The sequence below is a fragment of the Theropithecus gelada genome, chromosome 6 (genome assembly GCF_003255815.1).
Source record: "Theropithecus gelada isolate Dixy chromosome 6, Tgel_1.0, whole genome shotgun sequence".
NCBI lineage: Eukaryota > Metazoa > Chordata > Mammalia > Primates > Cercopithecidae > Theropithecus > Theropithecus gelada.
Window position 1 is genome coordinate 168,339,207 of NC_037673.1, and position 121,896 is coordinate 168,461,102.

General features: G+C 44.3%; 3 protein-coding genes, 1 non-coding gene and 1 pseudogene across 6 annotated transcripts in view; 1 reads left to right on the forward strand and 4 right to left on the reverse strand.

Annotated features, from left to right (window-relative positions):
- STK10 (serine/threonine kinase 10) overlaps positions 1-17,443 on the reverse strand; it is a 152,374-nt gene extending 134,931 nt beyond the window's left edge. The window contains exon 1 of one of the 2 annotated variants that reach the window (XM_025388215.1): positions 16,961-17,443. In XM_025388215.1, coding sequence (XP_025244000.1) covers positions 16,961-17,116 — 156 coding nt within the window. In that variant the 5' untranslated portion in view covers positions 17,117-17,443. The remainder of the gene's footprint in view (positions 1-16,960) is intronic. The other variant, XM_025388216.1, reaches the window with a different exon arrangement.
- A 16,286-nt stretch (positions 17,444-33,729) lies between these two features.
- On the forward strand, positions 33,730-43,846 carry EFCAB9 (EF-hand calcium binding domain 9). Its single transcript, XM_025389312.1, is given in 5 exon segments — positions 33,730-33,865; positions 39,280-39,428; positions 40,743-40,919; positions 43,696-43,794; positions 43,796-43,846. Coding segments are annotated over 5 exon segments (612 nt in total).
- A 6,283-nt stretch (positions 43,847-50,129) lies between these two features.
- On the reverse strand, positions 50,130-121,058 carry UBTD2 (ubiquitin domain containing 2). 2 transcript variants are annotated; one of them, XM_025389191.1, is made up of 3 exons: positions 120,861-121,058; positions 75,018-75,254; positions 50,130-52,679 (listed from the first exon to the last, which is right to left on the reverse strand). In XM_025389191.1, the coding sequence occupies exons 2-3, from the start codon at positions 75,190-75,192 to the stop codon at positions 52,282-52,284; spliced, it is 573 nt and encodes a 190-aa protein (XP_025244976.1). In that variant the 5' UTR covers positions 75,193-75,254; positions 120,861-121,058; the 3' UTR covers positions 50,130-52,281. The 2 variants fall into 2 exon arrangements, with proteins under 2 accessions (XP_025244976.1, XP_025244975.1); XM_025389190.1 differs by having other exon boundaries at positions 120,865-121,047.
- LOC112627257 lies at positions 94,121-94,265 on the reverse strand. The gene has a single exon (XR_003120105.1). It is a non-coding gene; the product is annotated as a small nucleolar RNA SNORA57 (small nucleolar RNA).
- LOC112626153 lies at positions 94,513-97,541 on the reverse strand (annotated as a pseudogene).
- Positions 121,059-121,896: the final 838 nt, after the last annotated feature.

Sequence of the window (121,896 nt, forward strand, 5' to 3'; positions counted from 1 at the left end):
GTCCCAGCTACTCGGGAGGCTGAGGCCGGAGAATGGCGTAAACCCGGGAGGCGGAGCTTGCAGTGAGCTGAGATCCGGCCACTGCACTCCAGCCTGGGTGACAGAGCGAGACTCCGTCTCAAAAAAAAAAAAAAAAAAAGAAAAGAGGAGGAAGTGAGGAAGGAAGCACTTTATGGAGGGCCACCTATGGCCCCTGCCTGCCAGTGTTTAAGACACTCATTTAATCCTCACCACAACCTTGGGGGTCGTGTCCTTTCATGAACTCTGTTTTAGAGACAATATCAATCCTCAGAGAGGTTAAGGTCGGCCTGTTTATTCCATCAACAGTCCTTGTGGTGCTAAAGTAACATCTGTGCATTAAAAACAATCTTAGAAATATAATGGTACAAAGAAGAAAATCAAAACCTTTCATAATCCAAAAGAAACTCGCCTTTGGTAATCTGTGGTGTGACATTCTTGGAACTGTTTCCCAATCCCAGCTCTAACACTTCCCAGCTGTGTGCCCCTGAGGGGACTTCCTTACCCTCACTTCCCAGCCTTTTATACCTTTATATAATGACGATGTAACCACTCCTCCTCCAGAGGCCGTTGTGAGCATTTAATGAGTTCATATGTGAAAGATGCTTAGAAGAGGCTGGGTCCTTGGCTGGGCGTTGTGGCTCAAACGTGTAATCCCAGCACTTTGGGAGGCTGAGGCAGGTGGATCACCTGAGGTCAGAAATTCAAAACCAGTCTGGCCAACAGAGTGAAACTCTGTCGCTACTAAAAATACAAAAAATTAGCCAGGCATGGTGGTACACGCCTATAGTCCCAGCTACTTGAGGAGGCAGAGGCAGGAGAATCACTTGGACCTGTGAGGCAGAGGTTACATTAAACCAAGACCACATCATTGCACTCCAACCTGAGTGACAGAGTGAGACTCGTGTCCTAAAATAAAATGAATAGAACAGAATAGAATAGAATAGAATAGAATAGAATAGAATAGAATAGGACTGGGTCCAGAGTGAAAGTCTATAAATATTCACTCATTATAATCGCTCTGGCCACAGACATATTCTTCCATACTTTACAAAATAGGGATTAAACTGTATACACTGGTCATTCTTACTTTCACTTAACAGTATGGCATGGCTAGGCACAGTGGCTCACACCTGTAATCCCCCTGTAATCCCAGCACTTTGGGAGGCCGAGGCAGGTGGATCACCTGAGGTTAGGAATTTGAGACAGGCTGACCAACATTGTGAAACCCCGTCTCTACTAAAAATACAAAATCAGCCAAGCGTGGTGGCATGCACCTATAGTCCCAGCTACTCGGGAGGCTGAGGCAAGAGAATCGCTTCAACCTGGGCAGTGGAGGTTGCAGTGAGCTGAGATGGCACCATTGCACTCCAGCCCAGGCAACAAGAGCAAAACTCCATCTCAAAAAAAAAGCAAACAGTATGGCATGAACAGCCCTTCAGAGCACAAAACACTGTTCCCCAACATCATCTCCAAGGGTGGCAGAATGTTCCACTGAGTGACGGGACCCTCCTCTATTTGAGCAGCTCCCTATCATGGAGCCATGCCACACTGGTCGCGTGGTGCCACCTCCAAAAGCCTCGGTCTTGATTTACATGTTGTGAAATGCTCTCCAAATGGCAGGACCAAGCTATACCCCTGTGTTCCACCAACACTAGATTGAATTCAGATGTGATGCTGGGCTTGGGTCGGTTCTGCCACATCTGGCTGTGTGTCCTTGGCACTGGGCTCATGATGGTGCAGGTGTAAAGATGCCTGTGTCCCACTGGGAGAGGCACTATTGTCCCTATTTTGCAGAAAAGAAAACCAAGGTTCCGAGGGGTGACATCACTTGCTCAGGGTTACACAGCAGGGCCAACAGCTGAGCTGTGACTTGTAAGATGAACGGCATCCCCAGGTCAAAAGCCTCTGAGGCAGCTGGGCACAGTGGCTCATGCCCAGGCCCCTGTGCCGTCTCCAGACCCCTGTGCTGCCTCCAGGCTGGGATGCAGGCTTCTTTTATCTCCATAACAGAGAGACAGCAACAAACTTCAGGCTGATCCCAGAACTCTTCACACGCCTCCACCCAGAAGCACCCTCCAGTGTAACAGGCAAGGGAAGGGTTCAGGGCCTCAAGGGAATCTGCCTCTGTCAAACCCCAGGAAGGGGACGATCAGCTTAAGTCACCCCAGAGAAATGGTAACAATCACAGTAACAACAGCCACATTTACATCTTCTGCGTGAGGCAGGACAGTAAGGGCTGGCCACAAGCATCAATCTTCACAAAATCGGGCAAAGTGCTGTTTTGATTTAAATGTCACAGCTGAAGATGCTGAGGATCAGAGAGGCAAAGTGACTTGCCCAAAGTCACACAGCAAACAGGCAGGGAAGCTAGGAGGAAGCTCAGAATTGATTCTAGCGCCACATCATAACCACAGTGCGGCCTCCCGAGTGTAGCCACATTGTAACCACAACACTGGGCCTGTCCAGGGAGAGGGACTAAGTGGGGCCTGCCCAGGGAGAGGGATTAAGTGGGGCCCGGCATTCACTCACTTATCCTTTCATTTGCTCAGCAGGTATTTTTTGTTATTGTTATTTAATTTTTTTTTGAGACGGAGTTTCGCTCTTGTTGACCAGGCTGGAGTGCAATGGCACAATCTCAGCTCACTGCAACTTCCGTCTTTCGGGTTCAAGCGATCCTCCTGCCTCAGCCTCCTGAGTAGCTGGGATTACAGGCACCCACCACCATGCCCAGCTAATTTTTATATTTTTAGTAGAAATGAGGTTTCCCCATGTTGGCCAGGCTGGTCTCGAACTCCTGACCTCAGGTGACCCACCCGCCTCGGCCTCCCCAAGTGCTGGGATTACAGGCGTCAGCCACCGCACGCCTGCGGCTCAGCAGGTATGAACTGAACATCTACCCTCCGCAGGCCCTGTTCCAAATGCTGGGGACACAAAGATCATTCCTTACCCTCAGGGACTTCGCATCTGTTGGAGGGGACAGAAAATAAACAAGGAGACACACAAGAGAATCCCAGTTTGTTACAACAGCCCTGAAGGAAATCTACAGGCAGCTGCCACCATGGTCAGGGAGGGGTGGTCGGGACAGGCCTTTGTGAGGAAGGAATCTGAGCTGAGAGAATGAGGAGGAGCAGCTGTGCAGTCACAGGTAGAGTGGCAGGCAGGGGAACGGCCAGTGCAATGGTCCGGAAGCAGAAAGGCGCTGTGCTTCCCTCAGCTCCTCCCAGAGGCACCACCGGCCTCCACCACCCTCCACCACCTGACCCAGGCTGGCTGGAGTTAACTCTTCAGTCACCCGTGCACCAGTCAAGTCCCTCCTCTTCCCCATCCTTCTCCCCAAGTCTTAGGTGTCTAATTCTGGCTCTGGTATAGCCTGTTTTTTCTTCTTATTGATGCTTTCAGACAAGCAGTTTTCCAGTCAGGTCTTGCTCTGTCACCCAGACTGGAGTGCAGTGGTGTGATCATAGCTTCCTGCAGTCTTGAACTCCTGGCCTCAAGTGATCCTCCCGCCTCAGCCTCCAGAGTAGCAGCCTCCAGACTACAGTTGGTGCCACCACACCTGGCTAATTTTTAAAATTTTTTTGGAAGAGATGGAGTCTTCCTACGTTTCCCAGGCTGGTCGTGAACTCCTAGCCACCCAAAGTGTTAGGATTACAGACGTGACCCACTGTGCCAGCCCTGGTGTAGTCTGTTAGTATGAAAAAATCGGTAAGCTATGTGGGAAGAAGGGAAAAAATGCATCACGGGGGAAGCAGAGAGAAAGGGGAAGAGAAAGAGTGAAGTGGAAGGTGAGTATAGGGGAGAGAGAGAGAAGGGAGAAGGAAGCATTTCAGCCCCGCCCTCCCTGCTCTGCTGACAGGCCCCAGAGACACCCTGCACTGCAGCCTGCTGCGGTCCCAGCAGCCCCACCCACCAGGGCACCAGGAGGGGCCCCAGGAGCGCTTGGCTTCCCCGCCCTGACACCCGCCCCTTTCCCCTGCCACTTCCTGTGCTAGTCCTGCCTGCACCCCTCACCACTTCCTCTGCATGAGAGGCCACCATCCATCGCCATCCAGCTGAGGCAGGCTTGCAAAGAAGGGTTATGTTCCTGGGCACAGAAACCACAAGGCCAAGAGCAGACACTGCATTGAAGCAACCATGGACTGCCCAACAAACCTGTTTGTCTTTCTCTCTGTGCCGCAAGAGAAAAGAGACAGACTCCTGGCCACAAAGATCTGGGTGCGAGTCCCAGTCCTGCCATAAAAAAGCTATGTGACCCTGAGTAAGTCACTGTACCTCTCTGGGCCTCTGCTTCATCAGGTGTAGAGTGAGGATATTCCCCTGCCTTTCATGGGGATAAGAGAAGAATAAATGATGGACAGGTAGCAACTGAGCAAAAGTCAACTCCCTACTCATCTATCTTTTTCACTTTGGAACCCACAGGGCCTCGCACAAGTAGGTGCTCAATAAACAATCTAAAGCTAACACTTACGTGACTTCTTCCAGTGTCCTAGACTAAGTGGTTTCCATGGATTATCTCATTTCATCTTCCAACAGCCCTATGCGACTGTACCATTACCATCACCATTTCACAGCTTAAGAAACTGAGGCAGAGATAAGTAAATTCCTCAGCATCACACAACCTGCAAGAGGTAGAGCCAGGCTTGAACCGCAGGAACTCCTCCAGGTTCCTGGACCACCTCTGATCCCCAGCAGACACGAGCTTGCCTTCCTGTCTCATCCTCTCGGCTCTCTTTCCACCTCCTGATTAAGGATGCCCTAGACTCTTCCATGCCTCCCGTCTCACAAACATCCCGTTCTCGGGCTGGTCACCTACACTCCCTCGGCTCCGATTTGGGTTCCAACTATAGCTCTGGCCTTCCCTCCCACACCTGCCTGGTTCAGTCACCAGGGTTGGCCACTCTGGCTCAGCCTCCATTCAGCATGGACCTCCTTAGTCTTGAGCAGCCAGGGATCCTGGCTCTGGCACCCTGCAATTGTGTCACCTCTTTGGTCAAGGCCTCCTCCCCCATCAAAAGAGAGTCCCTCTCTAATGTTACATGGGATGACCTGGTCAGGCTCTGGGGGACTTAAGGCAGGCAGGACATTTTTTGAGGTCAAAACTGCCAAGTCTAAATTCATCGGCTTGGCCTTCAAAGCCCTCTTGACTTGGTCCCTGCTATGGTCCGAGTTTCTGTGTCCCTGCAAAATTCTTATGTTGAAATCCCAACCTCCAAGGTGATAGCATTAGAAGGAGGGGCCTTTTGGGAAATGACTAGGTCTTAATGAGATTAGTGTTCTTATAAAAAAAAGAAAAAAAGACCGCAGAGGCCGGTGTGGTGGCTCACGCTTGTAATCCCAGCACGTTGGGAGGCCGAGGTGGGTGGATATTTTGAAGCCAGGAGCTTGAAACCAGACTGGCCAACATGGTAAAACGCCATCTCTACTAAAAACACAAAAATTAGCCAGATGTGGTGGTGCATGCCTGTGATCCCAGCTACTCTGGAGGCTGAGGCACAAGAATCACTTGAACCCAGGAGGTGGAGGTTGCAGTGAGGTTGCACTCCAGCCTGGATGAAGGAGTGAGACTCTGTCTCAAAAAAAAAAAAAAGAAAGAAAGAAAGACCCTAGAAGGCTAGCTCTCCTGCTGTCCCTCCTACTACGTGAGGTCACAGCGAGAAGGCACCATCTGGGAAGCAGAGCAGGCCCTCATTAGACACCAACTCTGTGGGAGCCTTGATCTTGGACTTCCCAGCCTCCAAACTATGAGAAATAGAATGTTTATTGTTTGCAAGCCACTCAGCCTATGGTACTTTGTTGCGGCAGCCCGAATGAACCACGCCCCAAATGCTATTGTGGACCTGGCCCAGCCCTGGCCCATGCCCACTTCCCAAATCCAATGACCGCTGGGATTGAGGAGGCAACAGTAGAGGTCAGATCTGTCATGCCCAACACAGTAGTCACTAGTCACATGTCACTACCGAGCACCTGGCATGTGGCCGGTGCAGATGGAGATGTGCCATAAGCGCAACACCCACCCATTTCAAAGACTGCATGAAAGAGAATATAACACATTGCTTTAATTCCGCTTTACTACATGCTGAAGTGATAAATATACCATTAAAATTCATTTCCCTATTTTTCCTCTGGTTTCAATGAGGTGACTAGGAAACCTGCCATTGCCTGTATAGCCTGCATAACGCTCCCTTGGACAGCATCATTGGCCCAGGCGCAGAAGGACCAACTTATCTGTTTTTGTTTTGTTTTGTTGAGACAGAGTCTTTCTCTGTTGCCCAGGCTGGAGTGCAATGGCGCTTTCTCAGCTCACTGCAACCTCTGCCTCCCAGGATTCAGGTGATTCTCGTGCCTCAGCCTCCCAAGTAGCTGGGAATACAGGCATGAGCCACCACGCCCGGCTCATTTTTTATAATTTTAGTAGAGACGAGGTTTCACCATGTTGGCTGGGCTGGTCTCGAACTCCTGACCTCAGGTGATCCACCTGCCTCGGCCTCCCAAAATGCTGGGATTACAGGTGTGAGCCCAGCCCAGGATCAAATTATCTGATACTCACAGAGAAGGCAGAAATCTAGGATTTTCTGTGAAATCTCTTCATTTAAAAATACTGGCAATCAAGTCAAATTTGGTTCAACCCCCGTGGGGGCCACACCCTGTGGCCCCATTCTCAGGCCACATCAGGCCCCCACATCAGGCCCAACAGCCAGCAGTCAGCAACCTCGGGCCTCATGGGCCAGCCTCTCTCCTGGTCTGGACTTCCTTCTCTCCACCTTATCACCATCCCACCTGCTGTACCAGGTGGAACCTTCCCCGCTCTCGGCTGGCTGCCTATTTGCCCCTGTACAACTCACCGCAGGCAGCACGTTCCTGTCTCCTCCCCCACAACACAAGGGAAGCAGCAGGGAGGCCGCCTTCTTATCCTGAGCACCTACTGTGGCCAACGGGATACCCGCTGTGTGAGTTACTCAGGCAGGTCTCACAACAGCTCCCGCGGGTGGACTCAGCCCCACTGTACTCATGGGGAAGCTGAGGGAGGCTGAGACAAGCCACTTGCCTGAAAGGACGCAGTGGCTAAATGGCACAGCCAGGATGCAAACCCTGGCTTCTCTGACTGCAAGGCCCAACTCTTTCATTGCACACCCAGAGACCTGACAGAGGAGGTCAACAAATACTATCTGCCGGGCTGAATAAAGGGACGCTCATCTGCACAAGGCAGTGGTTCTCAGCTGGAGCCATTATGCCTCCCTCCCCCACGGAGCACGTGGCAACATCTGGGGACACTTCTGGTTGCCACACTGCAAGGAGGCGTTCTGGCACCAAGTGGGTTGAAGCCAGGGATCCTGTGAACACCCTAGAATGCACAGAACAGCTCCATAACGAAGAACGACCCCGCCCAAAACGCCAGTAGTGCCAGGTGAGGAAGCGCTGGTATGAGGGCTATGCTATCAACACTGAAGCATCCCTGCCTTGTCCCTAAAGTTGTAGTGGCGGGTCAGGAGCTTCTCCATCTGACACCAAGAGCACCAATCGTAACACCTCATCGTCATTTCCTGAGCCCTTCCTGGGTGAGAATCAGACGCTAAACATATCACCTCAACTCCCCTCAGCCCTGTGGCCAACTCCATTTTGCAGACACAAGACTCAAGTTCAGAGGAGGAGGTGGTCGCCTATTTGGGGTTCACACAGGACCAGGACTAGGACCAACATCCTACTGAATCCCAAATCTCTTCCCTTCACCACTACCCTGTTCCACTACCCTCAGCAGCAGGGGGGCCTAGGAGTGACCACCCAGGGCTGTTCTGGGGGCTATGGGGTGACAGCCTCTGGAGAAATCCCCTAGTCTAGGTAACTTCGGGAGGCCACGCCATGGGAGAGTCCTGGATGGAGGGCGGGTCCATCTGTTTGTTTCGATCCCTTCCCCCACGGCTCGCTTTCGCATCAGCCAAAAAAAATTCCCAGAACGGCCAGTGTGAAATCAGACCCACAGGGCTGTGGGCACGGCCCCACGCAGAATCCGGGCCCCCGTGAAGGGCGTCATCCACAGGAAGTTCAGACCCCCTTGGATTGGGGGCTGAGTCACGAGTCAGAAACCCACTCACAATAGCATGGACTTGGGTTTAAAAATACTTGGCTGAGCGGAAACAAGGTTACTGCCTGGGGCCAGATCTCTTTCCGGAGGAGGAGGGGAGCACTGAGACCTTCCCCATCCCCAGAGGAAGTGGAAACCCAGGCTTTCAATCTAGTAGGCAGGAGAGGAGGTGAAAAGAGAAGGCTGTGGCTCAGGGACGGGCAAGAAGGCCTGGGAGGGTTCCTACCTCACTTAACCTGGGCTTCCTCTCCACCAGGCAGGGAGGGCAGAATGTCACATCATTCCTAAAGCCAGCACACGGCAGAGGCACCCAAGCTCTGAGCAGCAGCTGCCAAGGCCCCCTGTGCGCTTGAGGTGTTAAGAGGACTTGGGGATTGGCCCTCAGCAATAGCAAGAGACAAAAGGGACCTGTATTAATTTATCTCATTTTATTTTTAAAATCACCCTCAAATAGGCATATGCTTTGACCTAGTAATTCCCTTTGAAAGTCCAGCCGAGGCCGGGCGTGGTGGCTCACGCCTGTAATCCCAACACTTTGGGAGGCCGAGGCGGGCAGATCACCAGAAGTCAGGAGTTCAAGACCAGCCTGGACAAAACGGCAAAATCCCGTCTCTACTAAAAAATACAAAAATTAGCCGGGCATGGTGGCAGGTGCCTATAATCCCAGCTACTTGGGAGGCCAGCGCAGGAGAACTGCTTGAACCTGGGAAGTGGAGGTTGCAGTGAGCCAAGATCGTGCCACTGCACTCCAGCCTGGGCGACAGAGCAAGACTTCATCTCAAAAAAAAAAAAAAATACAAGAAAGTCTAGCCTAAAAAGTAAATTAGGCCGGGCGCGGTGGCTCAAGCCTGTAATCCCAGCACTTTGGGAGGCCGAGGCGGGTGGATCACGAGGTCAGGAGATCGAGACCATCCTGGCTAACATGGTGAAACCCCGTCTCTACTAAAAATACAAAAAACTAGCCGGGCGTGGTGGCGGGCGCCTGTAGTCCCAGCTACTCGGAGGCTGAGGCAGGAGAATGGCGTGAACCTGGGAGGCGGAGCTTGCAGTGAGCCGAGATCGCGCCACTGCACGCCAGCCTGGGTGACACAGCGCGAGACTCCGTCTCAAAAAAAAAAATAAAATAAAAAAATAAAATAAAAAAATAAAAAGTAAATTAAAATACAGCAACAGCCGGGTGCAGTGGCTCACGCCTGTAATCCCAGCACCTTGGGAGGCCGAGGCAAGCGGATCGCTTGAGGTCAGGAGTTCAAGACCAGGCTGGCCGATATGGTGAAACCCCGTCTCTACTAAAAATACAAAAAAAAACATTAGCCGGGCGTGCGTGGTGGCACACACCTGTAATCCCAGCTACTCGGGAGGCTGAGGCAGGAGAATCACTTGAACCCAGGAAGCAGAGGTTTCAGTGAGCTGAGATTGCACCACTGCACTCAGCCTGGGCGACAGAGTGAGACTCTGTCTAAAATAAAATACAGCAAGAACTCTACAAAACTGTTCATCAAGATACAGTCAGCTCTGTGAGAACCCTTATTTTGAACCTGCCAACTTTGCTCCAACACCATCGACATACCAAGGAGTGATTCTGCTATAATATTAAGGTCATGTTTGGTTACATATAGAAACAGCAAGTGAACGCCATAGATGAATGCAGAAAACTGCACTGAGCTGACTCGGGTGCTGAAGGAATGCACAAAACACACAGGCACATACCTCTGACATCCATCAACCACCTCTAAGCCACACCCATGTGCATCTGCCATCAGATTGCACGCACACCTCCTTCCACAGCGCCCCACGCTGCTGCCTTCCCAGCACCCACGTCCACCCACGTGGTGCATCTTTTTTCAGGTAAGATGCCTGCGTACTGCAGCATGTGTGCATTTCTTCTCCGTGTAACTTGCGTAAAACTGCACTATTGGTTTTGAGATTCTGAACTTTTTTTAAAAGATGCCACTGATGAAGTTTTTGAGTGCTGTGCCCTCAATCCCATTTTTCCCATAAGGCCTCTAGTTTTCACTGCATGATTTTATATAGCTCTGTGATTTTTACAGACATAATTGTCTTCTATTACATACTAAGTAAAGCACCTAGCACAGTGCCTGGCATACGATTATTTAATCTATTTTAAATTTTTTTTTTTTTTTTTTTTTTTTTTGAGACAGAGTCTCGCTCTGTCACTCAGGTTGGAGAACAGTGACACAATCTTGGCTCACTGCAACCTCCACCTCCCAGGTACAAGAGATTCTCCTGCCTCACCCTCCCTGAGTAGCTGAGATTACAGGCACCCACCACCATGCCAGGCTAATTTTTGTATTTTTAGTAGAGAGCGGGTTTCGCCATGTTGGCCAGGCTGGTCTCAAACTCCTGACCTCAGGTGATCCTCCCGCCTCAGGAGGTGGAGGTTGCAGTAAGCCAAGATCGCGCCATTGCACTCCAGCCTGGGTGACAGAGCAAGGCTCTGTCTAAAAGAAAAAAAAGAAATAAAACACTACAGATACATATGATTAGAATCAGGCAGGAAAAAAAATTCATCACAACATCAAAAGTCTAGAAGGAAATACATCAAAATGTCAACAGACATTGATGGAACCCAGGGTAATTTTTTTCTGTTTAACTGTTGCTATTTGTTTGGTAAACTCCCAATTTTGCAAAATAATACATCTTTTAAGAGTTTAAAAAGGCTGGCTCGGTGGCTCATGCCTGCAATCCCAGCACTTTGGGAGGCTGAGGCGGGCGGATCACAAGGTCAGGAGTTCAACACCAGTCTGGCCAGAATGGTAAAATCCCATCTCTACTAAAAATACAAAAATTAGCCGGGTGTGGTAGTGCACACCTGTAATCCCAGCTACTTGGGAGGCTGAGGCAGAAGAATTGCTTGAACCCGGGAGGCAGAGGTTGCAGGGAGCTGAGATCACGCCACTGTACTCCAGCCTGGGTGACAGAGCAACACTCTGTCTCAAAAAAAAAAAAAAAAGCTTAAAAACAACAAAAAATCAAAACCAGAGCAATTTTCTAGTTTTGTTTTGTTTTGTTTTGTTTTGTTTTGTTTTGAGACAGGGTCTCAGGGTCTCACTCTGTTGCCCATGCTGGAGTGCACAGGCATGAGTGCAGCGGCTCACTGCAACTTCTGCCTCCCAGGCTCACGTAATCCTCCCACCTCAGCCTCCTGCGTAGCTGGGACCACAGGCACCTGCCACCACACCCAGCTAATTTTTTTTGAGATGGAGTTTCACTCTTTCACCCAGGCTGGTTTGCAATGGCACGATCTCGGCTCACTGCAACCTCCACCTTCCAATTTCAAGCGATTCTCTTGCCTCAGCCTCTGGAGTAGCTGGGATTACAGGCGCCTGCCACCACGCCTGGCTAATTTTTGTATTTTCAGTAGAGATGGGGTTTCACCATGTTGTCCAGGCTGGTCTTGAACTCCTGACCTCACGTGATCTGCCTGCCTCGGCCTCCCAAAGTGCTGAGATTACAGGTGTGAGCCACCGTGCCCGGCCAATTTTTTGTATTTTTCATGGAGATGGGGTTTCATCATGTTCCTCAGGCTGGAAAGCAGTATTTTTTTTTTTTTTCTCAGATGGAGTCTTGCTCTATTGTCCAGGCTGGAGTGCAGTGGCACAATCTCGGCTCACTGCAAGCTCCGCCTCCTGGATTCATGCCATTCTCCTGCCTCAGCCTCCTGAGTAGCTAGGACTACAGGCGCCCGCCACCACGCCTGGCTAATTTTTTCTATTTTAGTAGAGACAGGGTTTCACGGTGTTAGCCAGGATGGTCTCCATCTGCTGACCTTGTGATCCACCCACCTCAGCCTCCCAAAGTGCTGGGATTATAGGCATGAGCCACCACGCCCAGCCAACGAAGCAATTTTTAAGAAGGATACCAGGCTCCGTGGCTCACGCCTATAATCCCAGCACTTTGGATGGCTGAGGCAGGAGGATCACTTGAGCCTAGGAGTTCAAGACCAACCTGGACAACAGAGCGAGACCCCATCTCTACAAAAAATTTAAAAATTAGCCAGATGTGGTGGCGTGTGCCTGTAGTCCGAACTACTCTAGCGGCTAAGACAGGAGGATCCCTTCAGCCTAGGAGTTCGAGGCGGAAGTGAGCAATGATGGTCCCACTGCACTCCAATCCTCGCAACAGACTAAGACACTATCTCTAAAAAGAAACAAAAAGAAGCAGAAAAATCATCTCAGCCTGCTAACCCAACTCCTTTCATTTCTCCATGTTCCCTGTCCACAGTGGGTGCATGAGTACCTGTGTTGCTGCTGCTATGACAGCAAGCACGCCCCGCTAAAGTCAGCTTTTCCCACTCAACCTATCATCTTTTACCCTTTCCACCTCCTCTTCAAAATGAAGATTTGCAGTGATAAGAATTTTGAAACCATATAGCTTGTTAACTTTACTTCATTTTTTTGTTTTGTTTTGTTCTTTGAGACAGAGTCTCACTCTGTTGTCCAGGTTGGAGTGCCAGTGGCACAATCTCTGCTCTCTGCCACCTCTGCCTCCCAGATTCAAGCAATTCTCCTGCCTCAGCCTCCCGAGTAGCCGGGATTACAGGCTTACAGGCGTGTGCCACCACGCCCAGCTAATTTTTTGTATTTTTAGTAGAGATGGGGTTTTACCATGTTGGCCAGGATGGTCTTGAACTCCTGACGTCAAGTGATCCACCAGCCTCGGCCTCCCAGAAGTGCTGGGATTATAGCCTGCTTTGTATTCTAGTAATTAACTAGGAATGGTTTTCTTTTGAAACCAATTTGTAGGAATGGTTTTCTTTTGAAACCAATTTGCATTCACATAGGCATTGGGTGAGAATGAGCTTGACTTTGCACAAAATCAATCCTATCCTCCTCTTTTTCTCCTGAGGCAGACAGATTAAGGCTTATCAGGGAGAGGAGGAAAGAGAGGTTTGATATCTCGGAGACCGCTAACTTGAAGACTCATCAGGAAATCTGGAATCAGAGAGTCCTCTCCTGACATCGTTGACAAATTCAGACTTCCAAGGCCCAGAAAGACCTCAGGAAGCCTTCAACACTTAGGCTGTCAGAAGAACAACAGCGCTGCTGGCAGTCCCTCCTCAGCGCCCTGACAATTGCTTTCTCAGGTGCCGTGTCAAAATGGAATCTCTGGTTCCAGCCATAAAACCAAGATGGAATTTTTGGTTTGGGTTACTTCAGTGACCAGGCCAGGGAATAACCAAGTAGGCAGGAGTCGTGGTCCTTGACTACAAGGGTCTTTAGTAAAAGCAATACCTGCTTCGACTTCAAGCAGGAGGGGTGAGTAAACAGCACCTCTTGAGTAGGCAGCCTGGGTGACAGGGATCTCTGATCCAGGATGGGTCTTCCTTAGCTGGTGACTAAGGAAAGAGCGTTCAACTGAAGCCCAGAGCCCTGGGTTCTAGTCCCTTCTCTTCTCTGGGCACCAGGGCATACAGGGTTGGCTTAGGTGAGAGCATGCTAAGGCCAAGAAAGTAACAGAATAGACTGTTAGGTCTATCAGCCATCACACCACTCTCTTGGTCTGGCTCTCCCTTAATTAAGAGAAAATCGTGGATTCAGAGGTAGAAGGAGAGGGCTGTGGTGGAGCCAGCTCACAACTTACTTAGAGAATTAAAGTCACTTTTTGTTGTCGTTTTTGAGACGGAGTCTCCCTCTGTCCCCCAGGTTTGAGTGCAGTAGCACGATCTCAGCTCACTGCAACCTCTGCCTCACGGGTTCAAGCAATTCTCCTACCTCAGCCTCCCGAGTAGCTGGGATTATAGGCATGCGCCACCACACCCGGTTAATTTTTTATTTTTGCATTTTTAATAGAGATGGGGTTTCGCCATGTTGCCCCAGCTGGTCTCAAACTCCTAACCTCAAGTGATCCACCCACCTCGGCCTCCTGAAGTGCTAGGATTACAGGCGTGAGCCACAGCGCCTGGCCCTGGAGTCACTTTTTTAAAAACTGACTTTCCACATGCTTTGGAGAACCAAGAGGACACAGTACAGATTGTGAATCGGATGAGCTCCTTTGTATGAAACTTTCAGAGTAGCAGGGGAGTTATAAGGAACTAAAGCAGGAGGAAACACAACTGAAAATGACAAGAGAAAATCTTACCAGCACAAAAGCAAAGTTCTGCATCTAAGTTTAAAGGAAGATGAACCCTGTGAAGCCAGGATATACTGCAGGGAACAGGACAAGAATGCAATTGAAAGCCCCTAACGGAGAAAAAAAAAAAAAACCCATACGTTTGTTTTGTGTTGTTTTGTTTTTGAGATGGAGTCTCACTCTGTGCCCAGGCTGGAGTGCAGTGGTCGTATCTCGGCTCACTGCAATCTCCACCTCCCGGGTTCTAGCAATGCTCTTGCCTCAGCCTCCTGAGTAGCTGGAATTACAGGTACGCATCACCATTCCCAGACAATTTTTGTATTTTTAGTAGAGACGGAGTTTCATCATGTTGGCCAGGATGGTCTCAATCTCCTGACTCGTGATCCGCCCGCCTCGGCCTCCCAGCGTGCTAGGATTACAGGGATGAGCCACCGTACCCGGCCCAAAAAACCCATGTTTAAAAGCATACACTAAAAACACCAACTGAGCCTTCTGGAGAAAGTGGGTCCTGTGGCGAGCTGACCAAGGGTCCAGCTGCCCTCACGGTAGTCAGAACACAGCTGCAGGAGCAGGCTCTAAGACAGTCAAGGACACTGGCAGTGTCCAGGGAGAGCTGCAAGGCTGAGGACCATTCTCGGGTGCCACTAGGAGGAAGATGCAGCTCTGAGGAGAATAAAGAAAAGATGTGCTGAGGAGAGGGTGAGCTAGCTGCCCTCAAATATGGGCAAGGCCCTCAGGCAAAGGAGGTCAGCAAATCGGACAGTCCAAAAGCACTGCCTCTCAGATCACAAGACCTCTCCCCACCCCAAACAGGAAGCGTGGGCTCAGAGAAGAGGTGGTAAGGTAACAAAAGAGGCACCAGGCCAGGCTCAGTGGCTCACGCCTGTAATCCCAGCACTTTGGGAGGTCAACACGGGTGGATCACTTGAGGTCAGGAGTTCAAGACCAGCTTAGACAACATGGTGAAACCCCATCTCCATTAAAAATACAAAAATTAGCCAGGCATGGTGGCATGTGCCTGTAATCCCAGCTATTCGGGAGGCTGAGGTAGGAGAATCACTTGAACCCGGGAAGTGAAGGTTGCAGTGAGGGCCAAATCGAACCACTGCACTCCAGCTTGGGAAACAGAGTGAGACACCGTCGCAAAGGGAAAAAAAAAAAAAAAAAAAGAGGCACCAGGTGGGCCTAGTTGGTCTCAAAATTGCCACCGCTCCAGGTCAGGCAGGGTGACTCACGCCTGTAATCCCAACACTTTGGGAGGCTGAAATGAGCTGACTTCATGAGCTCAGGAGTTCAGGACAAGCCTGGGCAACGTGGCAAAAACCCAGCTCTACAAAAAATAGAAAAATTAGCTGGGTTGTGGTGTGCACCTGTAGATCTAGCTACTCGGGAGGCTGAGGCAGGAGAATCTCTTGAGACCAGGAGGCAGACGTTGCAGTGAACCGAGATCGTGCCACTGCACTCCAGACTGGGCAACAGAGGGAAACCCTGTCTCAAAAAAAAGAAGAAAAAGGAAAAAACTGCCACCACTCCAAGCCTCTAGGGCAGTACTTCTCAAACCTATTTGCTTAGGGATCACCTGGGATCTTATTAAAATGCAGACTCTAATTCAGCAGGTCTGGGTTGGGCCTGAGATTGTTCACTTCTAACAAGCTCCCAAATGATGCTATTGTAACACTGGTCATCTAGGAACTACCCTGGTAACTAGGCGATAGACTACTTTCAAGTCAGAGGAGAAGGCTGGGGAAGGCTTCTCTATGGTCCAGCCTCATAGAAGGGCAATCCTAGGGTCAGAGTGGCCTACAAGCTACAGGAGCCCCAAGGAGGAGGATAGTGGCTTAGGAGAGAGGTGGTCTCCTGGAGGTATACGCCAATTTAACAAGAGGGAGTCTCCAGTAAAAATTTTCTTAGGGGAAAGGGGGGAGTCAAGCTGTAGGTGTTCGCTCCCTAAAACAACTCAGCACCTCAAAATTAGCTCTCAGGAGCAGAAACTAACGTCTTGCTGCCACACTTCTCTAGACAAAATCAGCTCTGCCCCACCCACTCCACAAAAGCTCTCTGCCGAGTCTTCCTCTAGGGGAGAGGTGACTGCAGTCTGGGAGACTCCCCAGCTGTGACTCAGACCTACGGAATCAAATCTGTTCCCCGAGGCTCAGCATTCACCAGATCCTGACCTCCCCCTCTGCCTGGCCCCAACCCACCTTTCCAAGCCCCACCTCTCACTCCAGGGGCCACCCCTCGCCCACCCCACTTCCCTGTCTCTGGCTCATCTTCAGATGTGTCCCCAGCTCCCAACCCTTCCAAGCGCAGCCGAGTTTCTCTGTCCACGTCGCCTCGATATTCCCACAGCATCTGTATAGTCTCTCTTTAAAAAAAAAAAAAAGTGTGTGCCCCTATCGCCGTTTTACGGAAGGTCCCTGGAAGGTTCCTCGAGTGGCCCTCTCGGATGCTGAGGTACTGTCAGCGCCCCTTTGTCTCCCCGTGCGGCGCCGAGCGCAGTGCAGTACACACAGGAAGTGCTCCGAAACAGGGCTAAGGTGGGGGCGGCAGCCGTGCCCGGAGGGGGCGCCCAGAGCGCAGGGACTCGGCCGGGCCGAGTGACGTTCCCCCCAAAAAACAAGAGTCACCAGCATGAGGGCCAGGGACCCCGAGTTCAGAGCCAGGCAGCCCTCGGAGCCGGAGCCAGGCTGGCCGGGTCCCGGGCGGGCATCCCTTCCCTCCGGAGCCCCTCGACGCGCGTCCGGCCACCCACCTCAGCGCCCTCACCTTGTAAACCTTGCCGAAGGCGCCGTCGCCCAGCTCGCCCACAATCTCCCACACCTCGTTGGGGTCCAGGTCGCGGCGGACGTGCTCATATTCGCGGGACTTTCTCTTCTCGAAGGTAGACAGGCGCAGGATGCGGCGGAAATTGGCAAAAGCCATGGCCGGGGGCGCCGGGGCGCCGGCTCGGGCTCGGGCTCGGGCTCGGGCTCGGGCTGTGGCTTCGGCGGCCGCGAGGAGAAGGAGGAGGAGGAGTTGGAGGACGCCGCGGCTCTCGGGGTTCTCCCCAGACCCGCCCTTCCCTGCAGCCCGACCCCGGTCAAGTGTGCCCTGGGCAGCGCCGCGCCGGGAGCACCCGGAACCGCGCAGACGGCGGCGTCCCCGCCCCCGCCCTGTCCGGTCCCCGGGGCCGCCTCCCTTGTGCCGGCCCCGCAGCCCCCGCCCGGCGCAGCCCTGCCTGCGAGAGCCTCGGACCCGTTCCGGGGGACAGTCCCCGCGCCCGCCCAGCGGCCGGGCTCCACCTGCCGCTCCCCGGCAGAGCCCCGAGACCCCCTAATTGGCTGCGGGCGCTCCCCGGCTCCGCCCGTCGCCGCAGGGCACTCTGGAAACTGTAGTCCCCGCACACCACGCGCCGCGAGCCGCGGGCTGGGCTTTGGAGAAGCTTAGGGGACCGCTCGGTGGGACCGCTCATGGACTCAGGAGCCAGCCCGCCGCGCCTCGTGGCTCCCAGAACTTTTGTGGGAGCGAAGGGGACGGCGACTTGGCATTTCGCGAGAGCCCACGGATCGCTGTCAGCGCCCAGAAGGTGAACCTGCACTTGTTCATTTAATCCTCCCGCAGCGATCCCGCGAGGCTGCCCTCGCCCCCACTTTTCCTATGGGGACACCCGGAGGCGAGGGCACTCGCCCCGGGTACACACGCTGGCTGCTCGTCTCCTGCGGGTTCCTCGGCGCGGTGCTGCCTCCTAGTGTGCGACGGGCAGCGCCTGTGGAGCCGCGGCCAGTCCCTGCAGGCCCCGGCTTCCTGGCGCGGTCCTGCTTTCCAGGGGCTCCCCGTCCGCGATCCACAAACCTGCGATCCACAAACCTGCCATGATTAAAGAGCTGGAAGAAAGAGCTCCTTTGGCACTGATTTATCTTATGCTTCATGATGGGTTTGCAGATGTATTTGCATATTAAATAAAAACTTTATTCTAATTTTTAATTTCCTGGTTTCCAAAAAGATGAGCGCACTACATACAGATCAAACTGAAGTCTTCTTTGAGCACCTTTCTCGATCCTGGCCACCTGAGCCACTTCACTGCTACTGTTGCCTGTTTGTCCTATAAACGGTTATAACATGCTTTTAGCTGAATCTAAGGAGAGTGCTGGGGGCGGGCAGTCTGCAAGGCTTATTATTTGGACCCTGTGTCATAAACAAGTTGAGTCTTCGCGAATGTCACACTTCAGTAGCTCCAACCCCAGAGAACGGCTGCGTTGAGGTGTTTTCGCCCCTTCTTCGGTGCTTTGTTGGAAAATATCTCTTGAGCAGTGTTCAAACACCAAGCATGGTTTTCCACTGGGAAAGCCAGCTAAAGAAGCCTGCGATGCTGGTAGTGGTCGGCACAGTGTGTCCTGAGTAAAGGTTGCTAAGCCGTTCAGAATGTTTCCACAGCTGCAGGAGTGCCTGGAATTGTAGACGGTCTTTAAAAGAAGGAAATGCTGCTCATCGCTGACCGTTCTCATTGAGTCAGGCGCTGTCTGAACCTCCTAGAACACGCTGAAAGCCATACCAAAGGGGTGGGGAGACCAAGAAGGTTGTTCCATACTAGGAGATGAAGGCTCTGACTTCCCGAAAGCTGTAGGCCTGGAGGGCTGTGAAGGTCAGAGGTCTCTGACCAGCTCTAAGAGCTTCAGGGGAAATAGAGAGAGAGAGAGAGAGAGAGAAATGGAGAGGTTCATTCATTCAATAACATTAAGTGAAAGAAGCCAGACACAAAATCCTGTGTTCTATAAATTTCCATGTATATGAAATGTCTAGAAAAGGCAAATCCATACAGACAGAAAGTAGATTAATGGTTGCCTGGAACAGGGTATGAAATGCGAATTAACTGTACATGAACAATAAACAGTCTAATTGGGGGTGATGAAAATGTTCTAAAACTGCACAATGGGGACAATTTCATAACTTAGTAAATTTGCCAAAAATAACTGAATTTCAAACTTTCATTTTTGTAAATAAATGAATTTTTTGTGTATATTATACTTCAATAGCGTTGTAAAATACATTGAGGTTCAATAGAATCAAAGCTACTTCTTTGAAATAACTAATAGACAAGACTAGTCAAAGAAAAAGAAAAAAAGGGTTGGGCACAGTGGCTCACACCTGTAATTCCAGCACTTTGGGAGGCCAAGCTGGGTGGATCACCTAAGGTTAGGAGTTCAAGACCAGCCTGGCCAACATGGCAAAACCCCAGCTCTATGAAAAATACAAAACTTAGCTGGGCAGGGTGGTGCACGCCTGTAATCCAAGCTACTTGGGAGGCTGAGGCAGAAGAATCACTTGAACCCAGAAGATGGAGGTTGCAGTGAGCCGAGATCACACCATTGCACTCCAGTCTAAGCAATAGAGCAAGACTCCATCTCAAAAAAAAAAAAGGAAAGAAAAGAAAAGAAAAAGAAAAAAAATTGGTGAAAGAAATATTCACTGGAAGAAATAAAAATGAAAAGGGAACAATATTAGATACTGTAGATATTTTGATAATCATAAAGTGATATTTTAGACAAATTTATGTGAATAAATGTTTTAATTTACATAAAATGGGTAATTATTGAGAAGAAAATATAAATGATAGGTAAAAGATAAATAATTGCAATAAGAAATAAAAACCTAAATAAACTAGTAACCAATAAAGAAATCAAATCAAGAATCAGGCCAGGCACAGTAGCTCATGCCTGTAATCCAAGCACTTTGGGAGGCTGAGGTTGGTGGATCACGTGAGGTCAGGAGTTCGAGACCAGCCTGGGCAACATGGTAAAACCCAGTCTCTACTAAAAATACAAAAATTAGCCGGGTGTGGTGGTGCGTGCCTGTGGTCCCAGCTACTCATGAGACTCAGGCACGAGAATCCCTTGAACCCAGGAGACGGAGGTTGCAGTGAGCCAAGATCATACCACTGCACTCAAGCCTGGGCAACAGAGTGAGACTCTGTCTCAAAACAAAAACAAACAAAAACCCAAAAACCAACAATGAAAATAAAGAATCAAAAGCTTGTCCTTGCTGAAAGACATTAGTCTGTGTGATTTTACGAATAATTGCTTTCTTTATATAAATTATTTTAAGAGATAGAAAATGGGCCGGGCGTGGTGGCTCAAGCCTGTAATCCCAGCACTTTGGGAGGCCGAGACGGGCGGATCACGAGGTCACAGGATCGAGACCATCCTGGCTAACACGGTGAAACCCCGTCTCTACTAAAAACTACAAAAAACTAGCCGGGCGAGGTGGCGGGCGCCTGTAGTCACAGCTACTCGGGAGGCTGAGGCAGGAGAATGGCGTGAACCCGGGAGGCGGAGCTTGCAGTGAGCTGAGATCCCGCCACTGCACTCCAGCCTGGGTGACAGAGCGAGACTCCGTCTCAAAAAAAAAAAAAAAAAGAGATAGAAAATGAAGGAAATCTGCCAATTTATTTTATGAGATGAGTTTTACTATTACTAGATAAGGACAGTAAAAGAAAATTGTAAGCCAGGCACAGTGGCTTATACCTGTAATTCCAGCACTTTGGGAGGCTGAGGTGGGAGGATCACTTGAGCCCAGGAGTTTGAGACCAGCCTGGGCTACAGAGTGAGACCCTGTTTCTACAAAAAGTCAAAAAATTAGCCAGGCGTGGTGGTGCACACCGGTGGTCCCAGCTACTCGGGGGGAGGGGGTTGAGGCAGGAGGATTCCTTGAGCCCAGGAGGCTGAGGCTGCAGTGAACAGTGATTTCACCACTGCACTCCAGCCTGGTCTCCAGTGAGACCCTGTCTTAAAAAGGAAGGGGAGGAAAGAGAAAAAGAAAATTGTAGATGAATTTCATTTCTTTTTTTTTTTTTTTTTTTTTTTTTTTTTAAACAGAGAGTCTCAGTGTGTCGCCAGGCTGGAGTGCAGTGGCGTGATCTCAACTCACTGCAACCCTCTCTCCCAGATTCAAGCAATTCTCCTGCTTCAGCCTCTCCAGTAGCTGGGACTACAGGCACACGCCACCATGCCCAGCTAATTTTTGTATTTTTAGTAGAGATGAGATTTCATCGTGTTGGCCAGGATGGTCTCAATCTCTTGACCTCGTGATCCGCCCGCCTCAGCCTCCCAAAGTGCTGGGATTACAGGCATGATCCACCATGCCCAGCCTAATTTCAGTTCTTAGAAAGACAGGGAAAATATCAATACTAGCAAGATCAAACGAGAGGTGAATAAAAATATCACAACCACAAAAGGTTAATCCAGAAATAAGAGAATGGTTCTCCATCAGAAAATCTACTACAATAGCACTGCATTGGCAGAGTAAAGGAGAAAAATCAGTTTTAATAGTCACAGAAAAAGCATTCGATAGTATTCTTAGGTTGGACTCCTTTAGAGACTGACCCTGAAGCAAGGATTTGAGTGTAAGTGGTTTATTTGGGAATGAGTAGGGAGTGGAAAATTAAGACAGAGGAGGGGCTGGACACCATGGCTCACACCTGTAATCCCCAACACTTTGGGAGGCTGTGGTGGGAGGATAGCTTGAGGCCAGGAGTTCAAGACCAGCCTTGGCAATGTAGCAAGATCCCCTATCTCTCAAAAAAATACCAAAGTTAGCCAGGGGCGTGGTGGCACATGGGCATAATCCCAGCTATCAGGAGGTAGAGGGGGGAGGATGGCTTGAGCCTGGGATTCAAGGCTGCAGTGAGGTATGACCACACCACTGCACTCCAGCCTGGGAGACAGAGTGAGACCCTGTCTCAAAATAATAACAATAAGAATAATCATGGCCAGGCACAGTGGCTCACACCTGTAATCCCAGCACTTTGTGAGGCCAAGGTGGGCGGTTCACTTGAAGGCAGGCATTCAAGACCAGCCTGGCCAACATGGTTAAACCTCGTCTCTACTAAAAATACAAAAACTGGGCTGGGCACAGTGGCTCACGCCTGTAATCTCAGCACTTGGGGAGGCCGAGGCGGGTGAATCACGAGGTCAGGAGTTCAAGACCAGCCTAGCCAACATGGTGAAACCCCGTCTCTACTAAAAATACAAAAAAAATTTAGCCGGGCATGGTGGTGGGTGCCTGTAATCCCAGCTACTCAGGAGGCTGAGGCAGGAGAATCACTTGAACTCGTGAGGCGGAGGTTGCAGTGAGCCAAGATCGTGCCACTGCACTCCACCCTGGGTCACAGTGTGAGACTCCATCTCAAAAAAAAAAAAAAAAACTACAAAAATTGGAATGGGTGCAGGGGCTCATGCCTGTAATCCCAGCACTTTGGGAGGCCAAGGTGGGTGGATCACGAGGTCAGGAGTTCAAGACGAGCCTGGCCAAGATGGTGAAACCCTGTATCTAGTAAAAATACAAAACTTAGCAGGGCGCGGTGGCAGATGCCTGTAATCCCAGCTACTTGGGAGGCTGACGCAGGAGAATTGCTTGAACCCAGACAGCAGAGGTTACAGTGAGCTGAGATCGCACTACTAAACTACAGCCTGGCGACAGAGCAAGACTCCATCTCAAAATAAATAAATAAATAAATAAACAAATACAAAAATTAGCCGGGCATGATGGCAGGCACCTGTAATACCAGCTACTCAGGAGGCTGATGCAGGAGAATTGCTTGAAACCAGGAGGTGGAGTTTGCAGTGGGCCAAGATCGTGCCACTGTACTCCAGCTTGGGTGACAGAGTGATACTCTGTCTCAAAAAAAAAAAAAAAAATTAATGGCCGGGGCAGTGGCTCATGCCTGTAATCCTAGTACTTTGGGAGGCCAAGGCAGGTGGATCATTTGAGGTCAGGAGTTTGAGACCAGCCCGGCCAACATGGCAAAACGTCATCTCTACTAAATATACAAGAATTAGCCAGGTGTCATAGCACTTGCCCATAATCCCAGCTACTTGGGAGGCTGAGGCAGGAGAATCACTTGAATCTGGGAGGTGGAGGTTGCAGTGAGCCAAGATCACGCCACTGCACTCCAGTCTAGGTGGCAGAGTGAGACTCTGTCTCAATAAAAAATAAATAAGTTAATTAATAATAATTATTAATAAAATAAAAACAAATTAATTTTTCAAAAAGAAGAGTTCGAAACCAGCCTGGGCAACATGGTAAAACCCCGTCTCTACTAAAAATACAAAAATTAGCTGGGTATGGTGGTGCATGCCTGTGGTCCCAGCTACTCATGAGACTCAGGCACGAGAACCCCTTGAACCCAGGAGACAGAGGTTGCAGTGACTCTGCAACCTTTACTGACTTCATCAGTAAAGTCAGTAAAGGATGCAGTTGGGAGCAGATTACTGCTGTGGCCAAGAGTCACGGTAGGCTCAGTCACACTAGGAAACTCTCGAGGTCAGTATGTAAACACGTGACAGAGTCAGCCCACCTGAGAAGCAAGGAAATAGGAAGTTTCCCTCTCAGTCCCATCTGTCCTTGGCCAAGGGTTGCTCCCTAGGGCACTAACTCCTCAGGACTTCAGCCTGCCCTGCTTAAAGGCCAAGAAAACACCTGTAAGTCCACATTCAGCTTCTGTTACAACAATCCTTACATTTCTTAGTTTAGGGAGGGAGTGAAGGATAAATAAATTTATTTCTCATGGGTCTAGAGAACGGGAAGTCCAAGATCAAGGTGGCAGCAGGATTGGTGTCTGGTAAGGGCTGCTCTCTGCATCTAATAGGATGCCTTGGTACCATGTCCTCACATGACAAAAAGGGACAGAAGGACAAGAGGGTACTTCCTTGAAACTTGAGTACCTTTTATAGAGTATTAATCCCATTCACCTCCCAAAGGCCATACCTATGAATAGTGTTGTTTTAGGGATTTTCAACATGAATTTTATTTTTTGTTTTTTTTTCTTCTTTTTTTTGAGACAGAGTCTCACTCTTCACCCATGCTGGAGTGCAGTGGCATGATAACTTCATAAGAAACTGTGCTACTACTTTATAAAGTGGTTATATACATATATATTTTTTTATTATTATTATTATTATTTGAGACAGAATCTCGCTCTGTCACCCAGGCTGGAGTGCAGTGGCACGATCTCGGCTCACTGCAACCTCCACCTCCTGGGTTCAAGAGATTCTTCTACATCAGCCTCCTGAGTAGCTGGGACTACAGGAGCATACCATCATGCCCAGCTAATTTTTATGTTTTTAGTAGGGACGGCATTTCACCATCTTGGCCAAGCTGGTCTCAAACTCCTGACCTCGTGATCCACCCGCTTCAGCCTCCCAAAGTGCTGGGATTACAGGCGTGAGCCACCACAACCAGCATGGTTATATTATTTTATGTTCTCACAGTGATGTCAGAGAGTTCCAGTTGCTTCAATCACATACTGATATCATCAGTCCTTTTTATTTATTTATTTATTTATTTATTTATTTATTTATTTATTTTTTTGAGACAAAGTCTCACCCTATCGCCCAGGCTGGGGGTGCAGTGGCATGATCTCGGCTCACTGCAACCTCCACCTCCTGGGTTCAAGCGATTCTTCTGCCTCAGCCTCCCAAGTAGCTGGGATTACAGGTGCACGTCACCATGCCTGGCTAATTTTTTTTTTTTTTTTGAGACGGAGTCTTGCTCTGTCGCCCAGGCTGGAGTGCAGTGGTGTGATCTCAGCTCACTGCAAGCTCCACCTCCCGGGTTCCCGCCATTCTCCTGCCTCAGCCTCCTGAGTAGCTGGGACTACAGGCACCCACCACCGCACCCAGCTAGTTTTTTGTATTTTTAGTAGAGACGGGGTTTCACCGTGGTCTCGATCTCCTGACCTTGTGATCCGCCCACCTCGGCCTCCCAAAGTGCTGGGATTACAGGCATGAGCCACCGCGCCCGGCGCTAATTTTTTATACTTTTGGTTGAGTCAGGGTTTCACCATGTTGGCCAGGCTGGTCTTGAACTCCTGATCTCAAGTGATCCACCTGCCTCGGCCTCCCAAAGTGCTGGGATTACAGGCATGAGCCACCATGCCCAGCCTAGTCTTTTTAGTTTTAGCCATTTTAGTGACTGTAATTATCAGCAAAAATTCTTGTTTTCTCTCTACACTCTAACTCAAAACACTCAATATTTCAGTTCTGGCCACCAAATATATAGGGGTTTCTCCCACACCAAGCAATTCTCGTATTCTCTGCAGACACCAAGATGTGCTGTAATTCAATTCAACTGACACTACATGCAGTTAGCACAGACCCCACAGGTTAAGGACTCAGTCCCATAAGACTTTCCAGTCTCTCAGATGCCAGGTGCAAATCCAATCCAAATTGTTACCTGGGTTTCTGACCGGTTGCCCATAAGTCAGAGATTCTCATGATCCCCTCCTCCTCCTCAGTTTCAGAAATTTGCTAAAAGAGCTCACAGAACTTAGGAAAAGTTTACTTACTGGATTACTGGTTTACTATAAAAGGATGCAAGTCAGTAACAGCCAGGTGGAAGAGATGCATAGGGCAAGGCTTGTGAGAAGGGGTATGGAGTTTGTTTGTTTGTTTGTTTGTTTCCTTTTCTTTTCTTTTCTTTTTTTTTTTTTGAGATGGAGTCTCACTCTGTTGCCCAGGCTGGAGTGCAGTGGCGTGATCTTGGCTCATTGCAACCACTGCCTCCCAAGTTCAAGAGATTCTTCTGCCTCAGCCTCCCAAGTAGCTGGGACTACAGGAGTGTGCCATCACGCCCGGCTAATTTTTGTATTTTTAGTAAAGACGGGGTTTCACCATATTAGCCAGGTTGGTCTTCAACTCCTGACCTCGTGATCTGCCCACCTCAACCTCCGGAAGTGCTGGGACTACAGGCGTGAACTGCCACACCTGGCAATGTTTGTTGTTGTTGTTGTTGTTGTTGAGATGGGGTCTTGCTCTGTCACCCAGGCTGGAGTGTAGTAGCTCAACCATAGCTCAGTGCAGTCTCAAAGTCCTGGATTCAAGCAATCCTCCTGCCTCAGCCTCCCAAGTAGCTAGGACTACAGGCCTGGCTAACTTTTTATTTTGTAGAGATGGAGTCTCACCATGTTGCCTAAGCTGGTCTCAAACACCTGGCCTCAAGTGATCCTCCTGCCTTGGCCTCCCAAATTGCTGGGATGACAGGGGTGAGCCACCTTGCCAGCCTGAAGCTTCTTTGCCCTTTCTAAGCACACCACTGTCCCAGCAACTCCACCTGTTCACCTGCTCTGGATTCACCAACCCAGAATCTCTCTGAACCCCATCCTTTTTGCTTTTTACAGAGGGCTCATGCCATAGTCATGATTGATTAACTCATTGGCCATTACTGATTGAGTCAATCTCCAGCCTTTCCCCACTCCCTGGAGGTCCATTGGGTGGGAGGCTGTAAGTGACAGCCTTTCAATCACGCGGCTGATTCCCCTGGCAGCCGGCCTCCCCATTTGATGATTTCCAAAAATCACCGTATTAACATAAATTCAGGTGTGGTTAAAAGGGACTTTTTTTTTTTTTTTTTTTTTTTTTTGAAGCGGAGTCTCGCTCTGTCGCCCAGGCTGGAATGCAGTGGCCGGATCTCAGTTCACTGCAAGCTCCGCCTCCCGGGTTCACACCATTCTCCTGTCTCAGCCTCCCGAGTGGCTGGGACTACAGGCGCCCGCCACCTCATCCGGCTAATTTTTTGTATTTTTTAGTAGAGACGGGGTTTCACCGTGTTAGCCAGGATGGTCTCAATCTTCTGACCTCGTGATCCGCCCGTCTTGGCCTCCCAAAGTGCTGGGATTACAGGCTTAAGCCACCGCGCCTGGCCTAAAAGGGGCTTTTGCTGGGCACAGTGGCTCACACCTGTAATCCCAGCACTTTGAGAGGCCAAGACGGGTGGATCACCTGAGGTCAGGAGTTCGAGACCAGCCTGGCCAACACGGTGAAACCCCATCCCTACTAAAAATACAAAAAATTAGCTGGGCGTAGTGGTGGGCACCTGTAATCCCAGCTACTTAGGAGGCTGACGCAGGAGAATTGCTTGAACCCGGGAGGCAGAGGTTGCAGTGAGACAAGATTGAGCCATTGCACTCCAGCCTGGGCAACAAGAGGGAAACTCCATCTCAAAAAAAGAAGTGGGGGGGCTTTTTATGAATGAAAACAAAATGGGCTTCTTTCACCTTTCTAGCTCTTATCACTTAGGAAATTATAGGGTTTAGGAGCTGGGTGCCAGGAACCAGGAGAGAAGACCAAATATATATTTCCTTTTTTTTTTTTTGAGACAGAGTCTCACTCTGTCACCAGGCTGGACTACTGTGGCACCATCTCGGCTCACTGCAACCTCCGCCTCCCAGGTTCAAGTGATTCTCCTGCCTCAGCCTCCCAGGTAGCTGGGACAACAGGCGTGCACCACCACACCCAGCTAATTGTTGTATTTTTAGTAGAGACGGGGTTTCACCATCATGGCCAGGATGATCTTGATCTCTTGATCTCGTGATCTGCCCGCCTCGGACTCCCAAAGTGCTGGGATACAGGCGCGAGCCAACGCGCCTGGCCGACCAAATATATGTTTCTTATAATAAATCGCAATGTCACAGTGGTGGTTTCTTATTCTAGGGTTTTGCCAGGTCTTAAGTTATTTAGGGAGCCTACTTTATCCCTGAGAACTTAGAAAAAGAGGCCAAGAAATCAAACAGAGCCAATAGGCTCACAGGCTAAAAAGTCAAGCAGAGCTCAGATTGTTACCTCCAAATACAATTTTTTACTAAATGATACCATGGTTCCTTGGAGAAGTGTGCTGTGGGTCTGAGATCGGAAATGTCTGTCCTGTCCTCACATTACTCCCCGTACCTCTGTCTTGAAAGAGAATAGACGATGTACATAGATGGCAAATGTGCACATGTAGCAATGCTCAGCATTACTAGTCATTTGGGAAATGCGTGTAAAAATCACTGAGTTTGGCCGGGCACGGTGGCTCACGCCTGTAATCCCACCACTTTGGGAGGCCGAGGCAAGTGGATCACCTGAGGTCAGGAGTTCAAGACCAGCCTGACCAACATGGTGAAACCCCATCTTTACTAAAAATACAAAAAATTAGCCCGGTGTGGTGGCGGGCACCTGTAATCCCAGCTACTCTGGAGGCTGAGGTAGGAGAATCGCTTGAACCTGGGAGGCAGAGGTGGCAGTGAGCCAAGATTGCACCATTGCACTCCAGCCTGGGCAACAAGAGCAAAACTTCATTTCAAAATATAAAAATAAATCAATGAAAGAAAGTAGTGAGAGTATGGAGACTTATTGCAAAGCAAAAAGTACACACTCAAGAAAGGGGAGTGCAGGTGTCTCGAGAGAGTTGCATGCTAGGGTGTTAGGGGCTGCGACCTTTATGAGTTTCTTTCTTTTTGTTTTTTGAGACGGAGTCTTGCACTGTCACCCGGGCTGGAGTGCAGTGGCACGATTGTGGCTCACTGCAACCTCCGCCTCTCAGATTCAAGCAATTCTCCTGCCTTAGCCTCCCGAGTAGCTGGGATTACAGGCACCTGCCACCATACCCAGCTAACTTTTGTATTTTTAGTAGAGACGAGGTTTTGCCTTGTTGGTCAGGCTGGTCTTGAACTCCTGATCTCAGGTGATCCACCTGCCTTGGCCTCCCAATGTACTGGGATTACAGGCGTGAGCCACTGCGCCCGCCTGATTCCTACTTTATTTACTGTCCTTAGTGAAAGAACATGTACTCACTATGAATCCTGACTTTAGATCAAAGCAACCTTGATATTATCATAAAAATTACAGGCCGTGATGCACATAGTTTTCTTGCCTTTTCTGAGGGGTTGCCTTTCATTGTCTCTAGAGCACATACCTCCTTTCCCCATAGCATGTGAGCCCCGGGTCTGCGTCGTAGTGGGGCGGAGTTCTGTTTGTCTGTGGCCACCCAAGACCATGCTTCTGTCTGTAAGTTCCCCAGTAAATCACCTCCTACTGTCAAATGGGATTTGCCTTGTTCTTTGGTTTCTCAGCTTCTTCTGTGTTTAGGGGTCACTTTGCATAGGCAGCGCTTTCACAGAACAAGTACTCACCCTAACTACTATACTGGAGAAATTCGGTAAATGTAACACCCTTCTCCCCACCCCCTTAGTAGCAATGCATCTCTTCCCTGTGTCCTGGGAGAATCGTGTATTTTTTTTTATTATTATTATTATTTTTTTTGAGAGGGAGTCTCACTGTCACTCAGGCTGCAGTGTAGTGGCATGATCTCGGCTCACTGCAACCTCCACCTCCTGGATTCAAGCGATTCTCCTGCCTCAGCCTTCCGAGTAGCTGGGACTATAGGTGCACACCACCATGTCCAGCTAATTTTTGTATTTTTAGTAGAGATGGGAGTTCACCATGCTGGCCAGGCTGGTCTTGAACTCCTGACCTCGTGATCTACACGCGTCAGCCTCCCAAAGTGCTGGGATTACAGGCATGAGTCACTGCGCCCGGCCCAAGAACCATGTATCTTTACCTGGACCCTGGGAGTGAGGAGTTTTGTTCCTCTCTGCCAGCAACCTAAGGCTGTTGTAAAGGAGAGAAGCCATCTGAAGAAGAGGCTTTGTATTCATCTCGTGGAAGCCAGTCACCTCCTTCACCCGTGCTCCAGTAAGGAGTGGTAATCTCCAATGTCCTCCCCTGCTCCCAGTTTTTCGCACAAGCATCCACTGGAGAGCTGTGGGAAAGAGCTTACAAGTGGGAGTGATGAGCCCTTGTAGTTGGGATCCCCAGATATTCCACACTGACACATTATCCCAAGTTTTGCCATTAACAATTTGCTAAAACTTTACTTGTTTTCTTCTTATCTGCTTGTATGGTGACCACCAGTGTCAGCCACGTTCTGCCAAAAATGAAACAGTGGATCTGCCCTGTTTCCCCTTGCAGAAATTTGTTCCTTTTTAGAGTTTGGGTTAATTCATTGCCTTGTGACCTCAGTATTATGATATACTTAAGAAAAGTTACAATTTTGTTGATCGTCTAACTTTTTCTCACTAAGATGGGTGTAACATTCTAACTTTCTATATCCTGAGTAGAAGTGCAAGCTCTTTAGGTTTGTTGTTGTTGTTGTTGTTGTTGTTTTTGAGATGGAGTTTCCCTCTTATCACCCAGGCTGGAGTGCAATGGCATGATCTCAGCTCACTGCAACCCCCGCCTCCAGGGTTCAAGTGATTCTCCTGCCTCGGCCTCCTGAGTAGCTGGGACTACAGGCACCTGCCACCACGCCCAGCTAATTTTTGTATTTTTAGTAGAGACGGGGTTACGCCATGTTGGCCAGGATAGTCTCGATCTCTTGACCTCATTATCTGCCCACCTCAGCCTCCCAAAGTGCTGGGATTACAGGTGTGAGCCACCGTGTCCAGCCTAATTTTTGTATTTTTAGTAGAGATGGAGTTTCACCATGTTGGCCAAGCTGGTCTTGAACTCCTGACCTCAGGTGATCCTCTGGCCTCGGCCTCCCATAGTGCTGGGATTACAGGCGTGAGCCACTGTGCCTAGCCTTTAGCTTTTTAATTTAATTTAATTAATATTTATTTATATATTTATTTATTTTGTGGAGATGGAGTCTCGCCCTGTCACTCAGGCTGGAGTGCAGTGGTGTGATCTCGGCTCACTGCAACCTCCGCCTTTCGGGCTCAAGCAATTCTCCTGCCTCAGCCTCCCAACTAGCTGGCACTATAGGCGCATACCACCATGCTCGGCTAATTTTTGTATTTTAGTAGAGACGGGCCTCCCAAAGTGCTGGGATTACAGGTGTGAGCCACTGCGCCCAGCCTATTTTTAAATTTTCATTTTTTTTTTTTTTGAGACGCACTCTTGCTCTGTCGCCCAGGCTGGAGTGCAGTGGCTTGATCTCAGCTCACTGCAAGCTCTGCCTCCCGGATTCATGCCATTCTCCTGCCTCAGCCTCCCAATTATCTGGGACTACAGGTGCCCGCCACCACAGCCAGCTAATTTTTTTGTATTTTTAGTAGAGACGGGGTTTCACTATGTTAGCCAGGATGGTTGCGATCTCCTGACCTGGTGATCCGCCTGCCTCGGCCTCCCAAAGTGCTGGGATTACAGGCGTGAGCCACTGTGTCCGGCCTCCTATTTTATTTTTTGAGACGGGGTCTCGCTCTATCACCCAGGCTGGAGTGCAGTGGTGCAATCTCAGCTAACTGCAACCTCCACCTCCCAGGTTTAAGTGATCCTCCTGCCTAAGCCTCCTGAGTGCCTGGGATTACAGGCATGTGCCACCATGCCCAGCTAATTTTTGTATTTTTAGTAGAGATGGGATTTCACCATGTCGGCCAGGCTGGTCTGGAACTCCTGACCTCAGGTAATCCACCTGCTTCGGCTCCCAAAGTGCTGGGATTACAGGCATGACCCACTGTGCCCAGCCTCATTCCTGGTTTTTAGTTACTCTTATGGTTATTGGTTGATTAAAGTTTTAAATTCCTTCATAAGTCAGTTTTTCTAGAAAAAATATTCTCTATATCTTTTTTTTTTTTTTTTTAGACGGAGTCTTGCTCTGTGGCCCAGGCTGGAGTGCAGTGGCAGGATCTTGGCTCACTGCAGCCTCCACCTCCCAGGCTCAAGCAATTCTCCCACCTCAACCCCCGAAGCAGCTGGAACCACAGACACGTGCCACCGTGCACGGCTAACTTTTGTCTTTTTAGTAGAGATAGGTTTTCACCATGTTGGTCAGGCAGGTCTCAAACTCCTGACCTCATGATCCACCCACCTCGGCCTCCCAAAGTGCTGGGATTAGAGGCGTGAGCCACCATGTCCGGCCTCTATTTTTTTTTTAGATGGAGTTTCGCTCTGTCACCCAGGCTGGAGTGTAGTGTCACAATCTCACCTCACTGCAACCTCTGCCTCCCAGGTTCAAGCAATTCTCCTGCCTCAGTCTCCCGAGTAGCTGGGATTACAGGTGCCCACCACATTTTTGTATTTTTAGTAGAGATGAGGGTTTCACCATATTGGCCAGGCTGGGCTTGAACTCCTTACCTCAAGTGATCCACCCGTGTCGGCCTCCCAAAGTGCTGAGATTACAGGTGTGAGCCACCGCACCCGGCCCTATTCTATGTATCTGTAGCTGTGCTGTCCAGTGTGATAGCCACTAACCATATGAGACTATTAACCACTTCGAATGTAACTAGTCCAAATTGCGATGTGACATATGTAAAATACACACTGGATTTTAATTTTTAAAAAAATGTTGATTACAAATTGAAATAATATTTTGGATATATTGGGTTAGATAAAATGTTATTAAAATCAATTTTACTTGATCATTTTTGCTTTTTAAAAATGTGATGACTGGGCACAGTGGCTCATGCCTGTAAATCCAGCACTCTGGGATGCCAAAGAGGGTGGATTGCTTGAGCCCAGAAGTTTGAGACCAGCCTGTGCAATATGGCAAAACCCCACATCTAAAAAGAGTGCAAAAATTAGCTGGGTGTGGTGGCACGTGTCTGTGGTTCCAGCTACTTCGGGGGCTGAGGTGGGAAGATTGCTTGAGCCTGGGCGGTGGAGGCTGCAGTGAGCAGTGATCACCCCAATGCACTCCAGCCTGGGTGACAGGGTGAGACCCTGTCTCAAAAAGAAAAAGGCTGGGCACAGGGCTCACACCTGCAATCCCAGCACTTCAAGAGGCTGAGGCAGGCGGGTAACCTGAGGTTGGGAGCTTGAGACCAGCCTGACCAACATGGAGAAATCCCATCTCTACGAAAAACACAAATTTAGCTGGGCGTGGTGGCACATGCCTGTAATCCCAGCTACTCGGGAGGCTGAGGCAGGAGAATCGTTTGAGCCTGGAAGGCAGAGGTTGCAGTGACTTGAGATTGTGCCATTGCACTCCAGCCTGGGTGATAAGAGTGAAACCCTGTCTCAAAAAAAAGAAAAAAAAAAAAAAAGGAGGCAGGGGGCGGTGGCTCACGCCTGTAATCCCAGCACTTTGGGAGGCCAAGACACGAGGATCACAAGGTCAGGAGATCGAGACCATCCTGGCCAACATGACGAAACCCTGTCTCTACTAAAAATACACAAAATTAGCCAGGCGTGTTGGCGGGCGCCTGTCACCTGTAGTCCCACATACTCGGGAGGCTGAGGCAGGAGAATGGTGTGAACCCGGGAGGCGGAGCTTGCAGTGAGCTGAGATTGCGCCACTGCACTCCAGCCTGGGTGACAGAGCGAGACTCTGTCTCAAAAACAAAAAAAAAGAAAGAAAGAAAGAAAACTTCCTCTGTTTGGCATTATTATACTGTAGTTATTCTAGGCTCTTTTAGTGCTTTTCCATGTGTTTTTCAATTTTTCTTGTTTCTAATAAATGATTTAGGCTATAAATGCTCTGAAAACCACTTGGGCTGTGTAGCAGTTTTCCCGTGTAGCACATTCTCTCATTTGTTTCTCAACAGCCTGTGGATCTCTTTCAGAACTGATTGTATTTTAGTGACACAAGGATAATCACATTACCAAGAGGTTTCGGACAACAGATATCTATCTATAGCATAGCTGGAAAAATGAAGAAGCAGCAATTTTAATTTTTGACTGTTTCCTCTGATGTGTTTACCTTTACTGCTGCTAGATCTCAGACACCCTATCCAACATTCTACTTCTGAGGCAGGATTCTGTATTCTATTTCTGGTTGCCAGAGCCTTCAGTTTACAGAGTCCTAAGATGAGACTGAAGAAAGGATCGTTTCTGTGGTACCTCTATCTGGACAAAATATACTGTTTATTATCCGTGAGAAACGTGAAGGCTTTGGCGGAATATTTCCACATTCTGGATGTGCACGGCAAGAACACCTTGAATGGTCAGTACTTTCAGACATGTCTCCTCTGGGTCCTTACCTGGGTTTAGGTAATGTGCAGGAAAACTTGCAGAGCCAGAAACTATTTTGTTAGTACTTTTTTTTTTTTTTTTGAGATGGAGTCTTGCTCTGTTACCCAGGCTGGAGTGCAGTGGCACGATCTCGGCTCACTGCAATCTCCGATTCCAGGGTTCAAGCGATTCTCCTGCCTCAGCCTCCTGAGTAGCTGGGATTACAGGTGTCTGCCACCACACCCGGCTAATTTTTTGTATTTTTAGTAGAGATGGAGTTTCACCATGTTGGCCAGGCTGGTCTCGAACTCCTGACATCAGGTGATCCTCCCGCCTCGGCCTCCCTAAGTGCTGGGATTACAGGTGTGAGCTACTGCACCTGGCCTGTTAGTAAATATTTTATCTTCTAGTTGAAGCACAGAGAGAAGTTGCCAACTCATAATTGACATTGAGGACAGGTCAGCTGGGAGGAGAAAATTGCAGACTCTGGTGGAATCCTGGCTCCACACCCATTATTCCTTGGTGATGTGGATAATACAACATCACCCTCTCTAAGTCTCATTTTCCTCATCTAGAGGTGAGGCTTCTCATAATGGAGTCCATCTCATAGTTGGAAAAAAAGAAGATAATGAGATAATGTATGGCAAATGCTTAGCACAGTGATGCATCGTAAGGACTTAATAAGTGTTTGTTATTATTCTAATTATTATTCTTGGGAGCTGAGCCCCACTCAGGCACTAACTCTGGAGACCCCTCAGCAAGACTCTTCTTATCTGTCATAGGGGACGTTTGAATCTGATGAGCTGCAGGGTCCCTTCTACTCACTGCTACTTGTGAATGACCAAAAAAAAAAAAAAAAAAACTGCAGATCTCAGCCGTGCTTGTTGAGTTCACAAAATAATAGACGTCCAATTAAAACACTTTAGGTTATTTTTAGGACTGAGTAGAAATAAGGTATCCTATCCATTCACTCGTTCTGACCTCAGAGAGAGAAATGTCATTTGTGAGTAAGGGGCTCCTCAGTCATGATTTTAAGGAGCTCATTCAATTTTTAAAAACAATAAAAAGAGGACACCTTCTTTTTCTCTTTACATAGAGATTTACATACAGTGCGTTGCCAAATCTTCGCAATAACCCTGCCCTAGATAAGACAGCTGCAGGGGACCTAGCGGTAAATAAAAGGCTGAGATGGAAATGCTGGGCTCTCTGCCTGCAAAGCCCACGCTGAGTCTTGCTGGGATGCTTGAGGAGTCTAAGCTCCCTGGCAACCAGATCACTCCCTGCTGATGCAACACCCAGGAGGTAACGCCATGCTCATGTCTTCTGGTCACAGAGGGACTGGAGAGTGACCTGGAAGGGTGAAGGCACAGCCTTAATGTTTGCCTTCCTGTGGGAGAATGACTTAAGGCCTTGGAGACTTGGGTGAGCCAGAGTCCACCAGTTTCAAAACAGTCTCTATTTATTTATTTATTTATTTATTTATTTTTATTTACTTAATTTATTTATTTGGGACGGAGTCTCGCTCTGTCGCCCAGGCTGGAGTGCACTGGCCCAATCTTGGCTCATTGCAGCCTCCACCTCCCGGGTTCAAGCGATTCTCCTGCCTCAGCTTCCTAAGTAGCTGGGATTACAGCTGTGCACCACCACACCAGCTAATTTCTGTATTTTTAGTAAAGACGGGCGGGGTTTCACTATGTTGGCCAGGCTAGTCTTGAACTCTTGCCCTCAAGTGATCCGCCCACCGCAGCCACCCAAAGTGCTGGGATTACAGGTGTGAGCCATCACACCTGGTCTCAAAACACTCTTTGTTAAGTAGCCACTAAGTTGCACCTGGAAACATTTCTCAAGGAGCAACTACACAAACATCACTGTGTATCCATGTGGTGTGTTGTTTCCAGGTGCTCATATCTAGGGAGGTGTGGAGAAGGAACATCAAGAGGCGGTCAGAAGCCCCCAAATCATGACATTGTATTGTGACTACTGATTCACTGTGCCTTTAGCTGGCTGCAGTTGGGACTCCACATTACACAGATATGTTTTACGTATTCAGTGGAGACATTTTTTTTTTTTTGAGACCCAGTCTCGCTCTGTCGCCTAGGCGTGATCTTGCCTTACTGCAAGCTCCATCCCCTGGGTTCACACCATTCTCCTGCCTCAGCCTCTGAGTAGCTGGGACTACAGGCGACTGCCACCATGCCGGGCTAATTTTTTGCATTTTTAGTAGAGACGGGATTTCACCATGTTAGCCAGGATGGTCTCGATCTTCTGACCTCATGATCCACCCGCCTTGGCCTCCCAAAGTGCTGGGATTACAGGCGTGAGCCACCGCGCCCGGCCTTTTTTTTTTTTGAGATGGAGTTTCACTCTTGTTGCTCAGGTTGGGGTGCGATGGCGCGATCTTGGCTCACTGCAACCTCCGCCTCCTGGGTTCCAGCGATTCTCCTGCCTCAGCCTCCCGAGTAGCTGGGATTACAGGCATGTGGCACCACAACTGGCTAATTTTGTATTTTTAGTAGCGATGGGGTTTCTCCATGTTGGTCAGGCTGGTCTCAAACTGCTGACCTCAGGTGATCCTCCTACCTCGGCCTCCCAAAGTGTTGGGATTACAGGTGTGAGCCACCGCACCCGGCCAGTGGAGCTATTTCTTATGCAGGAGATAGTTTCTGTAATCAGTGAGTAAGGGGAAACACATGTAGATAAATGTAAAAATCCCTCATTACTGTGATTTGTACATACAACTGTAGACAGCCACACACCACTGTGTAAGTGTATTGCCATGTTTGTTTTTTTCATATTTTATTCATGATTAATGAGTAGAATGGCAGGCAAAAACTTCTATGTACTCGGTATGCAACAAGATCTTGTAAATGAAAACAACAAAAAAGAAAACAAAAAACTTTCCAGTTTTTAAAGAGTTTTTCAGTATTTTTTCTTCTGAACGTATATGATTAAATATGCATTAACTAATGCACGAAAGAGCTTCACCGTGGAAAAAACACCACGGTCAGGCAAATCCACACTCGAATCCCAGCTCTGCCACTCACTATGTGAGGCACAACCTTTTTTTTTTTTTGGAAACAAAGTTTCACTTTTGTCGCCTAGGCTGGAGTGCAATGGCACAACCTTGGCTCACCACAACTTCTGCCTCCCGGGTTCAAACAATTCTCCTGCCTCAGCCTCCCGAGTAGCTGCGATTACAGGCATGTGCCACCATGCCTGGCTAATTTTGTATTTTTAGTAGAGACGGGTTTTCTCCATGAGGTCAGGCTGATCTCCTCCCGACCTCAGGTAATCTGCCTGCCTCAGCCTTCCAAAGTGCTAGGATTGCAGGCATGAGCCACTGCGCCCAGCGTGAGGCACACCTTTGCTGTTCAATGTGTGGTCCTCAGATTAGCCGCAGCCACATCACCTAGGAGCTTGGAGAAATGGGCAGTCTCAAGTTCCATGCCAGATTTATTCAATCAGAATCTGTAGTTTTACAATATCCCCCAAGTGATTGGTATCCCCATTACAGTATGAGAAATGCTAATACACACTAATTGATATTTGAGACTTACTATAAAGGGTATTGTGTCTGGAGTTGGTTCCTTCTGGTGGGTTCAAGTGGTCTCCCTGACTTCAAGAATGAAGCTGCAGATGCTCGCAGTGAATGTTACAGCTCTTAAAGGTGGCACAGACCCAAAGAGTAAGCAGCAGCAAGATTTATTGTGAAGAGCAAAAGAACAAAGCTCCCATAGCGTGGAAGGGGACCCAAGTGGGTTGCCGCTGCTGGCTGGGGTGGCCAGTTTTTATTCTGTTATTTGTCCCTGCCCACATCCTGATTGGTCCATTTTACAGTTCTAATTGGTCCATTTTACGGAGTGCTGATTTGTCTATTTTACAGAGTGTTGATTGCTGCATTTACAATCCTTTAGCTAGACACAGAGCGCTAATTGGTGCATTTTTACAGAGTGCTGATTGGTGTATTTACAATCCTTTAGCTAGACATAGAGCGCTCATTGGTTTTTTTTACACAATGTTGATTGGTGCATTCACAATCCTTTAGCTAGACACAGAGTGCTGATTGGTGTGTTTTTACAATCCTCTTGTAAGACAGAAAAGTTCTCCAAGTCCCCCACTCGACTCAGGAAGTCCAGTTGGCTTCACCTCTCAGTATGATGCCACTTTCTCTGTAGGGTTATCAGGATTTAGTGACATGTGGCATTTAAAGTGCCTAACATGGCTGGGTGCACTGGCTTACACACACACATATATATTATTTTATATAAATATAATCTCAGCAGTTTGGGAGGCAGCGGCAGGTGGATTGCTTGAGCCCAGGAGTTCGAGACCAGTCTGGGCAACATAAGGAGACCCCATGTCTACAAAAAATTTAAAAATTACCTGGACATGGTGGCATGCACCTGTGGTCCCAGCTACTTGGGAGGCTGGGGTGGGAGGATCATTTGAGCCTGGGAGGTTGAGGCTGCAGTGAGCTATGAATGTGCCATTGCACTCCAGCCAAAAAATAAATAAAAAATAAATAAAGTGCCTAACACATAAGGTGGTAAATAAGGTTTGTTCCCTTCCCCCTACAGCCAAATGCATTTGCTTTATACAAGCATGAGGCATATCAAGGCGTTTATAGATGGGGAATGACTTTTGTTGTTGTTTTTGAGACAGAGTCTTGCTCTGTTGCCCAGACTGGAGTGCGGTAGCACAATCTCGGCTCACTGCAACCTCTGCCTCCTGGGTTCAAGCAATTCTTCTGCCTCAGCCTTCTGAGTAGCTGGTACTACAGGTGTGTGCCACCACGCCTGGCTAATTTTTGTATTTTTAATGGAGACAGGGTTTCCCCATGTTGGCTAGGCTGGTCTCGAACTCCTGACCTTGTGATTCACCTGCCTTGGCCTCGCAAAGTGCTGGGATTACAGGCATGAGCCACCGCGCCTGGCCGAGGGGGAATGATTTTTTTATTCCTCATTTTAATTATCTCAAGGGAAAGGCTCAGGAAAAACATCAGCATCTCCAAGAAAGTGTTCTCAGTCCCCAGTGAGAATTAAGCTCTCCCTTTCATACATGAGGAGCACTTTGTGCCCGTTTTATATGTTAGCACTTTGCCTTTTATTAGTGCTGTGTGCACATCTGTCTGCTCCATGCAGTGTGTGAGCTGCGGGCAGGAGCCAAGCCCTGTCCACAATCTCATTCTCCACAACTCCAGGTCCAGTGCTTTTCCACAAGCTCAAGGGCGATGAAGGTTTGAGGAATTGTAGAAAGTACAGTGGCAAAGCCAGAAACAAAATGTTATCATCGTTCTTCCTAGATCAACAAGCTTCCAACATCACTACCGTTTACGTGGCTTCTAGCTGTTTAGCATTTTGGAGCTATATTCAAATAACACATCTCCTCACCTGTCCACCTTAACAGATGTGCTGTTCTATCACTTCCTTCATCATGTGACTGACTTGAAAAAGGCACAGATCAACATTGTGTTTGACATGCTGGACTGGAACGCTGTGGGCGAGATCGGCTTTGAGCAGTTCTACATGCTGGTGTGTATGCTGCTGGCCCACGAGGCAAGTAATCGCACAGCTGCTACCATCCTCTTGCTAATGGGAGCACTGAATTAGGAATACATCAGTTTTCTTCCTTTCACTAAAAAGAGGAAGAAAAGATGGGTGGGGGCCGGGCGCGGTGGCTCAAGCCTGTAATCCCAGCACTTTGGGAGGCCGAGACGGGCGGATCACGAGGTCAGGAGATCGAGACCATCCTGGCTGACACAGTGAAACCCCGTCTCTACTAAAAAGATACAAAAAACTAGCCGGGCGAGGTGGCGGCGCCTGTAGTCCCAGCTACTCGGGAGGCTGAGGCAGGAGAATGGCGTGAACCTGGGAGGCGGAGCTTGCAGTGAGCTGAGATCCGGCCACTGCACTGCAGCCTGGGCGGCAGAGCGAGACTCCGTCTCAAAAAAAAAAAAAAGAAAAGAAAAGATGGGTGGGGAAAATGAGTTTTGGTTCCCGAATGATTCAGGTTTTTCAACAGCCTCTCCCTGCTTCAGCCCCAGCCTCTTGGCCGCCCTCCTACTCTGCCCTTCCTCATAGAGGACAGATGTGGCCCATTGCATCCCTTCTTGGCATTCCTTTCCTCACTCGCTCTAGCTGGTGATTTTCAGAGAATCACCAGCTAGCTCAAGCGCCTCACTCCTTCTGAGGTCTTTTCTTACCATATATACATTTCCAGTATGTACTTACCCAGTTCCTTTTTTTTTTTTTTTTGAGACTGAGTCTCGATCTAGCCCAGGCTGGAGTGCAGTGGCGTGATCTCGGCTCACTGCAACCTCCACCATCTGGGTTCAATAGATCAAGTAGCTGGGACTACAGGTGCACACCACCCCCCCCCACTCCTGGCTAATTTTTTGTATTTTTAGTAGAGATGGGGTTTCACCATATTGGCCAGGCTGGTCTCAAAGTCCTGACCTCAAGTGATCTGCCCGCCTTGAGCCTCCTGAAGTGCTGGGATTATAGGTGTGAGCCACCGCACCCGCCCTCAGTTCCCGTTTTTTTGAGGGAAGGAGGTCATCATTTTATCACCCATGCCATGATGTTCCACAAGACTTTCACTGAACGTAAGGAAATGCATTATAGTAACCAGAGTTCTGTCTAGCAGAATTGATCATTACAGGTGGCAGAATTCAAGTTCCTTTTGAATGCAGACGCTGAAGTAAGACTTCCTGCATCGATGATAGAACCCTTTCAGCCCTGAGCTTCTGATTTTCTCTTTTGCTTTTAGCTCTCTAGGGAAGGGGCTGGTGAAGATACGTCTTGAGGAAACAAGTTAGAAAGCAGCGTTGACAACACTGTTGCTCATCTCACCTATTTCTCTTGCACTAGAACCATTTGGAAGGACAGTTTATGTACCGTCATTCCCGGCCTGTCTTTGACTTGCTTGACCTGAAAGGGGATCTGAGAATTGGTGCAAAAAACTTTGGAATGTACAGATTTCTCTTCAATATTCACAAACAGGAACTCAAAGATCTCTTCCATGACTTTGACGTTACAGGTGACAATGTAAGTACAGACCAAAATGTGGCATCTGTGTGGCAGTCCCTTTCCTTCCATAAGCAGAGAAAAATGTCTTACTACATATAGAAGAGATGGGAGAGGAGGAGGGCGGGAAAAACCTACTCAAATAAGCATATTGCATGGCACTAGGATCAGAAAAAAACTTAAGACTTATGGGCCCTTGAAGAGAAAGGGTGGACTAACTGCTATATCATGGCCAGGCTCGGGGGCTCATGCCTATAATCCCAGGACTTTGGGAGGCTGAAGCGGGAAGATCACCTGAGGACAGGAGTTTGAGACTATTTACTAGCCTGGCCAACATTGTGAAACCCTGTCTCTACTAAAAATACAAAAATACAAAAATTGGCTGGGTGTGGTGGCTTACGCCTATAATCCCAGAATTGGGAGGCTGAGGTGGGCGGATCACCTAAGGCCAGGAGTTTGAGACCAGCCTGACCAATATGGAGAAACCCCATCCCTACTAAAGATACAAAATTAGCTGGGCGTGGTGGCACATGCCTGTAATCCCAGATACTTAGAAGGCTGAGGCAGGAGAATCGCTTGAACCCGGGAGGCGGAGGTTGCGGTGAGCCAAGATCATGCCATTGCATTGTACTCTAGCCTGGGCAACAAGAGGGAAACTCCGACTTAAAAACAAGAACAACAAAAATTAGCCGGGCGTGGTGGCAGGCGCCTGCAATCCCAGCTACTCGGGAGGCTGAGGCAGAAGAATCGCTTGAATTGAGGAGGTGGAGGTTGCAGTGAGTTGTGATCACACCGCTGCACTCTAGCCTGGGGGACACAAGGAGACTCCGTCTCAACAAACAAACAAAAAATGCTACATCATATAATATGGATACAAAATTATACTTTAGAGGAAATTTAATCATATGGTAGTAGTTTGGTGTTGGGGGAAGAGTTTGTAGATTTGAATTAAACAGGAAGAGATTATATGATGAATGAGAGCATGTGAGCATAATCCTAAGGGCTGGGTACTGTGGTGCACACCTGTAGTCACAGCTCCTTGGGAGGCTGAGAAGGGAGGATCGCTTGAGCCCAGGAGTTCCAGGCCAGCCTGGGCAGCATAGTGAGATCCTGTCTCAAAAAAAAAGATTCCTAAGAGAAAGCTATGGTGAAGAGAGTTAATTCTGCCTATTTAAAGAGGAAATCCACTTTGGGGAAACAAGTGGCAGCTAAGGTTGAAAACAATGATCACACTGTGAACAACCTTAGGTGCCAGCCTGAAACCTCTGGACTTGACATGGCAAAGGTCGGTGAAAAAAGTAATCGCGGTTTTTGCCATTGAAAGCTGGCAGGCTGGGGCTGGGTGCGGTGGCTCACGCCTGTAATCCCAGCACTTTGGGAGGCCGAGGCCAGTGGATTATGAGGTCAGGAGATCGAGACCATCCTGGCTAACACAGTGAAACCCTGTCTCTACTAAAAATACAAAAAAATTAGCTGGGCGTGGTGGCGGGCGCCTGCAGTCCCAGCTTCTCGGGAGGCTGAGTCAGCAGAATGGTGTGAACCTGCGAGGCGGAGCTTGCGGTGAGCCGAGATGGCGCCACTGCACTCCAGCCTGGGCATCAGAGCAAGACTCCGTGTCAAAAAAAGAAAGAAAAGTAATGGCAAAAGCCACAATTACTTTTGCCTTTTGTACCAACCTAATAGAAGAAAGTGAACTTTGTGCTGGGCACCATGGCTCATGACTGTAATCCCAACACTTTGGGAGGCTGGGGTGGGCGGATCACTTGAGGCCAGGAGTTTGAGATCAGCCTGGCCAACATGGTGAAACCCTGTCTCTACTAAAAATGTAAGAATTAGCCAGGTGTGGTGGCACATGCTTGTAAGCCCAGTTACTCAGGAGGCTGAGATGGGAGAATTGCTTGAACCAGGGAGGCGGAGGTTGCAGTGAACTAAGATCATACCACTGCACTCCAGCTTGGGTGACCAAGTGAGACAACGACCCCAAAAAAAAAAAAAAAAAAAAAAGAAGCCGGGTGCAGTGGTTTACGCCTGTAATCCGAGCACTTTGGGAGGCTGAGGCGGGTGGGTAATGAGGTCAGGAGTTTGAGACCAGCCTGACCAACATGGTGAAACCCCGTCTCTACTAAAAATACAAAAATTAGCCAGGTGTGGTGGTGTGCATCTGTAATCCCAGCTACTCAGGAGGCTGAGGCAGGGGAATAACTTGAACCTGGGAGGCGGAGGTTGCAGTGAGCCGAGATAGCGCCACTGCACTCCAACCTGGGTGACAGAGAGGGATTCCGTCTCAAAAAAAAAAGTGACCCTTGGCCGGGCGCGGTGGCTCAAGCCTGTAATCCCAGCACTTTGGGAGGCCGAGGCGGGTGGATCACAAGGTCAGGAGATCGAGACTATCCTGGCTAACATGGTGAAACCCCGTCTCTACTAAAAATACAAAAAACTAGCCGGGCGCGGTAGCGGGCGCCTGTAGTCCCAGCTACTTGGGAGGCTGAGGCGGGAGAATGGCGTGAACCCGGGGGGCGGAGCTTGCAGTGAGCCGAGATCGCGCCACTGCACTCCAGCCTGGGAGACACAGTGAGACTCCGTCTCAAAAAAAAAAGTGACCCTTGTTCCTTTAGCATCTACAATAGACTATTCCTGGGTACTCGACTACAATCAGACTATAATTATGCCCCAATTACTGAGTGTCTTTAATTTTCCAAGTTTTAAAAACAAAAATGAATACAATCCTGCTATCATCTGAAACAGAGTATCAAGTTTTTCCTGAAATAATTTTTCTTTTTTCCCCCCCAACCCAAAGCTTCTTAATTATCAGGAATTTAAGCTGTATACAATCATCTACATTGACAAATTACAGAGGAGGCAGAAAACAGAGGAGAAAGAAAAAGAAGACAGAAAAAGTAGAGAGAACGAGAAGTCTCTACTCGAAAAGAAAATGTCACATGAAGTAGATGTAAGCCGAAAGAGTCTCTTGGGAAAAAATGAGATCTGAAAGTACAGAACATGAACGTTGATGAAGACTGTTAACATGTCTAAAAATAAATTCAGAGCATCAAAGTGGATATCTTTATAATGATTTTTTTTTTTTTTTTTTTTTAGACACAGTCTTGCTGTATCGCCCAGGTTATAGTGCAGTGGCATGATCTGGGCTCACTGCAACCTCTGCCTCCTGGGTTCAAGTGATTCTCATGTCTCAGTCTCCCGAGTAGCTGGGATTACCACCATATCCAGCTAATTTTTTGTATTTTTAGTAGAGATGGGGTTTCACCATGTTGCCCAGGCTGGTCTCAAATTCCTGACCTCAAGTTATCCACCCACCTTAGCCTCCCAAAGTGCTGGGATTACAGGTGTGAGCACTGTACCCAGCCAAGTTCTGAATTTTAATAACCTCGTGACCTCACACAGAACTCACAATAATGTAATGTGGAATAACCACTTTCATATTGTTGACATGTCTCAATTCTGCTGCTGCTTTTCAGATCAACCCTGATCAATAGCTTCCTCTGTATTCAACTAATTGCTAACACAACATACTGGAGCCAGGTAGGTGAAAGAAGGTGCAGCTTTCCTGATATTGGTCATTAGTGGTCCAACAGCCTCCTACTTCTTAGGCTAAGGCCACTTAGGTGCCTGAGATTTCAAATTAGCCAATGGTGAAGTGCTCCAACCACACAGTAGTTGACATTTAAGGATATGGAGGCTATGTTCTTCTTAGAATCTTAATTATTCTGAGTTAAGTACTTAAACAAGTGTACCAAATTTACTAGGGTAAAATAATAATAATTATTTTTTGAGACCAAGTCTTGCTCTGTCACCCAGGCTGGAGTGCAGTAGCGCAATCTCGGCTCACTGCAACCTCTGCCTCCCGGGTTCAAGCGATTCTCCCTGCCTCAGCCTCCCGAGTAGCTGGGACTACAGGCGCACGCCACCATGCTCGGCTAATTTTCGTATTTTTAGTAGAGACGGGGTTTTACCGTATTAGCCAGGTTGGTCTCAAACTCCTGACCTCATGACTCGCCTGCCTCGGCCTTCCAAAGTGCTGGGATTACAGGCGTGAGCCATCGTGCCTGGCCCGGTAAAATAATTATTACATGCCCTTGCATAATTTTAATTTTTTGATGCCTTGAATAATTTAAAAATATTTTTTGGGATGGGACTTATGACTCCTCTCTACCCAACTGTACTGTAATGTTATTGATGACAGCTACCATATAATCATGTGCTTGCTATGGGTTAGGTAGTTCTTTAAATGCATGATTTATTCTTATGGCCCTACGAATTAGGTATTATTATCCTCAATGTGCAGATGAGAAAATTGAGACCTAGAAAGATTAAGGACCTTACATATAGCTCGCAAGAGGGAGGACCAGGATTCAAATTCAAGGTCAATTAGATGCCTGTGCTTAGAGCCAGTATCTGAGTAGCTCATTTTAGTTTCAGCAGATTCAAGTTTTAAGCTGGGATTTCATTGGCTTGGAAATCTATTTTGCATAATATTATTAATCACCACATCTCCTGCTACCATAAATTTCTCAGGAAAGAAGTTAAATACAGCTCAAAAAATAAATACAGCTCATTTACTATAAACCAAGAATTTCTTAAGGATACATTAAATAATATAACTGGCCTTAAGGAATTCCATGAGTTCCAAAGTACTTAACATCAAAAATAGAATTTAATTACGCTTTGTCAATGTGCAACAGACAAGAATACTGCTTATCTAAGATGGTCATTCATAAGTTAAACTTGTAAATAACAGCAAATAATTACTATCTCTCTATATTTAATAGACATGGGATTTTGATTTCATGCTTTCAAGTGTGACAAATGTACTTAGCAGCCAAAACTTCTCTTCCCCACAATGGTACCAGAAAAACAAACACAACTCAAGACACTTGACCTCTGATATAGGGATAATGGCATGTATCTCACGAAACTGTGAAAAACGAAAAGATGCAAGGCATCTCACTACAGTGCTCTTCCCTTCCTTTGATTTGGTGAAGAGTTTGCAATTATTCTCCAAGGAGAAACTCTCTGGCAAGCAAGTGTGGACACTACTACACCTACCCACTGTACTGAAGGATGAGCACTATCTGTTCAGAAAATGGCAGCTAGAGATTAGCCATAGTTCCAAAGTGCCCCTCTAAGCTCATCTTGGTATAAACCGTTTCTGCTTCTTGTGGCAGCCTCGATGGCTTTTGCCACCAGATAGCCTTGGGATCTAGGCATGGTTTTGGGAGAAGAAATTTCAGTGAGGTTTCAGGAAGGCTTCTCTCTCCTATCTTCCAGAGGGGTCCTGAGATATATAAAGGGTAACCATGGCCGGGTGTAGTGGCTCAAGCCTGTAACCCCACCACTTTGGGAGGCCGAGGTAGGTGGATCACTTGAGCTCAGGAGTTCGAGACTAGCCTGGGCAACATGGTGAGGCCCTGTCTCTATTAAAAACAAAACAAAAGGGTAACCATGGATATGTATTTTTTCAGATATGGTCTCTCAAGCAATGAAAATACTATACTCTTTATTGTTTCAGGATGGGGGCAGGGAGAAAAGATGGCCAAAGATAATAGGTACATACAGGTACTGATTTAGGATAATTTAAAACCACATCAAATGACTGAAGTTTCAGGAATGAGCAGTTTTGTAAGTTTTCCCCTCCACTCTGGAAACCATTAGGGTGGCTATAAAAAGTATAATTAATCAACTATCAGTTTTGTTTTTTTTTTTTGAGATGGAGTTTCGCTCTTGCTGGAGTGCAATGACGCAATCTCAGCTCACTGCAACCTTCACCTCCTAGTTCAAGCGATTCTCCTACTTCAGCCTCCTGAGCAGCTGGGATTACAGGTGCCCGCCACCACGCCCAGCTAATGTTTGTATTTTTAGTAGAGACGGGGTTTCACCATGTTGGTCAGGCTAGTCTTGAACTCCTGACCTCAGGTGATCTGCCTGCCTCAGCCTCCCAAAGTGCTGGGATTACAGGTGAGTCACCGTGCCCAGCCCAACTATCAGATTTTTAAAATGTTCTTCCTTTTAAGAGCATCTTCCTAAACTGGATGCTTCTAGAATGGTATCAGTAAACTGAGCATCTCTCTGAATTGCTCACACTGAAACTTAGTGTCAAAACGAAAATTCAAATGCACAATTTCAGTGATATTCTTTTGGGACTTAGTAGTACGATTTATAAAACAATCTACTAATGTACACTTTAGGACTTCTTTTTTTTTTTTTTTTTTTTGAGAGAGTCTTGCTCTGTCGCCCAGGCTGGAGTGCAGTGGTGCCATCTTGGCTCACTGCAAGCTCCACCTCCCAGGTTCAGGCCATTCTCCTGACTCAGCCTCCTGAGTAGCTGGGACTACAGGCGCCTGCAACCACGCTCAGCCAATTTTTTTGTATTTTTAGTAGAGACGGGGTTTCACTGTGTTAGCCAGGATGGTCTCGATCTCCTGACCTCGTGATTCGCCTGCCTCGGCCTCCCAAAGTGCTGGAATTACAGGCATGAGCCACCGCGGCCGGCCACTTTAGGACTTTTTCATAATTACATTTTATGATAAAAAATTTTAAATGTGTTTGTAGGTATGTATTAGATGCTTCAATGTAAGTTTCACTATTTCCACAGTGAAATAGCCCATCAGATTATGCTTTTAAGGGTAGAGTTTACTCTTCAGTGTACATTTAGGTATGTTTTGGGATGGTACCAACACTCTGTATCATTACTATGTCACAGTTGCACTGAAATGTTTTGGTCAACCAAGTGTGTTCAGGTGGCCTCAGCCTTGGGGAGAGAGCAGCGCCTGCAGAGGTAGAGGAATGCAGGCCTAATGGGAGGGAGGGCTTACCCAGCTACAGTTTCAGCCCAGGCCAACAGACTTGGTTCCTCCACAATCTACATCCACTACAAAGAGGGAAGACATTTGGAGGAAGCTAACCATAAATAAAGTGAGATCATTTATTAGGTTGGTGCAAAGGGAACTGCAGTTTTTGCCACTGGCATTAAAAGCATTAAACGCAATGGCAAAACTGCAATCCCCTTTGCATCAACACAACATCTTCCACCAGTCCTTAGAGTTCACGTCTTATCATCTTAAGCCTCATACTAAAGACAATGATTAGAAAGAGACAAATGCACTGTGCTGACATCTGCTGAGTGGGACAGTTACCCACCTTCACAGCCTACAGAACCAGGAGGATCAGAGGAGCCACAAGAGGCCCAAACAGACATCACAGAAGATTGGCTACAGCAAGGGAGGTTATCAGCTTCATTCTTTCCTCTCCATAAGTAAAAACACTAAATTACAGTATTTGAGAGTTGGAGGTGGACACAATGTATATCTGCTAATTTGTCCAATTAATAAGACCATTAAAACACTATAGTGTCTTAAAAACTTGTCATAAAATAAGGATTTTTTTCACATTAATGGGGAAAAGATAGATAAAAGTTATTCAGTAAGTATTATCCAGAAAAGTGACATAGCTATTTGAAAAAATACACGTGGATTGCTACCCTACTTCTTTCACCAAAATAAATTTCACGTAACAATGAAACCAAAAAGGAAACACACGAGAAATATTTTTTAACCTTGGATTGGGGAAACATTTTTATAACCTCAGATTGGGGAAGATCTTTTGAGGTTAAGAAAACCCTGAAGCTGTAAAATAAGAGACTGACAGATCTGACCATGAAAAACTTAAAATTTGCACACGGTAAATTCCACACAAACAAAAGACATGGCAACACATGATAGAAAAGAACTAATTTCCTGAATATAGAATGGGTACTCATAAGTCTTGAGAGTCAAGACCAAAATGCAATAGGAGTATGGGCAAACAGAACATTCACAGAAAAAAAAAAAAAAACGAAAAAAAAAGTGGCCTTAAAATATCGTAAAATGTGAAACTTCACTCATAAGGAAAATACAAAGCAAAACCACAGGACAAAGTTCTTAGCCAATTGTCAAAGATCAGAAAGGTGGTCAGGGTGCAGAAAAATTAGAGCAGTCATACTGCTGTAGTATAAGGATTAACTGGTAAAATCGCTTTGGAGGACAAGTCACATAAATCTATAGAATGCGATTCCTACACCTATGTATACAGAGACAAAGATCTTACCTATGACAAAGGAAACTCACTGCAGCACGGTTCGTAGTAGCAAAAAAATTGGAACAGCAAAGCCTACCAGAATAGACACTGATGTAACTATGGTATGCCCAGACCATGGAGTACCACTGCACCTATTAAGAGGAATTATGCAGCTCTAGATCTGTGTATGCTGAATGATCTCTGAGGTTTACCATTTTAGAAAAAAAACAGAGTGCAGAATAGTATATGTATTTACAGGAAAAAACGAGGTGGAGTGAATATAGCCATATACACTAGAAGAGTGGTTCTCGAGTGCGCCTCCCAGATCAGCAGCAGCAGCAGCACAACCCGGGAACTTTTAAGCATGCAAGTTATAGGACAACACCCAGATCTACTGACTCAGAACGTCTGAGGGAAGTGTCAAGCAACCTGTTTTAATAAGCTTCCACGTGATTCTGGATGCATGCTCAAGTTTAAAGATACCAGAAAATGGTCAAAGTTGTTACCTCTGGGGAGGAGAAACAAGAGCGACAGGAGTGAAAGACTCTTTTCACCTTGATATATCTGGACTCTTTTTCCATGGGTGTGTATTGCCTACTTCATAAAACTATGAAGTATCACCTACTTTCCATGAAATGTACCCGGGCTGGAGTGAAATGGCATGATCATGGGTCACTGCAGCCTTGACATCTCAGCTCAAGCGATCCTCCCAACTCCGCCTCCAAAATAGCTGGGACTACAGGCGTGCTCTGTCACGCCTGGCCAATTTTTAAATTTTTAGTAGAGATGGGGTCTCCTCTACGTTGCCCAGGCTGGGTCTTGAACTCCTGAGCCCAAGCAGTCCTCGCGTCTTAGCGTCCCAAAGTGCTGGGATTACAGGCATTAGCCACGGCACCCGGCCAGCATGATTCTTATAAAACAAAAAGAAAAACACAACAACCTATTTTAGACCAAGATCGTAGAAGATGAAGCACATTTATAAATGACCATGTATGACTTGGCATAGCAGAGCCTAAGTTTGGTGATAATTAACCTGTTATTTATTGAGCAAAGGTTTTAAAAAGGAGGAAAACCTTCATAATTCTCACTTAGAATGAGGCAATTACCCTTATATAGAGAGTAAAAACAATTAGAAACCAATTATAAAGGCAAAGACAAAGAGAAAAATTGAACCTTTTTTTTTTCTTTTAAAAAAAAGCACATAAACCCTACGTACTAAAATTATACACATCAAGTACTGGTCCAATCTTATAGCAATCTATTTACAATTAAACAGCACCATGGTTTTCCCATCTAGGTTAGTTAAACATGCCCAGAGAATTGTTATTCAAAGTATATGTTCCTTTAAAATAAAATAAACTCTTAAAAAAGAGAGCTCAAATCCTCAACAAAGACCTTTTACCAATCGATATCATAAATATTGATGACATCACCAAATTTGCTTAAGAAAAAATAGTTTTAAACACTTTTTCTTTTCCAGTTGACAAACTTGGAGAAGTGCTGCTATTCGATGTGGCACACAAATGAACAAAAACTTTGATGACAGGAGCAATACACTGAATTACCCTAATATCTCCACTTCTAAACACACAAAAAATTCTCCTTTGGGATTAATGCTGTGGTCTTTGCTTGAATTTAGATTCAATCATCAGCAAATTTAAATTAGATATAGCCACAATCTTTAAAATGATTACATAAAAATAAGGAAGTAGTTAAAGCTCTCAGAAACATGATGTTACAATTACAGATTTAATCAGGCTATAGGAAATTCAATACCATTTAAACATTACATTTAAACTAATTAGCAGTTTCATTTTGTCATTAAAATTAATAATGTACTTCACATCCAAGTAGGTGTGGAGGGCTGACATTTTCCGACTGAGAACAGCGTTAAGTGCCTTCTTGCCTGTACTTTTCCATCTCATGGATTCTCAGGGGCACAGTGGTCACGTTAGCCCCCCTTCTCACTTATTGAACCAACTTTTAAAAGGCTCCAAATTAAACCTAACTCTTGGCAGCTTTACTCCAGTCATAGTAGAGAAGATCAGGTTATCTCCCTGGATTTTTCAGTCCCCTAATCTATTGCAAAAGACTCTTAATTTGCTTCTTTGCTACAAAAGATGAGGGAGGAAAATTGTCATCTACCATGACTAGAGGTAACAGTGAACTGGAAAGCACTAAGGTATAAAGCAATGTTTCATTATTTGGTCTCACTGCTAATGTTTATGTGACACCAGTAAACTTTTCACACTTAGAAATTTTGAGTTGAAATTTCCCCTAAAAGATTGAAAATAGGCACAGTTCTCCCAGGCACAGATAGAATAGGCTTTCCTTACACCCCTCCATGCAAAGTGGAGGAGATCATTTACTTTATTAACTTGTAGTGGGAACAGCTATACTTGATTCTGGTGTTTCCTGGCCCAGGAACCATGCATTTGGGGGTTATACTTAGCTATGAAAAGTTCCAAGCAGAATAGATAGATCAATGAAGGTACTATATAGCAGTGAACTTCTAAGCCTGGATATAAAAACGGCTTCATTATATAGACCTTTCAAAATACTTATGCAGCAAGATGACAGCAACCTTTCAACTGAGTATCGTTGAAAATCAGAGACCTGACTGTATTGACGAAATTATTGCCTAGTGTTCCAGAAAGGTGCCTGCCACTAATGTGCTGGAAGGCACCAAACTTTAGTGTGAATGTAAATAAGGAGCTCGACATGTGGGATGAGGAAGCAACACTAAAGCACAATTTGCCAGTCTCTTTTCATTTATGGCTAAATATTAATTGAGCTAAGAATAAAAAACCAGAACAGAAGCAACCTCAAATACTGCTCTTTTCAGTTTCCATTAACAAAAAAAAAAAAAAAAAAAAGAAAACTTAAGTTTTATATCCATTATTTATGGTTTCTGGAAATTATATAATTTGATATATTTTTCTAAAAAAATTCTGTATTCAAAAAGGTGCTTGGTGCTGTCCTTCATGGATGCAATGTTTCATTTACAGTCCAAGTCACTGAAATACAGCCATTACATAGTTGTTGAGTGTTTTAAAATAAATGGTTATCTATTTCTTAACTGCCTTTCAAATTAGAAATTGTAATTACATGAGTCTCAAAGCCTGGCTCTTTGTGTTTTATTATTTTTGTTAGTCTCCATCACAGATGGAATTTTTCACTGGTAATTCCTCAGAACTAAATCCATTCATAGGGAATTTAGAGCAGTGAAATAAATTTCACGCCGTAGAGTAGGAAATGACAACAACAATAAAAAGGAGCAGACGGATGTGGGAGCCAGCCGACAGGGCTCAGTTCAGTTCTCCACTGGTGTTGGGTTCTGCACAGGTTGGCTCACTATAACCTGTACAACATAGTCCTTTGGGATCTTCAGCTCTTCAAACTTCATTTTGTCAGTGAGAGGTCTGCCAGAAAAGAACCACCGCTGACTACCTGGTTCCACTCCCTCTGCTGCATGCAACCGTCTCTTCATGTGGAATACTGTGTCTGTGCTGCGAACCACAAGCTTGAGGTCTTTGCCTGTGGAAAGGCGCAAACGAAGCTGACATTCATATCCAGAATTGGGTGGTGGCTCAGGAATATCCAGAGTCTCTATGTCGCTCTTTTCCTCTATCATGTTGATTGGTGGTGCCAAGCAATACACTGGAAGCTGATATCTGTTCCCCAGTTCATCATAGCACTCTGTAAGTGCACCTTCAGAAAGAGAAGATATGAATAAGAACTTAAAACTTAATGAATACATTTTTGTTTATACCTCACAAAACGCTTAAGCTTCTCTTGCTAGCATGGCACTGTAGAGAAAAAAACATAAAACAATGCCAATCACTGTCAGCTGATCATCAATGATGATTATCAAATCCTATGCCCAATTATTTGAGTGTTTCATTTTATATTAACCAGAATGCTGATCCTTACCCCACACTCTTCTAAGTCATTTCATATCCATTTCACAATTTCATTAAAACAGAAGTGAAAGCACATACAACTCGAACGTACTACTAATATTATTAATGTTTACACAAGACTTAGATAACATTTAAATTACATTAGGATATCTTTTACAGAAATGAATCCGCTACCTTAAACAAGCAAGCAAATAAAAAAAAAAAAGGATTTCTAAGCTTAACTCACCACAAGTGTTCCACAGCAGTTTTCTTTTATTTTTTCTTTTTATTTAGACGGAGTCTCGCTCTGTTGCCCAGACTGGAGTGCAGTGGCGCCATCTTGGCTCACTGCAACCTCTGCCTCCTGGGTTCCAGCGATTCTCCTGCCTCAGCCTTCCAAGTAGCTGGGATTACAGGTGCCCGCTACCACACCTGGCTAATTTTTTGTATTTTCAGTATAGATGGAGTTTCACCATGTTGGCCAGGCTGGTCTCGAACTCCTGACCTCAGGTGATCCACCCACCTCAGTCTCCCCAAGTGCTAGGATTATAGGAGTGAGCCACCATTCCCGGCCCTAGAGCAGTTTTCTTAGTGCCTGGACTTCTTTTTTTCTTTTTGAGACAGAGTCTCGCTCTGTTGGCCAGGCTGGTGTGTAGGGATGTGATCTCGGTTCACTGCAACCTCCATTTCCCAGGTTCAAGCAATTCTCCTGCCTTAGACTACTGAGTAGCTGGGATTACAGGCACACACCACCACGCCTGGGTAATTTTTGTATTTTTGGGAGAGACGGGGTCTCACCATGTTGGCCAGGCAGTCTCAAAACTCCTGACCTCAAATGATCCACCTGTCTCAGCGGCCCAAAGTGTTGAGATTACAGGCGTGAGTCACCATGCCCAGCCCAGTGCCTGGACTTCCTAAATTGAAGCACTTGGCAAGAAGTCCTTAGTCCAGAGAGATCACAAATTAGAGATGATAGCTTTAGCAGCTGCCACAGATTCACTGCTTATCTATGAGTCTCATTAGTAAAATTACCACAGAAATGACTGAGGTGTTTTATTTAATCCCAATTAGTCTATCTAGTACAGAGAAGCTATGGATTAAAAAGGAAAAACAAAAGGGCTATGACATAACGAGCTAGCTCAGGGAAGGGAAAAAGCACTCATGGTTTAAAAAAAATGTATTAATGGTTAATTTCCTTACAAATCATATGTTGCCCAGGCTGGACTCAAAACTCCTGGGCTCAAGCAATCCTCCTGCCTCCACCTCCTGAGTAGCTGAGACTAGGTGTGTAAACTACATTATAGTTACCAGGACTTCCTTGGGGGAACTTGAAAGCATAACTTTTTTTTTTTTGAGATGGAGTTTCGCTCTTGTTGCCCAGGCTGGAGTGCAATGGCGTGATCTCGACTCACCACAACACCCGCCTCCCGGGTTCAAGCGATTCTCCTGCCTCAGCCTCCCGAGTGGCTGGGATTACAGGCATGCGCCACCATGCCCGGCTAATTTTGTATTTTTAGTAGAGATGGGTTTTCTCCATGTTGGTAGGCTGGTCTTGAACTCCTGACCTAGGTGATCTGCTCACTTTGACCTCCCAAAGTGCCAGGATTACAGGCATGAGCCACCGGGCCCGGCCAAAAGCATAACTTAATGAACGTTTTAAGGTTATACATAACATATCCTTTCCTCAAACTAGAATATGATATCAGCTTATTATCAATTTGGATAAAAAAACTGAAATGTCTACCAGATCCAGAACACTGAGAAATGGTTATCAATGAACAAATGAGTTAATGAACTGATATCTGTGTTTAATGTCAATAGGATGAAAATATAAAGAATGAAATGAAATATGTGAAATGAGTCTGGAATGGTCACCAACCCACCACAGGTTCAATCTGGTCTGCCTTCTCAGTTACATAAGATGTGCTGGGGTGATAGCTTCGTTGGAAAGCAGAACACACACGAATCTTCCCTCTTCTGTGTTTAGCCTCTATGTATTCACTAATACCATTGTAGAAATGGACCTACTTCAAGCACCGTTGTGATCACTAGCAGTCCCTATACCAGTAACTTCACACTGCCCTTTTCCCTTCTGCCCTTCATCCCAGTGAGTCAGGGTTTAGTTTTCAAATCTCTAGAAGGCAAGAGAGAAAAACTCCATGAAGAGTTAAAGCTGGCTGGTGTATCTTCTTAATCATGCTCTGCCAGCGCTCAATCCGTAACGCTGGAAGTAAGCTATTTAGACAATTACAGAAGCTCCCATATTTCAGTATTTTTAGAAATGGTAATTTGTTTTTTATTTAATATGGAATTTTCTAGTTTATTTATTCTTTCTGGCACTTCTTTCTACAAAATTATAATCTGAGTTGTAAATATGCTCTAGTTTTACATTAAACTAAAAATCACACTTCCTGTTTCTAGTCTGGCATGCAAAAAACGTAGAAGTCACCACTCCATCCTAACAAGTAAAAGGCTGAGCAAACTGAAAAATCAACAGATATTCTTAGATCTGTGGGAGAAGTAAGGTCACAGGGCAAACCACTGCCCCCAAAATAGGAGAGGCAGGCAGGCTAATACAGACAATCACCATTTACCAGAGCAGACGTCCAGGAGCTGAAATCTCTGCGGAAGCAGTGCAGGGTAGGGAAACCTCAAATGTAACTAAGTGAATTGCTAAAGGCTCAGTGTGGGCAAGTCTTAGAGAGAAAACTCCATGGGGACTTGGTGAAGGGTGTCTGGGGAGAGTGATACCTTCCTGAGTTTTTTTTTTTGTTTTTTTTTTGTATTTTTTTTTTTTTGAGATGGAGTTTTTTTGCTCTGTCGCCCAGGCTGGAGTGCAGTGGCCGGATCTCAGCTCACTGCAAGCTCCGCCTCCTGGGTTCACGCTATTCTCCTGCCTCAGCCTCCCGAGTAGCTGGGACTACAGGCGCCCGCCACCTCGCCAGGCTAATTTTTTGTATTTTTTTTTAGTAGAGACGGGGTTTCACCGTGTTAGCCAGCATGGTCTCGATCTCCTGACCTCGTGATCCGCCCATCTCGGCCTCCCAAAGTGCTGGGATTACAGGCTTGAGCCACCGTGCCCGGCCCCTTCCTGAGTTTTACCTTCTGGACCTCTACAACTTCCTCGTAGTGACAGTCAGAATAATTCCCTGGGTTGGAGGAGGGTGCAAAAGGAACCATTTTTAAATATGCCGGAGCGTTCTGCCCTCAGAAGAAACTAACTAGAGTCTATCCTGCTGGGGTTTTATCGAGCCTAACTAATTTGGGAGAAGAGAAATACCCAGCTCTAGCCCCTTCTAACCATCTTGTCCCACCTAAGGTAGAGACTATGACTGAACAGCACTGGTCAAGTCATAGTCTTTTTGTGAGGCAGAGGCTCACAAAAAGACTAAAACCTCCACATTACTGAAGGCCCATTTCACACAGCTCCCATATATTATATCCACCTTTCCCAAAAAATTACAAGATGTACCAAAAGGCAAAAAACCAGTTTTTTAGAGCAAGCACAAAACTAGACTCAGATATGGCAGAGGTGTTAGAATGATCAGACTGGGAATTTAAAACATGATTAATATGCTAATGGCTCTAATGGATGAAGCAGACAGCATATAAGAACAAATGGGAATGTAATAAGAGATGAAAATCCTAAAAAAGAACCAAAAGAAATGCTAGAGAACAAAACCACTGTAACAGAAATAAAGAACGCCTTTGATGGGCTTACTGGTAACTGAACATGAATGAGGAAGGAATATCTGAGTTTGACGATATCTCAGTAAAAATCTCTAAAACTGAAAAGCAAAGACAAAAAAGACCAAAAAACCTTGGGAGGTCCAGGTGGGGGTATCACCTCAGGTCAGGAGTTTGAGACCAGCCTGGCCAACATAGCAAAACTACGTCTCTACTAAAAGTACAAAAATTAGCCGAGCGTGGTGGCGGGCGCCTGCTACTCGGGAGGCGGAGGCAAGAGGAACTGCTTGAACCTGGGAGGCAGAGGTTGCAGTGAGCCGAGATTGAGCCACTGCATTCCAGCCTGGGCGACAAGAGCGAGACTGTCTCAAAAACAAAAACAAAACAAACAACAACAAAAAAAACGCAAAAAACCCCACGAAATCCAAAAACAAAAAACCCCACCACAAAACAGAGTATCCAGAAACTGTGGGACAAACCAAACTGTAACATACACATAATGGGAATAGCAGAGAAGAACAAGAGAAACAGGAAAAATATCTGAAATAATTATGACTGAGAATTTTCCAGAGTTAATATCAGAAAAACTACACACATCTAGGCATATCATTTTCAAACTTCAGGAAATCAAAGATTAAAAAAAAAAACAAAACCAAAACCAAAACCAAAAAAACCTCCTGGTCAAACATAGTGATTCATGCCTGTAACTCCAGCACTTTTGAGAGGCCAAGGCAGGAGGGTAGCCTGAGCCCAGGAGTTTGAGGCCAGCTTGGGCAACATAGGGAAACCCAATCTCTACCAAAAACAAAAAGCCAGAGGGGAAAAAAACAGTTTACCCACAGAGGAGCAAAGAGAATAATTAAATGGCTGGGCGCGGTGGCTCATGCCTGTAATCCAGCACTTTGGGAGGCTTTGATGGGCAGATAGTTTGAGATAGCCTGAGCTCAGGAGTTCAAAATCACCCTGAGCAACATAGTGAAACCCTGTCTCTACAAAAAATACAAAAATTAGTTGGGTGTGGTGGTGTGTCCCTATAGTTCCAGCTACTCTGGATGCTGTGGTGAGGGGATCGCTTGAGCCTGGGAGGTCTAGGGTGCAGTGACCCGAGATTGTGTCACTGCACTCCAGCCTTGGCAACAGAAACAGACCTTGCCTCAAAACAAAAACAAAAACAAAAACAAAACAAAACACACACACACCAAAAACAGAATTACATATCCAACTTCAACTTCTCAGAAACGATGCAAATATACAGTGAAGTGAAATATCTAAAGCATAGAAAAACCCACCAACCTACCATTCTGTATGCTGTGAAATTATCCTTCAAAACTGAAGGAGAGGCTAGGCGTGGTGGCTCATGCCTATAATCCCAGCACTTTGGGAGGCCGAGGCGGGTGGATCACCCGAGGTCAGGAGTTTGAGACCAGCCTGGCCAACATGGTGAAACCCTGTATCTAGTAAAAATACAAAAAAAATTAGCCGGGCCTGGTGGTGGGTGATTATAATCCCAGCTACTCGGGAGGCTGAGGCAGGAGAATTGCTCAAACCCGGGAGGCGGAGGTTGTAGTGAGCCGAGATTGCGCCATTGCACGCCAGCCTGGGGGACAAGCGCAAGACTCCATTTTAAAAACAAAAAAACAAACAAACAAAAAAACTAAAAAAAAAAAAACAAAAAAACACTGAAGGAGAAATAATGACTTTCTCAGATAGACAAAAATTGAGTGAATGTGTTACTCACAGACCTGCCTTGCAAGAAATATTATCAGATCTACAGATAGAAAGCAAAAGCACTGGAGAAGAAATAAGTGAAGGTAAAATAAGAACCTTTAAAAACATTTTTTTTTCTTATTTATTTTTAGAGACAGGGTCTTGCTGTCACCTAGACTATAACACACTGGTGTGATCATAGCTTACTGCAGCCTTGAACTCCTTGGCTCAAGGCTATCCTCCTGCCTTAGTCTCATGAGTAGCTGGAACTACAGGTATACTCCACCAAGCCCAGGTAATTTTTGTATTTTTTTGTAGGGGCAGGGTTTTGCCATGTTCATGTTGTCCAGGCTGGTCTCAAACTCCTGGGTGCAAACAATCCACTTACCTCGCTTCCTGGATTTACAGGCATGAGCCACCATGCCTGGCCCAAGAAGAAATAATAATGTTTAATGTGTATGCACCTAACAGCACAGCATCAAAGTATGTGAGGCAGAAAACTGACAGAACTACAAAGAGAAAGAGATGAATCCACTATTATAGTTGAAGCCTTCAACACCCCCCAATCAGAAATGAACAGATCTAACAAGCAGAAAATCAGAAATGACATACTTGAATGCAACAATACCATCAATCAATTTAATGTAATGAATATGTTTAAAGTACTTCATCCAACAACAGCAAAATACACATTTTTCTCTCAAGTTCACATGGAACATTCACCGAGACAGACCACATTCTGAAACATAAAACATACCATAACAAAATGAAATCATACAATGTCTGCTTACACCATAATGGAAATAAACTAGAAATCAATACCAGAAAGGTAGCTGAAAATCCATAATACATGGATATTAAACAATACATTTCTAAATAACACATGGTGTCAAAGAAGAAATCAAGATAAATTAAAATATATTTTAATTAAAGGAAAACAACTTATAATTTCAGGATGCAGCAAAAGCAGTGATCACTGGGAAATTTATAATGCCTGTATTAGAGAAGAAGAAATATCTAAAATCAAACAGTAAGTTTCCACCTTGGGAAACTAAGAGGATTGCCTGCCCCGGGGAGTTTGAGGCTGCAGTGAGCTGTGATCTCACTCCAGCCTGGGCAACAGAGTGAGACCTTGTCACAAAAAAGAAAAAAAAAAAAAAATCAACAAAACCAAAAGCTGATTAAAAGGTTTTATTGACCAAAAGGTCAATAAAATTGGTAAACCTCTTACCCAGGTTAATCAAGAAAAAAAGAGGACACAAATTACTGAAATGAAAGAGAAGACATCACTACAGATCCCACAATGTTGAAAGGATAATAAAGGAATATTATGAACAACTCTATGCCTACACATTTGATAACCTACATAAAATGGACCCATTCCTTGAAAGACATGATCTGCCAAAACTCATACAAAACAGACAATCTGAATAGGCCTACATCTATTAAAGAAATTGAATCAATAATTAATAACTTTCCAAAACAGAAAAGCACCAATTCCAGATGGATTCACTGGTAAATTCTATCAAACATTTAAGAAACAAATTATAACAATTCTCTACAATCTTTCTCATCAGACAGAAAAGGGAATACAGCATTCCTCCCTTTACTCACAGTTTGGCTTTCTGCAGTTTCAATTTCTCTTGGTCAACTGTGGTCCAAAAATATTAAATCGAAAAATCCAGAATCACACAATTCATAAATTTTAAATTGTTTAATTTTCTGAGTAGCATGATAAAATCTCTTGCCATCCTGCTCCCTCTGGCCTGGGACATGAATCAACCTTTTGTCTAGAGTATCCATGCGGTATACACCACCTGCCCATTCATCACTTAGTAACCATCTTGGTTATCAGATCAACAGTTGCATTATCGCAGTGCTTATGTTAAAATTACTCTTATTTTAATAATGGCCCTAAAACACAAGAGTAGTGGTCCTGGCAATTTAGATATGCCAAAGAGAAGCCATAAAGTACTTCTTTTTAAATGAAAATGTGGAGGTTCTCAAATAAAGAAAAACATCTGAATGTTGATATTGCTAAGATCTAAGATAAGAACAAATTTATCTGTGAAGTTGTAAATAAGGAAAAAAATTCATGCTAGTCTTGCTGTGGCACTTCAAACCGCAATAGTTAAAACACAGTGAATGACAAGTAATTAGTTCAGATGAAAAAGGCATTACATTTGTGGGTGGAAGACAAGAAAAGAATTATGTTTCAATTGACAGCATTTAGGTTCAGTACTATCCACAGTTTCAAGCAGCCACTGGGGGTTCTGGAACATTCCAAGACCATATCCCCCCACAGATAATGGGGGGCCACTGTACTTCCTAACTAATTCTATGAGGCCAACATTACCCTAATACCAAAACCAACATTACAAGCAAAGAAAACTACAGACCAATATCCTTCATGAACACAGACTGAAAAACCCTCAACAAAATATTAACGAATCAAATTCAACACTGTATAAATAATTATACACCATGACCAAGTAGGCTTTAGTCTCAAGTATTCAAGACTGGTTCAACATTTGAAAATCAATTAATTAATATAATCCATAATATCAATAGGCTAAAGAAGAAAAATCACATGATCACATCAATAGATGCTGAAAAAGCATATAACAAAACCCAACACTCATTATCAGTACTAGGAATAGAAGGGAACTTCCTCAACTTGATAAAGAATATCTACAAAAACGCTATAGCTGGCCAGGCACGGTGGTTCATGCCTGTAATCCCAGCACTTTGGGTGGCTGAGGTGGGCAGATCACCTAAGGTAGGGAGTTCAAGACCAGACTGGCCAACATGGAGACACCCCATCTCTACTAAAAATACAAAATTAGCCGAGCGTGGTGGCACATGCATGTAATCCCAGCTATTCAGGAGGCCGAGGCAGGAGAATCGCTTGAACCTGGGATGTGGAGGCTGTGGTGAGCCAAGATTGTACCACTGCACTCCAGCCTGGGCAAGAAGAGCAAAACTCCATTTAAAAAAAAAAAAAAAAAAAAAGGCTCACGCCTGCAACCCCAGCACTTTGGGAGCCAAGGTGGGCGGATCATGAGGTCAGAGGATCGAGACCATCCTGGCTAACACGGTGAAACCCCATCTCTACTAAAAAATACAAAAAAAATTAGCCAGGCATGGTGGTAGGTGCCCGTAGTCCCAACTACTTGGGAGGCTGAGGCAGGAGAATGGCATGAACCCAGCAGGCGGAGCTTGCAGGGAGCTGAGATAGAGCCACTGCACCTCAGCCTGGGCGACAAAGTGAGACTCCGTTTAAAAAACAAAAACAAAAACAACAAAAACCTTATAGCTAAGACATACTTAATGGTGAGAAACTCAAAGCTTTCCTACTAAGACTGGGAAAAAGACAAGGATGTCCCCTCTCATCACCACTTTTTAACACTGTACTGGAAGTCCTAGCTAATGCAATAAAACAAGGCAAGACAAGAAAAGGTATAAAACTGCCTTTGTTTGCAAATGATATACTGTCTAGGTAAAAAATATGAAGAATCAACATAAAAGCTACTGGACCTAATAAGCAATTATAGCAAGGTTGCAAGATACAAAGTTAATATACAAAAGTCAACTGCTCCCCTATACATCAGCAATGAGCAAGTAGAATCTGAAATTTAAAACACAATTTACATTAGCACCTCAAAAAGAAAACAGGTATAAGTCTAACAAAGTATGTATAAGAAATGAAACAATGACAAAAAAAAAAACCTTGATAAAATAATTACTAAATAGAGAGAGCGTACATGTTCATAGACAGGAAGGCTTAATACTGTCAAGACGTCAGTTCTTCCCAGCTTAGTCTATAGATTTGATGCAAATCCCAATCAAAATCCCAGGAGGTTGGGCACAATGGTTCATGCCTGCAATCCCAGTGCTTAGGGAGGCTATGGTGGTAGGATGGCTTGAGGCTAAGAGTTTAAAACCAGCCTGGGTAACAGAGCAAGGCGCCATCTCTACGAAAGAAATAAAAAATTAGCCAGGCATGGTGGTGTCTGCCCATAGTCCCAGCTACTTGGAAGACTGAGGAAGGATTTGCTTGAGCCCAGAAGTTTGAGGCTGCAGTGAGCTATGTCTGGGCCACCATACTCCAGCCTTGGTGACAGAGTAAGACCCTATCTATAAATAAATAATAAAATAAATAAGTGAGCTAGTGAGTCATGAAAACACATGGCAAAAACTTAAATGCATATTAGTTAAGTGAAAGGCAAAACCACAAAGACAATGAAAAAGTTCAATGGTTGCCATGGGGTTAGGAGGGAGAGAGGGATGAATAGGTAGAACACAGAGGATTTTTCAGGACAGTGAAACAATTCTGGATGATACTATTAATGATGGATACACGTCAATATAAAGTTGTCCAAACCCACAGAATGTACAACACCAAGAGTGAACCCTACCAGCACTTTGGGAGGCCGAGACTGGCGGATCACGAGGTCAGGAGATCGACACCATCCTGGCTAACACGGTGAAACCCCATCTCTACTAAAAAAAAAACAAAAAACAAAAAAACAAAAAACTAGCCAGGCGAGGTGGCGGGCACCTGCAGTCCCAGCTACTCGGGAGGCTGAGGCAGAAGAATGGTGTAAACCCGGGAGGCGGAGCTTGCAGTGAGCTGAGATCATGCCACTGCACTGGAGCCTGGGCGACAGAGCGAGACTCCATCTCAAAAAAAAAAAAAAAAAAAAAGTGAACCCTAAACTATGGACTTCTGAGTGATAATGACGTTTCGGTGTAGGTTCATTTATTTTAACAAATGAACTACTCTAACGGTGAATGTTGATATTGGGGGAGGCTATGCATGTGTGGGAGTAGGGGGTACATGGGAAATCTCTGTTTCTTCCACTTAATTTTAATGTGAACTTAAAACCACTCTAAAATAAATAAGGGAAAAATCCATACCATTTACTCAAATACGATTTGATTTCATTTTAAGTCTATAGGTTTATGGGTTACCCTCTTCCCGAATTAAATATCTGGGATCACAAAATATCAATAAAAGTAATATTTTACATTGTAGTCCATAACTATTACCGCAGAATTACCTATTCAGAGCAGACTGGCTCCTTTGTGGCCTAGACTCTTGAACAACATAATCCTAACCCTCCATTATTTAATGGCCCCAAATCTCTACTAAAGACAAACTGCACTGATAGTAGTGGTTTCTACCACACGACCTCTTTAGGACCTAACAAGGATCAATAGGAAACAATTCTTACATTCTAGAGTCACTGCATAGACATTTACTGATCATCTTGAAGTGTGTAGGGCATGTCACTGACACTGAGAAGGTTGTAAGAGAACCAAGGCTGTCCCTGATCTCCAGGAGCATATACTCATGAGCAGATACAGCATACCCGTCACAGATTTTAGTACAAACAGATACAATGAAAATCAAACACAGGTGCTGAAACATCGCAGAACAGAAAAGTGACTAGAGTTGGTAGAGCCAACATGGAGGAATTCTGTAGAAATGGTGTGTTCTGGGCATGATTTTAAAGACACGGAATAGCAGTGAAGGGCATCCCAAGAAATAGAAATGATATGGAAATAATAATTACAAGGTAAACAGAGAATACCATGGGACCTTTTTGAAGTAGAATACAGAATCGATGATGTAAAAATACTAAATAGGCAGTAATAGTGAAACCTGATAGTAGGGTTCAGGAGTTTAGGCTTAATACTACAGGAAATTACCAGAGGTGGCTAAAACAGGTAAATTAGATATTCAACATTCACCACCTTTTATATGCTACCAGATATTCTAGGTGCTAAGGTTGTGTTGGTGAACAAGACAAAGCCTGCTGACTGTTTTATCATCTATGTGAAGAGAGAAAGAATGACTGGAATCATGACTGCCTGACTACAGAAATGGAAAAAAAATCAAACTGAGAGATTTGAAGGTAACTGGCAGAACCAAATGATGGGTTAGATTTGATGGAAAACCAAAAGGAAAGAATCATGTAACTGGAAACTAGAATGACATAAAAAAATCATTTAGGGTTACAAGATTCTTTGCTTAGCTTTTAATTGCTCCAGGTTCCATGAGATGCTTCAGTTGAATTAGCTACAAGTAACTAAAGCAGATTGGGAAAAGTCAGGGTAAAAGAAGTTTGGAGAGTAATAATTTCCAACATACAAGATTTAACATAAAAAAGCAAACACTTGGCTGGGCACGGTGGCTCACATGGTCAGGAGTTCGAGACCGGCCTGACTAACATGGTGAAACCCTGTCTCTACTAAAAATACAAACATTAGCCGGTTGCAGTGGTGTGCTCCTGTAATCCCAGCTACTCAGGAGGCTGAGGGAGGAGAATCGCTTGAACCTGGGAGGCAGAGGTTGCAGCGAGCTGAGATCACACCACTGCACTCCAGCCTGGGCAATGGAGTCAAAAAAAAAAAAAAAAAAAAAGCAAACACTCAGGAGTGTTTACTACTGCTAACCTTGTCTAAGCACTTTACATATATTAACATTTAATCCTCACAAATGCACTATAAGCTAAGTCTATTCTACCCATTTTACAGATGGAAAAATTGAAGTAGAATCAAGTAACTTGTGTCCAGGGTCACAGAACTAGTAAGTAGCCAAGTGTATAATGTATAAGAGGTACAAGGATTGGTTCTCAGATTAGTTAATGTGAGGGAGAAAATGTACTTAGAACAAAAGGCAGAGGACAAATGCAGGATAAAAAGTCAAGAAATGAATCACAAGGAGCAAGAAACCAACAGCGCCCAGTGGAGCCCAACAACGTATTTGCTAATGATGCCTACGACAGCTAAAAGAAAATGGAAGATGAGCCCAAGTTGGTCCAGAGGAAATGGTGGTGACTGAGAGAAGTTTCAGTGGTATGAGGCTGTCTCATCTACAGTATTTGAGAGGAGCATGTGAAAAAAATGAGGCAGCAGAAGACAGACAGTGACATGGTTTGGCTGTTCCACCCAAATCTCATCTTGAATTGTAACCCCCATAAACCCCACATGCCTAGGGAGAGGCCTGGTGGGAGGTGACGATCATGGGGGCGGCTTCCCCCAAGCTGTTCTCATAATAATGAATTCTCACGAGATCTGATGTTTTTCATTGTTTTTGTTTTTTTTTTTTTGAGACAGAATCTCACGCTGTGGCCCAGGCTGGAGTGAGGGGGCGCAATCTCAGCTCACTGAAACCTCTGCCTCCCAGGTTCAAGCAATTTTCGTGCCTCAGCCTCAGCCTCCTGAGATTACAGGCGTGCACCACCATACCTGGCTAATTTTTGTATTTTTAGTAGAGAGAGGATTTCACCATGTTGGCCAGGCTAGTCTCAAACTCCTGACTTCAAGTGATCTGCCTTGTCTCTGTCTCTCAAAGGGCTGGGATTACAGACGTGAGCCACTGTGCCCGGCCAAGATCTGATGGTTTTATAAGGGACTCTTCCCCCTTTGCTCCTCACTCTTCTCTCTCCTGCTGCCATGTGAAGGCCCTGCTTCCTCTTTGCCTTCCATCGTGACTGTAAGTTTCCTAAGGCCTCCCCAGCCCTGTGGAACTGTGAGTCAATTAAACCTCTTTTCTCTGTGAATTGCCTAGTCTCCGGAAGTTCTTTAAAGCACTGTGAAAATGAACTAATACAGAGAGGTTTGCTTAAAGAAACCCAGTATATTTAAACACAAAAGGGAAGGAACACTCTAAAAGTTGACAACATAGGGATTTTTCTATTTTTCCAAAATCACTTTTAGCTACATTTACAAAATATTTTACAAAAGGTTTTAATTACCACCCACTGGCCACCAAGGGTGCAGTTCATTTAGCAATCACTAGTTTTAACAAAGTTCTAATTAGGATTGCTCAGATTGCTCACCTAACATCCTCTGTGGAAGGACAGGTTTTTTTTGTTTGTTTGTTTTTTGTTTTCTTCTCACAAACCTATTGTAGGCTTCAAGTCCTAGCAGAGACAGATGGCCACTAGGCTAAATAAGTGCCAGGGCATCATTTCCCCAGGCCAGGAAGCCCTGAAAGCTCCCCATGGTAGGAAGAAAGCTGCCAAGTCTCCACCTTCTGTTCTGATTTCATACATAATTTTCTTCTATTTATCTTTTATCTAGATGATTGGCTCAGATGTTTCTATTTTCCTTGGTCAACTGTTCTTCCACGATTATTTTAAATTATGCCTCAAAATATTCCACTAGAAAATTAGAAAGATAAAACTAAATTAGACGACAAATAATACCTTTACTAAATGTCATTAGGTCTAATGCTTTATACTCTTTTTCAAGCAATCTTTCAGGTTAGAAAGAAAGATGTATTTTTCAGCATTTAAAGGCCTGTTTATCCCTCTGTGCTCTCACTCCCTTAAGACTGTAGCTCAGTGTGAAAAGTTTTTACCACGTGAGACTTGCATCACTACATGAACAGGTTTGTAAAAGTTAAAAATCAATGTTGGCAAGGGTGTGGAAATGTTTGCTATCTTGATTGTGGGGAGTTTTACAAGTATATACATGTCAAAGCTGATAAGATTGTCCACTTTAAACATGCTGTTTAGTGTACTTCAATATACCTTGATAAAGTTAACAAATTTAATATTTAGATCACATTGGCAATCTGGTATAGAAAACCATCCTCTCAAAATGAAAGAAGGGGCAATGTTCTAGAACGCCAAGGTTTTTGTAGCACTATGGGTCTCTTCCAAAGCCTGTAGGAATAAATGTCTTTGCTCCTGACTTCTCTTTTCTGACTCAGAAGGCTTATTTTTTATTTATTTATTTTTTTGAGATGGAATCTTGCTCTGTCGCCCATGCTGGAGGACAGTGGCATGATCTCGTCTCACTGCAACATCTGCCTCCTGGGCTTAAGCAATTCTCCTGCCTTAGCCTCCCCAAGTTGCTGGGACCACAGGCACGTGCCACCAACCCTGGCTAATTTTTGTATTATAAACTCTTCTACTTCTTAGCAACCATGCCCTGCTATGGCAAAGGAAAGCCTTAACATTTGAGTTGGAAATTGCTTTAGAAAGAATGAGAACACTTAAATGATAGAATGAATGTAAAGGAATGAAAACAGTGGGGTTCAGGCAGTGCACTCAAGCCTGACAGAGGGACATAAGATTCCAGGAGAAGCACTGAGATGTGACAGGAGCAATGGCTTTGGAGTCAGTCATACTATTTGAATTTAGACCCTGATTTTGGACATGGTGGGTCTATTTCCTCAAGAATTATAGTACCTCCCTGATGAGGTTGTTGTAAAGATTAAATAACATGCACGTGAAAAATTGCCTAGTACATATAACAAATCCATAGAAAACACACAATAATGTTGGCTCTCTTCTCACAAGTTTTAAATCTCAGAATCAGACTTACAGGGGAACACTCACCAACAGCAATGTCACAAAGGATCCAGGTTTCATAAAATTTGAGTCTATGGCTTCATGTTTCACGGTGATTCCCACAAACCTGAATCACGCTAATGTCCAAAGGGCCATCAAAATTATCCTCCACCCAGATATTAGGTGCAGTTTTTCAGGATTGTAGGGATGCTAACAAATTACAGGCTCTCTCATGCAAACACTTTGCTAGGAATTACATATATCAAGTTTATATTTGGCAATCAGGCTTTAGAAGCAGGAGGTCTAGCTATCTCAAACTACCAAATCAGCCATCAAGACTGTGGCATTCAGAAAACTAAGTCTACCATCTCTTGTAGTAAACATAAGTGAAAAGTGGCTTAACCTGTATACGTATTGTTGATGTCATATGACAGTCAAATCATGATTAAGAGCTTGTGTAACACTTCGCCACAGTTTTAAGGGGGACACTGATCTTTAATTTTCAGTGCTCTAAAAGGGGCAATGGAGCAGACTAGAAGCACCTGAACACAGTGTTCTGTGTAAAGCTGATCTGGCTTTACAGAAGTAGAAGTCAGTATAATATACTCCTTGGGACCATGTTAGAAATAGAAACCCTGTGTTCCTCTACCTCCACTACCCAGAATGGCATACAAAGGAGGTCTTTTTCATTTCTAAACCCTACAATAGTCCAGCAAAAATTCCATCTCCTGTATATCTTCATGCCTTCATTCCTAAGCTTTATGTTTATGAATTATCAATTAATTTTGTTAAATGACAAATTCTTTTTTTTTTTTTTTTAGTAGAGATGGGGTTTTACCCTATTAGCCAGGATGGTCTCCATCTCCTGACCTCGTGATCTGCCTGCCTCAGCCTCCCAAAGTGCTGGGATTATAGGCATGAGCGACTGTGCCTGGCCAAATGAAAAATTCTTTTTTTTGAGACAGTCTGGCTTTTGTTGCCCAGGTTGGAGAGCAATGGCACACTCTTGAGAACCTCTGCCTCCCGGGTTCAAGCAATTCTCCTGCCTCAGCCTCCTGAGTAGCTGGGATTACAAGCATCCGCCACCACGTCCAGCTAATTTTTGTATTTTTAGTAGAGACAGGGTTTCACCACGTTGGCCAGGCTGGTCTCGAACTCCTGACCCCATGATCCACCCACCTCGACCTCCCAAAGTGTTGGAATTACAGGCATGAGCCACCGCGCCAGGCCTGAAAAATTATTATATGAACCTTTAAAGTCCACACCAAAATTCATGGCCTGCTTCTTAATGGGCATCTGAAACACCTAAGGAAAATAGAAACAAGACTTACACACATGGATTTCCTGTTTATGTCTTAAGAGAATCTGCTTTTTTCCTTTTAATATTAACAGTTTACCATTTTAAAGTATTCTACATAGTGTGCAAGGGAACTAAAACATTAGACATAGACCAAATACTGAAGATTACTTGTGCAATCACTTTACAGAACAGGGAGATGAAATGACTTGTCCGGGGCATTGAATTGCGTTAGTTACTGTTAGATCCAAAACTTGAGTTCAAATGCCAATTTCATGACTTATACTTTGGAAGAATGATGCAACCTCTCTGTGCTTCAGTTTTCTGATCTGTGCAAAATGGGGATTGTTGTAGGTGATTATTACAGGCATAAGAATTAAATGTTAATTCAAAACATGAGGCTGGGCACAGTGGCTCATGCTTGTAATCCCAGCACTTGGGGAGGCCAAGTCGGGTGGATCACTTGAGGTCTGGAGATTGAGATCATCCTGGCCAACATGGTGAAACCCGGTCTCAACTAAAAATACAAAAATTAGATGGGCGTGCTGGTGCACATCTGTAATCTCAGCTACTCGGGAGGCTGAAGCATGAGAACTGCTTGAACCCAGGAGGCAGAGGTTGCAGTGAGCTAAGATCGCATCACTGCACTCCCGCGTGGGTGACAGAGCCAGACTCCATCTCCAAAAAAAGAAAAATAAAATAAATAAATGAATACATACATACATACAACATGAGTTTCGAGTATTTTATTACTGATTCTCAGTCCAGTGTTCTTTTCATACGTTGGTTCCTTACACATAACATGCTCTTTATACTATTTGTAAGTGCCTTTGTTGTTTAAAAAATTAAGTTTTATTATACATAACGCACATTTAATATATTCTGAGATAAAGAAGAAAACATTCTGGGGAACTCCTTTCCCACCCATGTAACAAACTCTGTGAAAAGAGAAATAAAAAAAGTTAAGTCTTCTAAGAATTAAGTTTTTCTACCTCCCATACCCCTTAAGGGTTAAGGACAAAAGAAAACAGGTCCTCAAAAGCTGAACTGAAGAACTGGCGACATTTAGCTATAAGAAGTATGAATAAAATCGGGGTTAAATTTCTGTTTCCCAGTAGAAAAGCATGTTTGAGTAATAGGGAGCAGCTAGCTACTCCATCTATTCAAGGAGGGTAAGAGGACAGCTTTTACATTTGAATCGCTGGGATATGGAAAACATGTTAGAAAAAAATACTCTCACTAAGAATTACGAGATAATTGTAGATGCTAAACAAATCAACAACTACCTTTCTAGAAAACCAGGAGGTAGAGGAAGGGAGTAGGCAATTCCTAAAATCTTTTTAAATCTTCTATATCATAATTACAAAAAGCATTAAGTGTTTATCTTTACTAGACACAGTTTCTGAATAAGCTTTCACTGAAAATTACTAAATAGTATACTATTCACTACACAGCAAATGTGTGAGAAGTGTAAACACTACTTGTTTTTTCTTACCCTGTTTATGCTAATTTGGCAAATCACTAACCTATAACCTGGTTTCACTGGTAAACTACTATATTAAGAATGTTTTTAGGATTTCTAGGTAATGGCAAAATAGCAATCAATGAGAAAAAGGAAATAAGCTCTTTAAGAAATGTAAGACAAGGAGTAACAACATGCTGTGCAAATCATGAACAATAAAGCTCATATAGGACAGGAAAACTGTGAAAGGGGTACCAGGTACCAAAATCGCATGGGGAGCTTTTTCCACAATATATGTTCATACCATTCTCAATATGAGTCAATTTCCAGAATGAAAATATACCGTATGTGTAAATATAACATTAACAGGTAGTTATGACAAGTTCCCTCTTACTCTCCCCATTGCCACTTGAGAATAAACTGAAGACTTATTGTTATTAACAGAGGAAGATAATTAAAAAGTGTAATGTTATTTTGTTCTCCAGCCTGGGTGACAAAAGTGAAACTCCGTCTCAAAAAACAGATAATTTAGAAAATGATCAAAATCTATAAATTCAGAATTTTGGTGCAGGGAACTGGGAATTTACGTGTTAATTTCAGAGTTCAAGAAATAAGATCATCAGCACTACTATTTATTAAGTGCTTTTTGGATACCCAGCACTCTGATCAGCAACTTACATGTATTACCACTACATTTAATCAACATAGCCATCCCAAGAGGTAGACAGTTCTTATCCATATTTTACAGATGAGAGAATTGAAGCTTACAGAAGATGTGATTTGCTCAAAGTCATACAGTTGCAAGTAATACAGTAGGGACAGAAGTAAGACGAGATCTGATATCAAAACCTGAACTAAGTAATAGTCAAGTCTATGCAATAACTTAAACTTAAAATACAAAGTGCTTTGGGTAGCACAATGCAATGTGCCCAAAGTAAAATTTCTATTTTTTTCTTTTTTTTTGAGACAGAGTCTCGCTCTGTCACCCAGGCTGGAGGGCAGTGACGCGATCTTGGCTTGCTGTAAGCTCCGCCTCCTAGGTTCATGCCACTCTCCTGCCTCAGCCTCCCGAGTAGCTGGGACTATAGGCGCCTGCCACAACACCTGGCTAATTTTTTGTATTTTTAGTAGAGACGGGGTTTCACCGTGTTAGCCAGGATGGTCTCGATCTCCTGACCTCATGATCTGCCCGCCTCGGCCCCTCAAAGTGCTGGGGATTACAGGCGTGAGCCACCGCGCCTGGCCCAAAGTAAAATTTCAAACATGTAATTACACAAAAAAGATGGAAAGAATTTCAGCAATACCACTAAGCCAGTCTAGGTAAAAGCATGGAATAGCCTAGTTATAAACTGACGGTGAGCTAGAGTGTATGACAAAACAAAATTATAAGGTCCAAGAAATATTGACAAGATTCAGATATGAACAAAAGAATTCAATCAAGGGTACCAATGACAATATTAATACCCAGAAAGTTATCACAGAGTTCTGAAAGAGAAAAACTCAGACATTGGCTTGATTATTCCACACTTAAGCAGAAAATATTCCTTAAACACAGAAGAGGAATAGAGGGGCATCTAATAATTCTCGAATTTCTGAGAGTAATTCTCCCTGATCTGTTGGTAGGTAGGGCTGCCGGGAACATTTTCTTGGCAGTTTACATAGATAAGCAGAAATGAGGGACTTCGGTCTTCCGTGATCTGAGCCCACATCCGATAGGACATGCATAAGCCCCGGCCTTATGTGCAACAGAGTTATTTTGCCTCCATGAACTTTTAAACGAGGGTACAATATACAGAATGCAACCAGGTATTCCAGCAGGTAATTATAAGTACAAAATAAGAAATTAAAAGTTCCAACATTCTGGATCTCACGCAATCACACATACATGACTCTTCTTCCACCCACGTGTAGGTCTATACAACATATATTCTCCTCAAAAAATAGAAGATATAGACATCAAAAAGAGAAGGATGATAAAACTATTTGTAAAGGAAGACCCCTTCCCTTTATATTATATAAAGGTAGTAGATGAAGACGATAATTACAAAACTGAAAAAGGTAAATGGACTAAGATGATGCCTACCACCTCCCAACTCACAATCACATAAAGGTAAAGAATTTAGAGACTACCCATGAAAACTGGGACTAAAGAGTCATACTGAGGCCAGGTACAGTGGTTCACGCCTGGAATCCCAGCCCTTTGGGAGGCCGAGGCAGGCAGATAGCTTGAGGCCAGGAGTTCGAGAGCAGCTTGGCCAACATGGTGAAACCCCATCTCTACCAAAAAAATACAAAAATCAGCTGGGCATGATGGCGAACGCCTGTAATTCCAGCTACTTGGGAGGCTGAGGCATGAGAATTGCTTGAACCTGGGAGGTGGAGGTTATAGTGAGCCAAGATCACGCCACTGCACTCCAGCCTGGGCAACAGAGTGAGACTCTGTCTCAAAAAAATAAAATAAGTTCCAAACAAACAAACAAACAAAAAAGACTCACGGTCATAAAAAAAGTCACACTGAAAATGGCATTCTATCATAAATTCTCCAAATGTAGGAGGGATCACTTTTACACATGTATAGAAAAAGTGATCCGTGGGTGCTCAATAACATCAGTACCACAAGACTATGCTAATAAACTTTCATAATAAAGAACAGGCAGCCATAAAAAAAGGAATGTTTCTTGGAATCACAATTAATCAGAAAATTAATTTGGAATTAACTTTGGTGATTTGGAGTCTGGCAAGGATATAGTAAGTTAAGTATCTTTTGGCCAGGCACAGCAGCTTATGCTTATAACCTCAGCACTTTGGAAGGCCAAGGGAAGAGGACTGCTTGAATCCAGGAGTTCGAGACCATCCTGGGCAACACAGTGGGACCATGCCTTTCCAAAAAACAAAACAAAACAAAACAAAACACAAAAAGCAAAACGTAGCCAGGCATGGTGATGCACGCCTGCAGTCCCAGGTACTTAGGAGGCTGAGGTGGGAGGATCTCTTGAGCCTGGGAGGTCGAGGCTGCAATGAGCCATGATCATGCCAGTGCACTCCAGCCTGGATGACAGAGTGAGACCTGCCTCTTAAAAAAAGGGACTTTGGGGCCGGGCGCGGTGGCTCACGCCTGTAATCCCAGCACTTTGGGAGGCCGAGGCAGGTGGATCACAAGGTCAGGAGATCGAGACCATCCTGGCTAACATGGAGAAACCCCGTCTCTTCTAAAAATACAAAAATTAGCCAGGCATGGCCGGGCGCGGTGGCTCAAGCCTGTAATCCCAGCACTTTGGGAGGCCGAGGCGGGCGGATCACGAGGTCAGGAGATCGAGACCATCCTGGCTAACATGGTGAAACCCCGTCTCTACTAAAAATACAAAAAACTAGCCGGGCGTGGTGGCGGGCGCCTGTAGTCCCAGCTACTCGGAGGCTGAGGCAGGAGAATGGCCTGAACCTGGGAGGCGGAGCTTGCAGTGAGCCGAGATCGCGCCACTGCACTCCAGCCTGGGTGACACAGCGCGAGACTCCGTCTCAAAAAAAAAAAAAAAATTAGCCAGGCATGGTGGGGAAGCTGAGGCATGAGAATCACTTGAACCTGGGAGGCGGAGGCTGCAGTGAGCTGAGTGCACCACTGCACTCCAGCCTGCTGGGCGACAGAGCAAGACTCTTATCTCAAAAGAGAGAGAGAGAGAAAGAACAGAATAAAATAAAATAAAAATCTGTCATTTGACATAGAGTGAAAGGACATAAAGCAAGTGGTTAAACAATGAAAGTCACTGTTCCTCTAAGAATATAGATACAGGGAGATACTGGGGATTAAAACAATGAAAGTATCATAATGAATAGAAATCAATGCAAGGTGGTTATTACATAGATCTGAAAAGACAACCTTGAAAATATTAACTTGAAAAACTAAAGAGAATACTGAGAATATTAATACAGAAATAAAAAAATGTAAATACAAAATTAACACCTAAATCTCAATGTAGCATGAAAAATTTTCATATGTTTCTCATCAAGGAGAACAAACAAGAGTATGTACATGGCACCAGCATATGCACATCCCTGGAAACACTCAAAGCTTATGGTTATCCTTAAAAGAGTCACATTCCTACACCAAAGAGAGAAGTTCCTAATAATGCTCAGGGCTACAATCATGGAAAATTGTCCTTAAAAACATGTGGGACTCACTTCTAAGTTTGGGTTTGCTTATTACGCCAAAAATAGGCTTGACAAGGAAGTATAATGACTAAAAGGAGCAACCTCTGAGTCTCTACAGCTCACAAAATCTAAACTGAGACTCTATCTCTAGCGCTGCTAGGAGGAAACCAGTGAAGTGGAAGCTCCAGTAGATTGGCAGGGGGATGAGGCTGGTGAGGTGGGGGTGGGAGGGTGGAGAGAAGAGGTCTTCCTGGAGAACTAGGTTACACGGAAATTTTTTAGATGATCAAGAGTTCTTTCCTGAAATTAAGACATATTAAAAAAAAAAAAAATATATATATATATATAAAAACACACAAAGTAAAACCTGTCTCCACCTGAAAGATGTACAAGAAAAAAAGAGGAATGCTATTCCTTGCTACATTAAAAAAAAAGAATAATTCATAGCAAAGGAAAAAAAACTCTCCCATTTGGTTTCTTGCTATCAGAAACAAAGCTGATTATGTTCCTTCTGTCCTTGAGGAACACCAAACCTACCATGTGGTAATGTTATGTTTGCACCATCAATGATTGCTTGTGCGAGTTCATGATCATTGCTCTCAAAAGCATGTGCAGCAGCCTTCAAGGCATCCCATATCTCTTTCCGGCCTTCAAAAGCTGGTGCGGTATCCCAAAATTCATCCCTCTTGCTGCGTAGTTGTCCATCTGTCATAGGGTAATCGCTTTTCCATTTTGGTTTCTCTTTTTTCAAAGGCTGGTTACGACCTAGAGCAACTGAGAAGAAAAATAAAAGACTGAGATCAAAACCAAATTTTATAAAATATGTATCAAAAGGTATCTGGTCATTCCTCTTTTGGATTATTTCATCAAAATTGCAGCCAAAAATTTGCCTGCTAATTTGTGCATTCTGAAATTCCTCTAACACATTTTGGAACTACAAAAGTGAATAGAGACATTGGATTGCTCTATGCAAAACAAATTGGTAGCTCTTTTCCACTCAGTACACCCTCTCCACAGGATCACTAAAAGAATTACAGGCTGAGTGCAGTAGATCACACCTGTAATCCCAGCACTTTGGGATGCTGAGGTGGAAGGATTGCTCGAATCCAGGAGTTCGAGACTAGCCTGGGCAACATGGTGAGACCCCATCTCTACAAAATACACAAAAATTAGTCTGGCATGTTGGCATATGCCTGTGGTCCCAGCTACTTGGGAGGCTGAGGTGGGGGGATAACGTGAGCCTGGGAGGTTGTGTTTGCAGTGAGCCATGATCACACCACTGCATTTCAGCCTGGGCGAGAGTGAGACCTCATCTCCAATAAAACAAAACAAAACAAAAAACCCCCAGAGAATTATAGTTGTAACGAATGTACCACTCTGGTGGAGGATGTTGATAATCAGGGAAAGGAGGCTATGTATGTGTAGGCACTGGGGGTACATGGGAAATCTTTGTGCCTTCCTCTTAATTCTGTTATGAATCTAAAACTGCTCTAAAAATTTTTTTTAAAAATACAATGAAAATTTTGTTTTGTTCATTTTAAAAGAACTGCCTAGAAGACAAGTGTTTCATCAGACTGTAAGAGCAGGATATGAGTGTCAAGAGACACCATAAAAGAGAGGCAAGATACACTGGGGAAGCCAAACGACAATAGTAGCTTGGACACATGAAACCAGGAAGTAGGAACTGAGAAAATCCAAAGAAGCAAAAGACTGCTTTTCAGTTTCCAGAGAAAGAAGAGCCAAACCACCAGAATCATGAACAAACTGATTAGAGGAATGCTTCCTCTAGCATTCTACTCTCTGGACTTTAGTCAAGGAACTGTAAGTACCTTTCTCTGGAACTCAAACAGGAACTAATTTACAAAGGGTAGAATCAGTACTTTAGTTTTTTTGAGGAACTGGGAATAAAAGAGATAATCTTTGATGCTAGGCCAAGGGATTAGGTCCGAACCACAAGGAGCAGAAGAACTACAATACCGTACCGTAGTTTCAACCCAAGAGAAGAGGAAAACAGAGGGCAAGTGGCAGCATCTCCCCTTAGAGAATGTTACGTAGTAGTAGCGCTGAAACAAGTCTGATGCAGCATCCTTGCACCCAGACACCTATGTGGTGTATTATCTGTGATCTATTTCCATGGGTCATACTGACCTACAGAGCCATTCTTATTTATGGCTCTGTAAGATTATACAGTGCCATTGATAGGAAATAGTTTGATAGATGGGATAGAATATAAAAAGAAAATTGAAGCTGGATGAAAAGATAAGAGTGTTGGAAAAGAGTGGGTGGGAAATAAATGACAGAGCGGGTGGGAAGGAGAGAGGGTGTGTGTCAAAATTCAATGTTCTATATTTAATTGCAGAAAGAATACCAATTTTAAAGAAATTACTCTCAAACTGGTTCTAAAGCATCCATGAAATTGACTACTCCCTCATTGGCCCAGGGCCAGATGAAATTCAAAACAGAAAATAAAATGACTCCAGACCCTGGGCTATCTCTACTCTCCAGGCTATACTCTCAGATGATAAGATCAATAAAGACTGCCATGTCAGGTCTCTTCTGTCCTCTCCCCTCAGGGTGGCACACCAAAGGACTAGCTGTTTTCCACTTAAAACACTCAGCATTAACTTAAATACTTTTTGCCCTCTAACTTGTCCTAGTGAAATGCAAAACAGGTGAGTTCTGCAAAGGTGAGGAAGCAGAACAGGAAATCCATCCATTTAGTAGCAGAGCTGGAAACAGAATCCAAGTCTCTTTATTTAATCAACAAATACGTACTGCGTGTCTACTGGGAGTAACACTACAGATGCGCCTATTTAATTCAAATGTGAGAAACACAGTCTACACTAATGATTTTTCCCTACCTCTTCCAAATAATACAGATAATGCAGCTAGAGCATAGTTCTCTAGAAGATGTTCAGAATCTGGTCTGATAACAACCCACTGATTGCACCAACACGATGGAATGCAAGGTGGACTTTACTTTCTGCTACATTATCATTTAGATGAGTTAGAGACAGTTTACGGACAACACTCAGCTTACTGACCAGGAAATGGAAGATGGCACAGTAAGTAGGTAGACTCAGTAAGATATTTATCTGAATAAAGTTTTTGTCTTCCTGAGTATTTCTACAGAATTATCTGGCCTAATATGCATTAAATGCACGAGACATAACTCAGTATAATCTTTCCTGTCATTCTGAGAGAATTACAGAGCACGGACAAAAAACAACAAAACCTCTACAGAAGAATCTCAGGACCTAAAACTAAAGTAAATGAAAGGAAGAGGCCTTTGAAAAGAGGAAGACAACAGAAAAACAATCATAAGAGTTCAAAGTACCTTGGAAAAATTGTAAAACACCTTCCTTACAAATGTGAGGTAGGTTCATTTCACCTCTCTCCATTTGTACTAAGCATAGAAGAACAAAGTCCCACAAAAAGAATAGATGATGCATTTATGTTGCTTAAGGAAAATCATTCCAAATGCATTTTCTTTATCTTTAATTTTAAAATTTTATTTATTTGAGACAGAGTCTTGCTCTGTCACCCAGGCTGGAGTGCACTGGTACGATCCGACTTACTGCAACCTCCGCCTCCTGGGTTCAAGTGATTCTCCTGCCTCAGCCTCCCGAGTAGCTGGGACTACAGACCCATGCCACCATGCCCAGCTAATTTTTGTATTTTTAGTAGAGACGGGGTTTCACCATGTTGGCCAGGATGATTTCAATCTCTCGACTTCATGATCTGCCCACCTCAGCCTCCCAAAGTGCTGGAATTACAGGCATGAGCCACCACGACAGGCCCCAAATGCATTTTCAAATCTACATGCTGTCAAAAGTTTCATAGTAATCATCCTGCAAAAGACAAAATAAATGTTTATGACATGAAGGAAGATTACTTTTGTTTGCCTATTTCTGCCTGTATCATAAACGTAAGTAATACAGAATATCTATCTATAGAATATCCACTATTAAAATCATTAAATCTTTGTAACATAATTACTTTAGTCAAACCACAGAGCAGTGCAGAATTTTCACTACAAAATCTGAGGTTTCAAGCTTCATGTTAAACTAAATGATTAACCCTTGTTAAATAAGTAACTGGGAAAAAACTTAGCATTTGGCAAAAGCATTTGAACTATCCTCTTGTGAAAACATGAAAATACTAGAGTTGTTAAGAGGATTTAAGTTCATATTCATAAACCACCCATAAAAACTGCAAATAAATGTTTGCTAAATAAGTAAAAATGAACTTGGCGGTACTGTATGAAATAACATCTGTAAGTCCTTTGGCAAAAATATACAGGCTTTCTTCTTTTCATAATTTCCAAATCCCTTCCTTAAATGTTAAATAAATGTCCTATGATTGCCATGCACTTCCTTGTGCCTTATCAGAGTACACTTTATAGGCATTTGTTCACCAAATCTTATCCTCTGAGTTCAGGTGGTGCCACAAACCTGTATTTCTGAAAATGCAGTACTTGGACATAGATTATCAGCCTGGCAGCTAAGTACCTCATGTTTGTACCAAGCCAACATTTTTGTAAGATGTGGAATATATATATACTCAACTGGATTTCATTTTATGCTCTGAAACTTTCCGTTTTATCTGCTTCACACATCTTCTGACTGCTGATACCAAAAGAGAGATGCTTGGTATCATTCATAGCATACAGGACTAGGTACCATGCTCTCTAACAGTGAAGAATTTAAAGACAGGAAACATCTTTTATTCCCCAAATTTCTGCTTCTCTATCCTTAAATTGCAGGTAACCAACCATCTTTACTTCTCTATGAATTAACATGTGAGAAATAAAAAATCAATAAAGCAATCTAATGTTAAACTGCACAATCTATTTTAGAAAATATCCTTTCCCCTTTCAATCCACATTTACCACTTCTTTCAAAACGTGTCCAAAAGTCATCTTTTTCTCAGAAGCCTCTTAATCATATTCACCCACTCTTTATCTTTCCTTGTAATCTTTAAACACTTCTTCCCACTCTGTAACAAATAAATAGATCTAACACACAGAAAACCCAAGTAAGGCTTGTTTCTCAGATCTAAATAACACATAATTTAAAATATTTTTACTACATAATTTAAAGCATTCTACCAAAAACTCATTTTAACATTGGTAAAAAACAATCAATTTTGAAGCTAAGTATGATTATAATTGTTTTCCTATTTTGGGTTCCTCTTTGAAAAACCTTGATTTAATGAAGGAACTCTTCAAATGAAGAAAGAAGAGGCCATAATGCATGGATAAGGTAAAAATATCAAGATGACTCAAGCAACAGCTTTTAACAGGTTGAAAACTGGAAGCATCAGTTTCCATAAGACAATAGCATGAGGGAAGAAATGGAATATTAGAACTCTTCCGTAATAGACGGTGCTAAACTAAAAGGACACTTGCAAATATTTTCACGTAAATTTAGAATGCACTATACATACACATATATACATACATGCATAATACATATATTCCCTTTATCTAAAGCAACTAACTGCCAAAATAAAAATAGGGATATGGGAATTAAAATGCCTAAAATGCCAACATCAATATGATATCCAAATCTTCTCTACTGTTTGAGAATTTAAAGGGAGAAGAGACCTTAGATTGTACAATCCAACCTTACTGACAGATAGGAAACTAAGATGCAACAAGGATGGCTTAAAATAATGAGCTTGTACTAGAACGCACATGCCCAAATTCAATGTCCAGATCTCACTGGGTGCAGTGGCTCACATCCCAGCACTTTGTGGGGCTGAGGCAGGAGGATCACTTGAAGCCAGGAGTTCGAGACCAGCCTGGCTAACATGGTGAAACCCTTTTTTTTTTTTTTTTTGAGATGGAGTTTCACTCTTGTCGCTGGAGTGCAACAGCATGATCTCGGTTCACTGCAACCTCTGCCTCCCGGGTTCATGTGATTCTCCTGCCTCAGCCTCCCAAGTAGCTGGGATTATAGGCACCTGCCACCACGCCTGGCTGATTTTCATATTTTTAGTAGAGACAAGGTTTCACCATGTTGGTCAGGCTGGTCTTGAACTCCTGACCTCATGTGATCCACCAGCCTTGGCCTCCCAAAGCGCTGGGATTACAGGTATGAGCCACTGTGCCCGGCCTGGTGAAACCCCATCTCTACCAAAAATACAAAAATTAGCCGGGCGTGTGGTAGGCACCTTGAATCCCAGCTACTCGGCAGGCTGAGGCAAGAGAATCACTTGAACCTGGGAGGCAGAGGTTGCAGTGAGCTGAGATCACACCATTGTACTCCAGCCTTGGCGACAAGAGCAAGACTCCGTCTCAAAACAAAACAAAACAAAACACAGTAACAACGAAGTCCAGATCTCTCTTTCCATTACAGCACTTCATGTCTTACTGGGCTGCTTGTTTTTACACAGCAAACCAAGAACAAAGATTCACTCTAAATAAAGCATATGCTGAATTGTTTTTCTACAGAAATGATCCATCCATGGGCTTCACTATGGCCAACAGAATGGTTATCACCGGACAAAGGTACTTAGCATCTATAACAAATTAGAGACTAAGGATCACATGTAGGAATATCTGCCTAGACAGGTTAGATACACCATCTTCAGTGCTATAATTGTATTAAAAATGAAATAAAAATGAACTTCTGCCATGCTTATATCCTAAAGCTTACCAATTGAAGCATAATAATTTTAAAGGCATTTATATAATTTCAATGTTTTTGAGGTAGCTTTATTGGGGAGAAAAAAAAAATCAACATAACTTCATAATGACTTCCTAGCCCTGATCCTCAAGAGCGTAAGTCCCCTTACCAATGATCTGAGCATACAAACAGGCAACATTTTGTAAAGCCTACTGCAACATTGTATGTTCTGAGACTTTCCCCCCCACTTTTTTTTTTAACTATAGTTCTCAGATTTTACAAGACTTTTTATTTTTTATTTTTTATTTTTTTTGAGACAGAGTCTTGCTCTGTCCCCTAGGCTGGAGTGCAGTGGCGCTATCTCAGCTCACTGCAAGCTCCGCCTCCCAGGTTCACGACATTCTCCTGCCTCAGCCTCCCGAGTAGCTGGGACTACAGGCGCCGGCCACCTCACATGGCTAGTTTTTTGTATTTTTTAGTAGAGACGGGGTTTCACCGTGTTAGCCAGAATGGTCTCGATCTCCTGACCTCGTGATCCGCCAGTCTCGGCCTCCCAAAGTGCTGGGATTACAGGCGTGAGCCACCGCACCAGGTCAAGACTTTTCTTAATGGGTGAGTCTTATTAAAAGTATTATGAAAGCATACAATTAAGTCTTCCCCACTTCGCCGGGCGCGGTGGCTCACGCCTGTAATCCCAGCACTTTGGGAGGCCGAGGCGGGCGGATCACAAGGTCAGGAGATCGAGACCATGGTGAAACCCCGTCTCTACTAAAAATAGAAAAAATTAGCCGGGCGCAGTGGCGGGCGCCTGTAGTCCCAGCTACTCGGGAGGCTGAGGCAGGAGAATGGCGTGAACCCGGGAGGCGGAGCTTGCAGCGAGCAGAGATCCGGCCACTGCACTCCAGCCTGGGCAACAGAGCGAGACTCCGTCTCAAAAAAAAAAAAAAAAAAAAGTCTTCCCCACTCCACAAAACAACTTTACTGAGAAAGATAGTATATGAAATTGGGACTAAGAATATGGTCGCCTAGGCAGTTGGGTGTGGTAGCTCACGCTTGTAATACCAGCACTTTAGAAGGCCAAGGTAGACAGATCACTGGAGACAAGGAGTTCAAGATCAGCCTGGGGAGCATACTGAGACCCTCACTCTATCATAAATAAATATATATATTTATATATTTAGATTTATATGTATAAATCTATATATCTATAAATATATGTAACTCTATATAAAAATCTAAATCTTATTTAGATTTTTATATATATAAAAGAATATGATCACCTAACATGAGACCACTGCAACTTTTAAGTAGTATATAAACTCTAAGATGGTTTACTGGTTGGGGGCAATGGCTTTATCATGAGTTACATTTTTTTTTGGATTGTAGAGAACTTTTTTTTCTTTCAATTCAAGAGAAAGAAGGAACACACATAAATCAAGGATGTTGGCTGGGCACGGTGGCTCACACCTGTAATCTCAGCACTTTGGGAGGCCGACGTGGGTGGATCACCTGAGGTCAGGAGTTCGAGACAAGCCTGGCCAACATGGCAAAACCCTGTCTCTACTAAAAATACAAAATTAGCCAGGCGTGGTGGTGCGCATCTGTAATCCCAGCTACTCAGGAGGCTGAGGCAGGAGAATCGCTTGAACCCCAGAGGTGGAGGTTGCAGTGAGCTGAGATCACGCCATTGCACTCCAGCTTGGGTGACAAGAACGAAATTCTGCTCAAAAAAAAAAAAAAGCCCACTATCTCCACTTTTAACACTATTTGGAAACAGTGTTAGATGCAAAATGAGACAGAATAAAACAACTAGAAGTTTAAGGACCAGAAATAAATAAAACTAGTTCTAGTTGCAGATAATATATTAGTTGCAGATAACACATCACATCTGCAATTAGATATAATTAGATTATATATATAATTGCAGATGGTATAATATAGTTTGATATCTGGTAGGGCCGGGTATTATAAAACCTCTATAATTGAAAGTATAAGGCTTTTCTGACACTTGTTCTCACTATGGTAAATAAAAAAGTCTTTTTGAAAAGAAGTATAAGGCTGGCTGGGTGTGCTGGCTCATACCTCTAATCCCAGCATTTGGGGAGGTCAAGATGCAAAGATCACCTGAGCCCAGGAGTTTGAAACCAGCCAACCTGGCCACCATGGCAAAACCTCGTCTCTACAAAAAATACAAAAATTAGCCAGGTGTAGTTGTGTATACCTGTAGTCCCAGCTACTTGGAGACTGAGGTAGGAGGATCACTTGAGCCTGGGAGGTCAAGGCTGCAGTGAGCTGTGATGGTGCTACTGCACTTTAGCCTGGGCAACAGAGGAAGACCCTCATGAATGGCTTGGTGCCCTTCCCATGAGATCTGGTTGTTTAAAAGAATACAGCACTTCCTCCCCGTTTTTTCTCTTGCTATGTGATGCAATGGTTCCCCCTTTGCCTTCCGCCATGATTGCAAGCTCCCTGAGGCCCTCAACAGGAACAGAGGCCAGTGCCATGCTTCCTGTACAGCCTGTAGAACCATGAGCCAAATAAAACTCTTTTCTTTATAAACTACCCAGTCTCAGGTATTCCTTTATGGCAAGGCAAACAGTCAGATTAATACACTATAATATTGTTGTCATACCTAAGAAAAATTTTTAAAAAATTATATCATCTATCACAAAGTCTTATTTAGATTTATCCACTGTCCCAAAATGGTTTTCACACCAAGTTCCAATCAAGGCTTATGTGTCGTCATTTGATGTAGGCCAGTGTTTCTCAGCTGGGGACGGTTTTGCCCTCCAGGGGATATGGCAATGTGTGAAGACATTTTAACTTGTTCCTTTACCCTTTGTATTAATCTACAAATAGGAAGTTAGGTTTAGAAGCTTTATTAGAGTCAAGTAAAACATTCTGAGTAAGAATTCCTCAAATATGTCTCATACTCTTTATGTTGCCACACACGAGAAGGCGAAGTTTGGCTACTTGGTTAAGGCAACTGAATGTCAAGCCTATGATATAATATAATTATGATATAATTTGTCCTTGGCAATTACCAGTACATGGGGTGATCTCTGACATCTTGAATATTCATGATGCTTTAGTGTATCTACTGATGATCCTTACCTGAAACAGCTATAGGGTTATAAAAGGGTGATTCTTCTAAGTAGTTTATATAATTGAAGTTCCACAACACGGCTACAGACTGCATGTGTGTCCTCACAAAACTTGTGTGGTAAAGATCTAATACTCAATGTGATAGTATTTGGAGGTGGAGCACTGAATGGGACTAGTGACCTTTTAAGACTAGAGAGGAGACATGGTTTTACCTTGCCAAGTGAGGACACAGTAAGAAGATAAATGTATGTAAACCAGGAAGATGGAGGCCCCCACCAGATACCAAATCAGCTGGCACCTTGACTCAAACTTTCCAGCCTCCAGAATTGTTAGAAACAATTTTTTAATTTTTATTTATTTATTTATTTGAGAGGGAGTTTTGCTCTTGTCACCAAGGCTGGAGTACAATGGTGTGATCTCAGCTCACTGCAACCTCTGCCTTCAGCGTTCAAGTGATTCTCCTGCCTCAGCCTCCTGAGTAGCTGGGATTACAGACGCCCACCAACATGCCTGGCTAATTTTCGTATTTTTAGTAGAGACGGGGTTTCACCATGTTGGCCAGGCTGGTCTGGAACTCCAGACCTCAGGTGATCCACCCACCTTGGCCTCCCAAAGAATTTGCATTGTTTAAGCCACCCAGATAATGGAATTCTGTTAGGCAGCCTAAGCTAAAGCAGATATTGGTACCAATAAGTAGGGTGCTGATGTAACAAATACCTAAAAATGTGGAAGTGTCTGCTTAACGGATGGAGACTGGAAGAGTTTTAAGGTACAGGTTAGAAAAAGCCAATAACACCATAAGGGGACTTCTTAAAGGCAATTCTGGTGAGGGCGCTGAAGGAAAACATGAGAGCTGGAGAGAAAGCCTCAATCTTCTTAGAGAATATATGCATAATCATGTGTGTATTCCCTATGAAGAATACACGAACAGAATACTGATAAAAATATGAATGGTAAAGGCCATTCTGATGAGGTCTCAGATGGAAATAAGGAACATGTTATTGGAAATTGGAGGAAAGGTCATCTTTGTTATAAAGTGGCAAAGAACTTGGCTGAACAATTCAGCCAAGCTGTTCATGTTTGTGTCTTTCAATTGTTCATGTCTGTGTCTTTCAATTGTTCATGTCTTAGTGTTTTGTGGAGGGTAAAACAAAACTATTCAGCTGAGTTCATTTCTATGCCAAGTGTTGAAGGAGCAGCTTGGCTCCTCCTGATTGCATATAGTAAAACGCAACAAGAAATAAAGGCAGAAATGTTAAGGAAAAAGGAACCAGAACATAGATTTGGGAAATTCTCAGCCTGTCCATATTATAAAAAAAAAAAAAAAAAAGAAAGAAAGAAAGAAAAGAAAAGAGAAAGCATTTGGAAGAGTACACCCAGGGTGTGGCAGACCAACCGTTCGATAAGGTGATTAGTGTGACGTGGAGCGGATGCAGATGGGTCAAAAAGAAGACAGGATGACAAACTTCTCTTTTTACAGGATAGGACCACAGAGTTATACAGCTGAAAATGTGCACTATTTTTCAAAACATGGGAAGAATGACTCTGAAGGCAAATCAGAGATCAACAGTGCTGTCTCCTTGGTTTCAAAAAGGGAGACCATCATCTTGGGTTTCAGCATGAAGGAAACATTCATCTAGTTGCAACGTTCTACTTAGGCCCATGCCTAATCTTCCTACGTATTCTCGGGCTCCTTGAACATGCATTATACAGTCAGACTTCAATGACTGAATGGATATATGGAAAAAATATCCTCATCTATGGGGTAGTGCTTATTTGGAACAAAAACCTGTTAAGTCAGCAACAGTTACTTTAAAAGAATGCTAAATTTTATTTGATAAATCAATTTATAGCAAGACTGTTTCCCCTTCCCCCCCCCCTTTTTTTTTTTGAGACAGAGTTTCACTCTTGTTGCCCAGGCTGGAGTGCAGTGGCGTAATCTCTTGTAATCTCGTCTCACTGCAACCTTTGCCTCCCGGGTTCAAGCAATTCTCCTGCCTCAGCCTCTTGAGCAGCTGGGATTACAGGCATGCGCCACCACGCCCAGCTAATTTTTTGTATTTTTAGTAGAGACGGGGTTTCTGCATGTTGGTCAGGCTGGTCTTGAACTCCCAACCTCAGGTGATCTGCCCACCTTAGCCTCCCAAAGTACAGGGATTACAGGTGTGAGCCACCGTGCCCGGCCCCTCCCAGTTTTTGGTGTTAAAATGTCCTGGACACTTGGTGCAGGTCAAGATGTTATAAGCCCACTAGAGCCTATCTCCCTCACTGATTAAGCCCAAAAACTTGGGAAGTGAGGGAAGAAAATCTTTTTTTGTTGTTGTTTGTTTTTTGTTTTTTGAGACGAAGTCTTGCTCTATTGCCCCAGGATGGAGTGTAATGGCGCAATCTTGGCTCACTGCAACCTCCACCTCCCAGGTTCAAACAATTCTCCTGCCTCAGCCTCCCGAGTAGCTGGGATTACAGGCACCTGCCACCACGCCCGGCTAATTTTTGTATTTTTAGTAGAGATGGGGTTTCACCATGTTGGCCAGGCTGGTCTATGAACTCCTGACCTCCTGATTCGCCTGCCTTGGCCTCCCAAAGTGCTGGGATTACAGGCATGAGCCACCAGACCCAGCCTGTTTGGTAGTCTTTTAAAAGTTCCTAGCAATACTGGTGGTAGGGTGGACACATAAAACTCAGTAAGAAAATCTATTCTAGACAAACCAAGAGAAAGGGTACTGTGGAATATGAGGGAAGAATGTTTTTCTCCCTTTGCATTTTACCACTTTATTACTGCCACTTTACCCCAAAGGCAGTTCTGGTTACATGGAACTAACTGGCAGTGCTGGCAGTAACAACTCTTGAGAGAAGCTTGTCTTTCTAGCCATAAGGCAGATAAAAGATCTCCTTGGTAATGGAGATCATGGGGGAAATTGCAGAGCAGACAGCTAAAGAAGAGAATACCCTAAAATTCTGTGTTTGAACTGACCCAAGTTCCACGTTCACCTCTAACCTGTGCATGCATGCAACAGTATCAAAACAATACAGCCATGGCTCTCTGAGAAATAAATTCTGTTTGGGAGGCCAAGATGGGCGGACTGCTTGAGCTCAGGAGTTCGAGACCAGCCTGGGCAACATGGTGAAACCTCGTCTCTACTAAAAATACAAAAATTAGCTGGGCGTGGTGGCGCATGCCTGTAATCCCAGCTACTTGGGTAGCTGAGGCAGGAGAATCGTTTGAACCCTGGAGGCGGAGGCTACAGTGAGCAGAGATCACACCACTGCACTCTAGCCTGGGTGACACAGTAAGACACTGACTCAAAAAAAAAAAAAAAAAAAAAGAAAAAGAAAAAGAAATGAATCTGATATAAACCACCACTCTAGCCCCACAGTAACCTAAATGGTGTATGTGCTGTGCACAAAGCAAAGTCTTTGAAAAGTGAACTGACATCAGAACCACTAGCAACAAAAGCAGGGGTAGAACATGCCGGCTGAACCTAGCAGGGTTGATTGCCTGCTAAAACAAAACAAAATCAAAGTTCTCCAGATTTTTATAAGGAAACAGATTCTCACATAATATTCAAAATGTCCAGGATGTAATCCAAAATTACTCAACACACAAAGAGCCAGAAATATGTGACCAATTTTCAAAGGAAAAGACAATCAGCAAATGGAAAATCTGAGATGATCCAGATGTTGAAATTATCAGACAAAGACTTCAAAGCAGTTATTATAACCATGTTCCATGGTGGGGTGGGAGAGGAAAGGGAACTCTCTTGAAACAAATGAACGTTTTTAGCAGAGAAACTGAAACGCTAATCAAGAGCTAAATATAAATTTTATAAATGAAAAATAGAAAATCTATTTTCCATTTCTCAATAAATAAAATAAAAAATAGAAACATTTAATCCAAAATGAAGGCAGAAAACAGAAAGCAAAGGAACAAAAACCGGAGGGAACAAACAGAAAACACATAACAATGTCAGACCTAAATCCAATCATTTCAGTCACTATATGGTCTAAACAAACCAATTTTAAAAAGAAACATATTGTGAGATTCCCTTTTTTTTTTGAGATGGAGTTCACTCCGTTGCCCAGGCTGCAATGCAGTGGTGAGATCTTGGCTCACTGCAGCCTCCGCCTCCCAGGTTCAAGCAGTTCTCCTGCCTCAGCCTCCCAAAAGCTGGGACTACAGGCGCACGCTACCACGCCTGGCTAATTTTTGTATTTTTAGTAGAGACAGGGTTTCCCCATGTTGGCCAGGCTGGTCTCGAACTCCTGTCCTTAAGTGATCCGCCCTCCTGGACCTCCTAAAGTGCTGGGATTACAGGTGTGAGCCACCACGCCCAGCCGAGATTGCTTTTTTTTTGAGACAGTCTTGCTCTGTTGCCCAGGCTGGAGTGCAATGGCTCGATCTTGGCTCACTGCAACGTCTGCCTTCCAGGTTCAAGCCATTCTCCTGTCTCAGCCTTCCAAGTAGCTGGGATTGTGCCACCATACCCTACTAATTTTTGTATTTTTAGTAGAGACGGGATTTTACCATGTTGGTCAGGCTGGTCTCAAACTCCTGACCCCATGATCCACTTGCCTTAGCCTCCCAAAGTGCTGGGATTACAGGCATGAGCCACCGCATCCGGCCCGAGATTGTATTTTTAAAGATTCGACTACATGCTATCTACAAGAAATCCCTGTAAGTATGTTAACATAGAGAAGGTAGAAGTAAAAGGATGATAACTAGCATTACAGGATGATAAATAGCATCATGCAAATACTAATCAAAAGAAAGTTGAAGTAGCTCTACTAGTACCAGACAAAGTAATCTTCAGAACCTAGGAAGAGCTCCAGAAATAAATGATAACAGTAAAAGAAAATTCACTAAGAAGACATGGCAATATTAAGTATGTACCTAATAACAGACATCAAGCAAAAACTGAGAGAATTACAGAAGAAATAGGACGGGTGCACTGGCTCACACCTGTAATCCCAGCACTCTAGGAGGCCGAGGTGGGAAGATCTCTTGAGCTCGGGAGGTCAAAGTAAAACTATGATCACACCACTGCACTCCAACCTGAGCAACACTTTCTCAAATAAAAAACAACCACCACCACCAAAAACAAGAGGACTACAGTGGCTATATCTGTGAACAATAAAATAGACTTTAAGACAAACATTTTTTACTAAAGATAAAAAGAGATTTTTATAAAGAGTCAATTCATCAGAAAGACATAACAATTACACACAACAAAACCCCAGAATATTTGAAGCAAGCACAGAATTGAAGGGAGATACAGTTCTACAAACAATACTTGGAAACCTCAATATCCTACTTTCAATAATGTATGAAACATCTAGACAGAATAGCGATAAGGAAACAGGAGATTTGAACACTATAAACCAACTAGACTTAACTGACATAAAGAACATTCTACCCGAAAGGAGCAGAATACACATTCTTCTTAAAAAACACATAGAAATTCTCTAGGATAGACTATATGTTAGACCACAAAACAAGTCTCAATCAACTTTAAAAGACTGAAATCATACAAAGTTATCTTCTATGATTACATGGAATAAAGGTAGAAATCCGTAACAGAAGTGCCTGGCCTATAAGCAGTAATTTCATAATTAAAATGTATATTCTTTAGCTGGGATTACAGGCATGTACCACCAAGCCCAGCTAGTTTTTCTACTTTTTGGAGAGATGGGGTTTTGCCATGTTGCCCAGGCTGGTTTTGACCGCAAGCGATCAGCCCATCTTGGCCTCCCAAAGTGCTGAGATTACAGGCGTTGAGCCACCAACCCGGGCCAAAATGTATGCTTCATTGCACAATCAAGCAAAGAAAAAAAAAATGTTGGCTGGGCGCAGTGGCTCATGCCGTAATCCCAGCACTTTGGGAGGCCGAGGTGGGTGGATCACCTGAAGTCAGGAGTTCAAAACCAGCCTGGCCAAAATGGTGAAACCCCCGTCTCTACTAAAATATAAAAATTAGCTAGGCGTGGGGGCATGTGCCTGTAATCCCAACTACTCATGAGGCTGAGGCAGGAGAATCACTTGAACCTGGGAGGCAGAGGTTGCAGTGAGCTGAGATCACGCCACTGCACTCCAGCCTGGGCAACAACAGTGAAACTCCGTCTTAAAAAAGAAAGAAAGAAAGAAAGAAAGAAAGAAAGAAAAAGTTACTATTCTTTGAGAACTCAAAACATTTTAGACATGTTAGAACTACATAATATACAAAAACATCAATTAAATATATAAAAAATATATATATATCAATATAGAAACACACTACCTACAATGCAAGTAACTAGCCTCACCTCAAAGCAGGAGTTCTGAGACATTCAAAATCTTAGAGCATAGTTTGTCATTGTGTATGATAGTATAACTATAAAGTAATGAGACTGTATAACAAATGCTACATCTATAACTAATTATGTATTATCACTATATATTTATACAGATACATCCTGAGTAGGTAAAGGTTGATGAGGCATCCTAAGTCCCAGGAATAAACAGAAGTATATTAACATTTCACACAAATAAAAAACAAATTTACCAAGAGGGAGAAACTAAAATGGAATACAAATAGAAATAAATGAACCTAACTGTATTTCAAGTGAATACTGTAACTACACTGAAAGGGTGTGGACCTAACTCAAATTTTCCAGTTATTTTACTCCCAGTCCAAGGAAAAAAAGAATTATAAACAAGGATTGAACTTTATACAGTTTTGTTTTTCACAATGATACGAATTAGCAGTTCCAAAACTGTGTGTATTCTTGGGTTGAACATCTAAGTAAATACGCTGTGGAAATCAGGAGCCAGGTTTTTACTAGGGAAGAGAGTTATAAAAACGACAAAAGAATATTAGAAAGAAGCGTGTAGTGTTAAGCTGTAATTAGATATATTAGTATGAAATCCACTGTGTTTTCTCTTTTTTTTTTTTTTTGAGACAGAGTCTTGCTGTTGTCCAAGCTGGAATGCAGTGGCACGATCTTGGCTCACTACAACCTCTACCTCCTGGGTTCAAGTGATTCTCCTGCCTCAGCCTCCCAAGTAGCTGGGATTACAGACATGCACCACCACACCCAGCTAATTTTAATATTTTTAGTAGAGACGGGGTTTCACCATGTTGGCCAGGCTGGTCTCACCTCAGGTGATCTGCCCACCTCGGCCTCCCAAAGTGCTGGGATTACAGGCGTGAGGCACCATGCCCGGCCATAATTTTTGTATTTTTAGTAGAGACAGGGTTTCACCATGCTGGCCAGGCTGGTCTCAAACTCCAAGTGATTCAACCCCAAGTGATCTCGGCTTCCCAAAGTGCTGGGATTAAAGGCATAAGCCACCACGCCGAAATCCAGTTTTTAATATATAAACACATGTAGATATGTGTTATATATGTGTGTGTGTGCGTGTGTCCTAGCTCTTAACAACTGAGAGAACCTAGAGGCAACGACACTTCAGTAGTACCGAGCACATCACTTAGAGTCTAGATCATGGATTTAAAATATTGTTCTCCATTAAAAGAAACCAAAGATCCCTGGCTGAGTTCAGGTCATGGACAAGTAAAACATTAGATGAGTTTGGGACATTTGTTATGGCAGAAAGCAAGTAAGTGCTCAAATAATGAAGGCATGTCAAAATATTACCGGGGTCAGCTTGGAGGGGCTCCCTCTAACTAACACAGCACAATTTGAGCCTCAAAATACATAACAAGGCCAGGCACAGTTGCTCTCACCTGTAATCCCAGCACTTTAGGTGGCCAAGGCTGGTGGATCTCCTCAGGAGTTCGAGACCAGCCTGGCCAATGTGGTGAAACCTCGTCTCTACCAAAAATACAAACATTAGCTGGGCGTGGTGGTGGGCACCTGTAATGCCAGCTACTTGGGAGGTTGAGGCAGAAGAATTGCTTGAACCTGGTAGGCGGAGGTTGCAGTGAGCTGAGATTGTGCCACTGCACTCCAGCCTGGGCAATAAGAGTGAAACCCCGTCCCAAAAAAAAAAAAAAAAATTACATAAACTCAAATTTTCCCATAAAATGCTTATCATTTGCATTAGGAAAAACAGTTAACTTTACAGTGAAGAAACTTGGCAGTCGCCCTATGTGATTAAAGTTAACATCACCAACAATGGGAAAACAGACATTTTGTGACTCCTGATATGCTGCACTAAGGACACAATTTACTTCTGTAATATTCCTGTGTAATAATGAGGAATCTAAACATTCAAATTTATAGACGTGTATAAAATAACTGGCCTGTCCTCAAAATGCCAACATCATGAGAAGACAAAAGAGTCTCAGGAACTGTTCCCGAGCAAAGCAAACTAAGGGGACATAACTAAACAATGCATGATCCTGGATAACTCTGACTATTAATGGAGATAACAGTGAATTGTGAATAAGGCCTATACAGTAGATATTAGCATTATGTCAATACCCACCTTCCTGATTTTGATAATTATATTGTGCTTATCAAAGATAACGTCCTTCCAGCCTGGGCAACATGGTAAAACCCTGTCTCTACAAAAAATAAAAAATTAGCCAGGCACGGTGGCATGCACCTGTAGTACCAGCTACTCAGGAGGCTGAGGTGGGAGGATCACCTGAGCTCAGGGAGGTCGAGGCTGCAGTGAGTTGTGATCGTACCACTGCATTCCAGCCTGGACGACAGAGCAAGACTCTGTCTCAAAAAAAAAAAAAAAAAGAAAGAAAAGAAAGAAAGAAAAAGAGAGAGAGAAAAGGAAGGAAGGAAAGGAGGGAAGGAGGGAGGGAGGGAGGGAGGGAGGGAGGGAGGAAGGAAGGAAGGAAGGAAGGAAGGAAGGAAGGAAGGAAGGGAGGGAGGGAGGGAGGGAGGGAGGGAGGGAGGGAGGGATAAAGTCTTTATTCTTAGAAAATAGCCACTAAAGTATTTAGAGGTAAGAAGGGTTCCTGCCAGAAATATGATCAAACAGTTCCACAGAGAAAAATCTACAGTGTCCAATCATATTCAATCCAAACACGGCCCCAAGACATTATAATCAAACTGTCAAAAAAAAAAAAAAAAATCAGAGACAAAGAGAAGATCCTGAAAGCAGCAAGAGAAAAGAAGCAAACAACATATAAGGGACTTCCAATATGGCTAGCAGCAGATATCTCAGAGGAAACCTTCACGCCCAGAGACAGTGGGATGATATGTTGAAAGTGCCAGATGAAAAAAAAAAATGGCAACCAAGAATACCGTATCAAGCAAAGCCGTTCTTCAGAATGAAGGAAAGATAAAAGGGTTTCCCATACAAAAGCTGAGTGAGTTCTTCATTACCAGACCTGTCTTACAAGAAATGCTAAAGGTAATTCTTTAAGCTGAAAGAAAGGATGTTAATGAGAAACACAAAACATCTCAAAGTATAAAACTGACTGGTGAAAGTAAATACAGTAAAATTCAGAATACAGATGGTCCCAAAGTATAGGGTATATTTGACTTTGGAAATAAAGAGGTCAATTACCTGGGGTAAAGGAGGGATGGAGAGGAAGATGAGGGAGATGACAATAATATGTTTCATAGGACTGTTACAAAGACTTAATGAGGTAATATTTCTCAAACAATTAGAACGGTGCCTGTCACAAAGAAAACAACATACAAATTTACACTGAATTAGAAGAAGTAACTATTTCTCAAAGATCATAGAACTAAACGGTGTAACAGGGATTCAAACCAACACTGACTCCAAAGTTCACGTTCTTAACCAGTAGGACTAGTCTGCCTCCTGGCTTTAGGAGTTACTTGAAAAAATGTTTAACATGGATCTGGATTTTCACCTACCCTTCCAGAGTGAAACTGCATTATCAACCCATCTGAGAGGTCTTAAGACTACATAAGATTTCAAAGATGTGAACCCATGCTTAGGATGGCACAGCAGGTTGGTCCTTTTTTTTCCCCCCTCTGCGTCCTGGTGCCTGAGGTTAGAAATGGCAGACAGGAAGCCACCAGCACCAAAGACATGATGCCCAGGGCACTGGAGCGCTTTCCCTCTGCCTCCAGACATGATAGGGAACGTACATACCTGGTCCTTGTCAAGAAAGGGAGGGTGGCATTGACCTTTAGTTGTTTGTTGACCAAACAACAAAATAATTCCTAGGCAGCATACATCAATTATCAGAAGCATATTGCTGCCTGTCCTGAGACCACAGCCAAGGGAAGGGCTGTTTCCTAAGAAATACACTAGGAGTACAAAGGACTCTTTCTTCAAGGTGGTCTCCCTCTTCAACCTGAAGTTTCCTCTGCTTGAAAAAGTCTAATGTTAAAAGCCTGGCAAAAATGTGTATAAACATACTTTACTTGAAGTTGCACTCATTTGTCAAGTCCTTCTCCTTCAATGGGTTTTTGCAGTCAAAGCCCTCTTGCTTTAAAGAATGGACAAGAATCAAAAAGTAGGTTCAACAGGACCATAAAACATATTGGTATGTTAGCTTGTGCAAGATTTTGCTATGAAATCAATAAAGCAGAACTGAGACTAAAATGTTAAATTCTATCCAGTTATAAAGAAAAATATTTTGACGTAAACAGAGAAAAACTACTAGAAACTATTCTCTTGGGGTTAGATTCATGGGCAAAGACAGAAATATCTTAGATGTCACTTAATCCTTTTCTGTTGTTTTTCGAGATAAGGTCTCATTCTATCACCCAGGCTGGAGTGCAGTGGCATCACCAGAGCTCAATGCAGCCTCAAACTCCTGGGCTCCAGTGACCCTCCTACTTCAGGATCCCAAAGTGCTGGGATTACAGGTGTGAGCCACTGTGCCTGGCCATTTACTATTTTTAAATTTTATCTATGACTACCATCACTACAAAATTCTAAGCTTTATTTTTAGCTTACTTAAGTGCAATGTTCAGAAAGAGTAAGAAAGAAATACTATATTCTTGCAAACTATGCTCATAAAAGCTTTGAGAAACTTGCCCATTACTAGCTGGGTATTCCTTTTGCTCTAATACTGTATTTCCTCAAATTAAGTCCTGAGATATAAATCTCTCAAATCAATTGACAAAACTGATATTATCAATATCAGCCCTATGAATTCCTTTTTTTTTTTTGAGACAAGAGTCTCGCTCTGTCACCCAGGCTGGAGTGCAGTGGTGCAATCTCAGCTCACTGGAAGCTCTGCCTCCTGGGCTCACATCATTCTCCTGCCTCAGCCTCCCGAGTAGCTGGGACTACAGATGCCCGCCACCACGCCCAGCTAATTTTTTGTATTTTTAGTAGAGACGGGGTTTCACTGTGTTAGCCAGGATCCTGGTCTCGATCTCCTGACCTCATGATCCGCTCGCCTTGGCCTCCCAGTGCTGGGCTTACAAGCGTGAGTCACCGTGCCCAGCCTTTTTCTTTCTTTTTTTTTTTTTGAGATGGAGTCTCACACTGTTGCCAGGCTGGAGTGCGGTGGTGCTATCTCCGCTCACTGCAACCTCCACCTCCCGAGCTCAAGCAATTATCCTGCCTCAGCCTCCCAAGTAGCTGGGACTACAGGCATGCACCACCACGCCCAGCTCATTTTTGTATTTTTAGTAGAGATGAGGTTTCACCTTTTTGGCCACGATCTCTTGACCTCATGATCCGCCTGTCTCAGCCTCCCAAAGTGCTGGGATTACAGGCATGAGACACTGCACATAGCCCTAACCCTATGAATTCTTAACTTTTTTTATTATTATTTCTAATAAATTTACCCTGACATTCTTTTGAGGAATACATGGAGAACTGACAATTGGTTATGTTAGTTTACATGTTCCCTTGTTCTTATTACATCAGATGTATCTATAAGAAGGGTTTGCTCAGCAGCCCCGGGGGGGGGGGAAAAAACGTTCACATTCTTTAGGTCTGACCCATGGTAAGGAGAGGGAGGATTAGAGAACATTTACTGACCATATGGAAATTTTGGATGTTATAAATTCAGAGATTCAGACCGACTGAATCAAATTAAAATGTTTTAGATAATGGGAGGCAGGACACAGAGGCATTCAAACTAGCATGTGGCGTTTCCTTTTTTCTTTTACTTTTGAGACGGAGTCCCGCTCTGTCGCCCAGGCTGGAGTGCAGTGGTGCAATCTTGGCTCACTGAAACCTCCGCCTCCCGGGTTCAAGCGATTCTCCTGCCTCAGCCTCCCAAATAGCTGGGATTACAGGCGAGCACCACCACACCCAGTTAATTTTTGTATTTTTAGTAGAGACAGGGTTTCACCATGTTGGTCAGGCTGGTGTCGAACTCCTGACCTCTGATCCGCCAGCCTCGGCCTCCCAAAGTGTTGGGATTACAGGCGTGAGCCACTGCCTCCAGGTGGCATTTCCTATGGAAGGCAAGATGGTCAGATCAGGAAAAGCTGCGGTTATAGTCTGGACACTGTAAAGGTTTTATTCCAATATGTTTTCCTAAATGTCTTTTTAGTTCATCAGACGGAGCAAATGTCCATGTGCATCCCTCCCATGTACATTTGTAGGGTTTTTCTGTGTGTGGTCTTCTGTGTGCTTTCAAGTGGGAGCTTTCAGTGCACATTTTATTGCATCCATTGTAATCACATCTGCGTATCCTCCACTTCCTTTGCGTATCCGGGAATTCCACAGGTACAAGTCTCTTCCCAGGTTGCACGACGACCAAAGGGTGATTTTCTTGCAACAATGCTTGCAGGGGGACACTGAGTTCATTAAGGGCGGGTGACATTTCTTCAGGATAATCTGTTCTCTGTGGTTCGATCCCAGGTTCTATTTTAATTTTTTTCTGTGATACAGGATTTTCTTATGATTCAATTACAGGTAGGCTACTACTAGACTTTTCCGTCTCCTCCATAGAAGACCTCTTCCTACTCCTCCTCAAGGAGACCATGAGGCCACGAAAGGCTGCTGGAGGTGACTCGTGTACATAAAGGGGATGGGCTGCACCACCACGGGCTGGATGACCAGCAGGATCCCGGGCTCCATATTCTGTGCCACGAGAGGGCAGCTGCCATTACCCGTAGCATGGACAGTGGCATGTCGAAGGTCTGCCGGTCTGGAGAAGGGGGTATTTTTTCATCAGTGGGCTGGAAGAAGGCATGCTCAACCTAGGCGATGCTCCCTGGTGTGAGGATGGGAACTTCAGAGAGGAGTGCAAATTCCCAGCCAAAAGAAGTGAACTCCACTTGCTCACAGTGAGGTCCACTGGCTCCATCTGTATTCCGTGCGACAGGCCTTCAAGGGTCTGAAAGAACTTATCAGGCAATTGTGTGGAGTAGATGACCCCATACTTGTTGGGCTTTATGGATTCCATGTAATTAGATGAGTGAGACACTGGACAGGGTCCATGGGCCTCTTAACAGGAACTGGGTCAAACATGAGCATTCTTTTAAACCTTCTAGGGTGCTCTGGTGTTTGGCTTTGAGAGGTGCGGTCAGGGACGCCGCCGACGAGAAATAAAGGCCCAGATCCGGGCTGCCTGGAGCCTCCCAAGCGCAGTAATGTTACAGTTCCAGTCTGGGCGGCTTTGGCGGCAGCGGTAGGGGACAAGGACGGGCAGGTGTGCAGCGGGCGCTCTCCCTGGGCTCCGGCTTGGGCCTGGCTACTCGCGGCTCCCCTCTGGCTCCTGTCCCCAACTCCAGGCAGTCACGTGATGCCAGCGCTGCTCACTCTGCAAGCCTCGCTGCTCACTCTGCAAGCCTCCCTGGGATGGAGGGGTAAGTAGAGGCTGGGATCCAGGGTGGGAGGGTCAGGGTTGAATTCTTTAGATAGATAGCAAGGAGCTGGGTGCAGTGGCTCATGCCTGCAGTCACACCACTTTGGGAGGCCGAGGCAGATGATTACCTGAGGTCAGGAGTTTGAGACCAGCCTGGCCAACATGGTGAACCCCATCTCTACCGAAAATACAAAAATTAGCCAGGCTGGTGGCGGGTGCCTGTAATCCCAGCTACTTGGGAGGCCAAGGCAGGAGAATCGCTTGAACACAGGAGGCGAAGGTTGCAGTGAGCCAAGATCGTACCACTGCACTCCAGCCTGGGCAATAAAAGCGAAACTCTGTCTCAAAAGAGGAAAAAAAAGAAAAGGATAGCAAGGTCAAAAAAATACTGAGAATCCATCCTATAATGAAAAGCTAACAATGACATTCCTGTTACATTCCCAAACCAGAACACTGGTAAAAACCACTCTAGTCATAGCTGTGATAACCTCAATAAGCACTTTACATTTCTCTGAACATGTACTCCCAACACCCACCCCCAACACACACACACCTTGAGTCTGAAAGGGTATACACAAAAATGTTTACGTTAGGAGGAAAGATAAATGTGGTTTATTTTTTCTTACACTTTTTACACTTTTTTTTTTGGAGACAGGGTCTTACTCTGTTGCCTAGGCTGGAATTCAATGGCACCATCAGGGCTCACTGCAGTCTCAAGTGATAGTCCTATCCAAGTAGCTGGGACTACAGGTGCATGCCACCATGCCCAGCAAATTTTTTTTTTTTTTTTAGTAGAGATGTGGTTTTGCTATGTTGTCCAGGCTGGTAAATATACTTTTTGATATTTTTCTGATTTTTTTCACAAAAAGTTTCTAAAAGTGGCCGTTATGTCACCCAGGCTGAAGTGCAGTGGTGCCATCTTGGCTCACTGCAACCTCCGCCTTCTGGGTTCAAGTGATTCTCCTGCCTCAGCCTCCCCAGTAGCTGGGACTACAGGTGCCCACCACCACGCCTGGTGAATTTTTGTATTTTCAGTAGAGATGGGGTTTCACTATTTTGGCCAGGCTGGTCTTGAACTCCTGATCTCGTGATCTGCCCGCCTCAGCCTCCCAAAGTGCTGGGATTACAGGAGTGAGCCATCACGCCCGGCCCTGTTGAGAGCTTTAAAAATGACTATAAGACTCTGTCTGTTCCGCCTCCCGCCCCCATCCCCTCACAAAAAAAAAAAAAAAAAAAAAAAAGAGTAAATGCAAAGACAAATAATGATCATTAATCATCATTATTCGTTAAAATTTTATAATATTTCCCTGAGATTCTGCTGCAACAATAACCTGCCAATGTATTTTATACTTCCTACTTTTTATTAAATCAGAACTATTTCTTGGTGGAAACTGAATTTTATTCTATTAATACATCTTAATTTTCTTTATTCTCTCTTAATGTTTTATCTGAAAACTTCTTTCCTCCCTCTTCGAGCAATTGTGAAACTTCCTACGGATAAGACTTTTAGTATTCATCTTTGTCCCCGCTGAAAAACCTGTCTTTACCACTGAAGCATAAGTTCTGTTCCTACTCATTATTCCCTTCTTAAAATGTTTAAGGATTGCTTGTTACAGAAAAAAGGTTATTTTTTTCACTTATGTGCTTGTCTTATGCAGGGTATATCATAAGTTCTAGTCAGCAAATTTAATATTAAAATACAAAAAACAAAAATACAAACACCCACAATAACCTATTCCTACCCTACAACTGATACAACGCAGAAAGATGGTCTCCTTGCTTCCAAGACTATTACATGTCATTTCATTCAATAACAGATAAGCAATTCTTCCCATTCTCAGAGCTCTTGTTACAGATTAAGTGTCTCACTCGATGTTCATTCCAGAAGTACTGGGTATCATTTCATTGTTTCCAAAGTTCCTTTTCACTGTGTCCTACTTGTTATATGTTGTGGCACATCTCAACTTTCAACTTCAAAATTACGAGAATTTAAAGAGAATATGAACCAGTCTGATTCATTTAGGAAGAGCATCTCTGTGACATGATGCAGCCATCACAAACCCAGAGCAGTGAAAGCCAGGGTCTGTTCAACAGGCCCTATGTGTTAATGTTTAGCAATACAACAATGATCAAAGCCTTAAAAGCTCTTGAATCACCATCAAGTTTAAACGATTATCCAGGTAACTGCCCAATACAAAAATGGGTGACTATCAGAAAAAGCACAAGCTATGATAACGAAACTCTGTATTACAGGACCACTGTAGGTTCCCCCCGCCATCCACTTCTAAGTAAGATACTTTAGGAAGCAAGAATGTCTCTGCTGCCTTTATCAACTATAAAACCAGAAGGTGACCCCAAATGACCATATGCTGATACTCTAAGTGCAGGAGAACACTTTCATGTAATCTCCTTCAACTTACCCCTTGGAACAAGCACCACTTTATAACAGATAGATTTTCCAATACTCCACTAAGTGATTGAAGAGCACAGGCCTAGAAAAATTTTATTAATCTTTCTACAGATTAAACAATGCCTTCCTTTCTTGTACCTCAAGGAGCTCAAGGAAACTTCTTTCCCCACACAGTTCAACTGCTAAATTCAAGTCAAGTTTGAATGGAGTTTTAAGCTGAAAACATTCAGCCTGGGATAAAAGGCAAAGATAATGAGAAAGAATACAACCAACTAAAGGGGCACAAGGATTATGCCTTTTTCTACTTGATCCAGTTAGATAATAACTGTGTTTACTGTCATGAAGGAAAACAATTACATACACTTTTTTTTTTTTTTTTTTTTGCGACAGAGTCTCACTCTGTTGCCCAGGCTGGAGTGCAGTGGCACAATCTCAGCTCACTGCAAGCTCCACTTTCCAGATTCAAGTGATTCTCATGCCTTAGCCTCCTTGGTAGCTGGGATTACAGGCATGCGCCTGCACATCCAGCTAATTTTTGTATTTTTAACAGAGATGGGTTTCGCCATATTGGCCAGGCTGGTCTCAAACTCCTGGCCTCCAGTGATCCGCCTGCTTCTGCCTCCCAGAGTGCTGGAATTACAAGCATGAACCACCACATCCGGCCTCACTCACATACACTTCTACTGCAAGGAAAGAAAAGCCAACCAAAAACCCCCACCATCTGTAGAGAGAATACTGAACCAGACAACAGAAGACAAAGCTTACAGTTTTGGCTACTCTTTTTCTCTTTCAGATCAAAATCAGAACTGAGGCCCTGTGCCTCAGTTTCCTCTACTATAAGATGTCAATATTAATATCAGTCTTCATCAAAGTCAGTGGATCTTTTTAAGAATCAAGAAAATGTGGCCGGGAGCGGTAGCTCACACCTGTAATCCCAGCACTTTGGGAGGCTGAGGCAGGTGGATCACGTGAGGTGAGGAGTTCGAAACCAGCCTGGCCAACATGGTGAAACCCCATCTCTACTAAAAAGGCAAAAAATTAGCTGGTCATGGTGGCACACGCCTATCCCCCCTACTTGGGCAGCTGAGAGAGAAGAATCACTTAAACCCAGGAGGCAGAGGTTGCAGCAAGCCAAGATCGTGCCACTGCATTCCAGCCTGGGTGACAGAGAGAGATCCATCTCAAAAAAGAAAAGAAAAATCAAGAAAATGTATATGAAGATTCTTCAAAAATAAAAATGTACAATAAAATCTATCATTAACAGCCAGGCATGGTGGCTCATGTCTATAATCCCGGCACTTTGGGAGGTTGAGGTGGACGGATCACTTGGGGTCAGGCGTTCTAGACCAACAAGGTGAAACCCCATCTCTACTAAAAATACAAAAAAAATTAGCCGGGTATGGTGGCATGTGCCTGTACTCCCAGCTACTTGGGAGGCTGAGGTAGGAGAATCGCTTGAACCTAGGAGGCGGAGGTTGCAGTAGGCCAAGATCACGCCACTGCACTCCAGCCCACATGACAGGGCGAGACTCCTCAAAAAAAAAGTGTCATTAACAATCACAGTTCTTTTCATGTCTGTTAATTGTACTTGTGAAACTTAAACAACTGAAAAGCTATTAATAACTTCAATAAGATACACTCATATGCATTCAACTAGTTTTTTTTGTTTGTTTTGGTTTTTTTTGAGACAGGGTCTCTGTTGCCTAGGGTGGAGTGCAGTAGTACGATCTTGGTGGCTCACTGCAGCCACCACCTCCAGGCTCGAGCGATCCTCCCACCTCAGCCCCCCAAGCAGCTGAGACTACAGGTGCACACCACCACACCCAGTTAATTTTTTTCTACAGGCAGGGTTTTGCCATCTTGCCCAGGCTGGTCTTGAACTCCTGAGCTCAAGCAATCTGCTTACCTTGGCCTCCCAAAGTGCTAAGATTACAGGTGTGAGCCACAGTACCCAGCCTCAACTGGTATTTTATTATGTACCCATTGTTTATTAAATCACTGTTGAGATACTTACATACAAGTTCAAGTATGTCTCTAGGTGTATTCAGGGTACATTTGTTGTGAAAATAACAAGAGTTGGGGAGACTTTTGTAAGTAAAAATAAGGACGAAAGTTGTGAAATATATCTGTATTACTAAACATCTCATAATACAAAGCATGTATTATAAAGGCATAAACATGTTATAAAGTTTAAATTGTATGTTATATAAAGTTATAAAAACTTGAGTAATAAATTCTCCCCAAGATACAATGCACACACATGTGTGTAATTTTTTTGAGATGGAACCTTGCCAGATTGGGCTCAAGCACTCCTCCCGCCTCAGCCTCCAGAGTAGCTGAGACTACAGGTGCGCAACAACACACCTGGGCTCTAATTTTTATATGGTGAAATGTGGTTTCAAATAAAAAGATAAAGGATGAATAATTCTTTTTTTTTTTTTTTGAGACAGAGTCTCTCTCTGTCGCCCAGGCTGGAGTGCAGTGGCATGATCTCAGCTCACTGCAAGCTCCGCCTCCCGGGTTTACCCCATTCTCCTGCCTCAGCCTCCCAGGTAGCTGGGACTACAGGCGCCCGCCACCTCGCCCGGCTAGTTTTTTTGTATTTTTTAGCAGAGACAGGGTTTCACCGTGTTAGCCAGGATGGTCTGGGCCTCCCAAAGTGCTGGGATTACAGGCTTGAGCCACCGCACCCAGCCAAGGATGAATAAGCCTGACCCCTGAAATAAAATTAGTCTTTAGTATTTTATTTACTTTTATTTTTTTTGAAACAGGGTCTTACCATCACCCAGGCTGAAATGCAGTGGCTCAATTACGGCTCACTGCAGCCTCGACAAGTATTCTAAAAATCAGTACCAGCAATAACTTGTCCTCAGATTCTTCTCCTCCTCCAACATCCTCTAAAATGTCTGCTTAAAATAAAGCAACCCGGCCAGGCGCGGTGGCTCACACCTGTAATCCCAGCACTTTGGGAGGCTGAGGCAAGTGGATCACTTGAGGTCAGGAGTTCAAGACCAGCCTGGCTAATGGTGAAACCCCGTCTCTACTAAAAATACAAAAAAATGGCCAGGTGTGGTGGCACACGCCTGTAATCCCAGCTACTTGGGAGGCCGAGGCAGGAGAATCACTTGAACCCAGGAAGCAGAGGTTGCAGTGAGCCAAGATAGCGCCACAGAACTCCAGCCTGGGAGACAGAGCAAGACTCTGTCTCAAAAAAGAAAAAAATTTAAAAATTTAAAAAAATAACCCAAGGGGCTGGGCACACATGGTGGCTCATGCCTGTAATCCCAGCACTCTGGGAGGCTAAGACAAGAGGATCACCTGAGCCCAGGAGTTTGAAACCAACCTGGGCATGGTGAGACCCCCATTTCTACAAAAAATAAAAAAATTAACCAGGCATACTGGCATGCGCCTATAGTCCCAGCCACTCAGAAGGCTAAGGTGAGAAGATGACTTGAGCCCAGGAGGTCAAGGTTGCAGTCAGTTGTGGTTGCGCCACTGCACTCCAGCCTGGAAGATAGAGAGGGACCCCATCTCAAAAAAAAAAAAACCAAAAAAAACCCAAAAAAAAAACAAATAAAAAAAATTCAGAGAATTCTTAAAAGTTGTTGTCATTACTTCCTATTTATACAGTACTCAGTATAGGCTGCACATGAAGCCTAAATTTCTGCTTCATTCAACATAAGTACAGATCAGCCCAAGGGCAACCTAATTCCACTGGGCTATACATGCAATTAACCCTCTGTTCACCTCCAAACCAAGTCAGGTCACCACTAGGTTTGCTAAGGATGACAGAATAAAATACACAAACACAAAATAAGTAGGAAACTCTTAACAAGCAAATTAGATCACTGCCTCCTTTCACCAGGCAAATAAGAATCTATCTGAGTTAATTACTGTGAAGAGTCTCTCTAAAGATAATAGGCTTCTGTACAACTAAGGAACCAGTCAGTAATAAAATAATTTCACCCAAAACCCAAATGAAATAATTAAAGCCAAGTAGCAAACTTTTCATTCTCCAAATGATAAAAGAGCCACAACTGTCTATTCATTATTTCACTTATTTACTCAAGCAACAACTATTAGGCACTATACCAGATACCAGGGATATATTAAAGAACAAATCAGACAAAATCCTTGCCCTCACAGTGCTTACAATATTCTGGGGGAAGACGGGAAGCATATAAGTAAAGAAATAATTTCTAAAAGCAATTTTTTAAAGCAAATGGGAGGGGCATGCTAGTTTTAAGAACTATAATAAAAAACACTTTTTTTTTTTTTTTTGAGAGAGTCTTGCTCTGTCAGCCAGGCTGGAGTGCAGTGGCAAGATCTCGGCTCCGTAACCTCTGTCTCCCAGGTTCAAGTGATTCTCCTGCCTCAGCCTCCTGAGTAGCTGGGATCACAGGCATGCACCACCATGCCCGGCTAATTTTTCTGTTTTTAGTAGGGATGGGGTTTCACGGTGTTAGCCAGGCTGGTCTTGAACTCCTGACCTCAGGTGATCCACCCACCTCAGCCTCCCAAAGTGCTGGGATTACAGGTGTGAGCCACCGTGCCCAGCACCACACATTGTTTAGATTCCAAGTAAAGGGAACAGCATGAAAGCCCTAAAATGGGAAGAAGCTGTGCGTGAGTCACTAGATGTAAAGACTGTATCAGCATCCCACTTGTTTCATCTGAATCTAATCCATTCTTCATAAGCAACAGTCAGATTTTTAAAACAACAGCAGAGCAGACACCAGACTTTACCTACCAGGTCCTTCTTAGCATGCCATCTATTCTGGTTCCTACTTCACAAGCCACAGCCAAACTGTCAAACACATCTCATCCACTGGCCCCTTTTCCATGCAGTACTTCCCGTCTGAATTTCCTATGGCTAAACATAATATAAGTCTGCTCCAACTGGAGGCAAAGAGATGCAATATTTTATGCCCAAGAGAGAAAGGAGAAAAGTAATGTCAGGTGAGAGATAGGGAGAGTAGGCCTAATAGTGCTAAGTCGCATTTCTAGCTTCAAATGGGCTAAGAGGTAAGGTTCACATCATAAACAAACAACTTCACTTACAGTACATCAAGTAGCCAAAAGCTGGCCGGCTGCAGTAGCTCATGCCTGTGATCCTAACACTTTGGGAGGCCCAGGCAGGGCAGATCACTTGAAGTCAGGACCTCAAGATCAGCCTGGGCAACAAAGCAAGACACCATCTATACAAAAAAACTTAGAAATTTTAGAAAAAAGCCAGGTGCAGTGGTGTGCACCTATAATCCTAGCTATCCTAGAAGCTGACTGAGGCAGGAGGATTGCTTGACCGCCCAGGAGTTTGAGACTACAGTGAACTTTGATCACACCACTGCACTCCACTAGGTAACAGAGTGAGAGCCTCTCTTTAAAAAAAAGATTTTCCCTAGGATCTTACCATATGACTTTAAAAACTGGTTCCAAAGAACCCAAGAGAACAAAAGAAACACTTGCTTCAGAGATCCATAAACATAACTGAGATTACTCTGTAAAACACATTTTTGCTATTTTTAAGAACTACAATAAAAAGTTCCACAAATGTTAAGTTTCTAATATGAAGACCATCATGAGACACGTTAGCTTATGCCACCAGGTCAAAATGATTGTAAAGGTACTGGAATGAAGTTTCTCTTGTCATCTTTACGCATATATGAAATTTGGGAAACTTCCTGCAAATGTGTTACTGACTGGGAAAACCACAGGTCTGCATGGTGTATACATCCAGTCCTGTAAAACTGTACAAGTGAGCACATTAACACAGTACATGGATGTCTAGGTTCCACTAAATGTCACAGCAAGCTCAGATGCATCTGCTAAGTATATGCTCTCATCAACATAAAGTAAACACCTCGATTTGGGCCGGGCGCGGTGGCTCACGCCTGTAATCCCACACTTTGGGAGGCCGAGACGGGCGGATCACGAGGTCCGGAGATCGAGACCATCCTGGCTAACACGGTGAAACCCCGTCTCTACTAAAAAATACAAAAAACTAGCCGGGCGTGGTGGCGGGCGCCTATAGTCCTTGCTACTCGAGAGGCTGAGGTAGGAGAATGGCGTGAACCCGGGAGGCGGAGCTTGCAGTGGGCTGAGATCCGGCCACTGCACTCCAGCCTCGGCGACAGAGCGAGACTCCGTCTCAAAAAAAAAAAAAGACATTTTGAGGACAATTAAGGGATCTGGACTATGGACCCGATCTCAGAGGACATGAAGATATAATAGTTAATCCTTCTTAGTAGTGATAATGGTACTGTGGTTACGTAGGAGAACAGCTTTATTTTTAAGAGATTCATGTTGAAGTGTCATGATGTCTATATTTACTTTCAAACAGTTAAGTGCAAAAAAAAGATATACAAAGGAATATATATCAAAAAAGATATATAAATATGACAAAATATCATTTGTTTAATATAGGTGACAGGCGTTCAAGTGTTTCTGTACTAGAGTCTTCCAACTTTTCAGTATGTTTGAAAATTGTCATTTAAAAAGTTTGGGCAGGGTGGGGTGGCTCATGCCTGTAATCCCAGCACTTTGGGAGGCCAAGGCGGGTGCATCATTTGAGGTTAGGAGTTGGAGACCAGCCTGGCTGACATGGTGAAACCCCATTTCTACGAAAAATACAAAAATTAGCCGGGTGGTAGTGGGCGTGCGCCTGTAATCCTAGCTCCTCGGGAGGCTAAGGTTGCAGTGAGCCGAGATTGCACCACTGCGCTCCAGTCTGGGCAACAGAATGAGGCCCTGTCTCAAAAAAGTAAAAAAAAAAAAAAAAAAAATTAAAAGTTTGTAAAAACGAATTGGATGTAACCTTGGTAAAGATGGTCTAATCCATCCACTCCTTTCAACAATGAAAGAAATTGAGTCAAACACAGCTAATGGAGGCCTCTTTCCATAACAAGATTAAAACCCAAGTGCTTTGAAGAATCTTAGACCAAATTCTTTCCATATGCCAGAAAATTGGGACTTAAGAGACTCAGACTGATTCTGTAACAAACATACAAGTGCATGTAAAAAAAAAGTTAAACACATTTTTTTTAAGAGTCAGGGTAGGCCAGGCACGGTGGCTCACGCCTGTAATCCCAGCACTTTGGGAGGCTGAGGCAGGCAGATCACGAGGTCAGGAGTTCCAGACCAGCTCGGCCAACGTGGTGAAACCCCGTCTCTACTAAAAATACAAAAAATTAGCTGGGCGTGGTGGTGCACACCTGTAATCCCAGCTACTCAGGAGGCTGAGGCAGGAGAATCGTTTGAACCCAGGAGGCAAAAGTTGCAGTGAGCCAAGATTGCATCATTGCACTCCAGCCTGGGCGACAGAGCAAGACTGTCTCAATTAAAAAAAAAAAAAAAGAGAGAGAGTCTTGCTCTGTCACCCAGGCTGGAGTGCAATGGCACAATCACGGCTCATTGCAGCTTTGAACTCATGGGCTCAAACAGATCCTCCCACCTCAGCCTCACAAGTAGCTGGGACTATAGGCACAGCCACCACCTGCCCTAATTTTTAATTTAAATACATTTCTTATGCTTAATCTGTGATAACACAGATTGAGTAGCTCTTATTCAAAAGTTCTGAAACTAGAAGTATTTAGACTTTTAGATTTTTTTTTTTTTGAGATGGAGTTTTGCTCTTGTTGCCCAGGCTGGAGTGCAATGGCGTGACCTCGGCTCTTCAACCTCTGCCTCCCGGGTTCAAGAGATTCCCTTGCCTCAGCCTCCCGAGTAGCTGGGACTACAGGCGCCCACCACCACGCCAATCTAATTTTTTTGTATTTTAGTAAAAGACGGGGTTTCACCATGTTCACCAGGATGGTCTCGATCTCCTGACCTCATGATCCGCCCACCTCAGCCTCCCAAAGTGCTGGGATTACAGGCGTGAGCCACCGTGCCCAGCCTAGAATTTTAGAGTTTTTCAGATTTGAATACTTGCAGCACACATAGTAAGTGAGTATCCCTAATCTGAAAACCTGAAATCCTCTAATTTTGGATTAGGGGTGTCCAACCTGTAGCATTAAAATTGTAACAGAATAAAAATCTGTTAGACTATAATAACTTAGTACATTAGAATTTTATATAAAATAACCTTGCAAAATGCAGCATTACATGGGAACTGTCTGTTAGAAGCACAAAAAACAAAAATTTTAAACCACTTAACTAATATCACCTATAATATAGTCTCACAACTTGGTCTGATTATGGCAATCCTGCCTTCCCAAATCTAATAACATATCTTAATAACTTCGCATTTCACCTATCTCCTCTACAAGCTTCTTAGCAATCCACCTAAATGCTACGTTTTTTTTTATGCTCTCTCTGTACAAGTAATTTCCTCTACATACAGAATGATGCCCTTCTCTGCCTTTTCTTCATCTAATCCTCTTTTAACACCAACTTCTTGGGCTGGGTGAGGTAGCTCACACCTGTAATCCCAGCACTTTGGGAGGCCGAGGCAGGTGGATCACAAGGTCAGAAGATCAAGACCATCCTGGCTAACACAGTGAAACCCCGTCTCTACTAAAAATACAAAAAATAGCCGGGCATGGTGGTGGGCACCTGTAGTCCCAGCTACTCGGGAGGCTGAGGCAGGAGACTGCTGTGACCCCGGGAGGCAGAGCTTGCAGTGAGCTGAGATCGCGTCACTGCACTCCAGCCTGGGCGACAGAGCTAGACTCCATCTCAAAAAACAAAAACAAGACCAAGTTCTTGTATTACTGTTTCAGTGACGCTTTCTGACCCTGCTCCCCACTCCTCCTTGAACTTATATAATATATTGATTGCTGTAGAGACTTTTTAAACTTTACCTAAGTTCTACCTAAATGTATGATTCCGCCAGTAGGCCATAAGGTACTTAATATCACACAGCAGGTCTTATTTGTATCTCTAATTACAGCTAGGGTCAAGTGCTGGGAGTTGGAATGATGGAGACTATTTTTTAAAGTTTCAGGAAGAAGCATCTTAACTCACTGAAGAAATAAAGGGCCTGCCCTAAGTTGAAGGCAGATTCATAACTAAATGAACTGAACTCTTTGTTACTCCACTCCCTTGATATTGTCACATAGCCCACAAGCATGGAAACTACGAACCAATGCAAAGAAATAGTCTGACCTTGCTTATACCTAAAAGCCCACTACAATAAATGCAAAAAAAAATTAAAGGTTTTACTGTGAGGGTAAGAACTCAATCAGAAAAGCCCAATAGTCACTAATTAATTACTTAGTCAAGTTTTGAGCAAATGTAAATATAATTATGACCTCACACTCAAATAAAATTCATTTAGAATGATTTTCACATGTAAATATTTCATTTTTCTTAGATGTCTAACTTCAACAGAAATTCCACTTCAGAAAACAGCAATAATGGAAACTTCTAAGTTTCACTGCAAACATGCAAAAATATGGCATTACAACACCCAATGTACACTCAGCAGTATTTAACTGCTCAGCTCAATATACGGATATATTAAAAACCAAACTCGATTCTTGCTGATGGCATGTCAAAGTAGCTGATGCAAGACAAATACACGCTGATTGTTCCTGGCCAACACACATGCATCTTTAAGTACATATGCATTAGTAAAGTCTCAGCCTATGGTCCTTGAATTACCAGTGACTCAAGAAAAAGCTTGCTGACAGCCTAGTTCTGCCAGATAAGAAGCGGAAAGATGCGAGGGATGAGGAGGGGCATGAGGAGAATCAGGTGCAGTAGCCCCCCAAATGAAGATAACCACTCAGGTGGTCTGCAGTAAGGAAAAAATGAGAATCATTAAATCAGCAAATTGATCATGTCCAGTTAATTTGATCATGTTGCGTAAACTAAATAAACCTAATGTTTTCCTGCAACAAGGTAAGAATGTGCTTTGGTCAAAAGCCACAAGAGATAAATGCATCAATGTAAAGGCAAAATTTTGTTACTAGTGATTTAATACTCAATAATCATTCTCATTAGAGAACTCACCTGGGTAAAGTAGTACTAACAAGGTACTGCCACAGCTTTGCATATACAGTAAGAAAATCAGGCAGATTTAAAAATAAAACCCATCTATTAAAATCTGTCCAAAGAAGAGGCATTATAGACTAGGGCTATCAAAAGTCAGAAGAATAAAAATTGCTATCATGTCTAATGGATTAAAGTTTCTGTCCATAAAATGCAGCACTAATAACTGATTCCTAAATAAATTTAAATTAGAGATGAAAAAAATCCTCACATAATGTTCACTGCAAGATTCTTCTTTTAAAATGCCTTCTGGCTGGGCACGGCGGCTCACACCTGTAATCCCAGCACTTTGGGAGGCCGAGGCGGGCGGATCACCTGAGGTTAGGAGTTCGAGACCAGCCTGGCCAACGTGGTAAAACCCCATCTCTACTAAAGATACAAAAATTAGCCAGGCATGGTGGCGGGCGCCTGTAATCCCAGCTATTTCAGAGGCTGAGGCAGGAGAATTGCTTGAACCTGGGAGGCAGAGGTTGCAGTGAGCCAAGATCCTACCACTGCACTCCAGCCTGGGCAACAGACTCCCTCTCAAAAACAAAACAAAACAAAAAAAACTTCCAACATAAATTCCAATCCTTTATTGATAGAAAATTGAAAATGGAGTGGGACTAGCCCAATGGAAGGTAGATGATCAGGGAGCAGCTACAATGGCCCATGTCAGTTTTTAATGTAAACACTAATGCTAAAACTTTTCCCAAAGAGGATTCAGCTCTCCCCATGTCCAATATTTTCCAACTGTAGCTTCCTTGACCTATATATTAAGTTCCCATACCTGACAGACCTGCCTACCCAGAGTACCACTGTATTTTCAACCTGTGTCTTCTTGCTGCCCATTTTCCTTTTGGTCCCCTCCCCACAACTCCACTTATCCTAGTAAAATTTGCTGCCTTCTGCTTTCTATCAAGTAAATATCCTACAAGTCTCTTGCCAAAGTGGTATGAAATTTTAGACACCTCTCTCATAACGCCCCGGAGTTCACCGACCCAGAAAATACGAAGGATTTTTACTTCCACTGTCACACTAGGCGTAAAAGGAGACTAAATCTTTAGTCCTCCTCATGCTCAATTTTGCTTTACCTTTTTTTTTTTTTTTTTTTGAGATGGAGTCTCACTGTGTCGCCAGGCTTGGAATACAGTGGCGCAATCTCAGCTAACTGCAACCTCCACCTCCCAGGTTCAAGCGATTATCCTGCCTCAGCCTCCTGAGTAGCTAGGACTATAGGCACATGCAACCACGCCTAGCTAACTTTTGTATTTTTTTTTTTTTTTTTTTGAGACGGAGTCTCGCTCTGCCGCCCAGGCTGGAGTGCAGTGGCCGGATCTCAGCTCACTGCAAGCTCCCCCTCCCGGGTTCACGCCATTCTCCGGCCTCAGCCTCCCGAGTAGCTGGGACTACAGGCGCCCGCCACCTCGCCCGGCTAGTTTTTTGTATTTCTTAGTAGAGACGGGGTTTCACCTGTTAGCCAGGATGGTCTCGATCTCCTGACCTCGTGATCCGCCTGCCTCGGCCTCCCAAAGTGCTGGGATTACAGGCTTGAGCCACCGCGCCCGGCCTTAACTTTTGTATTTTTAGTAGAGACAAGGTTTCACCATGTTGGCCAGGATGGTCTTGATCTCCTGACCTCATGATCTGCCAACCTCAGCCTCCCAAAGTGCTGGGATTACAGGTGTCACCCACTGCACCCGGCTGTTTTACTCTTTACTATTGGCACAACCCAAAGAACAGAAGCATAAGAAAATTCAATAAACCAGTTAGATGATGTGTAGAATATAATGGACACTGAAAATACATAAGAAAGAAGTACACACGACATTCTTGGTGAAGAAAGTCTTATAGAGAATGTGTTTGTCCTGAACCACACCAACCTCAAAAGGGCTACTGGTATATTCTGGAATTGCATACCCAAGAAATCTACCTTGTTTTAGGATATGAGTAACAAACTACAGCTAGAATTTTTGCAAACATCATGTATTAGTCCATTCTCATGCTACTATAAAGAACTGCCTGAGACTGGGTAATTTATAAAGGAAAGAGGTTTAATTGACTCACAGTTCCGTAGGGCTGGGGAGGCCTCAGGAAACTTACAATCACGGTAGAAGGGGCAGCAAACACGTCCTTGTTCACATGGCAGGAGGAAGAAGTGCCAAGCGAAATGGGGAAAAGTCCCTTATAAAACCAGATCTTGTGAGAACTCACTATCACAAGAACAGCATGGAGGTAACCACCCCCATGATTCAATTACCTCCCACTGGGTCTCTCCTATGACACGTGGAGATTATGAAAACTACAATTCAGGATGAGTTTTGGGTGGGAACACAGTCAAACTATATCACACCATAGCTAGAACCAAGTTACTGAACCAAATTATTTTCTGAAATTACAAGAATGATGTTCTAAATGCAACCAGATTAGTTTTACAAGCAGAAACCTGCTTCCCTATTTCCCAATTCAACAAAATTCAGTATACTAAGTACCTACTTACTATGTGTCAGGTCTGATTAGAGGTGATTTTCTTATTGCTTCACCCTTTATGAAACTCTCATGACTCAATTCTTAGTATTCGTCTCCTCTTTCACTTACTTATTGGCAGTCATTCACTTTTACACCTTCAGTCAACTCACCCCAGCTGATCCCAAAATCCACGATCATAACCTAAGCATCTAGGAGTTCCCTATCTAAATTTCCATGCCACACTAAATGGTGACTCCACTTAAACATTCTTCTGTCACCTATACCTTAACATATACTGAATGCTAAACCAGGGCTTCTCCCAGATATCTTTCTTATTCCCCAAAACCTGCCAAGCTACCTCAATATTCCTGGTCACTCAGGTTCATAAACATCGTATTATTTTACTTCTCTTTTTCTCTTCTGTATCCCTACATCCAATAAATCACCAACTCATGCTATTTTTTCCCTGATGGGTTCCTCGCCCTAGTCTCTTCCCACTTTAGGCAATCCTATACCAGTGCTTCTCAAACATTAATGTACATAGGAAATCACTTGAGAATCTTGTGAAAATGCAGATTCTGTAGGTCTAAGGTGGGGTTTGAGGCTCTGAACTTCTAACATGCTGCCAAGGTGATGCCAATATTGCTGATCCAGAGACAAAACTTTTTGAGCAGCAAAGTACTAGACTGTAAATTCCTTTGAGGGCAGAGATTTTTTCCCTCTGTTGTAATCCCAGTAATTAGTACATAACAGTGGTTCAACTAATATTTAGTGAATGATATTTAGCAGTCAGTACACTCTTTTCATCAGATGATAAGCTCTTCAAGAGTCCACAGTAACATCCTACTCAATGCCTGTCCAGTTTCTCTATCATTTTCTCTCACACGCACTGCTCAAGCCAAAGCAGCCACTTTATCAACCATTACCCCATGCATGTATTATTTACAACCACTTCCAAGCTTTACTTCATAATCATTCTTCTATCTGGTATGATTTTAAAAACATTATACAGGCCAAATAAAGCATGTTTGTTGACTGGATGTGACTCATGTACTATCAGTTTACAAACTGAGCTAGATAATCAACTGGGGCGAAGATCAGTCCCCCAAGCCTTCTGACCCCGTACACGCGGGCCAGTTGCATTATGTTCTCTTAGGACAGATGCTTTCATTTTTAAGGTTCATTATTGGGGTGCAGAGACAAAGAAAGGGAGGGAGGGAAAGAGGGAAGAAAGAGAAAGGGGGAGAGAAGGGAGGGAAGGGAGAAGACAAAAAAAGGAAACAAATGGCCGGACACAGTGGCTCACACCTGTAATTCCAGCACTTTCAGAGGCTGAGGTGGGGGATCACTTGAGGTCAGGAGTTCGAGATCAGTCTAGCCAACATAGTGAAACCCTGTCTCTACTAAACATACAAAAATTAGCCAGGCGTGGTGGTGCGCACTTGTAATCCCAGCTACTTGGGAGGCTGAGGCAGGAGAATCGCTTCAACCTGGGAGGCGGAGACTGCAGTGAGCCAAGATCATGCCACTGTACTCCAGCCTGGGTGACGGAGCAGATTCTGTCTCAAAAAAAAAAAAAAAAAAAAAAAAAAAAAAGGGAACAAAAAGACGAAGTACATTCATTAATTACTTTTGTCAACTTTTTTTCTTTTTTAGCTACCCTGTTAACTGAATTGTCGACTTTTATGAACCATTTCACTGCTAATAACCTTTCATCAGATCCATCAGATCAGACAGAGGAAATAAAAGTTTTCTACTTCTTGTTGAGAAAGCAAATGTTAGCTGTGAGATTTGCAAATTAATTGGCTATAGCTCTATTCTATATACATCAGTGAAAGGTTACTTTATATTTAAAACTGAAACTAAAAGCACAAGCAACAGAAGAAAAAATAGATAAATCGGACATCATTAAAATTACAAACTTCAGGTGATGCATGGTGGCTCATGCCTGTAATCCCAGCATTTTGGGAGGTCAAGGAAGGAGGATCACTTAAGCCCGGGAGTTTGAGACCAGCCTCAACAACACAGGAAGACCCTGTCTATACAAAAAATTTAAAAATTAGCTGGCTGTGGTAGTGCACACCTGTGGTCCCAGTTACTCAGGAGGCTGAACCAGGAAGATTGGCTAAGCCCAGGAGGTTGAGGCTGCAGTAGGCCATGATTACACCACTGCACTCCACCATGGGTAATAGAGCAAGAGTCTATTAAAAAACAACAACAACAACAAACCTTTGTACATGAAAAGACACCATCAAGAGAATGAAAAGACAACTCACAGAATGGGGGAAAATATCTGCAAATCATATATTTGATAAGGGTTCAATATCCAAGATACATAAAACTCTTACAACTCAAAAAAAAAAAAAAAAAAAGCGAAACAACTCAAAAAATGAGCAAAGAGCATAAATAAATATTTTTCCAGGGAAGATGTATAAATGGACATGAAAAGAGGTGCTCAACACCACTACTCATCAGGAAAATGCAAATCAAACTACAAGATACTACTTCAGAATTGCTGTAATTTAAAAAATGGAATATAAGAAGTGATGGTGAAAATACAGAGAAACTGGAACCATCATACATTGCTGGTAAGAATAAGTGGTAGAAAATAATCTGGTAATTTTTCAAAAAGGTAAACACAGAATTACTATATGATCCATCAATTCCACTCCTATACAGCTGAAAGAACCGGAAACAGAGACTGAAAACAGATACTTGTACACCAAAGTTCAGAGCGGCATCATTCACACCAAAATGTGGAAGCAGCCCAAATGTCCATCAACAGATGAATGGATAAAAAAAAAATGTGGTATACACACGGGCAGGAGTTCGAGACCAGCCTGGCCAACATGGTGAAACCCCATTTCTACTAAAAACACAAAAAAACAATTAGCCAGGTGTGGTGGTGCGTGCCTGTAATCCCAGCTACTCGGAAGGCTGAGACAGGAGAATCGTTTGAACCTGGGAGGTGGAGGTTGCAGTGAGCTGCAATGGAATGGCACCATTGCATTCCAGCCTGGGCGATAGAGCGGGCCTCTGCCTTTTGGAGGGGGAAAAAAAAAAAAAAAAAAAAAAAAGCGGTATATACATACAATGGAATATTATTTAGCCATAAAAAGGATAGATGCTACCACAGGATGAACGCGGGAGACATTATGGTAATTAAACCACAAACAAAAGCAAATATTACATGATTCTACACCATATAACTTTGTGAATATAATCAATAGCACTGAATTATACATTTAAAAATGGTTGAGATGGTAATTCTGTTATACGTTTTGCCACAATTTTATTTTTATTTATTTTGAGATGGAGTCTCGCTCTGTCACCCAGGCTGGAGTGCAATGGCATGATCCTGGCTCACTGCAACCTCTGCCTCCCATGTTCAAGCAATTCTCCTGCCTTAGCCTCCTGAGTAGCTGGGATTACAGGCACTTGCCACCATTTCCAGCTAATTTTTGTATTTTCAGTAGAGATGGGGTTTCTCCATGTTGGCCAGGCTGGTCTTGAACTCCCGACCTCAAGTGATCTGCCTGCATTGGCTTCCCAATGTGGTGGGATTACAGGCGTGAGCTACTGGGCCTGGCCAATTTTGCCACAATTTTAAAAAAGTAAACTAGGGAAAAACAGAAAACTAGCATTCTTTATAGCAGCTCTGGGTTTAAGCTCTGACTGCCAGTTATAAGCTATGTGATGATGAGCAAGTTATTAAAGGTTGGCGCAAAAGTAATTGCAGTTTTTGCCATTAAAAGTAATGGCAAGGAACAAAATTATTTTTGCTCTAACCGAATAATAGCTCTAGGCTTCAATCTTTATCTGTGAAACAGAGATACTATTCACCTCATAGGGTTGTTAGGACCTGTTATATAATAAATACTGGATAAATGGTAGATGCTATTCAAAAACCATTGTTACTCATTGAGTAGGTGTCTGTAAGGTTGCTATAAGGTATCTGAAAGAACTCCGTGATGTTCTCAAGACATTCTGGAATAGAGACTACTAAAGGAATGAATGTCCAGCATTCAGTTGTTCTCCGTAAACCTGAAAACTTGTGACCACCATGGTCAATTCTCTTAGGACAGCACTGAATGTACAAAATAAATGACACACTCAGAAGGTGAGAAGTTACTTTGTACATCACTATACTTTCATTTAAGAGGTGAAAAAAAGAAAAGCTTGTTGGCTGTCTTCAATTAATACAATTTTATTGGATTTTCTGCCCACATATTTATTTTTAAAAATCATAAAGGATTTAATTCCTTAGCAAATGCCATGGCTAAAGGCTTGTCTAGAGGTCCTAAGTGCCGACTCCAGCATCACAACGTCATTATAAGATGGAGAACCAAACAGAACGTCTAAAAATGTCAAAACAGGCTGGGCAAGGTGGCTCACACCTGTGATCCCAGCACTTTGGGAGGCCGAGGAGGATGGATCACTTGAGGTCAGGAGTTCAAGACCAGCCTGACCAACAAGGTGAAACCCCGTCTCCACTAAAAATATGAAACTAGCCAGGCATGGTGGTGCACGCCTGTAATGCCAGCTACTTGGGAGGCTGAGGCAGAACTGCTTGAAGCAGGGAGGTGGAGGCTGCAGTGAGCCGAGATCACGCCACTGCACTCCGGCCTGGGCAACAAGAGTGAAACTACGTCTCAAAAAAAAAAGTCAAACCAATGGGAAATTCTAGGAGCATGGAAGCTTAGAACTGTTATATAATCTTACATAACTTCTATGACATACCTGCCTTGATTAAAAGTAGGCATTTAAAAAAAAAAAAAAAAGCAGGCTGGGCACAGGGGCTCACACCTGTAATCCCAACACTTTGGAAAGCATAGGCAGGCAGACTATTTAAAGGTCAGGAGTTCAAGACCAGCCAGGCCAACATGGTAAAATCCCGTCTCTACTAAAAATACAAAAAAAGTAGCTGGACGTGGTGATGGGCACCTGTAATCCCAGCTACTCCTGAGGCTGAGGTAGGAGAATCTCTTGAACCTGGGAGGCAGAGGCTGCAGTGAGCGGAGACTGTGCCACTGCACTCCAGCCTGGGCAACACAGCAAGAGTGCATCTCAAAAAAAAAAAAAAAAAGCAGCCTAACTACTCAAGTGGCTGAGACCAGAGGACTGCCTGTGCCCAAGAGTTCAAGGCTGCAGTAAACTATAATCATGCCACAGTACTTCAACCTGGGTGACAGAGCAAGACCCTATCTCAATAACAAAATATAAAAATAAAAGTTTTTTTTTTATTTAAAAAAAGCCTAAGTAGCTGGAGCTCAAAAACTAAATTTTAGGCAAGGTATACGCCAGAGGAAAATACAACAATTAATTCCAAAACAACAGATAATGCAAAGCCTAGAATGTGAATTAAGCCACTTCCACATTCTACAGTCTCTTATAAAAATCTCCCAAACTCCTTCAAAGAAGTAATATACCTAGTGAGGAAGCTTTTATTGATATATACATAATTACTTGCATACGTAAGAGATGGATTCAGAGGGAAAAAGGAAAGTATAGTATTTCAAATGGTCAAAAGACTTTTTTAAAAAATCTTTTTCTTACTAAGGCTGGCTGATATTTAGAAAGGGTCAAGCTATTCCAAAATGGTGATGTTTGCAAAACCCTGTGAATGTAATTATTTTGTTTATTTTTTTAAAGACAGAGTCTCACTATGTTGCCTGGGCTGGTCTCCAACTCCTGGGCTCAAGCAATCCTCCCGCCTCAGCATCCCAAAGTGCTGGGATTACAGGCATGAGCCACCCCGCCTGGTTGGTGAATGTAATTAAATCTGTCATGAAAAGTTTAAACCCGTTATAAGCATGTGAAGACTCCATATTGATACAACAATTTTCATAACCAAATACATTCAGATTAAAAACACGGCAAAACCCGCCTCTACTAAAAATTTTAAGAAAATAAGCCGGGTGTGGTGGAATGCACCTCATGGTCCTAGTTACTCGGGGGGCTGAGGTACAAGGATCACTTGTACCAGGGAGGTCAAGGCTGCAGTGAGCTGTGATTGTGCCACTGCACTCCAGCTTGGGCGACAAAGCAAGAACCTGTCTGGAGAAACCAAACCAAGCTCCCCACAACCCCCCCAAACCTAACTCACTACCACAGTATGTTTGAAAAGCTAGGGATCTGCGCCAACACCCTCAGGAAAAAGTCTTTCCCTTCCCAACAATCTACTTAATAAGCAATAATTTTTTTTATATGTTAACCTGCAACACACCTGAGTTAATTTCACTAAACCACAATTAACTCTTAATTATCACGACAATAATGGAGAATAAAAGTGTCCATAATCAAATTCCAGAAATAATCCTTTAGCCCAAGAGCCTCTTCCCCAACCCCAGTTACATCAGGGCCCATGCACTCTCTCCAAAAGAATATAAAGACGTTTGGTGGCTGATGTTCCTTTTTCTAAACTTTATGTATAGCACAGCTTATGGTCCAGAGAACTCAGTCCTCAAAGAAACTGATACTATAGCTATCTAACTGGATACCACTGGTAATAAATTACCCAAAGCTAAGATTTCACGCTTTTTAAAGCCCATATTAATAATGCCTGTCTGGTCATAAGTCACACTACCAAAACCCTTAAATAAATTAATCCACATGCATTACCGAGAAGAACAAAATGCTGACAATATTAAAATGAGTGTGAAAAAATTTAATTAAAACCAAACACTAGCTACAACAAATACTAATATATTTCAGAACCATTAATGATCACCACAATTAGAGGAAGATTCATTTTGACCCCCAATTTGACCTTAACCCAAGGCTGTTTTAAATCATGCCCTTTTTATCTTCCTGCTTTGTTGTCACTGAGGGTCTCAATGTGCCAGTAATAATGCTACGACATAAAATACACTATAAAGCATTTTCATGGACTTTTTCAAGATAACTTTCACTGAGTTCTCAAGTTATTTACCCAGGATTTAGCCATACAGGATACCCATAGATTTTAATAAAGTGGCATGGCTAACCATCATGGAAGCCAGGAAATCCATCAGTCAAAAAACGTAGGTGTACATGGTTTGTGAAGAGAGCTTAAGTGACATGGCAAGCAACTGGTCTAAATGTCAGTATGCTAAGAAACAGTTGTAAACCCTCCCATACCCAAACAATTTAAAAATTTACAAACATGCACATTTTAAGGCGGCTAACATTAGGTCAAAAATCAAACCAACGCTATCATCTTTGCCTAAAGGCTGTTTATAACTAAAATATTTTACAGAATGGACGTAACCAAAGGTCAAATAAAGGTAGAACTAATTTTATTATTATACTGCCATACTACAACTACTACTGATTGAATTAAAATACCTATCCTCAGCACGCCTTTACTATAAAGTAGATGTGCGTTCCCGTGTTAGAAAACTTTTAAAGTACTGATCTTACTGGGGTAAGTCAGAGTCCAACTGCATTTGTACTTTTATCCTGCATAACTTTCCTTCTACGTAAGCCAGATGGGAATTTGATTAGCCCACCCCGACAGCACACCGGCCTAACACCCCCAAGCTCTAGCAAGAAGCCACGTTTTACCCGGGAAGACCGTTTCCCCTCCCCTCCTTAATACAATGCCTGCGGCCACTGGAGTCTCCCCCAGCCGAGCTCCAGAAACTCGCGGGTTTAAATGGCCAATTTGGAACCAACCGGGGCAGCTGTCATCTGAAACTCAGGAAAGCTGAGACCAGCCAACTCCACTGAACAAGGAAGGGTGCGGAAAGATGTGGCGGGGCCCGTCGGAGAGAACGCATCAAGCTCCCTCCCCCCGCCATCAATTCGCTTTTCCGCAACCCCGGCGCCGCCATCCTGTTTCTCAATAATTAAACGGGCTGGAGAGGGAGTGAGGTGGCCAGAAGGGCAGCTTCGGGTCCGACTTCCCCGAGCCGAGCGGAGCGATCGGCGAGGCCGAGGGCTACGTCCCCGGCGCTCAGAGGACTTTTCTTCGCAGCTGGGGCGGGAAGGGCGATCCCCGCGGCCGGCAGGGCAGCCGGAAGCGGAGCGCGGGGAATGACGTGGAAGAGGGGATGACAAAGGGGCGCGGGGGCCCGGCGGGGCCCGCGGGGGTCGGGACAGGTGGCCGGGCCTGGCCGGGAACAATGGGGGGCCGAGGCTGCCCCCTGGCGCTCACCTACCTCCGGTGCCCTCCGAGTTCTCGTTGAGGCTGCCCGAGGAGTCGTGCTGGGCGCCCACACACCCGCCCATGGGGGCCCCCGGCGCCTCGTCCGCCACCTCCGGACGCTCGTCCGGGCCGCCGCCGCCGCAGCCTCCTCCGGCGCCACCGCCGAGCTCCGGACAGGCGCGCCGCTCCGCTCGCCCGCCGCGGCCCAGCCTCCGCCCCCCTCGCCGCTCCACCCACCGCCTTGGCTCGGCCCCTTCCTCCGCGCCCACTTCTACCTCAGCCCCCGGCCCGCCCGCTCTGCAGGCCTGGCCCGCGCGCCGCCCTCGCCTTCGGCTCAGCCCCGCCAGGCCAGGGCTGGCCCATCCCGGGCGGGCCGCAGCGCCCGCCTCGCCCCCTCACAGCCCCGCACACCCGCGTCCAGGCGAGCCCCGCGCCGGCGCCTCCCGTCCGCCAGGACCCATCGGCCCCCGCCCCGCGGCGCCGCCCTCCGCACCCACTGCCTGGGCTCGGCCCGGCCCGCCCGGAATCGCCGGGGAAGGGCGGGGCCACTGGAGGCCGCGCTCTGATTGGCTGAGGGCGGGGCTGCGAGCGGAGCGGGCGAGGGTGAGGCGGGGGAGGGGACGCAGGGGGCTCGGTGGGGGGAGGACTGGAGGGGAGGGGAGGAGGAGAGAGGGAGGACGCGAAGAAGAAAGGAGAGAAGGGAGGGAAAGCAGGAAAAGCCGAACAAAAGTGAGAAAAGAGGAGTGGGAAGGGGCGAAATCGAGTTCCTGGCTCCTCGGCCGTCGGTTTCTTCTTGCCGGTGGAAGCGGGTAGCACGCGGGAACCGAGAAGTAGTCGTGGAAGACTCGCAGGCGGGGACGGGGCGGTTTCCCAAATAACGGGGGCTCGGGGAAGGGTGTCCTGGCCGAACGTTGAGGTCCCAGCACCTTTTGAATTTGTATGGCGCTCTGTGGGTTGGTGCCCCGAATCTGGGCTTCCTCTTGCCTGCCCACCCGTGTCTTCCCTAAAATCATGGGACCCCATTATTAGGGGTGGAGGCGGTAGT

Coding starts and splice junctions, on each gene's coding strand:
- UBTD2 (XM_025389190.1), bottom strand. CDS start 120,934: ATGGGCGGGTGTGTGGGCGCCCAGCACGACTCCTCGGGCAGCCTCAAC. Junction 75,255..120,864: donor GAACTCGGAGGGCACCGGAG/GTAGGTGAGCGC, acceptor TTTTCTTCTCAG/TTGCTCTAGGTCGTAACCAG. Junction 52,680..75,017: donor AAACATAACATTACCACATG/GTAGGTTTGGTG, acceptor CTCTTTCTGAAG/GTGCACTTACAGAGTGCTAT.